At 46.4% G+C, this 144,179-nt stretch overlaps 1 protein-coding gene across 1 annotated transcript; it reads left to right on the top strand.

Annotated features, from left to right (window-relative positions):
* Positions 1 to 57,090: 57,090 nt before the first annotated feature.
* hck (HCK proto-oncogene, Src family tyrosine kinase) lies at positions 57,091 to 119,571 on the top strand (the record flags this gene model as incomplete). The annotated part of the gene is made up of 11 exons (XM_084436079.1): positions 57,091 to 57,229; positions 59,289 to 59,385; positions 62,534 to 62,629; positions 87,010 to 87,113; positions 87,349 to 87,498; positions 89,030 to 89,182; positions 90,446 to 90,629; positions 91,076 to 91,148; positions 94,188 to 94,341; positions 109,635 to 109,766; positions 119,319 to 119,571. The coding sequence occupies 11 exons, from the start codon at positions 57,091 to 57,093 to the stop codon at positions 119,519 to 119,521; spliced, it is 1,485 nt and encodes a 494-aa protein (XP_084292205.1). The 3' UTR covers positions 119,522 to 119,571.
* Between the last annotated feature and the right edge of the window lie 24,608 nt (positions 119,572 to 144,179).

Here is a 144,179-nt window from a genome sequence, read left to right as displayed (position 1 = left end):
GTATTTCGTGACCCTAAAACTGTTGTCTGTTATAGTAAGTAGGTTCTTCACAACTTCAACTTTGGTAATACACCAAAAAACAAAAAACGAAAAAAAACGTTTTTTTATATATTTTGCCCTCTAGCGCATTTCGGGGTTTGCCGAGTTGCGGACCAAATCACCAGCCGCTGTCACATATGTAGGCCCCACCCCTCCCTCTGTTAGTTTCAGGTGTCATTTGCGTGGGCCGTTAGAGAGCCAAAAGTCAGTGGATGGAGAAAGATGTATAAGGACAAGTATAGTAAACCAAAGCGCAAGGGGGGCGCAGAGAAATTACGAGCTAAAAAGATTAAAAGTCTTGAGGCGGATGCTGCAACAAAAATTACTGATATGTTTGCGCCAGGGGCTGCTTCAACGTCTACAGCCTCAGCCGACGTTGTGCAGCAACACCATGTTGAACACGAACATGAAGGAGAGGTGGCTGGTGGCCATGGTGGCCGAGAGCAGGACAGGGAAGCCGAGGAGGGACAGAGACATGACAGGGCCGAGGAAGGACAGAGTGAGCAGGAGGAGTGTGCAGTTGAAACGGTAAGGAAATATAGCTGAAAGCTAAAAAAGCTATAGCTAAATATGAATATGGGTGACGGCTATCTTCTGGCTAGCGCCAGCTAGCATTAGCTAGGTACAGCTAGCTAGCATTATCTAGCTACCCACCTCCCTGCCAAGCAAATCGGGTCGTAGCTAGCTACGTTTGAGCTAGCTAGCGTTAACACTGTTTGTCTAGGCCAGCCAGATAACGTCAGTACTAGTAGTGCTAACGTTAGCACGTTAGCTTGGCAATTAGCACTAGCGCTATTACTAACGTTATCTATTCTGGCCTAGCCTAGCAGTGTTGCTGCTGCTGGGCTACTTAACGTTATATCTTCGAAGAAAAAGAGGAGCAGGCTAACGTTAGCTGTGTGTGGCCATGGTCCAAAATTAACCCTAGCCATTTACTAGCCAATGGCTGGCTGCTAAAAATCTATTGGTAATGGGTAATTTACCAGCCAGTTGACTGGTAAGCCTAGCTCCTTTCAGGACTGTTACTAAGGGGCTAGGTTAAAAAAGTTCATTTTGGACCCTGCTAGTACATTACTACTGTTATGCACACACTATAATATTGATTGAGGATCACATGTGAGACCAAGATAACATGCTAAATAATAATAAGAGCAAATTGGACACAGACACTGTCATTGACAAAGTGTCAGAGAAGAGTGAGCTACTGAGGAAACTCATAGTAAGTTGATATGAAATTGTTGTTATTATTATAAAATTATTCATAATAATGTAGCAGCTTTTTAGACTGAAGATAGTGTGATCACGTGACTCATTATTACCCCCCCTCCCCTGTCTCTCAAAGGATGCCCGGCCCTAACTTGTGTGGTTCATTGTCCATTGTTGATGAGGGTATTCAGAGGGCCATGCAGCCTTTTCCACTAAGTAAGTATACAATACATGCAACTATGTTTTTATATTTTATAGAATCTGTCATTTAATCATTTATAATTTAAAAATGATCATTGATCATGTCTCATCTTTCTCTCACTCCCCCCCCCCCCCCTCTCTCTCTGTCAGGATATTATTGTTGAGGGTATCCAGAGGGTCATGCAGCCTTTTCCAGTAAAGATAAAGGTATTATGATCATGTAATTACCAGTACTGTGATCAACTCAATCAATTATAATGTCTCAGTCTCACCTTTCTCTCTGTCTCCCCTTTTCTCCCTCTCTCTCTATCAAAGGTTGCCCTCATTTGTTTGAAAAGAAGCACTTTGCTTTTAACTGGAGTGGACTTCACAGGCATCCTTTTTTTGTAAGTAGTGAGTTTACAATCTATGCAACTGCTTACATTTTCTAGAAGATATTATTACTATCTGAATCTATAGTTTATCTCACTTATCGTGTCTCATCTCTCTTCCTCCCTCTTTCTCACTCAGGATGCCATTGTTGATGAGGGTATTCAGAGGTCCATGCAGCCTTTTTCCAGTAAGTAAGTATACAATTCATGCAACTCTGATCATCTGAATCTGTCATTTAATCATGTATGACTTATCATTGATCATGTCTCATCTCTCCCTCTCTCTCTCTCTCTCTCTCCCCCCCTCTCTCTCTCTATCTTCTCTCTCTCTCTCTCTCTCTCTCTCTCTCTCTCTCTCTCTCTCTCTCTCTCTCTCTCAGGAGATGCCATTATTGTTGAGGGCATCCAGAGGGCCATGCAGCCTTTATTACTAAGTAAGTATCAAATACATGCAACTATCTCTCTACATTGTTCTCAATTGAAGATACTGGACCAGTACTGTGATAATTTAACTCCATCAATTATCATTCTCACCTTTCTCTCTTTGTCTCTCCCTCTCACTCTTTTAAAGGTTGCCTTGTTTGAGGAGGAGATCTTTTCAGCCCAGTGGAGTTCACAGGCAACATTTTGAGTTACTTGTATACTTTGTACATATATTTCTATACTTACATTTGAATAATAATAATAATAATTTAATAAATAATTTGAAATTATACTTTGACTTCTATCAGAGCTTTTTCTTTGACAATTTATTGTACTTCTACTGTAACTGTTACTTGAGTATGGACATTGTGTACTCCACGGCCACGTCTGACCACCAGGGAGTCAAGAGTGAGTGAGTACACTCGTACATTTGCACTGGTACACTTGTCCACGGAACTTACTCATCTTTGTAGTGGTTTGGGGAAATAGTACGCTGGTATTGCATATTTAAGGGGGCTGCAAGGATTTCGTACTGGTGGGTGGTGTCCGACCGATTGTGGTGGGCCGGTCTGGGCCAAAAATGCCAGGGCCGATTTTTTGTCCCAGTCCAGCCCTGGTTTACACTGATGGACACAGAAATGTTGAGAAAAGTAGTATCCAAACTCAAATCCTCCATATGCCTGCTGGATCCCATCCCCACCGATTTTTTCAAAACTATTTTTGACTCTGTATCCTATGACATTTTATCCATTGTTAATGACTCCCTATCTACAGGTGTCTGCCCACCAATACTTAAAACTGCTTTGGTGAGACCCGTACTGAAGAAAAACAACTTAGACACTTCAGTTCTTAGCAATTTTAGACCAATCTCCAACCTTCCCTTTTTGAGCAAAATTCTGGAAAAAATTGTTTTCAAACAGATTAATGATTTCCTAGCTTCAAGTTGTACCCTTGACCTTTTCCAGTCTGGCTTTCGTGCCCATCATAGCACAGAGACAGCATTAGTCAAAGTTGTAAATGACCTCAGAATTAATGCTGACTCCAAAGAGCTTTCTGTTCTCGTCCTCCTGGACCTGAGTGCAGCCTTTGATACTATAGATCATGCAATCCTCATCGAAAGACTGGAAAAGTGGGTTGGCCTCTCTGGTCCAGTCCTAAATTGGCTTAAGACCTATCTAACCGGTCGTGATTTCTTCGTTGCCCTCGGTGAATATAGCTCAGGAAAGATCCCTATGACCTGTGGGGTGCCCCAAGGATCGATCCTAGGACCTCTACTCTTCAGCCTGTACATGCTGCCCCTTGGCAGTGTCATCAGGAGGCACAACATTAGCTACCATAGCTACGCAGATGATACCCAACTCTATATTTCCGTAACACCCAGTAACTACAGCTTGGTTGACTGCCTTGCCAAGTGTATTACAGATATAAGTGTATGGATGTCACATAATTTCCTCCAACTAAACCAGGACAAAACAGAAGTACTGATCATTGGAGAAAAAGCTGAAAGAGAGAAACTAGCTGCACACTTAAAAACTCTGGAAATTGACACCAATTGCCAGGCTAAAAACCTAGGTGTCATACTTGACTCAGATCTTAATTTCGAAAACCACATCAAGAATATTACAAAGACATCCTTTTACCACCTAAGGAACATTGCCAAGGTGCAACCCTTTCTCTCTCAGGCTGACACCGAAAGATTAATGCAAGCTTTCATAACAAGCAGGCTGGACTACTGCAATGCTCTACTATCAGGCCTACCAAAGAAAGCAATCTCTAAGCTACAAATGATACAGAATGCTGCAGCACGAGTCCTCACTAAGACTAGACGAAGGGCACACATCACACCAGCCTTAAAATCACTACACTGGTTACCAGTCAACTCTAGAATAGACTTTAAAATACTATTACTAGTCTATAAATCTCTCCACAGTCACTCACCCGAATATATTTCAGACATGCTTGTTAAGTACATGCCCAACAGACCACTCAGATCCTCAGGTACTGAACTTTTAACAGTTCCAAAAGCCAGGACCAAGAAACACGGAGGGGCAGCTTTTAGTTTCTATGCCCCCAACCTCTGGAACACCCTACCGGAGTGCCTAAGAAGGGCCGAAACAACGGAGGTCTTCAAGCGAGACCTCAAGACGTACCTTTTCAACCTAGCCTACAATCACTAGCTAGGACCTTGAGACACAGAAAGGCAGCCTCAAACCTACCTGTGAATCCTCTGTATACATTGGTATTTATCCTGCCATGCACTGCATGTATATCAAGTAGTGTACAGAAGCTGGTTATCCTGAAACAGGCTTGTTCTGTTCTGATAACTGTGTTGCTTCAATGGCTCAGTGTGCTACTAACCGTTTTCTGCCTCCCCTAGTGCCTCTCTCTCTCCCTCCTATCCTCCAACCAGGTCCAGTGTCAGCTGTGGAGCTGTGGATATCGTAGTATTTAGTACACACACACACGTACACACAGACACACATCAGTCCACATCCGGCTTAGGCCTGGACCTGATGCTCTTAGCCTTTCTTGCTCTGAAAATTTAATTTCATGTAATTTATTGTTCTTTAAATGTTCTTAGCCATTAGACAAATATATTCCAGGAGCTTGCCCCAGGTTGCCTGTTTCAATATATGTGTGGTCTGTATGGCTCTATGTGCTACTAATGCTGTTCTGCCTTCCCTCTCCCTAGTGCCTCTCTTTCTCCCTCCTATCTTCTAACCAGGTCCAGTGGATGCCCCACTGTCACCAGCAGACCTCCCGGAGTCCGATAGATACCCCCGTGTCTGCTGTGGATGTCGTAACATGTCCGTAGAATGTTCTCTCTCCTACGATGCTTTTTAGCCTCTCTTACTCGAAGATGTAATTTAATGTAATGTATTGCTTTATAAATGTTCTTAGCCGGTAGACAAACATACTCCTGGAGCTTGCTCGATCGCCTTGTTGAGAGGGGTCAGGGAAGAATTTTTACAGCTCACTTATCTGGCCCCCGGGTGATTACTGTTTTTTTGCTTCCCTCTGGAATATGTAGAGTGTGGGTCGTATGCCCACCTCCCTTGTTGTCTGTAAAGCGCATTGTGTTGCCTCTGGGTATGAAATGCGCTATACAAATAAAGCTTTGATTGATTGATTGATTGATTGATTGATTGATTGATTGATAGATGGGGCCTTTCTACTTTACACATTCACAGAGTTTAAAAGTGTAGTCCATTCTAGATGGGGCCTTTCTACCTTACAGATCCACAGAGCTTACTGTGAACTCACACAGCAAGCGACTTGGGCGACGAGAGCGGCCGGCTGCCATTCATTCTCAATGGAAGCTGGCGACATAGGGCGACGGACGCCTCGGCGGCAGCGAGCGACGCGATGCCAGCGATCTGAGCATAGATTTGAAGTTGGGCAGAGTTCAACTTTATTCAAATTAGCTGTGACATCGCCGAAGCAGCAACCAATAGCAGATCAGGTTACCTCAGAATGGCAGTAGAATACATCTTCAATAATGTGAGTGACACATGAATGACCCGCCCACCCGGCTTCTGCAGCTCTTGGCTGCCGGGGAGCTGGCGGCGCAATGCACACAACCAGAGCGACCACTGTCGCCCTAGTCACTCGCTGTCTGAGTCTAGAGTTAGCGACCACTGTTGCCCTAGTCGCTTGCTGTCTGAGTCTAGAATTAGAGCTTGAGGAGATTCCTTGCTGGTCTGGTCCTTGTTCTACATGTCAGGACAGATTAGAATGAGTTTACACTTGTTTGGATTTACAGTCAGCGTAAGGCGTTGAAGGAGGGGCGAGGAAGGTTCCGGCCAAGGTGTGTGTGGGGGGGGTCCTTTGGTGTATTTTTAAAATGTGTTAGTCGCTCTCTAATTGGAAGATGCTTGGTATAGCTTCAAGCTAGATCAGGTCCATCGTGTCATTATCCTAATGACAAGCCCTGGGTGTCTAGCAAATTGAAGAGGCTTATATCTCAGAAAAAGAAAGCCTATAGAGACCAGGATAAAACAGCCAGGAGGGACTTACAGAGGCAAATAAAGAGACAAATACAGCTGGATAAGCATAGCTATAAGCCACACAAGGGCAGGAGTAAACCTACCCTTGCCCTACATGGTAGTGAAGGACTGGAGATGGCTAACCTGCTCAACTCCTTCTTCTGTCGCTTTGAGAGTAGCAGCAGTCCTGAGCCTACAGTGAGGCCTACCTCCCCCCTACCTCACAGTGATGCCTACCTCCCCCCCTACCTCACATAGCTTCTCTATCAAGGAAACAGAACTGCTCCACCTACTTAGAGGCTGTGACTCTCGTAAAAGCCCAGGCCCTGACGGCATCTGTGGAACTGTCATGAAGCACTGTGCTGAACAGTTGGCACCAGTGTTTACTGACATTTTTAATGTTTCCCTTGATCTTCATAAAGTCCCTGAACTATGAAAAGTGTCTACCATTGTGCCTGTGCCGAAGATCCCAAGACCCACAGGGCCCAATGACTTCCGACCACACCGTTAGTCAAGTGTTTTGAGCGCCTGGTGAAGAAGCACATTGTGGCCCAAACACAGCACCTGATGGACCCCTTGCATTTCGCCTACCAGGCCTGTAGGGGGGTTGACGATCCCATCCTGACTCTACTGCATCTCCGGTACACTCATCTTGAGAAGCCAAAGACTCATGCTAAAAACCTTGTTTGTGGACTTTTCATCAGCTTTCAATACCATTCAACCTAGCATTCTAGCTGATATACTGGCAACAGAATTCTCACTGGAAGCTGGTTTGATTTAATGGATTGTTGATTTTCTTACCGGTAGAACCCAGCAGGTCAGAGTAGGCACGTCTCTCTCTGATAAAATGACCACACGCGTAGGTTCCCCTCAAGGTTGTGTGTTATCATCTCTCTGTTTATCTTATACACCAACGCTTGCACTACTAGCACTTTCCCCAATAGGCACTTAATTAAGTACGCAGATGACACAGCCCTGGTGAGCCTCCTGTCTGATGAGAAGGAGGAGCATGGGCTAGTCCTCCACTACTTCCTCAGATGGTGTGAGATGTCATACCTGCTCCTGAGCACATCTAAAACTAAAGAGATGTCCATTGATTTCAGAAAGCAGAAATCCCCTCAGCCCACTTTCATTAATGGGGAACAGATGCAATCTGTGACAGAATACCAGTACCTGGGTATTGTGCTAGATGCTAAACTGAAATGGGACCTGTGGTCCGACCTTCTGAGTAAGAAGATGCAACAAAGAATGTACTTCTTAAAGAAACTGCTGTCACAACAAGATGCTCAACATGTTTTACAGTGCTTTTATTGAAAGTGTCCTGATCTTCTGTATCAGTTGCTGGTTTGGTAATGCCACTGAAGCTCTGTCAGGAAGACTGTCACAACAGCCAGTAAGCTGTTAGGGATCACGCTTCCAAGTATGGAATGCATTTACAAAGACAGAATTGTAACAAAGGCAAACAACATTGTGAGCAATGAGAGACGCCCCTCTTGCCTCGTCTTTTGAGTTGCTGCCGTCTGGGAGCCGATATCGTGCTCCTTTTTCTAGAACCAATAGAAGCAAGTTATCTTTTGTCCCACAGGCCATCAGACTCTAAGTAATGAAATATGTTCTCTTCCTTGGGCTAGGGTTAGGGTTAGGGCTAGGGCTAGGCTACAATGTCCAGCTGGTCTGAACGTTCTTATATATGCTGCCTCCTAAATGTTGATGTTTTCGTGTTCCTTGTCTTTTTAGTTAGCCTTTATTGTACTATCTGTGTGAATGCATGTATGTATGATGCCTTGCGTGATGTGTTCTCGCAGCACACCAGTTTCCCTAAGGGGACAATAAAACCTCTAACTAACTAACTAAGAACCTAAGAAGTTTTATTAGAAGGCCAAGCAAAGACCAAACTGCCAGCTTCTCACTTGGCAGGTAGCTCAACAATAACATGACCTTCCCTTGATGTCTAAGGTTGTAGTTCAGGCCCTGGGTGATGCAGAAAAAACATGCTAATGCCTACTCAAGTATTGTACTGTGGATCATAGACACGATTTTGAAGATATTTTTGTGCATGGCTGTAAGCCAGCGCACCTAGTATAGCGTTTGTCAGGTTATCACTCCCTCCCTTACTCCATCACTCTGGACAATGTTGGCCTGCATCTCTCTGTCTGCACCACAAGAGGCAGTAGTCCCAGCACACCAAAATCAACCCCCCCCCCCCCACACACACACACAAGTAGAGTAGTTCAAGACCCGATGGGGATGATTTTATGGGACTATACCCCAAACCTCCACATGTTCATCCTTTCACGACTTTTACCCCTTGCCTTATAGGTCAGATCCTCTCCGAACCCCAACCCTTATTCTAACCCCAACCAGGGCTGGACTGGGACTAAAATTAGGCCCTGCCATGTGGCTCAGACCGGCACATCACAATCGGTCGGACACCGCCCATCAACATCCTGGCAGTCTGTTCAATATGCATATGATGCAAATCTACCATTCATGAAAACCCCTATAGAGCAGAGTAAGTGTCATGGACAGATCAAGTACTATTACTACAATTACTCTGCTATTACGGTATGGCCTTATGATCAAACAGTGTTTCCCCTATGATTTTTTTCAGGAGGGGTGGTAGGCCCCCCCAAACTACTAGTGTTGTCTGTTGCGGGGCGGGCATGTCACGGATACATGGTGTCAACAGTGTTGTCATAGACATGCACAGTAAAGTGTTTATCTTAAAGTGCATTTCTCTACACTGAGCTGAAATGAAACCAGTGCACATAACTACACAAAACAAAAACATATTACTAGAGAAAATTTAAACAGCTGAATGCTAAACTGCTGAAAAGAAATTGCAAACGCATTGCTGAAAATGCATACGGAATGAGGGAAAATGGGAACTAACAGTCCACAACACAGATTCAAGATGTTAACCTAAAATGTAAGCTATGCCCTATATTTGTAGTTACTAACATCAGAAAACATGGACTCTAAGCTGTGGTTACATTACTTATGTAGCTAGCTACAACAGAAAATATTTACATTTAATCATCTCTCACTCCCAGTCAGAAAATGTCCACTAGTCGCGATGCTAATATTCGCTATGTTAAACTCCATTGACTTATGATAATAATGTTAGCGACTATTTTCTGGCTTTTGGGGTCTTTCAAGAGGGCTGGGGGGTCCCTTTGGGGGGGAGGGCCACCCCTCCAAAGCATTGGTAGCAGTGCTGATTGCTCCTATAAGCCAGGGTAAGCCTTTCCTTTCAGTGAAAGAAGGCACAAAAATCTGACTTCGCGTCTTGTATTCTGCCATATCGCTTCATTTTCATCTGTGTTTAGCGTTTTGGTAATGCTCCGTCTCCCCCTACAGTCCTCATGAAAATACAGTCCATGTAACGGTCCGTTGACAGCTGTTTTACTAGCTCGTTATTCACTTAACATTGTAGGCCAGATAAAATGATTCTGGCTTACGGAAATCACGACCGAATGAAAAATCGACCAATCAAATTAGCTCACACATACAAAACTGCGAATAATGTTGTCATCAGTCGAAATGTAACCTAATCTGTCATTTGTCAAAATGCTTAAAAGTGGGCGTAGGGTAAACCAGTTCTCAAAGTGCTTACATTGGAATTCCCATTGACATTTTAACATTGGGACGGTTTATCCAATCAAAACTTGTCATGACTGTCCCGTCATTCACGTCACCTGTCAATCACATTACCCACTTTAGCTATCTAGCTAGCATCAATGAACATGGGAAACGGAGTGATCTTGAGTATTTGTTGAAAGTTGATTCCAAAATGAAGTGGATTAAACGAGTTTGGGTTACGATATAAGGTAGGTCTTTTGTGATTAATTACCAGTTGTTATGGCTGTGCGTTTTTCTTTGCCTAGATTTAATCAGCACTCAAGAGTGTGAACTGTGCTTCCTGGAGCAGTGGGCTAAGGCCTAGTAGTAGCCTAAACACTGATTAGTGAAGTAGGGGCGTAGGCTATTGAATGCTGTGCCCTAAGGGGGTGTATTTTATCCTCCTGTCATTCCTCTTTGTGGTGCTTGGCTATTGTTGTCATATAATGGCTCTGTAGTTTATTTAGTGTGTCCCTAAAAGCTTGGTTGTTTCGGTCTAAATATTGTTCTCTTATTCGCTCACTCTCAAATTATTGGCCTTTGTTGACGTGTTAAAAAACATCAGTAGCCTAGGCTACTGTTGTTTTCCTGTATGTTTTTTATATATAAAAATGCCACTGCTCAGCACCCTTCTGGTGCTGTGAAACCACCCATCAGGGCATGCTTTGAAAGCGCACCCCCCAAAAAATTGTTCACGCTGCGCGTGCGTGCTTCGTTGGTCCTGGCTTACCTGGTTCTAGGACCCACCAGATGCCACTGATTGGTAGGGGAAACTCTATCATCCCTAGCCTACATCAATTGCATCAGACGCTCAGGCTCCCAAATGCCCTGGCTAGTTAGCTACAGCTGCTTACCTCTTTAACTGCTGTATCATTTGTATCCTCCACCTCCACTGTCACAACTAACTCAACGTCAGACTCTGTGTCGCTAGTGTCAGATTCCTCGACTAACGACGCACGCTAACGTTACTGCTAGCAGCAGTGCTAGTGCTTGCAGCCTTTCTAGCATTTCTGCAGGACCCCCAGCCCCCACAGTCGTTCCAGAGAACATATCCATAATTTTGACACATTTCGGGGCATCCTCTGCCAACTTTTTAAATTTATTTTCCCGGATTTTCTGGGCACATCCTTTGCGCTATCCATTTGGCCTCCTCACGACTCACGATTTTGACATTGGGATGTAGTGGACCATCAGGCCAGGGGGAGGGCCGGAGTGGTCAGGGTTGAGCCTACAACCTGGCCGGTAGAATATAATGTCAGTCCAGCCCTGACCCCGACGCATTCCCTTATAGGTCAGATCCTGCCCCAACCCCAAGCCTTATTCTAACCCTAACCCACACTAGGGACTGGAAGAAGGACACCAAAACCAACTCGCCGATCTCCACTGCACAAGTAGAGTAGTGGTGAGAGCATTGGACTCCCACCTGGGAGACTGGCATTCAAGACCCGGTGGGGATGACTTTACGTTATCACCAGTGTAACTGCTTTGGCCACTGACCGCTACCATTAATGTTATGGAAGCTGCTGCTAGTTGTTGTGAGCTCATGAGCTAACTGGCTATCCCGCTCTTATTGTGCTGGATTAGCATTGGAAGCATTAAAACTAACGTGTCCAGGTGACAAGACCTATCTTAATTTATCAGACATTATTTAATGTAATTTCAATTCACAGCTAATTCAGTGGCATGACTAGCTTCCGTCCTACCAGTCCCGAACAGAAACAAGCCAGCCATGCATATAAGCCAGGCTGGACCTGGCCTGGTTAATTTAAGTGTGACATTTTTAATAATTAGACCCAGTGCTGCACAGCAGCTGTAATTGTTGTTGTTATTTGTATGATGATGATGATGATAATGATGATGGTTGCTCAGCTGACTCATGTGTGCTGGGATCAGGATGTTATGCAAATTGGGCAGGGGCATCACAGGCAGGGGTGTGGAAACTCTCGTTGCTATGGCGCCATCGTCACCAGCCCAGTTACAGGATCAGGAAGTCACCTCCAGCATCACCACGGTAATAGAGCAGCATGGGAATCCCAGCTGTGCCATCATACTCAGCTCTGCCGATCAATGACAGAATCAATCAATATAGTCCATTAGTTTCACAGGGATCACATTTTTGTGAAGGACGACTGGAATGCCAGATTAGCGTTCTTTCAAGTAATGTCAAAATAAAGGTCCCAAAGGCATTGAACTGCTAGTATTTTGCGGGTGGTCATTTACCACGTGAGAATAGTGAAGTGTGGCGTGTGAGTGTGAGAAGAGGCTGAATTGCATGTCTCACTCACTCACACACACACGCACACAAACACGCACACAAACACACACACAAGCACACAGCATGCAGACAAATAATTGCATGGGTCATTATTAAAGTTATCTTTGGATCAAGCAGGTACATTTAGTTCCTCCTTGTCGAGAGTTTGCATAATTATGGAGGAGGACCCACATGGAGCCACAGGCAGACAGAACACACCCATTGTCCTAGCTACCAGCTAGGCTACTACACCAGCTACCTGCTACCATCTTGCTACTAACACCTGTCACTAACAGACATCACCAGCTAGCTACCTGCTACTAACAGACACTACTAACTGCTACTAACATCACCAGCTACCTGCTACTGACACCTGTTACTAACAGACATCACCAGCTACCGGTTATAACATCACCAGCTATAGTACCTGCTACTAACACTTGTATGAAGTATTTAGGCCATGTTTACTGCTCTGTAAATGTTCTTAGCCAGATAGACAAACATTTTCCAGGAGCTTGCTTGATCGACTCGTTGAGAGAGGTCAGGGAATATTTTTTACAACTCACTTTTATGGCCCCCAGGTGAAACAGTTTTTTGCCTCCCTCTGGAATATGTAGAGGTGGGAGCTATGCCTACCCCCCCCCCCCCACACACCCCCATTGCTCTCTGTAAAGCGCATTAAGTTGCCTCAATGCATGAAATGCGCTATACAAATAAAGTTTGATTTGATTTGCTACTAACAGACATCACCAGCTAGCTATCTACTACTAACAGACACCTCCAGCTTCTTCTTCTTCGTCGTTTGGGTGAGTTGGTACGTCCTCTTCCCCCAGGCTCGGGGCCGAGGGGCTATCCTTTTACCACCCCGAGCCTGGGTGAGGGGTCACCCGGGCTATATATCCGGGCATACCTCCAGAAGCCACGTCACCATTTTGTCATCCACGACCGCCAGACCACGCATTCCGTTGGGTGTCCAAAATATCGGACAGTCCTGGATAAGGTGGTCTGCGGCTTGTTCCTCGGCGCCAAACTCGCACACCGCCCAAGCCCTATCTGTGCATTGATGAACGGAAGTGTCCGACGCCAGTCCGGAGATGATTACGTCTCACCCACGCCGGTCTGGGTAAATCCATTGGCGACCGGGATAAAATGACGGCGTCTGGACACAACTTGAGACGCAGGGGAGGCTCCGCTGTTGCAGTGAGCCTGTCGTGGAGCAGCGTGGTTAGGCTCCACGGCCCGGCAGGTGAGATGTGCTGTGGTTCCTGTGTGGCGGAGGCCAGCGGGCTGGATGCCTGCGAGGATGGGAAGGTTGTCCACAGGAGTGGGACGCAGGCATCCTGTCACGATGCGCAAGGCTTCGTTGATAGGCGGGTCGATGAGGCGGGTGTGAGCTGCAACACCAGACCGGTGCGCAGTATTCACTGGTCGAGTAGACCAGGGCTATGGCTACCGTGCACAATGTTTTTGTGCCGGCGCCCAAGCCTGATCGTCCCAGTTGCCTCATCAACGCCACACGAGCTGTTAACTTCTTGCGCAGTGATTCGATGTGTGGGCGGAACGTGAGCGACCTGTCCAATGTCACGCCGAGATAGGTTCGGCACAGCATGGCAGGAGTTTTCCATCGGTGTGTACCACCAGCTAACTGCTACTAATGTATAACATCACCAGCTACCTGCTACTAACAGACATTACCAGCTACATGTTATTAACATCACCTACTAACACCTGTTGCTAACAGACATCACTATCTACCTGCTACTAACAGACATCACTATCTACCTGCTACTAACATACATCACTATCTACCTGATACTAACATACATCACTATCTACCTGCTACTAACAGACATCACTGCTTGGAACAGACATGGAGTCATCATGCAGCTGTGTCATGATGACAGTCTCTGGAACCATCTTAGTGGGGGGTTTTCTACAGAGGCCAAGACCCCTCCCTCTCTCTCACCCCCCTCTCACTTTCATCCACCGGTCCTCTTTCTCTCTTTCCCCTTCTATCCCTCTCTCCGACCCCCCCCCCACGTGCCTGGAGGAAGTAGCTGTCTAATCCTGACATTTGATTGAGACTTAGGAGAAGATCCCGAGGATTTATGTGAAGTCCTGACCCAGCGTGACCCAGGACGCAATAACCCTGTCCCCTCCTCCTGACCACCACCCAGTCCCAGAGAACCCTGTCCCCTCCTCCTCCTGACCACCACCCAGTCCCAGAGAACCCTGTCCCCTCCTCCTGACCACCACCCAGTCCCAGAGAACCCTGTCCCCTCCTCCTCCTGACCACCACCCAGTCCCAGAGAACCCTGTCCCCTCCTCCTGACCACCACCCAGTCCCAGAGAACCCTGTCCCCTCCTCCTCCTGACCACCACCCAGTCCACGAGAACCCTGTCCCCTCCTCCTCCTGACCACCACCCAGTCCCAGAGAACCCTGTCCCCTCCTCCTGACCACCACCCAGTCCCAGAGAACCCTGTCCCCTCCTCCTCCTGACCACCACCCAGTCCCAGAGAACCCTGTCCCCTCCTCCTCCTGACCACCACCCAGTCCCAGAGAACCCTGTCCCCTCCTCCTGACCATCACCCAGTCCCAGAGAACCCTGTCCCCTCCTCCTGACCACCACCCAGTCCCAGAGAACCCTGTCCCCTCCTCCTCCTCCTGACCACCACCCAGTCCCAGATAACCCTGTCTCTTCCTCCTGACCACCACCCAGTCCCAGAGAACCCTGTCCCCTCCTCCTCCTGACCACCACCTAGAAACAGCTGGACATAATCAGCCTGCTATAACCCAACTGCATGATCAGAATATTTTCATCCATTCATCCATCAATCCATTCATCCATCAATCCATGTTGGCCTGCTGCTTAGATAGCAACACCAATCCTCTGAATGCAGCAGGCTAACTGGATATAAGAATAAAATACAGTAAATGTGTATTTCTCAAGCCAGTGGGAAATCCCTAGCTTCCACAGGCCACGAGCATGGCGATGCCGGAAAAGACTGATGAGATGAGACTGGTGAGAGTAGCGTATTATGATGAGCCTCTGTCGGATGCGCGCGGGGTAAGTCACTTCCTTGTACAAGTGCGCTCTCTCTCTCAGCCGCGTCTCTGTCGGTGTCCGCCGCGCATACAGGATGGAGGCGACTTAACCGAGACAGAAAATAGGCTAAGGAACCGCCGCCCCCCGTCAAGTATTGCCGTTATTATTCACGGGGAACCACAGCGGGAGAAACAACTGGTTGGAACGAGGTAGGCTGTAAGCGCTTTTCATTATACTGTCGCAGTTTTGACACCGCATCTTTATGGGTAGCCCACTTTAGACCAGTAGCCTATGCCTTTATGGAAAAAGCGTTATACTCCTTTAGGCTACACTTAGGCTAATGTATAATAGAGATCAAAATGAAAGACAACTACAACTGAAGCTTTTTACCATGGCCTACTCATATTCTGTCTTTATGTTGTATTTCAATTGGCTAGTAAGTTGTCTGAGCACTTTGCGGGATCAAATAGGCTATAAGAAAAAAAAAAGACAAATGTGCTCTTTAGAGCTGTTTGTAATACTAGAAACCCTCTGAAAATGTTATACAGGCTTATAAAACCCTTCATGGAACTTAACCAACAAGGTTATTTCTTCTCAAAGGGTTATGTTACAAACGGTTCTGTATCGCACCCCTTTTATTTTTATTATTTTTAAACCTATAGCATTTCTCCCTTTCCAAAATGAGGAACTTTAAAGTTTTCCTGCTACAGACGGCTGTGTAACACAATCTAATTAGCATACCTCCCCAGCCAGAGAGGGGAACTAACTGCCGATTTTGACATCTCAAAAATAAGGAGGATTGCTAAACAAAAGCAGGGTTGTCTGGGCCTGTTTCCTGCGTAGAGGTGTAAGCCTCCGGACTCTTATGGAAATATGACTATGAATTCGGTTATCACATACATATGAAGGAATATGGATTTAATTACCTGTCCAGGAGCAAGTCCGGGGGAGGAGGTTGTTTTCGTTGCCGTCGTTGTGCCGAGAAACAACTGCCTGGCAAAAAATGACTGCCCTGCCCAAAATGAGCGCTGTATATCCCCGAATCTGTCTTAAATGTAGACCATATACTGTACTAGTGAGGATACTTCAAACATTAATAGCCTACTTTTTCACTGTCAGATTATAGGCTATTCTCTCGAGTCAGCTGGTAGGCTAATCAATGACAACTTTCTATAGCCTTGACGGGTGACGGGTGATGGTTGACGATGATCCGAGTTTGGGGTGTGATTTTCTGGTGGGGCAGTCGTGACTGCTGCGTGTGCCTGTGACTTGATATAGCCTATGGTTAAACATGTTGCTCTTAAGATAATATAGCATCTTACTAAGAATCATTTCTTAAGTAGGCTATAGTTATTCCACTCAGAGCACACAATCATTCGTTGGTGGGGGGCAATCATATTTAGGCAAGATAGAAGAAGGCATTGATAATTTAAAGTTCAGTAGCCTACATAAAGTGTGTTGCCGGTAAAAACTAAAAATGAAGCGCAACCGGTGCTCAGAAAAACAATGAGAGCGAAAGTCGAACAGGAGAGGGCAAAGCTTGCAAAAATAAAATCATTGTTCCAACAGGCAGCAAAAGGTACTAGACTCTACCGGTCCGGCTACCGCTAGCATATCTGGTCAGCTCCGACTTCAGGTAGGCAGCGGACAGACAACCCAGCCAGGCCCCCAGCCCCGTTATAGCCCAGCCAGCTACTGTAGCTCCCCACCGGGCCCGGTCACCACTAGCAACCCCCTGGTCACCTCCGAGTCTAGGCAGACAGACAGCACAGCCCCGGTACAGCCGAGCCAGCAAGCCATGCCTCACGCTTCCAGACAGGTAGAATAATAGAAAATATTATTATCCAGAGTATCAGCACTGCTCGAGAATGAGTGATCACAGTAGGCTTTAATCAGTAGGGTAGCAGTAGGCTATGGATTACATTGGAATTATTGTTTGTTCTTACAGTGGCTAGTGCATGGCCCGTGAAGTTTTGCGCACAACAGACACGGATCTGTCTGACTCCGCTAGTGCTTTAGCAGCCCAGTAGCCTATAAAGACGACTTGTCAGCTGAGTTTCCTTTCCAGATCCTGTCCCACCGTAATGCTCCAAGGCCTACTATAAAGGAAATTGAGCGTGGAACAATCAAATACCTTGCACAAGCCCTGCCAGGGCCGTACGTGCTGGCCATCTGTAGCCTAGGTTCTGGAGAATCACAGAACGGCCGTCAGCGACAACGGCCACCAGGTGGCCACTAGGATAATCGCTCAGCACCCCCCCCCCGTCGACAAATCGCTCAACCCCCACCCCCGTCAACAAAATGAAAACATTGTTATATACTGAAGCCTGAAGCGGCCGGCTCAGACTCGAGGGCTGTGTTTTCGTCCCAGCACGCCCCTGAACCGTGCTCATTCAAAATCTGTCCATTTTGCCAAGTAGCCTATCCCCTACCCAGCTAGCAGATCATCAGTGGGCAGACAGCGGCCCGCTGACGACCAACTTGGCGGCCCTACGGCGGGAGCCACGGCGGCCCCGCTACGGCGTGATCAGTGGCTACCGAGCGGCTCGACTGCGGGCCGCTGGCGTTTGCCGCTGGTGCTGCTAGCGGTCCCCCGTCGGTGCGTTGGTGGCTTGCCGCTCACGCGAGCAGCTCATCGGCGGGCCACTGGCGCTTGCCGCTGGCGCTGCTAGTGGTCCTCTGTCGGTTCATTGGTGGCGTGGCTCACACTGCACCACCCTCCCCACACACTGCATGCTAATGCGCCTTATACATTGCTATGCTAATGCATTAAATATTGCTAATAATGCATGCAATAAATGAGAACAGATGTGTGAACTTTTATTTTATTTATTTAAAGTACCACATCAATATAACAGATTAATGCAATACTCGTATAGTTTGGACACCTTCTCACCCAGTTGAATGCAAAGGTGTCCAATCTTTTGACTGGTACTGTAACTGTACACAACTGCAGGGCTTAAAGTTCTCCGGCACGGTGCCGGAATTCCGGCGCAGGAATATTCTGGTGCAGGATTTGTTTTTTCCGTCGTTTTAAAGCAAAGCGAAGGGATAGTTCCAACTACCAATGGTATAATCGCATTACTCAAGGTAACGAAGGATTTCTAGCCAATCAGAGGCAGAGTAGGGCGGGCCTTAAACATGTTTTCGTAGTCTCTCATTCAGTCAGGTTAGACAACGCGTGACACTCGAGCAAGCCCCCAGGAATCGAAATCTAAAGTGAAGGCCTATTGAACCGCGCCATCTTGGCTAGATTTGTAGTCACTTGGCTATTTCCGGTTACTTTTGACTTGCGCAGTTGAGCTTCTCTGGCCGACGCGCGTCCACGCACGTTCCCGGCTCTCCCCGCTTTGATTTAGCAATGAAAACCGGCTTGCATATTAACCTGTTTTTGTCAAATATATCAATTGGAGAAATTATTTTTTGATCCTGGCATCTTAGTTTTAACAGGTTAAATATAATTGAACATGTTTTGTTTGCTAGTAGATGGTATTCATTCCGTTCGCGATAACGTTATTGCAGCCAGGCTAAATTCCTCCAGGGAGCCAGTGACAGGCGAGTTGAAGAGCTTCACTCCCCGCCAGCAGGAGCTCTGGCCGCGGCTACCGCATCTCGGAAAACCCGCTGAGTTCATGGCTGCTATTTCACACTCGCCCTTGATCAATCCCAATACCTGCATGCAGCACTTCCGATCTGATCTGAACGATTGATTCATTGTTACCATGGATCGGTATTGGGATTGATCAAGGGCGAATGTGAAATAGCAGCCAGGAACTCAGCGGGTTATCCAAGATGCGGTAGCCGCGGCCAGAGCTCCTGCTGGCGGGGAGTGAAGCTCTTCAACTCGCCTGTCACTGACTCCCTGGAGGAATTTAGCCTGGCTGCAATAACGTTATCGCGAACGGAATGAATACCATCTACTAGCAAACAAAACATGTTAAATTATATTTAACCTGTTAAAACTAAGATGCCAGGATCAAAAAATAATTTCTCCAATTGATATATTTGACAAAAACAGGTTAATATGCAAGCCGGTTTTCATTGCTAAATCAAAGCGGGGAGAGCCGGGAACGCGCGTCTACATTTCAGAGAAATGTGAACTTTTTCGTGGACGCGCGTCGGCCAGAGAAGCTCAACTGCGCAAGTCAAAAGTAACCGGAAGGCCAGAAAAGCACAACTGCGCAAGTCAAAAGTAACCGGAAATAGTCAAATGACTACACATTTTGCCAAGATGGCGCGGTTCAATAGGGCTTCATTGTTGATAGCGGCCAGTGAATGGAGTGGCTGTATCCAGTTTATATAATACATCCATGCACTCGAGGAAGCTCCGAGTTGACATTAGCAAATATTCTCTATATAAAATCTCTGACGTTGGCTAGCAGCTAGCTCAGGAGGATGGATGCCAGGGCCCTGTACTATGAAACAGAATTACGGGGTTAGTGCGATAACTTCAGGTTCAAGGCTGGTTTATCCGTACCACGAAGGTGGTTCACTTTTCACCGTGCTATATCGACACGGTAATTTATGCTGCCGAGCTAACCTGCACCGGGGCATGTTAAATTCCAGATTAAGGATCAAAACGTATGAAGCACTGCCCGCTGACCGATCAATTCACTTGGAAAAAGGCATATGGACGTTAAGATTCTATATCGAACTTCAGTGTGCGAATTAAAAAATAATATGCAGGGCGCGAACAGTGAGAGCTTCTTAAGAACACTTTTTACAACCAACAAACCCTTTTTGGCTTTCCCCGATATCATATGAAAAATTGCAGAATGACAGCTGCTTGAGCCTTTACGACTTTTGCATTTACAGTCGTAGACAATGCGCTGGCTTGCATTTAGCCTACCTGCAGTTTCGTGTAGGCTGTGGGTGATGCGGAGAACCAAGTAAAAACACTAATTTAAAAAAAAGTCTTTAATGATGATTTATTAGAAGTAGACTAAATTTTAATTGAATTGTGATGGCACCAATGCCACTTTTTCCATCTTAATAGCATCTTTTAGTTCCTCTTGTATAGAGATATCACATTGTCTAGGTTACTCCAACCTGAAACTTAAAAACTATAGCCTACATTTGCTTTATTTAAGCGTCCACTGCCAGTCTAGGGGTGGCAGCTGAAATAATAAGATATATTGATATAGGCTACAATTGCTTTACACCCCCCCGCTCTGTAAAAAAAAAAATTCAGGCACATGATTTTTTCCTGCTTTAAGCCCTGCAACTGCACACAACTCAGGTGTACAGTAGTCTGATTGCCTGGGGTGAATAAAAATAGAGTAGAATAAAAGCAGAATAACCTGGGGGCTTGTTTGTAGCATCAGGAGACCATGCTGATCTTGCTAGCTCACATTCTGTTTCTCTCCAAACGTCAGTCTGGACAAGCTTGATAGAAATGCATTTGTGCGCGAACAGAATTAAGTCAGAGCAATTTTGTGCAAAAGGCTTTTGTAGCAAGGATTAAATTAAAGAGCGGTGGATAAAAACCTGAAAGTTAGTCAGCATATTAGTGACTATTAATCCGGCACAAAGAGTCTTCAGGGTCAATGTCACCTCTTAGTCCTTTAAGTATTGTGTCCATCCCCCATCACGGTCTGAAGTCCCTTTCAAATAGGATCTGACTTGAGTCTGTAGCTCCTCTTCAGTCACCGCCTTAAAATTTCTTCTAATGACTCCTAGAATGATAAAGAATGAATCAGTTTTATTGGCCATGGTAGTTTTTACACATGCTAGGATTTTATTTACTTTGGTCAATGGTGCGTAACACTGACGGAGACTGTTCTTCCAGCTGCCATCTGAGCCTGGAGGACTAACACTCACCAGTCGTTCTCCAAGGTCTTAGTCTCCAGCTGGCCGGCTCTCAAACTAAGTGAGCTCATTCTGATGGGTCAGGGGAGCCACAAGGTCCTCAGGTGGGGCCAGATCCGTTTAGGGGCCAGTCATCACGTTGTGCACTCTTGACAACTGTGCCTTTAGGCCCCTCCTCCCTCACCTCCACAATGCGTTTAACTACATACTCCAACGATGGGCCCCCAAGACGTCATGGATGATCTAAAACACAGAATTCAAAAGAAATTTGACTTTGTACATGGCTGAAAGAATTGGTCTTTGATAAGTATATATAATTAAAAAAAATGTGAACAGGTCAGAAAAAACAAACACCAACCATAAGAACTGGCGTCACATGCTGTGGTTTGTGGACGATGTGGCGTGGAGTCCCATGTTGGGGCCCCAAGGTGGGTGGTCTAAAATAAGATGAAAAATAATAATAAGATAAAGTCTAGACCTGCCTTGGTCCATGGTTTGAAAGACTGATCTAAACACTGATCTAAAAACGTACATACAATGATGCTGAGTGGTCATGTGCAGACACATATGGACAGTAACAGTGATAGTTGGGGACAAACGGATGGATTTACAACAGTCAAACAAAACAAAACACATTGCTAATGGGATTTAAATGAACATGGGATATGGAACTCTGATCTCTCTCTCTCACACACACGCAGAGGGAAGGGGGGTGTTACCTGAGCTGGCTGTATAGAGCAGTGATCTCCCATGTCATGCTCTGGCTTGCTCCTTCAGTTCTCTCTGCAGATTCCTCCTCTGAGCGTTGGAGCGTGAGTTCTCCTCCTCCACCTCCTCCAGCTGCCGCAGACTGAGAGGCGTGGAGAACCAGGAAGAGAGGGAGCAATAGAAATAGATAGAGATTAAGACCAGCAACCCTCCCTACCCCCAAACAGATGCCAGAATTAGGATTAGGATGATTTCTCCATTACCCCCCAACCCCACCCCCAAGTGCCCGGCTATAGAGTACCTGGTCTGCACGTATATGCTGGTCTGTGCTAATCTTCACTGTTCTGTGCTAGTATAACAGTAACATCCTGGTTCTACACTGGTCTCCATACCTGTTCTCTGTACTGGTCCTCATGTCTCCTCTCGCCCTCCGCCTGCATCATCACCTCCTTGAGTTTTTCCCAGTTTCTGGCACCTTCCAAAGCCAGTTTGGAGGTGCCAGAGCCCATAGGCCGCCTGGGCTGGAGGGAGAGACAGGACAATTAACCAAGTGAAAAAGACAGAAATACTGCACACAGAAGAGACATGGATAGGACTGTCCAGCCTGTGATAGACCTCTGCAGTTTTGTCATCCACCGCAGAAACAGAATCTAATAAAATGGCTAATTATAGCAATAATAGCTTAGCTAGCTAGTAGTGCCAACTGCCTACCTAGCACAGCCTAAACATTGACCAAATGAACATGGTAACGTTCACAGACGTTGCCAGAGCATTTGGGACAGTGATCTATTCTGTTCTCTCCCAAGATGATTAAAGATTGGCTTATAGCCAATCAGACGACGATTACATTGCCAAAACTGTAGCTAGCTAACGTTAGCCGAGATGAATTCGCGTCAGTCAGCCTAATGGTGGCCAACGAACAAAGGCCCTCCACATCGCCTCACAAAAGTTCAAGAGACGGCCACAACTGAAATGTTTCCAAGTTGCCAACTCAGCGTTACAATTACCACAAAATGCAGAACGTTTAACACTCATGGCGACAGAGTAATTTTAGCATTAGGTATGCTGCTAACGTTACTTAGCTAGCCGTGTACAGAAAAGCTTCATCAAGTTAGCAAGCCAGCAGGCTAACGTTAGCTTATGTCGGGAAGAGAGAGGATAGAGAATCATTAGAAAAGGGAAGCTTGCACCCAGTGTTAATTTCGTTGACGAGAACTATGACGAAAACTATTCGTCAACAACATTTTTTGGGTTATGGTCACGAGACGATAACTAAATAAAAATGAATGTATGATGACAAAAACTATGACTATATCTATTCACATTTTCGTCAACAAATAAAAACTAGACTAAAATTGTTATGGAGGGACGTATGGGAAAAGTTCAAATCAGAATGTCGAGGTTCGGGATGTGTGCAGTTGGATCATGGATGTATTAATAGAACGAGTTGGATGCAACCTACAGGTAGCCTGTGTGTAGGCCTACATTTGAATAGTACCGTTGCTACACCGGCCGGCGGGAAGTCAACTAACAGCATACGACTGCTGCACCTGAACTGTTCAGTAAATGACCACAGTTCAGAAATGTCTTTGTCAACGTTCGCACACACCAGGAGAAAGAGGAGAGCAGACATCTGGATAAACTTCATATTTGATGCAAAGGAAAACAAAACCATTTGTAAACCGTGTGGGGTGAAAATTACTGGTAAAAATACAACAAACTTAAAGCGACATTTGGAGAACAGTCATCCCGAAATTCACGAGAAGGTAAGCACCCCCCCACCCCCGGCTAACGTTACTGTATTAGCTAAACCCAAGCTGGTGTGTTTCTGAAATACTTCAAATACAATACATGCTAAAAGAAACCAGTGTTTCACGTAGGTTTGTGGCGGGGGGGAACTGAAGTGTCTGATCATTGCAACGTTAACGTTAGGCACAGGTTAGCTAACGTTACACTGTGTAGCAACAAGTGGGGCTATGCTTGTGGCGGCTGGCGGGGGTATCTAGCGTCAGCTAGTCTGGGTAAGATAGCTAAGCAACTACTGCTGCTGTCTAATGTTATACTGTAGCTAGATGGATAAGACACGAACAGTTAGTTACCTGGCGCCCCCATAGCCCCTCTCCTCCGGTGTGACGTTAGCTAGCTAGTGCCTGATGTTAGCTAGCCTGACTAGCCAATAGTGCTGACATGATAATGTTATAGCTTGCTATATCAGGCACAAACACAGTTAGCATCAGACTGGGGGAGAGGAAGGCTTCATTATGAAACTGTCTGCCCCAGGGCAGCTGTGGCTACAGATGTAGCTTACCACCACCGGTATGACTGTGTCTGAATGAATACTGGACTCTGTAAAGTGCTCTAGGTTTCATGAAGGGCGCTATATAAATCCAACTTGATTGATTGATTGATTGAACTAAGCCTGTTAAATTTGAGTTGTCTAAATCTATGGTAGATTTTGTCGACTAAAATCGTAATGATATTTAGTCAACTAAAACTAGACTAAAACTAAAACATGTCAGATGACTAAAATATGACTAAAACTAAATGGCATTTTAGTCAAAAGACTAAAACAAAATCATAATTTGCTGTCAAAATTAACACTTCTTGCACCAAACGTTAGCATCATTTACTACCGGGGCGATATGAAAATACATAGTGCAAGCTATGTATATATTGAAATTGAAATACTTACTGTACAGTTACAGCCAGGGCTGGACTGGGACCAAAAATCGGCCCTGGCATTTTTGGCCCAGACCGGCCCACAGGGCTGGACTGGGTGAATATTTCCTGCCGGGAAATGTAGCCCCAGTCAGGCCACTAGCCGAGCCGACGCGGTGAGATGGAACACCTTCAGTTTCGTTTTGTTGACGGGGGGGGGGGGGGGGGGGGGGGGGGGGCTGCGCGATTTGTTGACGGGGGGGGGGGGGGGGGAGGGGGGTGCTGCGCGATTTGTTGACGGGGGGGGGGGGGGGGGGGGCTGCGCGATTTCTTGACACCTGAAACTAACAGAGGGAGGGGTGGGGCCTACATATGATTGGGCCAGCCCAGTGTCACTATAGAGGATGGACCAATGGGCCGCTGTCCCTGCTCTATGGGCCGTTCGTTAGCTCTTTTTTTTTTTTTTTAGATCGGCCCACAAGTAGGTCCGGCCCACCGGGCATTTGCCCGGTACGCCACATGGCCAGTCCGGCCCTGGTTACAGCCTTTGTTTGTCCTCCACAGACGCGGGGCACGTTGGCCGGGCTAGTTCAAATTAACCGGAAGAGGGATAATTCTTTTCCTTCTTCTTCTTCTCTGGGGTTACTGGCGGTACTGCCACCTACTGTAGCAGAGTGTATAACGTCATGTCATTTGCCTACCCAACCTGTCACCTAGGAAAGTAAATAATGCCTTGCATTCTTTGTTTTACATTCATTACTCACATTTAGGTTGCAAAATTATTCATTTGTAAAACATTAAATTAAAGGATTGCTCCTCAATATTACAATAAAGCGGGTTACTCCTAACTAAAACTTTACTAATTTTTGGTTATCTAATTAGTAAACTTACAGTATAAATAAGTATGACCTCCTATTAGGCTACTAGGCCTTTTCTTTGACCAAACTAGTGTACAATATGCCTACATTTATTCCATGCAATCTGTGCAAAGTACTCTCAAATTTATATTGCACTGCTCAAACGTTTGTGGAGGTATTTACTTGGTGTCGAAATAAATGCAGAAATTAATTAAATAGTGTCCTCTTTCAAATAAAATAATGTTAGCCTTAGCCTATCATTTCAAATTGTATAATATTGTTTTATATGGTTTTTGTGGGTGGGGTAATCCTGGACTTTCTGCCGACGGCTGGACGCCAGAGGTCCTCCAGCGCTGATGTGCTACTCAGAGGGGGTTAAAATCTCGGCGGCCTGCCGATGGCTATACGCTACAGTTCCTCCAGCGGCATTCCGCCAGAAAAAAGCTAGTGGCGTTCCCCCAGCGGGCCGCCAAATGCCCACCGAAGGAAAGCCACTGCCGATATGCCTCCCAGAATCCGCTGGCGGGCCGATATCGGCAGCGGCAGATTGCTAGCTGGGTATGTTGCCACATCACTGAAATTGTTTTTAACAATAGCCTACCTGTGAATGTTGCCAGTGCCAAGAGATCTTTCTAAAAAATTAAATTAATAAAGACATATTTGAGGAGCACAATATCGCAAGAGAGACTGTCTGGGTTATCCCCTAGTATTGAGAGCCGACACGCGTGCAGTCTAGTTCTAAAGGGTGTTATACAGGACAGTCTAGATCTAAAGAGTGTTATACAGGACAGTCTAGATCTAAAGAGTGTTATACGGGACAGTCTAGATCTAAAGGGTGTTATACAGGACAGTCTAGATCTAAAGAGTGTTATACAGGACAGTCTAGTTCTAAAGGGTGTTATACAGGACAGTCTAGATCTAAAGAGTGTTATACAGGACAGTCTAGATCTAAAGGGTGTTATACAGGACAGTCTAGATATAAAGAGTGTTATACAGGACAGTCTAGATCTAGAGTGTTGTACAGGGCAGTCTAGATCTAAAGAGTGTTATACAGGACAGTCTAGATCTAAAGAGTGTTATACAGGACAGTCTAGATCTAGAGTGTTATACAGGACAGTCTAGATCTAAAGAGTGTTATAGCCTACAGGACTTTGCGCAGAAGAATGCCAGGAGACGCTCGTATAAAATAATAAGCTTACTACAACACATGTAGAAAGCAGCTCTTGACTGCAGGCTCTGTAGCCTACAGGATATGTTTTGTTTTTTTGTAGACTTTTCTTTGATACAGACGACTTTTATTTGATACAGAATATGTTGTGTGAACCGTTCCATTGTGTGAACTCAAATGACAGGCTATAACGAATGTTCTACAATACCTTCCTATTATAATAGCCTAATACAGAGCCACTTGTTTGTATATGGCCCAACCTGCGGGGGAGCCCCGAAAAATTGCACAAGGCCACTGAGTGTGTTGGTTTGTTATGTTAGTTTGTTAGTTAGCAGGATTACGCAAAAATACCAGACTGATTTTCATGAAACTGAAATGGTGTAGCATGGACCAAGATAGAACCCATCATATCTCGTAATGGATCCGAATCACGGGGCGGCTCCACTAATTATTTTTAACGTTCATTAACTTTGTCAGACAGGGCATAAGCCTTGTGTGCCATCTAGTACTTTTTGGTATTGTGAGAAAAGTCAACTTCACTTGCATATTCAACAACTGGTAGCACATGGGACGACACGCACCATGACTGGAGGTCTGTCCATGCTGAAGACATGCACCATGGCTGGATGAGTGTGTGTGACTGGGCTGTGAGGGAGAGTGACTGGGCTGTGAGGGTGAGTGACTGGACTGTGAGGGTGTGTGACTGGGCTGTGAGGGTGTTTGTGAGAGGGTGAGTGACTGGACTGTGAGGGTGAGTGACGACTGAGGGAGAGTGACTGGACTGTGAGGGTGAGTGACTGGGCTGTGAAGGTGAGTGACTGGGCTGTGAGGGAGAGTGACTGGACTGTGAGGGTGAGTGACTGGGCTGTGAGGGTGAGTGACTGGACTGTGAGGGTGAGTGACTTGGCTGTGAGGGTGAGTGACTGGACTGTGAGGGAGAGTGACTGGACTGTGAGGGTGAGTGACTGGGCTGTGAGGGAGAGTGACTGGACAGTGAGGGTGAGTGACTGGACAGTGAGGGTGAGTGACTGGACTGTGAGGGTGTGTGTGAGAGGGTCAGTGACTGGGCTGTGAGGGTGAGTGACTGGACTGTGAGGGTGAGTGACTGGACTGTGAGGGAGAGTGACTGGACTGTGAGGGAGAGTGACTGGACTGTGAGGGTGAGTGACTGGACTGTGAGGGAGAGTGACTGGACTGTGAGGGTGAGTGACTGGACTGTGAGGGTGTGTGTGTGTGACTGGACTGTGAGGGAGAGTGACTGGACTGTGAGGGAGAGTGACTGGGCTGTGAGGGTGTGTGTGACTGGACTGTGAGGGTGAGTGACTGGACTGTGAGGGTGAGTGACTGGACTGTGAGGGAGAGTGACTGGACTGTGAGGGTGAGTGACTGGACTGTGAGGGTGTGTGTGTGTGACTGGACTGTGAGGGAGAGTGACTGGACTGTGAGGGAGAGTGACTGGACTGTGAGGGTGAGTGACTGGACTGTGAGGGAGAGTGACTGGACTGTGAGAGTGAGTGACTGGACTGTGAGGGTGAGTGACTGGACAGTGAGGGTGAGTGACTGGACTGTGAGAGTGAGTGACTGGACTGTGAGGGTGAGTGACTGGACTGTGAGGGAGAGTGACTGGACTGTGAGGGTGAGTGACTGGACTGTGAGGGTCTGTGTGTGTGACTGGACTGTGAGGGAGAGTGACTGGACTGTGAGGGAGAGTGACTGGGCTGTGAGGGTGTGTGTGTGACTGGACTGTGAGGGAGAGTGACTGGACTGTGAGGGAGAGTGACTGGACTGTGAGGGAGAGTGACTGGACTGTGAGAGTGAGTGACTGGACTGTGAGGGTGAGTGACTGGACAGACAGGGTGAGTGACTGGACTGTGAGAGAGAGTGACTGGACTGTGAGGGTGTGTGTGAGAGGGTGAGTGACTGGACAGTGAGGGTGAGTGACTGGACTGTGAGGGTGTGTGTGAGAGGGTGAGTGACTGGACTGTGAGGGTGAGTTACTGGACTGTGAGGGTGGGTGTGAGAGGGTGAGTGACTGGACTGTGAGGGTGAGTTACTGGACTGTGAGGGAGAGTGTGTGTGAGGGAGAGTGACTGGACTGTGAGGGTGAGTGACTGGACTGTGAGGGTGAGTTACTGGGCATGGTGGCCCATGGCAGCCTGGCACCAGGAAACCCTATGGGTGTCGTTCCTACAGACAAGCACCACTCTGCCTAGAGCCAGAGAGAGAGAAAGAGAGGGGGGGGTGGGAGTGTTGTGTGCAGCAGTCAGTTTCCCTAGTCTTCTATACAAGCCCGAGGACTGCACGGGAGTCCTAGCTGATTCCATCTGGAGGCCTCCTAATGCCCCCTACTGTGAGAGCGCTGTGAGGTACTCTGGGCAGGGGTTGAAATTAACTTTCTAGCTCACCAGCCAAATGTCTGGTAGATGAAAAATTTTACCCGCCAAACCTTTTTTTTACCAGACAAAAAATAACATTTATATAAAAACTTTTTATGTTGCGCAGACATACAGTACATTTAATCTGCATAATAACATGATATGGTGGTGAATAAAAACAGTGGTCAGAGCAGATTCCTGGTGCCACAGCTCCACAGCACAGGTGGTATAGTCCTGTCCCCAACTGAAAATACTGATCTAGTGAGTAGACAACCCATTGTTAAATAACAAACTACTAAGCTATTCCATAGGAATGAGCCTATAACCATACCAGCTGGGCAAGCTGACTTTGCTAGCTACCTAACCTAGCCCTAATGATATTGTCCTGCTCGATTGCCGTGCAAGATATCAACTGACCAGTTGTTAAAACGTATTTCACAACACTGGTTATTCTAGCCAGCAATGTCAAATATATGTGACGCTTGTTTTGGTTGTCTGGGACAATATGGTTAGCTGCATTAGCTAGCTAACGTTAGCTAGTCACGAGACAGTCCCAGTCAGCTAACGTAGCATAGCTTTAGATGACAACAAGTTTGCTTGCTGTGAATAGCCTATGTACGTTATGGTTCACCTGTTAACACAACAGAAATGTTAGACAATTAGTAGCCTAGTAGCTTTACAGGCAAGAGATAGGCCCCCAAATAATTTTACCGCTCGTTTTGTTCGATGCAAAACAACAAGCAGATCCACCGAGTGCTCTTTTCATTGCGCTGCATGAGCCACCCAGGCTGATCTCATAATATCTTATATAGAAATTATTATATATTATCTTATATACTAGTCTTATACACTAGTCTGGGGGTCCACCTTGGGCAAGTGGTAGTACCCCCTAGCCCCCCTACCTGGGGTTACAGGTAAAATCCCGATGACAAAACAACCAAAAGGAAGAGAGACCCGGCCCGGAGGAAGCCCGGGGCCCTCGTCTGGAGCCAGGCCCAGACGGAGGGCCCGCCTGCGAGCGCCTGGTGGCCGGGCTTAGCCCGAATAAGCAACGTGGAAGCACCATCTCCTCCTCCATCGTCCCGTGGACCCACCACCCGCGGGAGGAATTGTCGGGGTCGGGTGCACTGCCAACTAGGTGGCAGTGAAGGCGGGGGGCACCGATGGACCGGTCCCGGGCGGCAAAGGCTGGCTCTGGGGACATGGAACGTGACCTCGCTGGGGGGGAAGGAGCCGGAGCTTGTGAGGGAGGTGGAGCGATACCAATTACACCTGGTGGGGCTAACCTCCACGCACAGCACCGGCACCGGAACCAAACTCCTGGATAGGGGTTGGACCCTGTTCTTCTCCGGAGTTGCTCACGGTATGAGGCGGTAGGCAGGTGTGGCTATACTAGCTATCCCCCAGCTGAGCGCCTCTGTGCTGGAGTTCACCCCAGTGGACGAGAGGGTCGCCTCCCTGCGCCTTAGGACTGTGGGGGGGGGGACTCTGACTGTGGTTTGTGCTTATGCACCGAACAGCAGTTCAGAGTACTCGGCCTTCCTGCAGACCCTGAGTGGAGTCCTTTTGGGGGCTCCTGCAGGGGCCTCCGCTGTCCTACTGGGGGACTTCAATGCACACGTAGGCAATGATGGAGAAACTTGGAGGGGCGTGATTGGGAGGCATGGCCACCACGATCTGAACCCGAGTGGTGTTTTGTTGTTGGACTTCTGTGCTAGTCACGGTTTGTCCATAACAAACACCATGTTCGAACACAAGGATGCCCACAAGTACACCTGGCATCAGAACACCTTAGGCCGAAGGTCGATGATCGATTTCATTATCGTATCATCTGATCTGAGGCCATGTGTTTTGGACACTCGGGTAAAGAGAGGGGCAGAGCTGTCCACTGATCACCATCTGGTGGTGAGCTGGTTTCGATGGCGGGGGAAGCTTCTGGACAGACCTGGAAAACCCAAGCGTGTAGTGAGGGTGAACTGGGAACGTCTGGAGGAAGAGCCTGTCTGGAGAGATTGCAATTGCCACCTCCGGCGGAGCATCTCAGGCATCCCTGTGGAGGTTGGGGACATCGAGCATGAGTGGTCGGTGTTCAAAGCCTCCATTGCTGAAGCTGCGGCTGGGAGCTGTGGCCAGAGGGCCATAGGTACCTCAAGGGGCGGTAACCCTCGGACACCGTGGTGGACAGCGGTGGTCAGGGAAGCCGTCCGACTGAAGAAGGAGGCCTTCCGGGATATGTTAGCCCGGGAGACCCCAGAAGCAGTTGCAGGGTATCGACTGGCCCGGAGGGCTGCGGCTTCGGCCGTGACCAAGGCAAAGCAGTGGGTGTGGGAGTAGTTCGGAGAAACCATGGAGAAGGACTTTCGGTCGGCACCAAAGTGTTTCTGGAAGACCATCAGACACCTCAGGAAGGGAAAGCGGAGGACCATCCAAGCTGTATACAGCAAGGAGGGGACACTGCTGACCTCAACTGAGGAGGTTGTTGAGCGTTGGAAGGAGCACTTTGAGGAACTCCTGAACCCGACTAATCCACCCTCTACGATCGAGGCAGAGCCGGAAGATGATGGGGGGTCGTCAATTTCCTTGGAGGAGGTCACTGAGGTAGTCAAACAACTCCACAGTGGCAGAGCCCCAGGGACTGATGAGATCCGTCCAGAAATGCTGAAGGCGCTGGGTGTAGAGGGGCTGTCTTGGTTGACACGCCTCTGTAACATTGCGTGGAAGGAGTGGCAGACTGGGGTGGTGGTCCCAATATTCAAAAAAGGGGACCAGAGGGTGTGTGCGAATTATAGAGGCATCACATTACTCAGCCTCCCAGGGAAAGTTTACTCCAAGGTGCTGGAAAGGAGGGTCCGGCCGATAGTCGAACCTCAGATCGAAGAGGAACAATGCGGATTTCGTCCTGGTCGTGGAACTACCGACCAGCTCTTCACTCTCGCAAGGATCTTGGAGGGGGCTTGGGAGTTTGCCCAACCTGTCTACATGTGTTTTGTGGACTTGGAGAAGGCTTAAGACCGGGTCCCTCGAGAGGTCTTGTGGAGGGTTATGCGGGAGTATGGGGTGAGGGGGTCCCTACTTAGGGCCATCCAATCCCTGTTCACCCAGAGCGAGAGCTGTGTCCGGGTCCTCGGCAGTGAGTCGTCTTCCTTTCCGGTGGGGGTTGGTCTCCGCCAGGGCTGCGCTTTGTCACCAATCCTGTTTGTGATTTTCATGGACAGGATATCGAGGCGTAGCCGTGGGGAGGTGGGTTTGCAGTTCGGTGAGCTGGGGATCACGTCGCTGAGAGATCACGGATACAAGCGGCCGAAATTAGTTTTCTCCGGAGGGTGGCTGGGGTCTCCCTGAGAGATCGGGTGAGAAGTTCAGTCATCCGGGAGAGACTCGGAGTAGAGCCGCTGCTCCTTTGCGTCGAAAGGAGCCAGTTGAGGTGGTTCGGGCATCTAGTGAGGATGCCTCCTGGGCGCCTCCCTAGGGAGGTGTTCCAGGCGTGTCCGGCTGGGAGGAGGCCGCGGGGTAGACCCAGGACTAGGTGGCGGGACTACATCTCTGCACTGGCCTGTGAGCGGCTAAAGATTCCCCAGGCAGAGCTGGTTGATGCTGCTAGGGAAAGGGATGTCTGGGGCCCCCTGCTGGAGCTGCTGCCTCTGCGACCCGACCCCGGATAAGCGGATGAAGATGGATGGATGGATCTTATATAGATCTTGCACTGCGTCAATGCCGATATTTATTGCAAAAATGTTGTCCATGCTAGGACCATAAAGGCTGATATTTTGTTAAGCACTGAACCATCAATGCTGATATTTTGTTGCAAAAAACGTCACCTGCCAAAGTGTCCAGTGGCTTCCAAAATATACACGCCAAATGAAAAATATACCCGCATTTGGCGCTTGGCAGGTGTTTATTTGGCGCTTGGCAGGTGTTCACAAGACAACGTGGGAGTTTTCGGAGCCAGCAGGTCGGCATGTGTGGCCGGAAACTGATCCTGTTGGGGTGATAATGTACATGACTTGACCATGTAGTGGTGATCAAGTGGTGATATATACTTACCTGACCATGTAGTGGTGATATATATTTACCTGACCATGTAGTGGTGATAAATGTACCTGGCCCTATAGCTGAAGAGGAACTAGATAGTATGGAGAAGAAAAAGGAAGTGGACAGTTAGGCCTTTATTTCTGATCCCACCGCCATCTGTGTGTGCACATTATGTGTGTGTGTGTGTGTGTGTGTGTGTGCGTTTCTGTGTGTTTGTGTATACAGTATGTGTGTGCAAGTGTGATTGCTTACAGAAAACCCACCCTGTCACGCAGCACAGGGTCTGCTTCTGTCTAGTCCTCCAGATCAGTAGCTCTACCTGAGGGACTAGAGGCTGGGTTGGGGGTAGGACTAGAGGCTGGGATTAGCACTAGAGGCTGGGTTGGGGGTAGGACTAGAGGCTGTGGTTAGGACTCGAGTCTTGGGTTAAGACTAGAGGCTGGGGCTAGGACTAGAGGCTTGTGTTAGGACTAGAGACTGGGGCTAGGACTAGAGGCTTGGGTTAGGACTAGAGGCTGGGGTTAGGACTAGAGGCTGGGTTGGGGTTAGGACTAGAGGCTGGGATTAGCACTAGAGGCTGGGTTGGGGGTAGGACTAGAGGCTGGGTTGGGGGTAGGGCTAGAGGCTGGGGTTAGGACTAGAGGCTGGGTTGGGGGTAGGACTAGAGGCTGTGGTTAGGACTCGACTCTTGGGTTAAGACTAGAGCCTGGGGCTAGGACTAGAGGCTTGGGTTAGACTAGAGGCTGGGTTGGGGGTAGGACTAGAGGCTGGGTTGGGGGTAGGACTAGAGGCTGGTCTGGGGCTGGGAAAGGCTACTGGGCTGTAACAGCTGGGTGAGGTTGGGATCAAGGCAGAGCTGCTCAGTCATCACACAATGCTAACTACAGTACAACTGTAATGGGTTCCCCGGCGGTCCCTGTGGAAGAACCCTCTCAAGAACCCATTAGGATCTAACTAGAAACAGTTCACCAATAAATGTTTAAGTACCAGAAGCCAAAATGGTTTTCAGAAGCTTTTTCCACAGGGACAACAGGTAACATTGTAATGATAAACTCACTCTCTTCTTTAGAAGATGTAATATTTTTCCTGTAATGGGCATTATAACTGGTTAGCATGTAGGCCTAGTATGAATGCCATATAGTAACTGGGCCATTTGATTCTGAACACACATCCTAGTATTGACACCAATCATATGTGTCCTAGCTTGATAATCAATCAGTTCTGTATCAGAGTATACAGCGCTGTATTCAGCGGCCATGGTGAAAGCTCTCTGTCTGTTTACTGCTTTAGGGCATCATTACCCATATGAGCCATAAAACTAGAGCCTTATCTCTCTATCACACACACACCAACATGCGCGCGCACACACCGATACATGCGAGCGCGCACACACACACACACACACACACACACACACACAGGCAGAAAGCTGAGTCTAATTTCCATCTGTATTTAATTGGCAGCTCATGAGATCATCCACTGCTGATTTACTAGAAGTTCCCAGCAAGTCAGAAGAAGATCGGGGATGCAGCCTTTGTCAGTTATCGCCCAAAGCTCTGGGACACTTTGCACTTGCGGGCTTCTGCACATGTCTTTCTTTTTTGTGCGTGGCTTGAAGCCAGCGCACCATAGATAGCATTTGTCCGGTTGTCACTCCCTCCCTCCTTCCTTCCTTCTTTCTCTCCATCGTGTTGTTGACCTGCAGTTCTATGTTGCCACCACAAGCGGCAGTAGTCCCAGAACACCAAAGTAAATATACTATGACACCAGGGGCCTCATTTATCAAAGAGCGTGTAAATTCAGGTGTAAAAGAGGGCGTACGACGAAAACGAGGAAAATGCGAAAAGTAGCGTACGACGAGAATATTTACACGCTTTTCGGATCTATCAAAAATGTCGTACACGCTGCTGCGCCAAATTCACCACAGAAAATCCGACGGTAGAGCGTACGCGCACGCGCCCCGTGTTCCGCCCTCTCCACGCCCAAATTCAACCATATATGGTCAAAACTATGACAGCGCACAACGTGGATACCCCGGAAGGAACCGACATAATATAGCGTGGAGCATAGGAAAGACAAATACGTTTATGGAAAAACGCGGAAAGAAGAGAAACTTTTCGGAGACGGAGGTGCATGTGCTTGCTGGTGAGGTCCACGCGAGGAAAGAAAATCATCTCCGGAAGGTAAGCTATTTGTACGAGCCTACATTTCTCTGATTGCTCCTACAGTTTAGGTAGCCTACTGTACGTTTCGTGCATCCTGTATGTGGCGTAGGCTACACGGATATTCTGTATTATGTGGCTGTGAGGAAAGCAAACATTCCACACATTCTGTGGTAGGCTATGATTGATTTAGGACCAAAAACAGGGAACGATAACACAGATGATCTCTTCATAATGTTAGACCACATTAAACATTTTCCCCTCTGGGAAATTAAGACTCTCATCTAAATCACCCGGTAAATCACACTTAAGCATTTATTTGGCTGCCAACAGAAAAACATATCAATTGACTATGGCTACACAATAAAATGTTTAATGCATAATCAAGTTAACAGACAAACTCAAAGAAAATGACTGAAATTGTTTCTCCAGACTCTGACGTGGGGTGGGACTCAGAGGAGGGGGAGTCTGCAGTGGTCCTTGACCTGACGGTCGTGCCCCCGCCGGTTGCAGCCTCTACATCCAGCGCCACGACCTCCAGTGCCTCCACCTCCAGCGCACCGGCCTCCACCTCCAGTGCCATCTCCAGCGCCTCCGTCTCCGTCTCCACCGCCCACGCCTCCACCTCCGGCTGCCAGCGTCCCTGCCTCAAGGGTCCCTGAGGGCTGGGCTTCCTCTCAGACGCTGTGCTGGAGGCTCATGACCCTAGAGGCCCAGAGGGAAATGGCAGAAGGGATTGGGGCAGTTGTGGGGCAGTTGTGCAGCAGTTGGTGGAGGTCACCACACTACACCACCAGAGCCAACAGGACATCCTCACTGCACTTCATTCCCTCACACATGCTGTCACGGACCTCACACTGTCACTCACTACCACACTCACGGACCTCACACAGTCACTCACTACCACACTCAAGGACCTCACACAGTCACTCACTACCACACTCAAGGACCTCACACAGTCACTCACTACCACACTCACGGACCTCACACATTCACTCACTACCACACTCACGGACCTCACACATTCACTCACTACCACACTCACGGACCTCACACAGTCACTCACTACCACACTCAAGGACCTCACACAGTCACTCACTACCACACTCACGGACCTCACACATTCACTCACAAACGCACTCACACACCTCACACAGTCACCCACCAGACAATAAAATGGTAGAAATGTGAACCTTACTTGTTTGTGTCTTCATAGCTGGCGCATGACCTCAGTGTGGGCCTTTTGGCCCCGCTGGTAAACCTCATGACGGGGAGGGGGCTGAGGGCTTGGGTCCTCATTTTGTGGTGGGGTCTTGACTGGTTCTCATTCTTATCAGCTTTGAATATACATCTTGGCAAACATAACAGAATGATGTACAAGGAGGGGACAGATACCTAGTGAAAGTACTATTGGTTGCTAGTAAAAAGACAATAATGAGGGCTTGGTATAAGGTGGAACCCCCAACCAAGGAGCAGCGGTGGGTGTTGTGGAGGAGATTTATGAGATTTATTTATGCATTGAGGATGCAGGAAGGAAAGTTTGAAGGGAGATGGGAAAAATGGATGGATTATAGAAGGAAGTGTGATGATACCACTAATATTAAAATTGTCATATTTGAGTAAGAAAAAAAAGCTGCATGGATGGAAGTACCCATAAGCTGTTATTGTAAGTTTTTATGTTTTATTGTATTGTCGTTGTATGGATGGAAAATGCTAATAAAGATTAAAGTAAATAAGACAAAGAATATGTATCTTGGCTATGCACACACCAACAAGCCAGCCGTCACTCGCAGCGCCTGCCTCCAGTCTAGCCCCTACCCTGCTGTGCGCCAGGATGAATGAGTCGTGTGTGGAGCCAGGCCACCGTGCCACTACACTTGTGATGAGCATGTCGGCGTCACATATGATTTGGGTATTTATAGTGTGCACATTTTAGCGATTCACATAGACGTATTCATTCACTGATGGTGCCCTTATGTGGGTGCAGTCGCCATCGCCGTCACCTCTTTGGAGTTCTATCTCGGCCAGTAGGCCGAGTAGCGCCGGATTCATTTAGGCTCGCATTACGCACAGGAGGACTGTCATTTATATGCTTACCAAACAGCAAACAGGTCCACATGATCACATATTAATGACAATCTAATTGGTCAATTATTGCCGTTTGATGGAGTGCCTGCATTAGGTGTGTGACATATAGCGCGGAAAGGTTTGGGACAGTGCATAGGTTCAGTTTGGGGAACAAATCCATATCGGACCATGAATGAGCCGGTTAGAGGACACGTCTAATCTTGCATTGCGATATATGTTTGTGCTGAATTGGGCTATTAGCCTACATGATTGTGCGTTCAGAAACTGTCGCTCTTATTCTCTCCATCAAACATTGTAATTCACCGACACACCACCTGCGTCGCCAGTTCCCCCTGTGTTCAAAAAGGGTGTAGAAAACCGTGTAAATCGGTACGACAACCTGAGGTGTCCTACAAAAGCGTGTAGAAAGGCGACTAAATTTTCGCCCTTTCGGCTTGATAGATCGCAATGTGGGGGGGGGAAATGGCGTACGCCTGAAATCGCGAAAAAGACCGTGTAAAATATGGCGTACCTCAATGATAAATGAGGCCTCAGGTGCTTTCCAGATCCTTGGTGGTGTAGTGGATAGGGTGTCTGCCTCCCATGCCTAATATAAGGTCAGGGGTTAAAGCCCCAGTGTGAAAGATTTTATTTTGTCACTGGATGTTATAGAAGCTATGTAAAAATGTGGTTACCTGGTGGTGCTATGTCAGTTATTGAATTTATGTGCAGTAATTGAACATTTGAAATACTCCTGTTTTGAAATTATACCTACAGTATAGGTGTCTCAGTAATTACATATTATATATTAGGATATACTTTGCATGCATTTGCCAGGTAAATGTTTAGTAATTGGGGGACTATGAAAGGAAGGGTTACCCAAAAAATGTTCAGAGTAAGTTAATTTAGCAATAGAAATCCATAAGCCTAGGGCCAATGGACCTAGGATATAGACAGTAAACTACCAGTGGAATGGTGGTGGAGCAATAGCGTGAGCATTTCGGATTACTAGCGGACCGCTGTCCCTGACGCTAGTAATCCACCAGAGGTCCGCTTGCCATTCGATGTGCAAATTGTTAGCCTTTTGTTATATTCCGTTATATATACAATGGCCGCTAGATGGCGCTCGTGTGTGTGTTTGTGACACCAAATGCGGCTGTATCGGCTTGGGCTACAAATAGATACACCTGTGTAGAAAGAAGATGGTCGTGTCTGGGACTATATTTTCCCAAGCCCTATTATCAAATAGAAAGCATATCACTGATAACAATTGAAAAATAAGAACACATTGGCGCAGTATGATGTAGAACTATTCACCTATTGAGCAATTTATGGATAGATTTATGGATGAATTCTATGTTTACTCAGGCCCGGGCGGATTTAGCTAAGCCGCTGGGGTAGGCTTGTGTTGCAGTTTTACCACATTAGTTATTATTTTCGGAATTTGAGCTGAAAGGCATTTTTCTTAACATGTATTATGGTATATATATATATATTATACTAAATAAATATATAATATTTGGGCGGGTTTTTATCGCATTGGGGGGATTTGGAGCACACATTGGGGCTGGAGCACCAATCTGGCAATCCGGCTTGTTTACATCCGGACGTGAAGTATGTAGCAATATTCTGTGAGGGGCAGTAATAGTTGCATCGACACTGCTGGAAAGCCGTAAGAAGAAGTGATTGAATACATTGTCCGCATGTTTGTTGTATTCTATTTGACATGTTCCTTTGCCTCATTTAGCACCAGCTGCAACAATCTCCTCCAAATCCGTTCTCTCCGTTAGCAGGGCTAACGTTGCACTCAGTAGCTTGTGCTTATTAGCTAGGTTTGGTAAAAAGCTTGTGCAGTGGAGGGGTTATTTTGGGGGAATTATTGGATTATGCCAGCTAACGTAAATTCCCAAGCTTGTTTGATAACTATTCGATGCAGTCTGCCAGGCTAGTGCCTGTCGCCGTCATGAATGAGACGGCCCCAGTTTATAGACTGCCCCAGCTTTTGTTAGCTTTTAACTTCAAATTAACGTTTTTGTGTTTTGGGGCCAACTCTTAAAATAATATAATACGGCATGCATAGCTAGCGAGAGATATGCCCCTGCATCATTTTACAACCTGTATTGTTCGACTTTGCAACTGCTTGCTTGCTAGCTAGCTTAGCTAGCCTAACATTGGGTGTATGAAGCTGGATAGTGGCCAATTGCACCACCCTCATCCCACGATGGAGGCTATCAACTGGGTTTGGGACTTTGCCTCTCATCGCTAACTGGCAACTGTCCCCCGGTTGAGCTAATGGTAGGTAACGTTAGCTAGCTCAAACATAGTTTTTTATTAGGCTATTATTAGCCTATCCAACCAATGTTATGTAGTTGTAGGCCTACTGCTGTATGGGTCGGGTTGGTATTTGCAGAGGGCTACAAACACAGCGTGACACATGAGCACAGTTTTCTATGCAATATAAAGGCTACTGAAAAATAAATTGACTCCAACAATAATCTGATTCAGTTAACACTTTATTTTTGAATAAGTGGCTCTTGTGGCTTAGAATAAGGGTCTGCAAGTGCAATGGGAAAATATCGACTATTCTAGTAGGCTAGAGTTTGTTCATGTTGCACATTAAAATTCAGGTATTGCTTAGCCTATATTCACATTTAGCTTCCTCAATGGGTCAAGACAATATACAATGTAAACATTTACTCGGTACAATAAATATCACAGCCAAGAATAGATGTGAAAGTTGTGATCAAGATGCATTGGACTTGGCCGGCTTGTGGATTTATAGATCTTTTAAACCTTTATTTATGCTCGAGAGGCACTGAGGTTGCCCTCATTTACAGTGACGACTAGCGATCTTGCACCCAGCCACTGCAAAACTGTCAGCTAGCAGTCTAAAACTGGCAGCTAGCAGTCTAAAACTGGCAGCTAGCAGCCTAGCCTATTTGCAAAACTGCTGCAAAAGTGGCACCTACCATCCTAGGCTATTTTCATGTCAATGTAGGCTCATTGAGAATTCTGTGAATGGTGGGGGTTGTAGTGAGTGGGAGCCTGCCCACTGACTGTGCAAAACGTTGGGTTTCAAAATGTACTAACGTTAGTGAACGAGTGTGCCTGACAAATGTGAAATTAGCAGAATCGTATTGTCTAACTCAGTAGTGGCGACCGCCCATTACTGTTGCTCTCGATGTAATTTTGTGTGTAGAAAAACGAGACTGCCAGTTTCCAGTGCAATGTTGTTGTTTTGTTTTTTTAACTCATAGGCTTAGCCTAGCCTAGCCTAATGTGTGGCTGAACAGCCAGTCAACCCCGTTGTGATTTCAGATTATTCTCAATCTCACGCCCCGTTCCTTCATGGATCACGAGGGTAGCCTACCTACACCGAAACCAATTCAATTGGGTGATAAGTGATACGCCGATAGGCCTATAAAAACATACATGTTCAAATAAAATGCCACATCAGATGCCACAAAGTAAACATCATCTCATCACTTAGGAGAGTTGGCTGAAATAAAAGGTTGCTCCCTGTCCTTTGACATTCGCTACCAGCAAACAGACAGCTAGGCCTATTTGCATGTCAATGTAAACCAGTGGGGGTTGGGGAGGGCTACAAGGTATGGCTTGGTTAGCCTACAGCCCTACCAAGAAATGTTACTCATAGTAGTTCTGCTTCATTCTCACAGCAATTTTCTGTAGGGAGGCTTTAGCGGCTTTACAAACCCTTCTCTAGAGAGAAGCCGTCTGACCGCCTGATCCCAGCATGGTATGAGGTGGAGAAGGACAATCTGGTCTCTGAGTTAAGGCAGGTTAGCAAGGTAGCTGGACAGCCGTCAGTCAGGACCACTACCTTACTGTAACTGTGCACTACGTCCGGTCAGATGAAAGAGAAGGTCCTCAAGACGAGAGCCATGTACGAGGCACAGACAGGGCATGCTGTGGCTGAGGAGATATATGAGATCATGGAGGACTTCAGCATCCAAGAGAAGGTTGGGGCAGCCACAGTTGACAATGCCTCCAACATGGATGTTGCTATAAAGAAGCTCCACCTTGTCAAATTTGGGTGTTTCGCCCATACACTCAACATGGCAGCACAGAAGATCTACAAAATCCTACAAGTGTCCAACTGGGCAGCCAGGGTCCGTGCCACAGTGGTGTGGATGAAGATGTCCCACATGGCCAAAGTGGTCTTGAAGGAGAAGCAACAACTGCTCAGTAAGATCACATCTCAGTACATTCTTTTGATTATAGATACATGATTGAAAAATTAATGATATTAAAGTGTAATGGTAATTTAATATTGTTTCATGCTTTTTATTATTTTGTCATTAAAGATAACAGCAACATACAATATGTTATTCACTCAAATAGTTAGGCTATATGAAAATGAATGCTAGTAAATAGATAGATTTTGGGTGACTAATTTTGTTTTTGTGTGATTTGTTTGTGTTTTCCTGTCAGGTCTGCCCATCCACATGCTCATCTTGGATGTCAGTACGAGGTGGAATTCTCTCTTTCTCACGATTGAGAGATTCTTTGAGCAGGTCCCTGCCATCCAAGCTGCTCTTATGGACCCACAGCTCAGGAAGCAGGTGGAGAAGGACAGTCAACAGCATGGACACAGGAAAATTCAGGAAGGCAGAGGAGTTTGTGGAGCTGATGCGTGTGCTGCACACATCCACACTCTGTGTCTCCAGTGAAAGAAACCCAACCTGTGGCCAGATCATTCCAATCCTCCAAAAGTTGCAGGCCCATTACCACCTTGTGTATGTATGTATGTGTATATATATATATATACATATATATATATATATATATATATATAAATAAATGAAATAGCATAGAAAAGTTAGTTAAAATAGCCAAATACATCTATAATCAAAGCCTAAAATACAATTATGTAAAATACATTTTTTAGTAAATTTTTGTTTTTCACTTTACTTTCCCCAAATGTAATACTGGGATGTAATAATACTGAATAATGACTACACACCACATAAACCTTCATGGAATGTCTGGAAATAAAAAGACCAAGGAAACAGGTTCTCTTTCTCCAAACGTATCATTTACTTGTAATTTTTCACTGGAATGAACAAACAAACAATGGACTTGTTACTCCATAAATTAATAAAATCAATAAATAAACCATCTCATGAAGTGTATCAAGCTATGAACAAGATATCTGATAGCAAAGCCGGTGGTCTTGAACGCATCTCAGCAGAACCAACTAGGATGGAAACTGGCGTGGATAACGTGGCTGGTGTGTGCTTCTCTTTTCTGAAAAATACAAACAGAGAAACAACATTAATGATAAATTAGATTTATAAAGCGCCTTTCAATACACCCAAGGACGCTTTAAAAGAACAGAGAAGACCAATGAGACAAAACAACAGGCAGGACTAACAACACAGGGTAAGCTAACCGAGTAGGTAAACTGGCCAACTATGGGCCAAAGGCCTGGGCCTGGGCCTGGGCACGCGCACACACACACACACACACACACATACAGACACGCACACACGTGTGCATACTCTAGTAGAGCACTGGCAAATTAAACATTCATTGTTGGATAGAAAGATGTATATTTTGCAGGACGTAAATCATTAGGCCTACTTTAGATTTGGTTTTGACTGAAACAAGAAGTCGGCGCACTTTGGAGAAGCACAGCCGCGCCTAGGCCGGATTCATAGTCGACGCAAACTACATAAGCGCAAGCTTCGCAAGGCCACGCAAGATGTAGTGCGCACCAATGATGTTTCCATGACGACGGCTGTAAACAGGAGTAGACCGGCTTGAGATGTAAACAAGACGTAAACATGGAGATGTTACAACGCCTGTTGCTCATAGCACTAGTGCTTATTTATGTCTCTTGTCCTCTTATTTCGGTTATTAAAGTTATAATATTTCAGTTATTCAGTCCCTCATCACCTTTGCGCTAGCTCGCTAGCTAGCTCGATAGCTAGCTCGCACTCCACTGGAGAGTCAAGTAAACAAACAGTGCGCCCCACAATGCACAGCGCATCTGACTACGGGGTCTTTTTTAGGTCAAACATCCGTCCGAGAACGGGCAGTTTCACACAACAACTGGAGTGCCCTAGATATCGGTTGTGACCGCTCCGAAAACACCTCTTCAGGAGGGTCTCGTAACGGCTGTTTTAGTGCGCACTTGTCTGCGATTGTTGTCTTCACACAGGCCCATACAGAGCGCTCTCGGGCCCAAAGCTCGTTTGGTGCGCACAAAACTATATGTGTGACACCACCCTAAGTTACTCCCTTTACGCAAAAATATAATGAGCGGATATTTATTCTTGATAAGTTCATGAGGTAACTTACAGTAGGATTGATCATTTTGTGTGCATAAACAGTGGCTAAGCATAAAACATAAACAAACAGAGCTAGCTAACATACAGTGCTAACATAAACAGTGCTAGCTAACATAAGCAGTCGGCAACATTACAGTAATGTCAAAATTACCGGTAAGAATGGGCTAACGTTAGCGAAACTAGCCAAACTTACATCATAGACGAGATCCAAATTGTTGTCACGTCTCCAAATCCCCTTCTGATGAGCTGGACTCAAAGACAGCCTCTAAAACCTCAGCACATCTCCTGTTTTTTGTTTGTTTGCTCATTTTATCTCCTCCGGTAGCCTAAGTTCATTCAGGTAACGTTAGCCCAGCCGGATTCAAAACATCATCCCTAGTTGTTTGCAAACCACATGGCCCAGGTTTATCCAATGGGGGGCTCTCTTGATAGAAAGTGGTGAATAATGTGGATGGTCATTGGTTTATTATGTCTGAGACTGATAGACAGCTGAATCCATGGGGAAAGCTCCAACCAATGGAGATTCAGAGAAGGCGGCGTAGGATGCCTTCAGGAACCAATCATAAACGCTGTAAATCTCAAGACACGAAACAGACGTCTTATACACAAAACAACGGTGTAAAATTATGTATATGATTTCTGTGCGTGTTGATATGGCTGAAAAATCTATAAAACGTACGACGCCCGCGCCACCGCGGGCGCAGACTCCAGAGGGATATAGCACAGTTCTTTTTACTCACACCAATGCTCCTATATAATTATAATTATATTATACTCCCAGTTATATTATATATTTGCTTTGTCCAGATTGCCAGTTGAACAAAAACGACCCAAGTGCCAAGTGCAACATTGTAACATAGTATTTATTCCCTGAACCGATGCAAACGATCTAGAGGGTTGAATAGCCTGCACCCCTAGTAATTTTGCATTCATTCACTAGCCTACATAAGCATTCACATCCATATACGTAAGGGTGTGTTTTCAAGACATTTACAACATTTCAAAATTCAACATTTGCATCATAGACTATTGAGTGCTATTTGTTTGAGGACATTTGACCTGTGTTGAGCTGATAGCATACGTTTTGAGATTAAACACAGTTTTATCTAAATGAGCCATTGTGTGAGTGTAACCTTTTGCATTCATTGTTGAAGTCACATATAGTCTACCACAAAAATATTATTGCTGTGCACATTCTTATATCCATATGTAAGGATGGATTATTCATTCCACCTTGATTCCTATAACAAAAACATATTGATGAACCTAGGCGACATCTGCTGGGAGAAAGTAGCATTGTAGCCTAAAAGTCAGGTAAAAAAAGATGGCTGACCGGCTTTTAGCCAGAATTCACACAAAAAATGACCAAACTACCTTTTCCTGGTGGGATTTCGAAGTTTCAAAAACACTGACACGTAAAACACACATATCTAGGAAAAGTCATGAAAGCAGGGCGCTGTAACTTGAACAGTTGCAGAGAATAATTTTTTAATGTAGTTGCATGGGTCACCTTGACCCACCCTCAGCTATTCCAATGTTAAGTGGAATTAAATCTGATCGAAAATAAAAAGATTTGCCAAGGTTCGCTCAAAGAGGTCAAGTCTGATTTAATGAGAAAACATACGAGCGCAAGGACTTCAGGATAACGCACGTGAGTGGTATCCCACAGAAGTGCCGCAGTCTGGTCTTGCGTGGCCTTATATTCAAGTAATACACAGGCATGACGCTTCCAGGGATGTGATTGGCTAACCCATCTATACACGTCATATTAAATGGCAGACATCATCAACAGTGGTCAAGAGTTGAGACACGTGATATGAGAAAGGGTGGTAAATCTTGCAAGGACAATAGAACAAAGAATGGTTATTCTAGAGCAGACAACGTCTAGGTGTGTTGACCTCCTGGAGAGGTCATCCTGTTATAAATGAGGTTAGCACAGCTATGTGGAAAGTTGAGGGAGGTAGTAAAATTACAATTCCCCGGTTTGTGCCTAACCAGGCACAGACAAATATAGAAAAATCAAATATAAAATAAACATACACAAAAATCAATTCCAAACACAAATTGTAAAACTCAACTCTATGCTATACATGTAGAAAGGAATTAATATATTTTTCTCCACTAGGTGGAGCAGAGTAAAAAGGCCTGAGAATTTTATTATGAAACATTTAAAGGAATATGCTCGTTTTTGACAACCTGGACCTTATTTACGACATATTATAAGAAGTTTGACTCACCCAGATCACTTTTTTGTTGTTCGGAGGCCTGTAGAAGAAATATAAAATCCAGCGCGAGCCAGTATATCCATGTAATGGCGGCGCACGGGGCATAGGGAATGCCGTTTCTCAAAATCCATTTTCGGCCGCTAAACGGTTGTTTTCATCAATCACATTGCATGAATCGACAGTTGATATTCCTCTACGCCAGCCATTGTTGTTTTGGTGCCAAATAAGGGATCTTGATCCTCTGTAACATGGTCTTTATAAGCCTCTCCCCCACTTGCTCCAGCACGCATGCGCACAGGCCAGCGCGCAGCCTGGCTATTCTCCGTCTGTAGGCTACACTCGCGCTCACATTGTCTGCGCTACGATCGGATTGTTGGTGCCTAGAATATTGTGTGCAATATGGCTGAATATTTGTCAGATTTAGAGGATCTAGAAAATGAATTAGAATATGACGGACGTCCATATCGTTTTGAGCCAGAGTATACGGACGAAGAGCTCCTTGAAAGGAGGGTGAGGAGACAGAGAGAGGAACAGCTGGCTCGAGAACAAACCGCTGCACGCTCCCGAAGAGATGGTAACTGGTGGTGTTTTTGCCTACATTGTCACCCTATGCCAACAGAGGAGGAATGCATTTGTTGCTCTGAGTGGGACTTGAGGCCAGACGATGCACGTCTGGAAGTCTCGAGAAATAACGACACATCGGAATAGCAAGTCTGCGCGCTGGCCTGTGCGCATGCGTGCTGGAGCAAGTGGGGGAGAGGCTTATAAAGACCATGTTACAGAGGATCAAGATCCCTTATTTGGCACCAAAACAACAATGGCTGGCGTAGAGGAATATCAACTGTCGATTCATGCAATGTGATTGATGAAAACAACCGTTTAGCGGCCGAAAATGGATTTTGAGAAACGGCATTCCCTATGCCCCGTGCGCCGCCATTACATGGATATACTGGCTCGCGCTGGATTTTATATTTCTTCTACAGGCCTCCGAACAACAAAAAAGTGATCTGGGTGAGTCAAACTTCTTATAATATGTCGTAAATAAGGTCCAGGTTGTCAAAAACGAGCATATTCCTTTAACAAAAATCTGATTATTTTCTCTCCACATGCAAACCATGCACCAAAAATCCTTGCTTCAAAAATTTTGACAGAAACAAGGTAAAAAGATGACATGGTTACTAGTCTAAAACAGTCAATATTCTGAAGAGGGGAAAAAACCTCTTGGTCAATTTAGAGGAAAAACCCAATAGAATTTACCCTTCAAAATAATTTTTCAGTTCATGTTTCAAAACATTATAACTCTTCTAAACAAATATACATTTCTTCAAGATAATTTCAAAGTTCATTCACTCCTGTTGTGGACAATCGAATGTCATTGGGGAAAACAAGACGACTCCTTCTGGATCGCAGCTTCCATGTCTCATTGTCTGAATGTTCGATGTTGGTTCCAATGTGTGCGTGTGTGTGTGTTTTGATGCAGTCATTGCTGTTGAGCTTGTCCACTGAATGTTCAATGTTGGTTCCAGAGAGTTTGTGTGTGTATGTGGTGTATTTTGTCAGGTCATGGCTGTTGAGCTTCTCCACATTGCCATAACAACGACCATGAGAAGGAGGTGACCGGCAAGGTCACTCCTCCTCCGATTGCTCATCGGAGGAGAGGACAGTGTGGTGGCCCACTGCTTTGCCCTTGAGATCTCTGGTTCGGCTGCATCTTCAGCCTCATGGTGTTTGCGATCTCTTCTTGGACCGTCCTCTGCTGCTTGTACCCGCCAACAATGGCTCGCATGGACCCACAAAATCCTCTCAGCTACCTTGACAGCTAATCCACACAGGCCTGAATGCCATGGTCCTGATTGCTCCATCTTCTGTGGGTAGGTTCACCCCGCCACCTCTACTTCTCAGGCTGCTCGTCTGCTCCTCTGGTCTGGGACACCCCGGCAACGGCTCTCATGGACCCACGAAGTCCTCTCAGCTACTCTGACAGCCGTCTGCGTGGTGAGTTGAATCTGGCTGGAGACTAGGTCCAGGGGTGCCCACTCCCCCTCCCTAATCTCCTCTTCATGGCATGAGACTGATCCTGCATTGAGGAAACGGTGTAAGTCATAGTCAGGAAAATGTAAACAGGGTGCGTTGGTTAGTCTCTGTTTACGTGTCGTTAGAGCCAGTCGGGCTTGTCAGTCCATGTAGTTTGTCAGTGGGGACCTAGCTTTTGTCCATTTACCAAATCGGACAGTAGCAGGGATCTAGGCTCTGCAGTAGCCTACAGTCCCAAGCAGTGAATGTACGAATTACTTTAACATGCCCAGTCCCCAGGCGTGATCAAGGTAATTGACCTGCTCACGCACCAATTGGATCTTTTAGAATTTATGTAGCCATTTCATGAAATAAAACAACATTCTCATCTCATCAATAAAACAACGCCCCCTAAGGGTGAAAACGAAAATTCCCTGAAGTCAGGGTGAACAGAGATGGGGGGGAAAATGCATTACTCAAATAAAATAACACTAAAATGAAATCGCTTAATTTACAATTCTCAAATTCTGAACAAATATAAATTATCTAAAACCTTTAGAACAATAGGGGTGTTACAGGTTGAGCTCTCAAATTCAACAGCCACCTCTCTTCCTAGTAAAAAGACATGCAATCCCCTCTTCTGCGTTTGAGGACAGAGAGTATTGGGCACGCTTCAGACGAAATGGTCCTTTGGGTTTGACAATCTTCCCTATGTCATACTTACCTCTCGCCCACAGTGAGCCGGGCGACGTGGGGCGTTGGCCATACATCCGACGAACCACAGGTGTCACCCATCTGTAGGGAAGCAGGCCGGGTAGCCTCTATCTCCACCTCCGGTCCCGTGCCTGTCTCCTCTGTTAACAAACTCAGACGTTGCAAGTGAAATAATGGAACACCTTGTGTTCCATCATACAGCTGTCTCTGTATGTCTATCAGACGCACAGACAGAGCTGCATGGTCAGAGTTTACATACACAAACACATTCTAGTTTCTCATCACCTGGGGGTAAACCCTAGGTTCTCAGAAATCATGATCCTGTGCCAGTGGTATATAAACATAAACAGGAGTAAATCTTTTGAGAAACAGCTTGATAAGTTGGAGTGATGTCTGATCCTTTTTACAATATTCCAAGAACTAGTTTTAAGGCTCCAAAAACATGATATTGTGTGGTGGTGTTACCTGTTGGGGCCGGATGACAGTAAACACCCTTGGAGTCACAGCACATCTGAAACGTACGGTGGCCGACGTGTGCAAATCACAACGACAAATACGGAGCACAACGTCAAAAAACACAACTGCAAAGTTCAAACACAACAGCAAAGTTAAAAAACACATCATCATATCATTTCAAATTAATTTGAGTATTCACTTCCCGCACATGTCCCACTGTTATTGACACTATAGCTGCCCAATCAGATTCAACAAGTAGTAAATTCCTTTCCGGTTGACAAATTTCTAATGTGATTTCTGGTTATTGTCGTTGTGTTTTTGGGAGTTGCAATCGTGGTTTCCAATTTGCGATTGTATTTTCTCTTTTGCTGTTGTGTATTATGTCTTGCATTTGTGTTTCCGACTTGCAGTTGTGTTTTCTGACTTGCTGTTGTGTTTTTTAACTTTGTTGTTGTGTTTTTTAACTTTGTTGTTGTGTTTGAACTTTGCGGTTGTGTTTTTTGAACTTGACTTTGTGCTCCGGATTTGCCGTTGTGATTTGCGCGCGTCGGCCATTGTAGAAACGATTGCAAAGGCAGATCTCTGCCCATTTGGTTAATGGGACAACAATTAAAATAGGTAAATTGGTGTTGGAGGTCAGTATCTTGGGGTTCCAACCGCAAGGTTTGGCATTCATCCATCAGTCCAGGAACGACAGTTGTCTGTAAAAACACTCAGAACCGATGAATGTGCACCTGAATACTATAGACATGAGATCTTTAACATAAACATTAAACGCATCTCAACCTATGAGACAAAATAGAGACAAAAGTCACACTGAGCCGGTGAAATAGCGGTAGACAAACACAAAGACAGAACAACCCCGTTCGGGGACAAAAACAGACACTTCGGAGATTAGCTGGTAATCGCACTCACTGCAAACTTCAACCCTTTGGGAATCACACTATCTGCGAACTTCAATTAGGCCTATTTGGAAATCGCACTCCCTGCGAACTTCAACAGATTCCCCTCTGTGCTAATTCTGGAACATCGAACCAAAACAACCCAAACGTTATCATAGAAGTGCACTCTCACTTCTTAACTACAGCCGACAAACAACCTAAACTATACATCAACTGCAAGGGAGCGAGTCATAAGACCAAAATTGCACCTCTTCTGAAGAGAACCCCGGTAAACGAAACAAGGACGAAGTCAGAGAACAATGTAATATCACCAATCCTAAACTGCCACTGTTAAAAACAACGCCTTAGATCGCCACCAACTCCCCCCCAGGGGCTTTGTTTTCAACAACACGCCAGACCAACACAATCCGAAATGAAACCAAGACAATTACCACCCTAAAACATAGAGGATTCGTTCTCAACGTACCGTGAGCTGAGCCGAGTTGAGCCACGAGGCGGACTTCCCCAAACCGATGCGAATAGACCCAAAGAGAGAATAATTTCCAGAGCTTTCTAAAAGACTCCGCACGTCTGCTACCTCGTTGTCGCCACTCCAGTCGAACCAACACAGCAGTCGTCCCTCTTCACAACTCTGTCGCCAATTGTAGTGGAATTAAATCTGATCGAAAATAAAAAGATTTGCCAAGGTTCGCTCAAAGAGGTCCAGTCTGATTTATTGAGAAAACATACAAGCGCAAGGACTTCAGGATAACGCACGTGAGTGATATCCAACAGAAGTGCTGCAGTCTGGTCTTGCGCGGCCTTATATTCAAGCAATACACAGGTATGACGCTTCCAGGGATGTGATTGGCTACTTAACTCATTCGGGAAACCCGGACATTACTGCTCCATATCTATCTGACTCTGTCCATTAATAATAGTCCCCTGGCACTTGTTTCCACTGTTCCCACCCAGGACTATGTGCAAGTCATGCTAAACACCTAAAAATAGTCAGATACATTTCACAGGAGAGCATACTCAGACTGGTAAGATTTACGCATGCCCCATTGACTTCCATTGTAGCCCAGCAAGTGCTTGCATGCTGCAGCTAGCTCAATACTGGAACGATCAGTGAAGTTATGGTCTATGTTTCAGGTTCATGGTAGGCAGTCCACAAATAGGGCTAAATGTCCAAAACAGCACACTACACCTTTAATAATAGTACTGGGCCGCGTTTCCCAGAGCCATTGTAGCGCTACGTGCATCATACAGTAAAATACGTGTCAAAGAATGAATTCCTTTATTTGTCACATGCAGCCTAATGTCCAGTCACAGTGAAATGTTGTTGCCGGCTCCAAGGTTATGGTCATTACAGATGAAACTCTAATACTCAATTTACAAATGACACAATAAGGACCATTTCTATACAGTATGTAGATAAGATCAGATAAGTAGGGTACCTCTTTTGTCAACTGCTAGCGTTGACAGCTGTGTAGGCTATATAGCCTACATTTTTGTAGACTGTAGGCTTGTATATTGCATTCTATCACATTGACATTTTGCACTGTTCTGCCTCGCTATGTTTATGCCCCCAACAAATTCCTCATACAGTAGTAGAAGGCCTACTTGGCTGAATTAAAATCAGATTTTGATTTTGACAGCGCAAAAAGTTGAGAGGTTGCCAATTGACATGATGATTGATGTTCAAGTTCACGTGCAAATTCAACGTTTTATTCGTCACATGCAACATACCAGTAAAATGAGCAGTGAGATGTTTCTCCACTGGCTCTTATAACGTGCACACTAAGCTTAAGCAAGGTTAAAAAAAACAATACAAAATAACAATAGAAAACAAGACGGTATATGGACTTTTAATACAAAAGGCAAAATATATAGCCTACTGTACATGAAAGGGATGGGATGTGCTGAGAGCAGATGATTAAATTGTACAGTTTAATTAAATGCATGAGTAGGCTACTTGTGGATCTTGATATGCCCTATCTATATTATGTAGGCCCATATGATATATTTTAGTTATGGATATTCACATGTTTATTTACAGAATGTCGATGTGTCCATTCTGACGACTATAGAATATAACGTGCTGTTGTGCTGAGTCTGAGTATAGCGACTGTTAAGTGCTTATTTATTCATTCACTGCCATTTGCAGTGTTTTTGTAGAGCTTTTATTTATTTTAGGACACCACAATGCCATAAATTCAGCCCTTGCGAACATTGGCGCACTCCAATCTGGCCTACCTACGACTGCATTTCCGCGTTCTTAAATCCGGTTCTTAGATAAGAACAAATCCCAGATAAGAAACCATTCAGGAATGCCAGAATTGTCCCGGGAACTTCGTAAGTGGAGTTTTTCTTAACTGCGTTCAGAAATGAGGTCCATTGTTTTTGTAGCCTACATAAAAATATAGGTAGATTTTTGTAGCCTACAAAATATAGGGATTATCCATAATATAAATCCAAAATGTATTTATGTAAAGGTGCAACTTTTTCTTATGTAAAGGTGCAACATTTTCTTATGTGAAGCAATTTGATGACATGTCTTTTCTGTCTGTCTGTACCACTATATAGGATACCGACAGATATTAGGCAAATTGATTAATCCAATGCGGCCTTCTAGACCCATAGTAGGGTAGACACAGGTAAGGTCCCCTTCTATTTAGTGCGTCACAGCCCAGGTCCAGGTGTATATCTATCTGACTCTGTCCATTAATTAATTAAATTAGTGCTTATAGGTCAGGTGTCTGTAGGTGTGTTACAAACCTATACTTCTGAGCTGCCATGCTGGGAAATTGCTTCCCAGAGTGTGTCCTCTGGAGTAGGCTATGCACTTGAGACTGTGCAGTAGGCTACGGTGGAGCATCCTCTAGAACAGGGGTCTCAAACTCAAAGTGGCTTGGGGCCACTGCTGGTATCGTCAACTCATAGGAGGGCCGCTTCAATGTCAACTTCAACTACTAATAACTATAAGAAAGTGCAATATTTCTGAAAATTTCCTTTTTCATTTCCATAACTAGATTCACAACACAGTCTCTAAATGTTGCAAGACTATTCCATAACTAACATTTTCATCATACAATTTCAAACCAGTTTCCATTCATTTTAATATATTTTAACAGTTAGTGCTGCAAATAATTTTTCCTTACTTTTAGTTTATCTTGAATAGCCTACATTTGTACTTTATTCTGTTTTGGCTGCAAGATGCATCACTACTGTAAGCCTGCCCTGGACCTGTACTTGCATTTATTAAAGTTCAAGTTTGTTTCAATTTCTTACCAGACACTTGAATACATTTGTAGGCTACTACTCTATTTCTTGCCAGACATTTATCTTGAAAGACTGAGATGTTAGCCCTCTCAGCTGTGTGGCTGGTTTTTTCCTCTCGTCTCCCTATGACACTCCATGTTTAGTAATGAATAGCTCTTGACATTATATTCCTTTAGAACGGCGAGTTTGTTCTTGCATATCAGGCAGGTAGCATTGCCATTGAACTCCACAAAAAATACTGCAATGTCCATATTTATTGAAACTGTCTGTGTTCCTAACGTTAGTTAACCATGAAAACAGCCTCTCGACGGCGAGCTGCATTCCGTTCATTGTTCATAGTCGCGTGAGGATTGATTGCACCTGTGACTGCAGTATACATGTATGCAGCATTCACCTCGCGCTGCGCACAATAACAGCATTTTGCCCCACGTTTGAGCGACTTGAATTTCGCATTGTAGTCCTGGCTGCCGGCGCCGTTTACAATAAATTATTTTGCGGGTATGATATTTCTGACATCATGTCGCGGGCCGGATGGAGGGGTGGGGCGGAAATGGCCCGCGGGCCGCAAGTTTGAGACATCCAGGCTGAATCCCAAATCGCGCACTTAGGCGAAAGTGCAGAGCACTCGCGGCCTTGTGGCCTTATTACATGCGCGTTCCCGCTAAGTCCACAAGGTCTCAGGGTAGTACCAAAACGGAATTGCTAGGTCCACAAGTGCGCCACTGCCGCCATTTTGCGCACTTTAACCGCACTTACCGAAAGTCCGCAATTTCGCGGACTTAAGGAGCAGAAAATACCCACAGCCCACCGCGTCTCATGTGACACGGTGCTTGAGTGCATCCGAGTCATGATCCGAGTGCATCACACATAAATTATGACATTTGCAGATAACACAACATTTATCTTGAAATCCACATGCTGCAAACATATCCCACCCAACATCATTTTTTAATTATTATTAAATTAAAACAGACGTCAATCGGTCAATTTGCAGAGCCGAGCGGCGAGCTGAGGGGAGCGTCAGAGCAGCCTCTGCGTCGGAGGGACGCGGCAGCCAATGAAAACGAAGTGGGAGGGGCATTGAGCGAAACTGGCTTGGCACGCAGCTGGAAGTGCTGTCCCATTTAATTCACGGCCCTGCACCCTCTGGCCCTTCCAGCTGACGTCAATTAAGTGCTCAGGCCGCAAGTGCGAGGGGCCGCAAGTGCGGTTTGCGCACTCAAATTGGGATTGAGCTATCGACATTATAAAGAACTAGACTGGCCATTGTGCTGTAGAATTCCAATGGACTCAAGTCCGACGTGGCAGCCATCTTGTGCAGGGCATCTCACTATGTGACATCAATGATCCCACAGATTCACTGTGTATATTTTAAATGGTAGATGTTAGATCATCTGGGAGAAAGTCCCTGTAATTGTGCATAAGTGGCATTTCGTATCACTGGGATTAGCTGGAATGCTTGTATATTTATATTGTGACAAAAAAAGATTTTTATTGTGACTTGCCAAGAGATTATAGATGCAGTCCCCCCCTCCCCCGCCAGTATACTGTTAAGGTCTACTCTGTGTATCTGGTGTATTCTCTTAACTTTTCCATGATTTTTCTATAACGTCTTGATGACCATGGGAACCCTGATTCTCACTAGCATCAGTATCAACTAGAAAAAGCACGTAGTGGCTAAATGCCTCCGCCCAACAATGCAAGTTGCAGTTAACATTCATTTGGTCTTGAGAGAGGGCCCCTGTGTTGATGTGGATGGTGCTTGTGTACGCTAGCTTGCTGGTATTCTAGCTGTAACACTAGCTTACACTAATGCTAGCTAGCATTACAGCTAGAATAGCTAATGCTAATGCTAGCTAACGCTAGTGAACGCTAATGCTAACGCTAATACTAACGCTAATGTGTTAGAATTAGCATTAGCTAGCTAGCATTAGCTAGCTAGCTAGCTAGCATTAGCTAGCTAGCGCTATCTTTATTGTTAGCGTTAGCATTAGCGTTATCTAGCTAGCGTTAGCGTTCGAAAGTGCCTTTTGTTTGACCTTGACCTTTGACATTTGAGATATTCTTGAGATATCATGTTCAGTAGGCCAAAAACACCTTTTGTGATGTCAGTGACCCTTGACCTTTGACCCCCACAATGTAATCAGTTAATCCTTGAGTCCAACTGGACATTTTACCTAAATATGAACTAATTCTGTTAAGCCGCAAAATACAAGTTTGACAATTAGCTATATGAGGGACTATCTCTATATACCCGCATAAAACAAGATACTACATTATATAAAACTGTGTTAATAGTCGATGTGAGTGGAATAAATTAAGTTTTCCGTGTAATGTTAGCTTGGGGCAGCTAGACTAGTCTGTTATCCAAACCAGTTAGCTATGCAATTTAATTGTGAGATAAGTAAATAATTACCATTATAATACCCATATTAGGCTACCATTCTCTTCCCGCACACGCCTGAGTATTCATAAAACCTTAAAAGGCTAGTCTAACTGTATTTAGGCTGATACTAAAATATTATAAGAGTCACTAGTCACGTACCGAACAAAATGACTAGCAGCTCTGAAGCCCAACAGTAACATGTTCCAAATGATGCCCTGCATAACATGGCAGTCTCGTCGGATGAGTCTAAAGGGGGCGTGGCCAGTCTAGTTCTTTATAATGTCTATGGTTTGAGACCCCTGCGTCTAGAAGCACCTGGTCTCCCATGATCAATAAGCGGAAAGGACCTCTCGAATGAGGCTGCTGCTAATGTATAACAATTAGTGCTGTCAATCAATTAAAAAGGGGGAGGGGTATAAGCCTAGGAATAAAGAAATGCATGACAGAGTGGTTAGAGGAATCACAGTTCTGTGGAAAGACACTTCATCACTGCAATGTGTACACACAACTTCAGTTTGATCTAAACTTCAATCTGGAAGCTTTCTCAAATGAAATTTTCCATTCAGCACACCGGGGGATGTCTCCTCAGTCATCTCAGCGAGTGTTTACATGAGTGTTTACCCTCCTGAATTACTGAAAGGCATGTGAACCGCAGAGTTAATAATTTTACATGAAACTCAGAGTGAAGACGGCAACATTGGTTGACTTGCTTTTGTGTGTAGCTTGCTAACTGATTCCATTTTAAGGTGATAGATGCAGTTGTGCTTGGCAGTTAAGGGATCTGATTGGGATATTGTTATGAAACTAGCAACGATTAGCTGATGGGCTAACGCCAGCTGTGCCAAACCCAGCTGGCGTAAATAGCAGTGACGATGCCCCGTGAGCTTCTCTGTTGTTCTCAACAATTCTAACTTCGTTTTGGGCGTCACACTGCATCACGTTTGCACAGCATTGTGAGATTTTTATTGTGCTTCCATTGAAGCATCGATGTATTAACAGCAGAATAAACCTGCAAATGGCTCCTACAAGTTTACACTGGCATCCACCACTTCATCCAACAAGTTTACACTGGCTTCTACACTGGGACATGTTTACTGTAGTTAGTTAGTTAGTTAGTTAGTTAGTTAGTTAGTTAGTTAGTTAGTTAGTTAGTTAGTTAATACGTTTAATTATTTGGTTGGTCAGTGGGTTGGTTGGTTGGATAGTTTTCGGTTAGTTAGGTTGGTGGGTTGTTGATTAGTTAGTTATTTGATTGGTTGGTGGGTTGGTTGGTTGGATAGTTATTCAATTGGTTAGTTAGGTTTGTGGGTTGGTTGGTAACTTAGTCGGTGGTCAGTTAATTCAATCTCAGTTCAGGTCAAACGATGTGTACCAACTGCTCTATAGCCTATGAGCTTCACATGTTATATAAACTGTGAATGGCTCTCTATAGTCAGTACATAGAGTTAACACTGTCATGGTGCTAAAGTACTTTCACACTGACTCTCTCTCCACCCAGCCTGCACACTGGGTGTAACACTGATATCAGGGTCAAAGTATTATTCCACCTTGTTCCTGATTCCTGTCACTCTGCATCATAAATATGTCTGCCTTTCTGACTATGGGAGTACTGTCTCAGCCCTGCGTTCTATGTGTATCCAACAGCAACACATCCTGAATGATAATACTGAACACATTTTTAACTGTCTGTCTGTCTGTCTATTCTCTTTGACTGTATGTCTCTTCGTCTCTTTGACTGTCTGTGTGTGTGTGTGTGTGCGTGTGTGCATATGTGTGCGTGTTTGCGTGTGTGTGTGTGTGTGTGTGTGTGTGTGTGTGAGAGCAGATCCACCATGGGCTGTGTGGGGTCTAAGCGGGAGCAGGAGCCCCCCAGTAAGGTCCTGGGCAACGAGGAGCCCCAGAACCGAGGAGGCCAGACCCCCCACTACGTCAAAGACCCCACGCTTGGGAGCTCCAACAACAAGGCCGTGAGTAGGGGTGGGGGGTTGAGTAGGGGTGGGGGGGTGAGTAGGGGGGGGGGGGGTGAGAGTAGGGGTGGGGGGGGTAAGAGTAGGGGTGGGGGGAGGTGAGTAGGGGTGGGGGGGATTAGGGGGCAGTCCGGGGGGGGGAGTAGAGGTGGGGGGGATTAGAGGCAGCTTGGGGGGGGGGGGTGCTGGAAGGCTATCATCATCAGGTAACAGTTTCATGTGGTCACTACTTCCTGTGTGCAAACTGTCATGACAGCTAGAAGTTCCATCACGCCACTATGAGGAACAGGTGGTGACAGAACAGGAACAAAGACATGAGCCCAAACAGTCTGAACCTCTGCATACTTTTCAGCTCACTGTCAACTGTCTGGTGTGCCTGTCTGTCTTTCTGTCTGTCTGTCTGTCTGTCTGTCTGTCTGTCTGCCTGTCTGTCTGTCTGTCTGTCTGTCTGTCTGTCTGTCTGTCTGTCTATATATATATATATATATATATGTGGAGGTCAATGACGTAAAGGTGTCCCATGTCATTTAGTACTCCCCCCAAAAATGGAAATATAAATACCCAGAATATAACCACCCAGAATAAATGACATTATTTTATTTTGAATACCACATTTTTTGAAAAAAATACTCAGCGTTACACTGAATGACATAAATGTCACTGACCCAGTATATATCTAGTAGATCATATATCAGTTCAATTCAGTGGGTCTTATCGTCATGGGAAACATTCAGAATGTTTACACTGCCAAAGCAAAAATACAAATATAAAATGAAAACGAAACAAAGTAACAGAAACAGATGTAAACATTACACTCCAAAAGCCTCAAAGAAATAGAGACATCCAAAAAGTTGCTATATTAATAATTAAGCATACAGTTCAACAATGTGCAAATCGTCTTAAGTGCAAAGGGCAAGGGTAAAAAAAATAAGGATGTAACAAAAATATAGGTACTTATTAAAATACTTCATTAGCTAGTGTATCCACAATGCTTGTAAAATGTTTACTACTGTATGTACAACGTAGCTCTCATTCTCTGCTCCTACAGAACAGAACCACCTCCATCCCTCCTGCAGCCTCCCCAGCGGAAGGTGAGTGGTCAGCAGAAGGGGAGTGGTCAGCCAGGCCTCTGGGGGGTGTGGTCAGCCAGGCCTCTGGGGGGTGTGGTCAGCCAGGCCTCTGGGGGGTGTGGTCAGCTAGGCCTCTGGGGGGTGTGGTCAGCCAGGCCTCTGGGGGGAGTGGTCAGCCAGGCCTCTGGGGGGTGTGGTCAGCCAGGCCTCTGGGGGGTGTGGTCAGCCAGGCCTCTGGGGGGTGTGGTCAGCCAGGCCTCTGGGGGGTGTGGTCAGCCAGGCCTCTGGTGGGTGTGGTCAGCCAGGCCTCTGGGGGGAGTGGTCAGCCAGGCCTCTGAAGGGAGTGGTCAGCCAGGCGCCTGGGGGGTGTGGTCAGCCAGGCCTCTGGGGGGTGTGGTCAGCCAGGCCTCTGGGGGGTGTGGTCAGCCAGGCCTCTGAAGGGAGTGGTCAGCCAGGCGCCTGGGGGGAGTGGTCAGCCAGGCCTCTGGGGGGTGGACGCTGCTGCAGCTACCGGCTGATCAGGGGACTGTGCTACAGAAGCCAGAGACTGGTCTGAGACCTGTGTGGTGTGTGTGCACGGCGTGTGTTTTGGTGTCAGTGTGTGTGTATGTGTGTGTGTGTGTTTGTATGTGTGTGTGTGGGTGGGTGGGTGTGTGTGTGTGTGTGTGTCTGTGTATGTCTGTGTGTGTGTGTGTGTGTGTGTGTGTGTGTGTGTGTGTGTGCAGTACAGTACAGACATGTGACGGGAAGGATGGTAGTGGCTTGTGGGTTTGGGGAGTCCTGATCACACCACTCTGCTGCTCTCTGAACTACTTATCTACTCTACTGATAGTTGTGTCTCTCCTATGAAGTATTTAGCCCATGTTTATTACACATATACACACATACACGTGCGCAAACACACACACACATACACAAATTAACACAAATGCAAACACACACCGACCCTCATCAGTGTGAGAAATCCCTCTCTGCTATCCCACCATGCAACAGGAGCGGACATCATCGCCATCGCCCTGTACGACTACGAGGCCATAAACGAAGGCGACCTGGGCTTCAGGAAGGGAGACCGACTACAGATCTTAGTGGAGTGAGTTTCTACATCTGTGGCTCCTCTATAAATATCACATCAACATGTTTCTCACAGATACGGACACTCTGAGATATGGGGCAGTTCCCTTTAAACTGCTGACCTCTATAACCCAATTCAATACAATTCAATTCAAATGGCTTTATTGATATGGGGAACAAAGCAAATGTGACAGCGGCTGGTGATTTGGTCCGCAACTCGGCAAACCCCGAAATGCGCTAAGGGGCAAAATAAATAAAAAAACATTTTTTTTTTTTTTTTTTGTATTACCAAAGTTGAAGTTGTGAAGAACCCACTCACTATAACAGACAACAGTTTTAGGTTCACGAAATACGTATAATTAGTCTGCAAACTAAGCTTGTTTTTAGCTGATTTCGAGTCGGGTTTGGGGACGGGCAGATCGATTAGCATGATTTGGTTTCATTGGCTATTGCTTCCGGGTTCTCCGCCCCCCACCCTTCCCCAACACGCCGGCTTTGTTTACATTCAGTCCCAAGTTTAACCATGGATGCTACAGCTTTTGCTAAAGAGAAGACGGGGATGGCATCCAGGACATGGAAAGAGTTTTAAGAGCAGCTAAAACTCCAGCAGAGCAGGACTCGTTCGTACACGGAGTTGTATTCTTGATGACCTGTGATACAGAGATGACTGTATCAACAAAGCAAGTTGCTACCAAGCGAGTACGACGTACCAGAACGACGTACCAGATTCACACCACTGTTGTCTGCCGCCAAGCATTCTGCTTTGCTTTGGGGTAAGCTGATCTTTATACTATCAGTGCTGTTTACATTACATTGACGTTAGTCGTTTAGCAGTAGCTCCTTTCTAAGTGACTAAGTCTAGCTAGCATAACAAAGGCACTAGCACTAACTAACAAAGGCTAGCTAGCTAACGTTAGCTAACATGCTAGTTAGCTGAGCTGTCCCTTCGTTCCTAAACTAGCCAGCTACCTAGCACAGGGACATGGCTATAGCTAGTGAGCTATCCCTTTGTTCCTAAACTAGCCAGTAAGGCAGCTAATATCCAGCCAGCTGCCTAGCACAGGGACATGGCTATAGCTAGTGAGCTAGCCCTTTGTTCCTAAACTAGCCAGCGAGGCAGCTAATATCTAGCTAGGTAGCTATATTATAGAGAGAAACAGAAAGAGAGAGCATGAGAGGTATGGTAGTCTGACACCTTTGTTTTTTGTTTTGGTTACAGGATGGCCTGTGAGGATTTGCAGCTCTCCCTTGGCCCCTCCATACCAGCCAGCAAGAAGATCACTATGCACTACAGCTTTGATTTTGCACAACAGGTGAGAATACGTTAATCCTATCATGCATTAGCTCGTCTATTTAATCAACACATTCTGGTACTATTTCATCTATATGGGGTGCCAGTACTGTGGGCAATAGTTTAATGTACTTTCTTCCTTCTATTATATTGCAGTTTTGATGCTGAGAGACCTGGCATGGTTGTGGCCAGAGAACACCGTGATGCACCGGCAGTCGAGTTTCAGCTGCTGCGCAAGCCTGCTGTCCTGCCCCCCAGAGAAGGTTTTCTTGTGCAAGCCCCACCCGGACTGGACATGGCCAGACAGACGTATCTCTTTGACAAGATCAGAGAGTTCTGTTCTGAGACGTCACATGTCCCCCGCCAAACTCCACAGCAGCTCAGAACAAGACTGTCCGCTTGTAGATTCACTGCAGATCATCAGGACGGACAGCACTGCAGGAGAAAGGCCACAGCCTTTTCCTGTTTGTATACTGAAGCGCTGCTTGTTCTCTTGCACAGACTTGCCCACACTTGCACAGACTGCATTGTCAGACTATTGAATACTGAGCCGAGTACTGTTGTTATTACCTTGAGTTTTGAGCTGGGGACTGTTATTACTTTGTTGTACACTTGATAACAATGAACACTATGCACCTTGTCTATAAAACAGACAACTGACTGTACACTTTAACACTTAGACTGTTGCCTTTTTTTGTACACTTTACTACTTATGCTTGTACTTTATATCATGTATGTGACAATAAAGAACGTTACATTTGAACTTCATCTTATATTGTGTTGTGAATGCAGTTAAGAACAAGATTAATACTGACTGAAAAGTGTGGGGTCATCAGTGAGAGAGCACCCCACTTGGCAGCCACTCTCAGGTAATACCCCAAGTTGACAGCCACTCTGACAGACAATACCCCAAGTTGACAGCCACTCTGACAGATAATGACAGATCGTCCAGTGGGGGAGTGGCTGGGGGTGGGGTTACCAGGCTATTGTTCACGCCCATTACCTGGCAGTCAGAGGTGTGAAAATGTTGGAGAACTTTGGAGGAAGATTTCTCAGCTAAGTTGATTTGGCAGTACTAGCATTCAAATAAGCATATCTTCTTCAACTATGTTCAGATTTCAATGTATGAGACCTCATTTGAAAGCTTACAATCTACACTTTCATAATCTGTAAAAAACGGAAAAATGACCTTTGCCTAGTTGAGGACCAAATTACCAGCGGCGGTCACAAATGTTTCCCAAAGCAAACATCACAAAAATCACACACACACACACACACACACACAGTTGTGTGTGTACAATAGTAACTGTTCTGTTTGTATCTGTCTTTGTACAGAGATCGGTGTGGTGCAGGGATACAGATTATATCTCTCTTTCCCCATTAACTTTCTCTCTCTCAAACTCTCTAACTCTCTCTAACTCTCTAACTCTCTCTCTCAAACTCTAACTATCTCTCATTCTCTCTAACTCTCTCTCTAACTCTCTCTCTAACTCTCTAACTCTCTCTCTCTAACTCTCTCTCTCAAACTCTAACTCTCTCTCTCTAACTCTCTCTCTCTCTAACTCTCTCACTCTTACTCTCTCTAACTCTCTCTCTCAAACTCTAACTCTCTCTCTCTAACTCTCTCTAACTCTCACTCCCTCTAACTCTCACTCTCTCTAACTCTCACTCTCTAACTCTCTCTCTCTAACTCTCTCTCTCTAACTCTCACTCTTTCTCTCTCTCCAACTCTCACTCTCTCTCCCTTTAACTCTTTCTCTAACTCTCTCAAACTCTCTAACTCTCTCTCTAACTCTCTCTCTCTCTAAATCTCACTCTTTCTCTCTAACTCTCACTCTTTCTCTCTAACTCTCTCTCTCGCTCTCTCTCTCCCCAGGTCAGGTGAATGGTGGAAAGCCAAGTCCATGAGCAGCGGTCAGGAGGGCTTCATCCCCAGTAACTATGTGGCCAAGGACAGCCTGGAGACAGAGGAGTAAGAGAAGGGCGGGGCCCCCAGGGTTTCCTGTCCCTGGGATCTCATCTCAACTTGCTGAGAATGTGTATACACTCTCTGAAAACAGAGGGCTACTGTATGTACACTGTTGTTCCAGACAGAATGTTTTTCATGTCAGACAGAATTGTTGTTGGTTCCAAAATGCAAATTTGACAGGGTTCTGTAGCTAGTTGAGTTCAGCATAGCTCAGGGTGGGGCGTAGTCCAGTGGTCTCACCAGTAGGGATGGGTATCGTTAGGATTTTTATGAATCCGATTCCGATTCCGGTTCTGCTTATCGATTACGGTTCCTAACGATTCCCTATTTCGATTCCAAAAATGGTAAAAAATAAGAGGTCAAATGTTTATTTAACAAAAGTAACTTTATTATTTTAAACCTTAGTCACTTTAAGACCTTTTATGGATAGAATAACATCCTCTCCTTTATTCCAACACAGTTGATCCATTTGTGGATAATATAGTGAGCTGCTTGTGTTTTTATTTTATATAAAAATAAATATAAAAATAAAAACATTAAAAATATATATATTCTGTATTCACCCAGGGTAGTAGTATTGTACGTCTTACTACTGACAATGACAGTAGTGTGATAAAAGCCTGTCTGAGCAGCATTGGGCCAAATACTATTTCAGTCGAGATCACTTTTGTCAAATTTGAACATTTATTATACAAGCGGCATAATACATAGCATATGGATTTTGGCGGTGTGCTCTGTCCGGGGGGGCCCCCTGCCTTCCACCGGCGTGGAAAGCGCGTTAGCAGGGGGAGGCAATCTAGGTGTTCCCCCCCTCTGGGCCAAGCCCTTGGCCCAGAGAGCCAGGAAGGGGGAACGGCATCTAGCCCCCTGCCTCAATGACGATCAGAGTGGGCCGCGATCGTGAAGACGCTCGGAGGTAACTCAGCCCACTAAGACCGTCAAAGAGTGCCACAGGAGGACTGCTGTACATTATAGTCCCTGGTCCCCACGGGCCGACGCTTCGTGGGTTCCGCGGGAGATACAGCCTAGTGTCTCTGCGTCCATGGCGCCCGGAGGGACCGCTGGATGGCCATTTGGAGACGTAGCGGCCCACGTTCGCCACGGAAAGCCACAGAGACCAGCTAGCGGCTACTCTGGCATCCACTAGCCGACGCTAGTGGAATGCTGCTGTACATTACAGTCCCTGGTCCCCACGGGCCGACGCTTCGTGGGTTCCGCGGGAGATACAGCCTAGTGTCTTTGCGTCCATGGCGCCCGGAGGGACCGCTGGATGGCCATTCGGAGACGTAGCGGCCCACGTTCGCCACGGAAAGCCACAGAGACCAGCTAGCGGCTACTCTGGCATCCACTAGCCGACGCTAGTGGAATGCTGCTGTACATTACAGTCCCTGGTCCCCACGGGCCGACGCTTCGTGGGTTCCGCGGGAGATACAGCCTAGTGTCTCTGCGTCCATGGCGCCCGGAGGGACCGCTGGGTGGCCATTCGGAGACGTAGCGGCCCACGTTCGCCACGGAAAGCCACAGAGACCAGCTAGCGGCTACTCTGGCATCCACTAGCCGACGCTAGTGGAATACCTGACAGACTACCCCGGACAGAGAGCAACAATGACAACAGATGACATCGACATACGCAGGAGGAGCAGGGGAGGAGGTGGGGCGAGCATGCAATGCACAACCAGCAGTAATGGCAAGCGCGAACAATGACATGTTTTGACAGCTTAAATACATGCGCTCTAGTGAGCTGACCAATGTTATGGCAGCTACAGTCAGCTGGTGCTGGCGTCATGCGTGACTGATTAACCTCAGCTGACCACCCCGGGCGTGACGTACGTGTCCTCGCCTGAATTTGCGTCGGAGACTTCATTTCAGTCGAGATCACTTTTGTCAAATTTGAACATTTATTATACAAGCGGCATAATACATAGCATATGAATTTTGGCGGTGTGCTCTGTCCGGGGGGGCCCCCTGCCTTCCCCCGGCGTGGAAAGCACGTTAGCAGGGGGAGGCAATCTAGGTGTTCCCCCCCTCTGGGCCAAGCCCTTGGTCCAGAGAGCCAGGAAGGGGGAACGGCATCTAGCCCCCTGCCTCAATGACGATCAGAGTGGGCCGCGATCGGGAAGACGCTCGGAGGTAACTCAGCCCACTAAGACCGTCAAAGAGTGCCACAGGAGGACTGCTGTACATTATAGTCCCTGGTCCCCACGGGCCGACGCTTCGTGGGTTCCGCGGGAGATACAGCCTAGTGTCTCTGCGTCCATGGCGCCCGGAGGAACCGCTGGATGGCCATTCGGAGACGTAGCGGCCCACGTTCGCCACGGAAAGCCACAGAGACCAGCTAGCGGCTACTCTGGCATCCACTAGCCGATGCTAGTGGAATGCTGCTGTACATTACAGTCCCTGGTCCCCACGGGCCGACGCTTCGTGGGTTCCGCGGGAGATACAGCCTAGTGTCTCTGCGTCCATGGGGCCCGGAGGGACCGCTGGGTGGCCATTCGGAGACGTAGCGGCCCACGTTCGCCACGGAAAGCCACAGAGACCAGCTAGCGGCTACTCTGGCATCCACTAGCCGACGCTAGTGGAATACCTGACAGACTACCCCCCAAAAGAACACACCAGCAACGCCGCGGCCCGCATGCGCAGAAGGGTTGACGGAGAGCGCTCTGACTGATGAACTGATGACTGAGGTACCCCCCAACCCAATGTCACAGTCCACTCATAGCTCTTTGGGCATCCAGAATATCCAGGACTCCAGGCCGTAGGTAGCGTTCATAAGCAGACGAAGACCATCGGCCCATGGACTTCAGGGTAGACACCGGGCGATGGCGGTGGTTGCCGCTCCTATGCGGAGGGAGTGTGCAGTGAAGACCATCGGCCCATGGACTTCGGGGTAGACACCGGGGCGATGCGGCGGCGGTGGTTGCCGCTCCTATGCGGAGGGAGTGCGCAGTGTACCGGTCCGGTGGGAGCCCACACGCCAGGCAGAGGGTGCGGAGTCCGGCGGCGAACCAGGCTCTGGTCATGGGCTTTGCCTCTCTCGTCATGAAGAGGGGCTCCCCCTCACCGGCCTGGGGCCAGCTCGTCAGGTAGGAGCTCATGGAGGACAGAGGACAAAACAAGGTGTTAGTGCCTGATAAGGAAACGTTCACGCCGGCACCGGCTCAGTCCGCCTTTGAATGCTGCAGGTGCAGGACGAAATAGAGCGCGTGCAACGTGACATCTGCCCGAGTGAGGTCGTGCGCGGGGTTGAATGACAATGTGCGTGTAGAATATTCACCGACCTTAAGAAACCCATAGAAAGCTGTGAGAATGACTGTTTCTAACATTAAATCCGAGTGACCACCAAAACACCCCTGCCTCAACCGTGCGATTAACCGATGAACGAGCGAAGGAGTGAAGGGAAGACGTATATCCATGCCTTGGGGATGCTCTTCGTGATGCCATTAAGGAGGAGCTGGACGGATCGGTTCCTCAGCAGAGAAACGGTGGAGGGGTCCAGGCATCGCATGTGGAATGAACACCTGCAACAATACTCTTAACCGACTGAGGCCGCAGCCGCCTAGACACGACACAATGAACTATGAATGCTGATAGTATTGAATATTCACAGGCATGACGTTTACATTGAATATGGAGCAGAACGTAGTGGACGCCGGGCCCCAGGTATCGTTCGTATGCCGATGAAGGGGTCCAGCAGCGCATGCGAATTTGTACGCCTGCTACGACATTTCGACCGATCGAGGCCGCAGCCGTCTGGATCCAACACGATGGACAATAAATGCTGATAAACCGAAACGCTAGCGGGCACGAAGGTTCATCAATGTGGAGCAGAACGCAGCGAAAAGAGACCATGCAGTCGCATTGGTCAATGCGGTCCGGGCCAGACCAGCTCTCATGCATCGGGCAGCGGATACAGTAGGGCACGAGGCATCGCTTGGTCCAGAACCATCCGCTGAAAAGGCAGACCAGGCCGGACAGGGCTGCCCGCAGCCGGGCACAGTCTGCAGAACTCTGTAAATCAAACAGGGAAGCGAGTCTGCGATTCGATCGTTGAGGCCGGGGACGAGGATGCGTGGAAAAGAATTTCCCCCTGCCCGGACAGCCATGCGAGCAGCGCATGAATTATTGACGAACGGAATGTACGAACGATCATAGTTGATAAATACACGGTGCACCGTTATGCAGAAGAGAAGCGTTTCCTAGACCACTGAGGGGCCCCGCAAAATATTAGCGACGATAGAGAAACTGCACGTCGCGCATAACACCCTATCCATCGTCCAGTCGACAAACCGATCATGTCATGCACGCAGCATTATAATCAGTGATTAGTCTTTGAAATAACGCAGAGGGCTAAATGCGAAGAGCAATGCAGAATCCCAACGCAGCGTAAAATGACACATCCGACATTGAAGCGTGACCAGCGCAGCATACATCCCTTTTACATTTAGAAATAAAAGCCCGTAAACCCTGCCCCAAACACCGCGGAGAGCAGGCGACGAACGTAAATGGTGGAAGGAATAAGCACCGTGTTAAACCAAAACAGCCAGGATAGTCGCGCACACGCAGCAGATTGCAGAGCATAATGGCTTGTATCAATTGATGACAATGCACAATTTACAGTACGTTGCCCTAAGGAACCATGCAGTAGCCCGATGCTACTGACCCGAACTATTTATAAAGCCAATAAACTGCAATATTTGGTAAGGCATCATCGCCGTCGTTGTCCCCGAACGAGGTTTGGACATGCCGAAGCAATCGGCCATACAAGCCAGGCCTTCCAGACAGGCGAGACAGCCTTAATATTATTATAATATTTATCGTTCCTTTATCTCTTTACTTACATTCATTTATTTATTTCTCATTTATCTTTATATTGTTTGTAGCTCCGGAAGCAATTTCGATGCGATCATGAACGTCAGGTCCCTACCAGAATATGTAGGGGTGGGACGTATACCCACCTCCCATGTCCTCAGGAAAGCGCATTGTGCCGCCTCAGGGCATGAAATGCGCTATAACAAGCTTAGATTGATTGATGGGGACACAGCTAGCATTAGCCACACCGAACGGCTAACGCTAGCTGCGTGGCGGCACTCGCAATCATGGGTGCTAGCGAGTAGAGTGCAGTACAGCTGGAACCCTCGGGCTGCAACAATGAACGCGAGAATCATGAGCTAGTATTAGCAATCTAACATAATGATGCCCCGACGTGCAACACGGGAACCTTGACGAACGCCAGCTAGTTAGCAACGAGCAGTACAGCCTGTCATGCAGCCAGCGAATCCACGAACGAGCCGCGAGGGGAGGACTTAGATGAACCAAATACATAACGAGAATCCACATAGCACGTCCACGCCCGAAACTGCAAACATTTCAATGGTGAATGCACCCGGCGTACATCGACAGTTGAGTAATGCGGCAGACGAGGCATGGACAACCTCGGCCTCGGAAGCTGGCGCTCCACGACGCCACTAAACGGACCCGCAAACCACGGACCGGAGAGACGATGCGGGCAGAGAGAAATGCAAGAGCAGAGAACGCGGAAGCAGCGAGGACACCGCGGGCAGCAGGTAGCAAACGCACCAAATCACAATATGAGCACGGAACGCGAGCAAGACGCGGAGCAGCGAGCGCGCAGAGACAAGCAATAGCAGTAATGGCAGCGGACGCCAGAGCAGAGAACGCGGAAGCAGCGAGCATGCAATGCACAACCAGCAGTAATGGCAAGCGCGAACAATGACATGTTTTGACAGCTTAAATACATGCGCTCTAGTGAGCTGACCAATGTTATGGCAGCTACAGTCAGCTGGTGCTGGCGTCATGCGTGACTGATTAACCTCAGCTGACCACCCCGGGCGTGACGTACGCGTCCTCGCCTGAATTTGCGTCGGAGACTTCATATCTACTGTAAACTGAATTCACTGCAAAACAGACTGACTTCTCCACCTTGTACCAGGCAGGAATCAGATGATTTGATAAAATATCTCTGGAGGGAGGAGTGTAGCTGGGATTTAGGGCCTTGGTTATCTCCCTGAAAATAAAGATTCAACATTACATAAGTATCTGTTACTGTACAATGTTAAAACGTTCTGTATCAAACGTTTTATTTTTTTTACCAACTTAAACCTCGCCCATTTCCAACCTAAATCCCATTATTTTAACCTACCTGAATGACGGAGATTCAACAACTGAGAAGGGATGTAGTCCTTTGACCACAAACATTGTGACCGTTCGGTGACACTCCTCTGTTTTTTCTTTTGTCAGCTTATTCTTTTTCGCCAACGTAAACGGGGTCTCACGTCTCTCTGTGCCGGGCTCTACCGGGGCTGCTGGCGATGTGCTAATGTTGCTACTAGTAGCTCATGCTGGTTGTAAGAGCCTAAATGCAGTGTTTTGAGTTATGAGTTTTTGGATCTAGTAATTAGGGCCCGAGCACTGGCGGTGCGAGGCCCTATTGAAACTCGAAGGATTATTATTCTCCTTCTCCTTCTTCTCCTCCTTCTTCTCCCCAAACAAATGCCTTTTTGGCGGCCTAAACATCGATGAAAACGGATGAAACTTTGCAGATACATCAGTCCCGGTGAAAATCGGATATTTCATTGGTGACGGAAATGGGCGTGGCAAAACGGCTCAAGAGCGCCCCCTGGAAAGTTTAAAATGGCGAGCCCCACCTTTCAGTTTGATGTAGGCAAACGAAATTCGGTGGGCATATGTATTTCATCGAGCCACACTAAAATGTCTCTTGGAGCTATACCCAACATGCAACAGGAAGTCCGCCATTTTGCTCTTAATGTGCCATTTTGTCCTTGTTTTGACCATTTCCATGCCTCGTACTTCGACGAACTCCTCCTACAGATTTCATCTGATCAACTTCATATCGGGTCAGCTTCATCTTAAGACGTTTGTGATCAAAAGTTATAAAAAAATTGAGTTTTCACCAAACACCCTTGCCGTGGCGCCCCGCCAAAGTTTGACATTTCGCCATAAAACACGAAGTCCTCATAACTCCTCCATACATTATCCAATTTGTCCGATATATCTCACGCTTCATGACGGTTCTGTCCTGAACACATCTATGTGTCAGTATTGCGTCATACTTATAGCGCCACCTATTGGTGAAACAGGAAGTCCCCATAACTCCTCCATACATTATCGGATTTGTCCGATATATCTCACGCTTCATGACGGTTCTGTCCTGAACACATCTATGTGTCAGTATTGCGTCATACTTATAGCGCCACCTATTGGTGAAACAGGAAGTCCTCATAACTCCTACATACATTATCCAATTCGTCCGATATATCTCACGCTTCATGACGGTTCTGTCCTGAACACATCTATGTGTCAGTATTGCGTCATACTTATAGCGCCACCTATTGGTGAAACAGGAAGTCCTCATAACTTCTCCATACATTATCCAATTTGTCCGATATATCTCACGCTTCATGACGGTTCTGTCCTGAACACATCTATGTTTCAGTATTGCGTCATACTTATAGCGCCACCTATTGGTGAAACAGGAAGTCCTCATAACTCCTCCATACATTATCCAATTTGTCCGATATATCTCACGCTTCATGACGGTTCTGTCCTGAACACATCTATGTTTCAGTATTGCGTCATACGTATAGCGCCACCTATTGGTGAAACAAGAAGTCCTCATAACCCCTGCATACATCATCAGATTTGCACCAAATTGCTGACGCTTCATGAAGGTGGCCTTCTGAACCCATCTATGTGTCGGTATTGAGTCACACTTACAGCGCCACCTACTGGTGAAACAGGAAGTCCCCATAACTCCTCCATACATTATCGGATTTGTCCGATATATCTCACGCTTCATGACGGTTCTGTCCTGAACACATCTATGTGTCAGTATTGCGTCATACTTATAGCGCCACCTATTGGTGAAACAGGAAGTCCTCATAACTCCTACATACATTATCCAATTCGTCCGATATATCTCACGCTTCATGACGGTTCTGTCCTGAACACATCTATGTGTCAGTATTGCGTCATACTTATAGCGCCACCTATTGGTGAAACAGGAAGTCCTCATAACTTCTCCATACATTATCCAATTTGTCCGATATATCTCACGCTTCATGACGGTTCTGTCCTGAACACATCTATGTTTCAGTATTGCGTCATACTTATAGCGCCACCTATTGGTGAAACAGGAAGTCCTCATAACTCCTCCATACATTATCCAATTTGTCCGATATATCTCACACTTCATGACGGTTCTGTCCTGAACACATCTATGTTTCAGTATTGCGTCATACGTATAGCGCCACCTATTGGTGAAACAAGAAGTCCTCATAACCCCTGCATACATCATCAGATTTGCACCAAATTGCTGACGCTTCATGAAGGTGGCCTTCTGAACCCATCTATGTGTCGGTATTGAGTCACACTTACAGCGCCACCTACTGGTGAAACAGGAAGTCCCCATAACTCCTCCATACATTATCGGATTTGTCCGATATATCTCACGCTTCATGACGGTTCTGTCCTGAACACATCTATGTGTCAGTATTGCGTCATACTTATAGTGCCACCTATTGGTGAAACAGGAAGTCCTCATAACTCCTACATACATTATCCAATTCGTCCGATATATCTCACGCTTCATGACGGTTCTGTCCTGAACACATCTATGTGTCAGTATTGCGTCATACTTATAGCGCCACCTATTGGTGAAACAGGAAGTCCTCATAACTTCTCCATACATTATCCAATTTGTCCGATATATCTCACGCTTCATGACGGTTCTGTCCTGAACACATCTATGTGTCAGTATTGCGTCATACTTATAGCGCCACCTATTGGTGAAACAGGAAGTCCTCATAACTCCTACATACATTATCCAATTCGTCCGATATATCTCACGCTTCATGACGGTTCTGTCCTGAACACATCTATGTGTCAGTATTGCGTCATACTTATAGCGCCACCTATTGGTGAAACAGGAAGTCCTCATAACTTCTCCATACATTATCCAATTTGTCCGATATATCTCACGCTTCATGACGGTTCTGTCCTGAACACATCTATGTTTCAGTATTGCGTCATACTTATAGCGCCACCTATTGGTGAAACAGGAAGTCCTCATAACTCCTCCATACATTATCCAATTTGTCCGATATATCTCACGCTTCATGACGGTTCTGTCCTGAACACATCTATGTTTCAGTATTGCGTCATACGTATAGCGCCACCTATTGGTGAAACAAGAAGTCCTCATAACCCCTGCATACATCATCAGATTTGCACCAAATTGCTGACGCTTCATGAAGGTGGCCTTCTGAACCCATCTATGTGTCGGTATTGAGTCACACTTACAGCGCCACCTACTGGTGAAACAGGAAGTCCCCATAACTCCTCCATACATTATCGGATTTGTCCGATATATCTCACGCTTCATGACGGTTCTGTCCTGAACACATCTATGTGTCAGTATTGCGTCATACTTATAGCGCCACCTATTGGTGAAACAGGAAGTCCTCATAACTCCTACATACATTATCCAATTCGTCCGATATATCTCACGCTTCATGACGGTTCTGTCCTGAACACATCTATGTGTCAGTATTGCGTCATACTTATAGCGCCACCTATTGGTGAAACAGGAAGTCCTCATAACTTCTCCATACATTATCCAATTTGTCCGATATATCTCACGCTTCATGACGGTTCTGTCCTGAACACATCTATGTTTCAGTATTGCGTCATACTTATAGCGCCACCTATTGGTGAAACAGGAAGTCCTCATAACTCCTCCATACATTATCCAATTTGTCCGATATATCTCACGCTTCATGACGGTTCTGTCCTGAACACATCTATGTTTCAGTATTGCGTCATACGTATAGCGCCACCTATTGGTGAAACAAGAAGTCCTCATAACCCCTGCATACATCATCAGATTTGCACCAAATTGCTGACGCTTCATGAAGGTGGCCTTCTGAACCCATCTATGTGTCGGTATTGAGTCACACTTACAGCGCCACCTACTGGTGAAACAGGAAGTCCCCATAACTCCTCCATACATTATCGGATTTGTCCGATATATCTCACGCTTCATGACGGTTCTGTCCTGAACACATCTATGTGTCAGTATTGCGTCATACTTATAGCGCCACCTATTGGTGAAACAGGAAGTCCTCATAACTCCTACATACATTATCCAATTCGTCCGATATATCTCACGCTTCATGACGGTTCTGTCCTGAACACATCTATGTGTCAGTATTGCGTCATACTTATAGCGCCACCTATTGGTGAAACAGGAAGTCCTCATAACTTCTCCATACATTATCCAATTTGTCCGATATATCTCACGCTTCATGACGGTTCTGTCCTGAACACATCTATGTTTCAGTATTGCGTCATACTTATAGCGCCACCTATTGGTGAAACAGGAAGTCCTCATAACTCCTCCATACATTATCCAATTTGTCCGATATATCTCACGCTTCATGACGGTTCTGTCCTGAACACATCTATGTTTCAGTATTGCGTCATACGTATAGCGCCACCTATTGGTGAAACAAGAAGTCCTCATAACTCCTGCATACATCATCCGATTTGCACCAAATTGCTGACGCTTCATGAAGGTGGCCTTCTGAACCCATCTATGTGTCGGTATTGAGTCACACTTACAGCGCCACCTACTGGTGAAACAGGAAGTCCTCATAACTCCTACATACGTTATCCGATTTACTCAACATTTCTCACGCTTCATCAAGGTACCGTCCTGAACACAACTATGTTTCGGTATTGAATCACACCTAGAGCGCCACCTACTGGTGACAGGAAGTTTCTCTCAATACTGCACACCGAAATAGCACAGCCTTTAACGGCGCAGCACCCCGACACGCGTGGGGTGCGAGTGCCCGCTCACTGCTGCTCGCAGCACTAGTTGGTATTATTTTGGATGTTGTCTGGTGGTTGCTAACATTGATTTCTCTTTTTATGGGCCTGCTCTCGGGGGAAAAGGATTTGGGGGTTTTTGGTCAGGCCTGCAGTTAGGCATGTGGAGAGAGTGGAGCCACACAGTTTTTAGACCTCTCTCGCTATCGTTATTATTTTCTTTCGTTGATATTGGTATTGTAATTTGTAGGATAAGCCTATTGTATTAAACATTTTTTATTTAACTAAACAGTTCTAATTTTTTACCGAGTTATCTCGTGGGATCTTTAATTACGACGATGAAAGGAAATATAGAGGAGCGTCAAGCAAAGGCTTCAGTCACCGCACATATGGGAATCTACATTAGTCTAAAAACTAGCTCTTCAAGAATTAATGGAATGAGAACGGCCTGACTCACGGAAAAGGAAACGTTTACATGGACATTATAGTGGTTTTGGCAAGAGAAGACAACAAACTGTAAGTCATATCTTTGCTTGATTTGCCGCAGATCGCTAATTGAAGCGAACCTGGATTGCTAAGGGAAAGCTAGCTACGAGGACTGCACGTTTGGGCTAATGAGGAAATGGAACGCAAGTCATAGATCGCCTCGTTCTATCGTGCTTCTTTTACATTTTACTAATTAAAGTGTGGGAAATCTTGCTTCATAATGGATGAACTGGACAGTGAAAAACGGATAGTAAAAATGACAGAGAAGGCTTTAGGAGACCACGCAGCCAGACAAGTCCAGGCACGCAGGCTCAAGCTATCCCAGCTAACTAGCATGGAAAAGCAAATTGAGCAGCTAATGGAAGATGATGCAAATGTCGATGCCGTTAAGAATAAATTGCGCGTTGACTTTAGTGGTGTGCATCAGGAATTGTTAGACCTAAATTCAGGTTTGAAAAGATTTATGGCTGAGGACGAATTTTTGGATGATCAGACCCTACTAACACACGCAGGTTGCGCAAACGTTCTACATACGGCCGCTATAGGTGACGATTCATCTGCGCCGCGTGCGGAAATTACGCGGCCATTTACGGAAACGCGAGATCTGCCGATTAGTAGACGCTACGTTAGAACGACACGTCATTCAGAAGTTGCGGCCGCGTGCAAAGAATGCACGTGGTCACGTGGGCAGGAACCTCCGTTATAAACTCACTTGGCTGACACTAGATTTACAGGTATTTATATGACTTGGTCTGCACGTCTTTTTCGCACGGTGCAAATATGGTGCGGCCGCGTGCAAAAAACGTGGGCAGGAACTTCCGTAATAAACTCACTTGGCTGACACTAGATTTACAGGTATTTATATGACTTGGTCTGCACGTCTTTTACGCACGGTGCAAATATGGTCACTTACTGACCACTGGCTATATTTAGCATTTGCAGTACCACTGGCTATATTTAGCATTTGCAGTACCACTGGCTATATTTAGCATTTACCAGTACAAAAACTAATTAATGCTATATGGGGATATAGCAGCAAGCATTATGATACAAACCAATATAAGACTGAACACCATTAACAGTTTAGAACATTTTATTACACAAAGTACATTACAAATTAAAAGTATACATATTTACAAGAATGAGGTTTACGGTCTGTCACATTACGCATGCCCAGAAAAGCAAAAAAAAGCATGTACAAGCTCTGGCTAGCAACCCATTATCTGACAATTGCAAAAGTTCTAAAAACAAAAATGAAACAGTGCGCATTCTGTGGCAGGCAGACCGGGAACAGACCGTTGTATCCCACAAAAAAAAGGTTAAATTTACAAAAACTATTTACAAAAAAGGCATCCATCCTGGCAGGCTGGAAAGGCAGGTTTAGGGAGACGGGCTGGGGGTCACCCACATCTGAATCGAGGGTCTGGGCAGAAGAGGTCATCCTCATCTGAATACTCCACTGTGGTCAGGGCTGGAGCTGCGGTCAGGGGCTGGGCTGGGGAGGTCAGCTGGGGTGGAGCAGATGCCTAAGGACATAATGAAATGGCTGTAAAAGCAAGTCGCATACGTTCATTGGAAGCGTGCCATGTCACTGGATACGAGACAATTAACTGCCTGACATCACATACCTTTTTGAATCGAGCAGGGGCATGTTTCAGCATCTCCTGCAGCTGGGCAGACACCTCCGTCACAGTGGTGCTTGGCTTACAGGCCATAACTGCACCTTTTAACCAAAAAGGGAATGGTTTCAATGCACATGGCATGAAGCAAAGACAATGTATTATTTTGCGAAAATATGAACAATCCCTTACGTAATATGACATTGTAGAGGGTCATATTCTTCAGAGGCTTCTTCCCCCTCTTCCCATGGACGCTGTAGACACACCACACTGTGTATGGCAATGGCTGACAGCACCCGCCGGACCACATCTGGCAGATCTTTGCCGCCAATGGAACTCAGATATCGTGTCTGCAAAACATAAAGACAATCATTTACTTTTACATTTCCTTAACACTTCCCCGCAAAAATAAGGAACAAAGTTCTGCCCTGAAGTTACTCACCATCTTCCTTTGATGATCCTTGTCCTTCAGCTGCTCCTCCAAGACCAGCAGCTCCTCCTCCGTTTTAGCAGGGTGCAGGTCATCCAGTTCTGCTCCCCGATAGCTGTCTGCAGACTCGCCGGACAGTCTCTGCTCCAGCCTCATCATTGTCTGTGCCATCTCCCTCAGACTCTGCATGACGCTGGAGAACTGCTGACACATCATCCTCTGGAAGTCTGGATATTAAACACAGATGTGGCTATAAGTAATTGTACGGTCCCATAATGGATATTCAGCTCAAAGTATATCCCTACATGCAGCATGAAGTAGTTCACAAAATTCAGCATACCAGCATCTGCAGAGCTTGATGGCAACACTGCTGGAGCTGTTGGTCTCACAGGCGATGGCATCAGAGAACTACCTGAAAACCAGAGGATAAAGGGATGAGCAGGAAACTATGGTGCTGGCGGCGTAGTGATTCTGGCATAAGGGGAAGAATCAACTCGACATGAGACATGTCAGACCCTGACCTGGTCTGGCCGGGGTGCTAATCGCTGATGCATGCTGCTCGTGCCTGGACGTCTGAAGGGCTGAAGGGCCTGGGCTCACAGCGCCTTGGCTCAAAGGACCCGGGCGATGAACATCTACTGCCGAGTAGTGAGATGTGAGATGAGCGAATTAGTGAACTGAGTACATGAGTCTTCAGAAAGTCCTGAGTTAACTGTAAGTGTGCAAATATGCATAGACATTTCACCAACACAAACATGCATGGATAACTGCATTGATAACTGGCAGAGCAGGCCTTCCGGCTCTGGCACCTGGCATAGCTGGTCTGGTCTGAGTTCTGCCGACCGGCTGCCTGGGCACTGGAACATATAGTAGAGGTAAATTAGCTCAGATTAGTCAACTCAAGTAGTACTCTTTTGGGACTGTTGAATGCACTTTATTATATTACCTTCGTCACTGGAGTCATAGCGTGTGTTGCGCTGTCTCTTCCTTGTGTCTTGGGAGTTAATCCATTGATGACTGCTGCTCAAACACCTTCGCCAAGGCACTGGCTACTTCATAATGCTCTGTGTGTTCCTCAGCAGAGACAGAGGTTGTCATGGCTCCTCTTGATGTGCTTGTGGAGGTAGATCTGGGAGGTATAGGAGAATGGGCACTCAGAGCAGGAGAACACCCAAGTCTTGCACAACTCTAACATCACAGCTAGGAGAGCGAATGAGAGAGACCATTAAAAAGGATTATCTCACCTGTAGTACAAGTTCAAATATAGAGTGATTATACGTCATTGTAAATGAGAGCTTACTCTCAATTAATTCACAAGGTTAAATAAAGATTGAATGAATATGTAGCTAGTGGGGGGTTACAACCACACAACTGTGGAGAGAGAATGAGACACTTGGTTCCCTCCTCTACTGGTGTTCATGGCCATGGCCACACACCTGGAATACTCCAACCCTGATTTAAAGGCATAAAAGTGGGGAACACATTCTTGAGACGGTTCCTAAAACTGGAGGGGAAAAAAACGGGAAAATGATCTTCCCTCTCCTCATCACTCACTTCTGCATGGGGCTGAGCTCTACCCTGTCAGCATTGGCAATACATGGGATAGCGGCTCAGCACACAGGAGAACTGCACAGAGAGGAAGGAGGAGAGAGAAAACCAACAACAAAAAAGGCAAGAAGGGTTAATAACTGAGCGAATCTTGCAAGTTTGCACTACAGGGAAGCAATTGCTCAATTTCCCTGATATTGTGGCGTCAGTGATGCGTCTTATGAATCTCACATGTCTACCAATATCAATATCCCCATTTGTTTATCCCGTCTATGGAAACGTATGTGCATTTGTACTTACGTGTGCCTGCCTTTATTGATGATCAGGTGTTTCTCCACCTAAGGGCTGGCCAGACAGAACCATCAGAGACCATTGGGCTGAGCTGAGGAGAGAGCGACATGTTAGAGTGTATGTGTGCATATGTATATGGTGCTCTTCTGTTAATACTCATGAGGGCATTCAACTGAACAAGACTCACAGAGCCTGTGGTGCTGTCCCAGGACTGCCCCTGGCCACGCCTGTCCCCGTCTTAGCGCCTCTTCCTGTCCCGCTCACCTGCTTCTTGCTCAGTTCAAACAAGAACTGGGAGGTTGGCAACTGAGAGCATGGGAGGGGAGAGAGGGAGAGAGAGAGAGAGTGGGTGGGTGACCCTCTCGTAGGCTGACATGCACACTCCACAGGACCACGTGCTTTCTGACACGTTTAGAGGAACAGGGCAACATGTCTACCACCCTTCACCCTCAGTAATTAAATAGATTTTTGCAAGAAGTAGTCCACATCATGAGTACCTATTATGCAAAATTTGGATTTGTATGTGAGTGAAAACGTAGTACACAATTCTTTACCCGTTTGACAGAATGAGCAACCATTTCAACAGTTAAGAGTAACATGAAATCCACCAAGATGGCTGCTGTAACCAAATGAGCCAAGATGGCTGCTATAACAAATCCTGCTAGCTAGCCTAGCTCCGTTGTTGGGGCTTCTAGTATTCTGTTAACGTTAACTTCGGAAAAATGAATGCCTAAAAACAAACACATACTAACGGTGTCGTGGGTTAATGCGAAATCAATGAGTAAGCTAATTATCGCATTTTATTCCAAGCGATGAAACGAACGTGCAGGAGCTCGCGCGAGCCTGCTAGACTTGAGAAGACTCCACCATTGCCCGTAATTAGGAAACAATGGCCCACGACAACACTTCATAAAAGTTATAGTGTACACAACTGAAATATTCTCAAGTTGCCAAGCCAACATTATAATTTAAGCTACAATTTCACAAAAGCTAAAGTTATAATAATTGCAACAGAGTAATTTTACGTAGGCTACTTAGCTAGCCATGTACAGAAAAAGGCTAATCACGTTAGCTGGCTAGCTAGTAAGCTAACATTGGAAATAGAGCATCTGCAGATAGAGAATCATTACAAAAGGGTAGCTTGCACATAACGTTGGTGTTTTATCTGGGACGATACCAAAATACATAGTATGTATGTATACATACTAATGTATACATTGAAATTGAGATACTTACAGGATCTGTGTTGTCGTGGGGACAAAGACAGCGTGTTGGTCTTTCTCAATCGCTTCTGTTTCAAACGGAGCGGAAGTTTCACCCGTTCTCGTTCTTCTTCTTCTTCGCTGGGTTTAGTGGCGGATCGCAAACAACTTTAATGTGCATACAGCCACCTACTGGCACAGAGTGTGTAACTTGTTTGTCTAGTTCTTCAATTGTGTCACCTAAGAAAGTAGCCCAATGCCTTGCATTCTACATTCACTGCTCAGCGTTCATTGCTCACATTTAGGTTGCAAAATTAGGACTTTATTCATAGGCATATTTTTTATCATTATTTTTATTAGGCCTAGACTGCAAATCTTTAGTGTTAATATTAACTGTAAATGAGAAATTACACACAAAACAGACATGCAGGATTTCTCCTCATTATTACAATTCTGTAACTGTATGACTTCAAAATTTATTTTAAAACCTAAGTAATTTACAAATGTTCTGACCCACTGTGACACATTTCCAATAAAGTCAGATTGGGACTGTGATGTAACCACATTGTCACGTTATTTAATTACATCGTAGTTACGGATTTAAGCAGCAGTGGCGGCTACGTTCCCTTACAGTGTACTTGAGGACGGCTATTTTGGTTATTTTGCGACTGAAAAGGCAAGTGTCAGCTAGGTGTCAGCTAGGTCCGCTGCTGGTGACGTTTCAAAGTTACCACAATTACACCAATGTGTCCCGTCAGTTTTACGTACTGTGTTAGTAGGGGAAGAATTGGTTTGATCCGAAAAATAAATCAGTACATGGATTCTTCTGGAAATGTGAGGAATGGATGAAAGAGGTGATGAAACGCTCTGAGCAGGCTGAAGAGTGTGATAAAGAAGTAACACCCATAGATAGTAGGTCCACATCAACAAAAAGGACTATTAAACGCTCAGGTAAATCAGAATCACAATGTGGAAGTGTGTCATCGTCATCTTCCTCAGTCAGAATGAAGGTAGAAATGGAGCGGGCAGCATTAAAGGCAAAGGCTGCAGCTTTAAGTGAAAAGTTAGCTATAGAACATGAAGAAGCAGAGTGGCTGGCACAAAAAAGATGCAGGGAGGCTCACCTGCAAGCTGAGGAAATACGGTTTGAGGTTGAACAAAAAAGAATAGAAGCAGCCATAAAGGCTAAAAAGGAGATGCATGAAATGCAGACTGCTCTTGCCGAGTCAGATGCAAAAATGGAGGTCTTGCAAAAATATGAAGAGGACAGGAGCATCATTGGAATGAATGAACAGGCTAATGAAACAAAGGTGACCGCTACCTTTCAACCACTACCACCACTACCACAGCAAGCCTCACCTACACCCAATGTTAAACACAATGTTCAGTCACCAGCCATGCCTCAAAGAGCTTCACCTGTACTGAACACAGACTCCAACGACAGACCAGTGCTTGATGGTCTATGCAAGGCAATCTCTCAACAAGCCAATGTCACTGAGTACCTTGTGAAGAATCACAAAGCGTCATTACTTCCTGATCTCACCATTCCAATGGGTGACCCGCTTGAATACAAATCTTTTATCAGGTCTATTGAACATGGAGTTGAAAGCCGCACTGATGACAGTCGTGATCGCCTACAATTTTTGATGCAGTACACAAGTGGACAACCACATGAGTTGGTGAAGAGCTGCATCCACATGGAACCTTCAGCAGGTTATGCTAAAGCAAAAGAGATGCTAAAATAATTTTTTGGCGATGACTACAAGATAGCAGAAGCTTACATAAAGGAGGCTTTGGATTGGCAGACAATCAAGCCAGAAGATGGCGCTGCGCTACAGTCTTTCGCATTATTCCTCACAGGCTGCTGCAACTCAATGACAGACATTAGTTACATGGAAGACTTGGACAACACATCTAACATAAAAGCACTGGCTAACAAGCTCCCATACAAACTCAAAGAAACCTGGAGAAAGTCCGCCTGCGACTTCCAAGATAAAACAAAGAAAAGAGTCAAGTTCAAGGATTTTGTCGACTTCGTCAACAAGCAAGTCAGATACTTATTACATCCGCTCTATGGAAACCTGAAAGAAACCACCATGAGCACAAAAGAACCAGTCCAACAGAAACCAAAACTAGAGACACTCAAACCAAAGCGCGTATTTACAACATCTGTCGACGAACCCAGAATGGAAAACAAAGTCAAGAAGGAAAATGACAAACAAGCAACACCAAAAACACAAACTGTCTCAGTGGATGCAAACAGCAAGCCTTGTGGTTATTGCAATGGAGAGCAACACAGCCTCACAGTCTGCAGAAAATTCAAGAGCAAGCCACATAAAGAAAAGATCGACTTCCTGAGAAGTAAAGGTCTGTGTTTTGCATGCCTTAAACATGGTCACATGAGTAGCAGCTGCAAAGAGAAAGTTCAATGTCAAGAGTGCTCTCGGCTGCACCCCACACTGCTGCATATTAAAACTAGGGACTCACCAGAAGAAACATCAAAGGGAAACTGTGAACAACAATCCATATCAAGTGCTCTTGTACAAATGACAGAAACTTTTGGTGTTACTGGGGCCGGTAAGGAAGATTGTGCTCTTTCAGTCATTCCAGTACGTGTAAAGGCACAAAAGGGAACCAAGACAGTGACAACATACGCATTCTTGGATCCAGGTAGCTCCGCTACGTTCGCTACAGAGTCACTGATAAACCAACTTGGCATGAGTGGACGCAATACAAGCATCTTGCTACGAACAATGGGAACAGAATCCATTGTGAACACTTGTATTGTGACAGGAATGGAAATCAGTAGCCTGGACATGGACAGCAACCATTTCATCGAACTTTCAGAGGTGTTTTCACAGAAAACCATCCCTGTAACCAAATATAATATTCCCCTCCAGGAGGATGTTAATCGCTGGCCTCACCTGAAAGAGGTGAAACTTCCCTCTATCCAAGCCGACATCGGATTACTCATTGGAGTGAATGTTCCTAAGGCAATGGAGCCACTACAAGTGGTCAGCAGCATGAACAATGGACCATACGCGGGGAGAACAATATTAGGCTGGACAGTAAACGGACCACTCAGAAGTGGAAACAATATGGAGACAAACAAATGGACAGGAGTCACTGCGAATCGAATCTCAGTAGCCAAGCTAGAAGAGCTCTGGCAAATGCAGTTCAAGCAGGATTTTCCTGATGCTGGACAAGACGAAGATGTCGAAATGTCCAAAGAAGATCGCCAGTTTATTAACATGGTGTCGCAATCTTCAAAGCTTGAGGATGGCCATTACAGTGTTTGCCTTCCAATTAGGAACAAGTCACTGTGTATGCCAAACAACAGATCAATCGCCGAGCAGCGTGCACTGAACTTACGGAAGAGATTCTCTAGGGATATCAAGCTTCATACAGAATATGTCGCATTCATGGATGACATCCTAAAGAAAGGCTACATGATGAAGCTCAGCAGTGCTGAACGCATGCCAATCGAAGGGCGCACATGGTATCTGCCTCACCACGGAGTCCGACATCCAGTCAAGCAAAAACTGCGTGTTGTCTTTGACTGCGGTGCAAGTTTTCAAGGAACATCGCTGAACCAACAGCTCCTGCAAGGACCGGACCTAACTAGCTCCCTAGTGGGGGTCCTCACAAGGTTCAGACAAGAGACCGTGGCTGTTATGGCTGACGTGGAGGCCATGTTCCACCAGGTCAGAGTCAGCCATGAAGACACGGATTTCTGCAGGCTTCTCTGGTGGCCCGGTGGGAACTACGAACAGGAGCTTGTGGAACACAAGATGCTGGTCCACATCTTTGGTGCAACATCATCGCCAAGCGTTGCAACCTTTGCGCTCCAGCAATGCGCAACTGACTTCGAGGATGAATTTGGCCCGGAAGCTGCAAAAACAGTAAAGAAAAACTTTTACGTAGACGACTGTCTTAAGTCAACTACTGATGAAGACACAGCAGTCGCCCTTTGCGCTGATCTGAGAGGCATGTTGGCGAAAGGTGGATTCCGACTAACAAAATGGTCAAGCAACAGCAGGAAGTTGCTTAACTCAATCCCTGAAGAGGAAAGAGCGCAAGGATTCCAAGATCTGGATTTGGATGAAGACAACTTGCCGATGGAGAGAGCACTGGGAATCCAGTGGTGTGCTGAATCAGATCAGTTCAAATTCAAGATCCTCCTCAAAGATCGATCACACACTAGGAGAGGCCTGCTTTCCCTCGTCAGTTCCATCTTTGACCCGCTGGGCTTTCTCGCTCCTGTAGTGCTGCCCGCCAAACTTATCCTGCAAGGGTTATGCCGGCAGAAATATGGCTGGGACGAAGACCTGCCAGACAACGTCGTTGAGAGCTGGAAAAGGTGGATCTCTGGGCTGCAACTGCTTGAGAATTTTGGAGTCGACAGATGCATCAAGACAAAGCAGTTGGGTACGCCAGTCTTCGCACAGCTACATCATTTCGCCGATGCGAGTGAAGATGCTTATGGGACAACAAGCTACTTACTGCTGCGCACTGCATCTGGAGAAGCTCAATCCACCCTTATGATGGCAAAGGCAAGGGTCGCGCCCTTGAAGTCTCCAACCATACCAAGAATGGAGCTGACCGCGGCGACAGTTGCAATCAAGATGGACAAGCTTCTAAAGAAAGAGCTTGAACTGAAACTCCATGACTCCATCTTCTGGACGGATAGCACGGCTGTGCTAAAGTACTTGAACAGTGAAAGCACAAGATTCAAGACTTTCATTGCTAATAGGATCTCAACAATCCTGGAGCATTCTCAGACTTCACAGTGGAGATATGTCAATACAACTCTGAATCCTGCTGATCATGTCTCAAGAGGACAGACTGTTGAAGCATTCTTGAAGAATGAAAGCTGGCTTTCAGGACCAAGCTTCCTGCTCTGCACACAAGAACAGTGGCCCAAAAATCCAGATCCCAGAATGCTGGACCTTGACGACCCAGAGGTAAAAAGAGTAGTTCAAGTGCATGTCAGTCAGGCGCAAGAGTCCAAAGATGCGACAGACCAGTTGATGATCCACTATTCATCCTGGACAAAGCTAAAACGTGCAGTCGCCTGGTTTCTGAAACTGAAGGATTTGTTGAAGGAACTGAAAGCAAAGAGAAAGGAACCAAGCGTGTCAAATGGAGAAAGCAGCATGAATCAGTTTAAGACAGCTTTCAAAGGAACACACCTAACCTGTGAAGATCTGAACAAAGCAGAAACAGAAATCGTGAAGTACTGCCAAAAACAAAGCTTCAAAGAAGACTTGGCAATGCTAAAGGAAAATCAAAGAGTGAAGAAAAGTAGCTCACTTTACAAGTTGAATCCCGTACTTCAGGAAGGAGTCATGCGAGTTGGAGGAAGGTTGAGCCGAGCAGCAATGCCCGATGATTCCAAGCATCAAGCCATCTTGCCAAAGGATTCGCACATCACAAAGCTTGTGCTGAGACACATTCATGACGTTACAGCTCACGCCGGAAGGAATCATATGTTGGCTCAACTTCTTCAAAGATTCTGGATCCCAGGAGCGAACGGAGCCATCAGAAAGTTCTTGGCCAAGTGCGTCACCTGTAAAAGGCTACACGGGACTGCTGGCAAGCAACTCATGGCAGATCTACCAGAATGCAGGGTCCTGCCCGACGATCCTCCATTCACAAGAGTTGGCGTGGATTACTTCGGTCCTTTCCTGGTAAAAAGAGGACGAAGTCAGGTAAAGAGATATGGTGTCATATTTACATGTCTCGCCATACGGGCCGTACATCTAGAAGTCGCCTCTTCACTTGACACTGATGCCTGTCTCAACGCAATTAGAAGATTCCTTGCAAGAAGAGGACAAGTAAAGGAGATGTACTCAGACAATGGAACAAACTTTCGGTCGGCTGACTGTGAGTTGAAGAAATCAATTAAGGAATGGAATACCAGCAAGATTACAAAAGACTTGCAACAGAAGGGTGTCCAATGGCACTTCAACCCTCCAGCAGGTTCTCACCATGGAGGAAGCTGGGAGCGTCTGATCCGGTCAGTGAGAAAAGTTTTGAACACCACAGTGAAAGAACAACCTTTGGATGAAGAAGGTCTTCATACCTTACTGTGTGAAGCTGAGGCTGTCATAAACAGCAGGCCCATCACAAAGGCATCTTCAGACCTCAATGACCTAGAGGCCTTAACGCCCAACCACCTGTTGTTACTCAAAGTCAAGCCTGAGCTATCACCAGGAGTATTCAATAAAGATGACCAATATGCTAATCGCAGATGGAGGCAAGTCCAGTACCTCGCGGATGTCTTCTGGAAGCGCTGGTGCAAAGAGTATCTCACGCAACTCCAAGAACGTCAACGATGGTCCACACCTGGAAGAAACTTCTGTGTCGGTGACGTGGTGCTGATTGTGGATGACACATCACCAAGAAATTCATGGCCTCTTGGAAGAATCGTAGAGACTTTTCCTGACAAGAAAGGCTTTGTTCGTCAAGTAAAAGTCAAGGCCAAAACCAACGAGCTTTGTCGTCCAATAACAAAGCTATGTCTTCTTCAAGAATCTGAGGATTAATGATGAACACTTCTGAAGAAAAGTCCTCGTTTAGGACGGGGCGAAGAACAAGCAGAAGATTTCTTTGAATAGTTTAATTTAAACTTAGTAACAGCATGTAGGCTCCTCTAGCTTACTTATTTATTTATTTTTGAGTAATTGTTTCAAGGACATTGATAACAATTAGGGGCCGGTAATGTAAGAGCCTGAATGCAGTGTTTTGAGTTATAAGTTTTTGGATCTAGTAATTGGTATTATTTTGGATGTTGTCTGGTGGTTGCTAACATTGATTTCTCTTTTTATGGGCCTGCTCTCGGGGGAAAAGGATTTGGGGGGTTTTTGGTCAGGCCTGCAGTTAGGCATGCGGAGAGAGTGGAGCCACACAGTTTTTAGACCTCTCTCGCTATCGTTATTATTTTCTTTCGTTGATATTGGTATTGTAATTCGTAGGATAAGCCTATTGTATTAAACATTTTTTATTTAACTAAACAGTTCTAATTTTTTACCGAGTTATCTCGTGGGATCTTTAATTACGACGACGAAAGGAAATATAGAGGAGCGTCAAGCAAAGGCTTCAGTCACCGCACATATGGGAATCTACACTGGTGTTGCTGTTGACACACTGGGGCTAACTGTCTGAGACATGGACGTACTGGTCGCAGTGGCCGGAGACCGCAAAACATCAAACACTGTGCAGTCTTTCACATCAATGCCATGCTGTCTTAAATGTTTCGCCATATTAGACGTGCAACCTGTCTTAGCGCTAACTAACTTTTTCGGTTCTTTCGGTTTCTCTTTTATAGTGAAGCCACACTTTAGAGCGTTTGCCACAGTCCATATTTCACAGCATGCCGGTTCGCTCAGATGTAAACACGCTGCGTTGTGTGTGAGCCATGGATGGTGTGAGCAGTGCAGCGTGAATGCGTGACGTAATCACGTACGTTAGACAGGTCCTGGCAGATAGCCATGTACGTCTTTGAAAATATATAATCTCATCCTGATTGGCCTTTGTTTAGCGCGGCTAGGAACCGATATGCAGAACTGAAATTAAATTATTTTTATGGGTACCCGGTACCGAACATTTTTTATTCGGTTCCTACTTGGAATCGAATTTCGGTACCCATCCCTACTCACCAGTGACCAAAAGGTTGCTGATTCAAGTCCGGATGGGGCCGCTTGACAATTGTTGCCATTGTGTCCTTGAGCAAGGTGCTTAAATGTAGATTGGTCAATCCAGATGTCCTTTCTCTCTGATTGGTCAGTCTAGATATCCCGTCTCTGTGATTGGTCCATTTAGAAATGTCTCTCTGATTGGTCAGCCCAGATGTCCTGTCTCTTTGATTGGTCAGTGTAGATGTCCTGTCTCTGTGATTTGTCAGTCTAGATGTCTTGTCTCTGTGATTGGCTGCAGGTGGTTCTTTAAGGGCGTGAGCAGGAAGGATGCGGAGCGCCTGTTGCTGGCCGCAGGAAACAAAATAGGATCCTTCATTATCAGAGACAGTGAGACTCCCAAGGGTGAGCTAGACCACACACACACACACACACACACACATGTACACATGTACACACACACTCTCACACACGCTGACATTAACAAGAAACTCTATGATTACTTTATCACTTGTGATATATCTTTTGAACACACTTCCGTATCTTTTTTCCTCCATATACATTCAAGGACACAAAAATGACAAAATTGTCGTTCTTTCTTTCTCTCTCTCTCTCTCTCTCTCTCCTCCTGTGTGTGCAGGCAGCTACTCTCTGTCGGTCAGGGATGGTGACGTCCAGTCCGCAGACACGGTGAAGCATTATAAGATCCGCACGCTGGACAATGGGGGCTTCTACATCTCCCCACGCATTACCTTCACCACGCTGCAGGACCTGGTCAGCCACTACAAGAGTGAGTATGAGCACCGACCGCCACTGACCTCCAACTGACCCCCAACTGACCCACCCCCCAACTGACCCCCAACTAGTCTGGAGTCAGACGCCAAACCATGGGCATAGGGGCAGAGCCAGCACATTACCTTTCAAATCCAGCTGCATTTGAACAGCCAATCACGAAGGCCAATCAGCCTCCCAGCACAGCTCCCTGTCTGCGCGGGCTAATCATCACCCGCTGGTTCCACAAATGTACTCAGAGGCCCTCGCTGCAGCAGGCATCCCACCAACATGAAGACCCCCGACTGACCTCCGACTGACCCCTGACTGACCCCGACTGACCCCCAACTGACCCCCGACTGACCCCGACTGACCCCCGACTGACCACTGGTACCAAACCACACTTCACACCCGTTCAGACTGGGAGACAGAGCAGAGCAGACTGGGAGGCAGAGCAGACTGGGAGGCAGAGCAGACTGGGAGGTAGAACAGACTGGGAGGCAGAGCAGACTGGGAGGTAGAGCAGACTGGAAGGCAGAGCAGACTGGGAGACAGAGCAGACTGGGAGGTAGAGCAGACTGGGAGGTAGAGCAGACTGGGAGACAGAGCAGACTGGGAGGTAGAGCAGACTGGGAGGTAGAGCAGACTGGGAGGCAGAGCAGACTGGGAGACAGAGCAGACTGGGAGGCAGAGCAGACTGGGAGACAGAGCAGACTGGGAGGTAGAGCAGAGCAGACTGGGAGACAGAGCAGACTGGGAGGTAGAGCAGAGCAGACTGGGAGACAGAGCAGACTGGGAGACAGAGCAGACTGGGAGGTAGAGCAGACTGGGAGGCTGAGCAGACTGGGAGGTAGAGCAGAGCAGACTGGGAGAGAGAGCAGACTGGGAGGTAGAGCAGAGCAGACTGGGAGACAGAGCAGACTGGGAGGTAGAGCAGACTGGGAGGCAGAGCAGACTGGGAGGTAGAACAGAGCAGACTGGGAGACAGAGCAGACTGGGAGGCAGAGCAGACTGGGAGGTAGAGCAGACTGGGAGGCAGAGCAGACTGGGAGACAGAGCAGACTGGGAGACAGAGCACCGAGCCCAGCGGAGACTCAGACAGCAGAGCTTCCTGTTTAAGATAGACAGACACATGGGGGCCTGAGGATGCTACAAGATTAGAGACGGGGGCCCAGGTGACAAACCACCAAACCTACTCTCTTTTTTACATTACATTACAGTCGTTTAGCAGACGCTTTTATCCAAAGCGACTTACAATAATTACATTTAACATAGGAAGTCAGTGGACTACTACTCAGTGCATCTCTTTTAAGAGCATAATCTAGTGCTGAAGGCAAAGTGCAAGATTAACCAGCACACTTCCTGCTGCGACAGATGTTGCAGATACAAGGAAACACACCATGCCCCCTGCTGGCTGGCTGCCTAACAAGTAACCCTGTGTGTGTGTGTGTGTGTGTGTGTGTGTGTGTGTGTGTGTGTGTGTGTGTGTGTGTGTGTGTGTGTGTGTGTGTGTGTGTGTGTGTGTGTGTGTGTGTGTGTGTGTGTGTCAGAGCTGGGGGATGGTTTGTGCCAGGTCCTGTCCATCCCGTGTCTGAGCCCCAAGCCCCAGCAGCCGTGGGAGAAGGATGCGTGGGAGATCCCCCGGGACTCCCTAAAGCTGGATCGCCGTCTAGGGGCGGGGCAGTTCGGCGAGGTCTGGATGGGTGAGCTACATGTCAATCAAACCTCAGGCTCCAAAAAACAGAAGTCTTCGTTGGAGGGTTTTCAGCCAATAGTGTGACAGGTCAAATTTGCAGGGCCTAGGAGATTCAGCAGGGTGAATTCTGTGTTATTCTGATTTAAATGTGTTCAGAAGGAATGATGAGATAGATAGATAGATAGATAGATAGATAGATAGATAGATAGATAGATAGATAGATAGATAGATAGATAGATAGATAGATAGATAGATAGATAGATAGATAGATAGATAGATAGATGGACGGGCGGGCGGGCGGGCGGACGGATAGATGAGATGGACAGACAGACAGACAGACAGACACAGACAGACAGACAGACAGACAGACATAGATGAGATGAGACGGACAGACGGACGGACGGACGGACGGACGGACAGTTGTGCTGTGTTCAGTCCCTCCCTCTGTTCAGGCCCAAGATCTGTGCTCAGAGGGCTTCATGAGTTTGGTGCAAAATAGGCGCAAGAGCACTAGCTTGGCAAACAAAAGTGCAGATCTATTGCATTTAATTCTGACTTTCTGATGGTGAGGAAATGGCTGTATAATGGAAGTAGTATTAAATGATGAATCTGAAAACAAAATTGATAAAATGCTATGCTACAGTAGCTAGCTAGTTCCCCTGTAACTGTGCAGGGCCGCCAGGTCCACAGTCATGCCACAAAACGTTCTTCTATGCCACAAATAGCCGACTTTTAGATCGCTAACGTTTTTAGCATAAGTCAGTTTAACAAAGAGAGGTGCTAGAGACCAGGGAGGAAGCCTTTCTTTCAGGAGGTTATGAATTTAGTAATAAAGTACAGTAATAATAAAATAATGGTACAAAGATGTTTTTAAATAAGCTGTTTTGTTATTCTGTTGTTAATGACGATAAAAAAAATAATGTTTTAGACTAATTTTGGCTTGTTACTCTGTCTCTGTTGTATCACATATTTTTGAATATCACATCATTAACAACAAACAAAAGTAATAAAATGTTCGCGTACAAAAGGTGTAAGTGACATTTTGGGCTAAAATGTAATCGTTTTTTTAATGATCTTTTTGAAATGGTCTCTATAAAAGATAAAGATATAAAATTCTGAAAATGTCATTTACCCTTTTGCGCCAAGCCTTCGCTCTCTCTCTCTCTCTCTCTCTCTCTCTCTCTCTCTCTCTCTCCCTCTCTCTCTCTCTCTCTCTCTCTGCCTCCTGTGCAGTGCAGCATGGGTAACGTAGTTTGTGGTGTGTGTCCAGCAACCTATAACAAGCACACCAAGGTGGCGGTGAAGACCATGAAGCCGGGCAGCATGTCTGTGGAGGCCTTCCTGGCCGAGGCCAACCTGATGAAGAGCCTCCAGCATGACAAGCTGGTCCGCCTACACGCCGTGGTCACCAAGGAGCCCATCTATATCATCACAGAGTTCATGGAGAATGGTGTGTGTGTGTGTGTGTGCGTGTATTTGGTGTGAGCGTGTGTGTGTTTGCATTACTCTTAATACATTGAATTTTAACGTGAATATATTTGTGTCCCTGTATGTAATTTTCTCTATGTGGACATACATTGTTAAAAGTGTGTGTGTGTGCGTGTGTGCCACTGTGGCTCAGTGGTAGAGCGGGTCGTCCAATGATCGTAGGGTCAGCGGTCCAAATCCCGCCTCCTCCTGTCCACATGTCGAAGTGTCCTTGCGCCAGACTCTGAACCCCAAATTGCTCCCAATGAGAAGACTAGCACCTTGCATGGCAGCTTCCACCATTGGTGTGTGAATGGGTGAATGAGAGGCCATTGTAATCTTTGGATAAAAGCGCTATATAAGTACAGTCCATTTACCATTACTGTTAATAAATTGAATTTTAACGAGTGTGTGTGTGTGTGTACATAGGCAGTTTACTGGACTTCTTGAAGAGTGAGGAGGGCAACAAAATCCAGCTCCCCAAACTGATCGACTTCTCTGCCCAGGTGAGATTCACCTGCCCACTCAGTTAACACCTCCAGATAAGAACTGAAGTGCTTCACTTTATACACCCTGTCAGCCCTCTCTCAATAGGGTGTCCTGTGCTGCCTCCTATCTCCTGTTTCCTCCCTCCTGCCTCCTATCGACTGTCTCCTATCTACTGTCTCCTACCTCCTGTCCTTCTTCCTATCTACTGTAAATGGTAAACGGACTGCACTTATATAGTGCTTTTCCACCTTAGCGGCACTCAAAGCGCTTTACAATGGCCTCTCATTCAGCCATTCACACACACATTCACACACCAATGGCGGTAGCTGCCATGCAAGGTGCTAACCTGCTCATTGGGAGCAATTTGGGGTTAGGTGTCTTGCTCAAGGACACTTCGACATGTGGACAGTCGGAGCTGGGATTCGAACCGCTGACCCTTCGATCATTGAACGACCCACTCTACCAACTGAGCTACAGCCGCCCCAGGTAGGAGACACTGTACTGTCTCCTACCTCCTAACTTCTGTCTCCTACCTCCTATCTACTGTCTCCTACCTCCTGTCCTCCTTCCTATCTACTGTACTGTCTCCTACCTCCTATCTGCTGTCTCCTACCTCCTGTCCTCCTTCCTATATACTGTCTCCTACCTCCTATCTACTGTCTCCTACCTCCTATCTACTGTCTCATACCTCCTGTCCTTCTTCCTATCTACTGTCTCCTACCTCCTATCTACTGTCTTCTACCTCCTGTCCTTCTTCCTATCTACTGTCTCCTACCTCCTGTCCTTCTTCATATCTACTGTCTCCTACCTCCTGTCCTTCTTCCTATCTACTGTACTGTCTCCTACCCCCTATCTACTGTCTCCTACCTCCTATCTACTGTCTCCTACCTCCTGTCCTTCTTCCTATCTACTGTACTGTCTCCTACCTCCTATCTACTGTCTCCTACCTCCTGTTTCTTTTCTCCTGTCTCCTATCTCCTACATCCTATCTCCTACCTCCTATCTCCTACCTCCTATCTCCTGGTGGTTGGGTCTTTGTTCCTGTCACACTTTCCTACTGTGAGCTGCATTTCAGTATTCAAATCACTTCACCAACTTAGCAGCAAATACTGTAGCTTAACTGTGTGTGTGTGTGTGTGTGTGTGTGTGTGTGTGTGTGTGTGTGTGTGTGTCTGTTTGTCAGTTCATGTACTTTGGCTATATGTTAAGATCATATTCTTTATGAACAAGTCTTTTGCACACCTGTGTTTTCTGGTAGACAGGTGTGCAGGACAGACGGATGGATGGCACACTGGCTGCACATGAAACATTTTTTTACGTTTTGACTTCAAACTAGACAGAGAGATATATGACAGTGTGATATATAGTATGAAGTGTAACAGAAGCAGGTATGTGGTGCCTGTGACCTCTGCCCAGGCAACTTGGCTGGATTAACATGGTGAACATGGAGAGGGCGTGGGGATCCTGGAGAAGACAGGAAGTTAGGAGCTTATCTCTGAGTGTTTGTATTCACACTGTGCTCAGGAGGAGAGAGTCCTGGTTCACCAGCGAGAGATTCTCCCACAGCGGCTGAGGATAGCTGAGCTCAGGAGAGAGTTTGTGAGGAGTGAGAAAGAGAGAGGGAAGGAGGGAGGGAGGAGGAAGGAGATCTGCTCTGTCTCTTCTAATCTAAATCCAGTGCAGTGGATGAATCTACCTTCTGTTGTTCCGGCCAGATAACCACAGAGATTATGCTTATCTAGTAGCACACATACAGTAGAGGGAGTGTGTGTGTGTCAGAGAGAGAGGGGGAGGGGTAGAGAGAGAGAAGAGAGACAGACAGAAAAACAGAGAAAGTGATTGTGTAAGAGAGAGAGAGAGCTAGATAGAGATAAAGACAAAGATAGATACTGAGAGAGAGAAGCGGGGGGTGTGGTCCTGGAGTTTGTCACATACTCCCAGGTGTTTCCTGTGCTGCATGTTGTACATTATAAATTATAACATGATTTGCTCATTATTACAATCAGCATCATCGTCAGGGAGGACAGTTGACTTCATCAAGATGTGATGGCCTGAGAGGCTCTGGTGCCACTAAGACCAGAAAACAGAACATCTCTGTTCCACTAATAACAGAAAACAGAATGTCTCTGTTCCACTAAGAACAGAAAACAGAACGTCTCTGTTCCACTACGAACAGAAAACAGAACACCTCCTTCCACTAAGAACAGAAAACAGAACACTGTCTCTGTTCCACTACGAACAGAAAACAGAACACCTCTGTTCCACTAAGAACAGAAAACAGAACACTGTCTATGTTCCACTACGAACAGAAAACAGAATACCTCTGTTCCACTTAGAACAGAAAACAGAACGTCTCTGTTCCACTCGAACAGAAAACAGAATGTCTCTGTTCCACTCGAACAGAAAACAGAACGTCTCTGTTCCACTCGAACAGAAAACAGAACATCTCTGTTCCACTGAGAACAGAAAACAGAACATCTCTGTTCCACTAAGACCAGAAAACAGAACGTCTTTTTCCACTAAGACCAGAAAACAGAACGTCTCTGTTTCACTAAGAACAGAAAACATAATGTCTTTTTCCACTAAGACCAGAAAACAGAACGTCTCTGTTTCACTACTAAGACCAGAAAACAGAACACCATCTCTGTTCCACTACTAACAGAAAACAGAACACCATCTCTGTTCCACTACTAACAGAAAACAGAACACCATCTCTGTTCCACTACTAACAGAAAACAGAACACTGTCTCTGTTCCACTAAGAACAGAACACAGAACACTGTCTCTGTTCCACTAAGAACAGAAAACAGAACACTGTCTCTGTTCCACTAAGAACAGAAAACAGAACTTCTCTGTTCCACTAACACCAAAAAAAAAGTCTCTGTCCCGGGATGGAGGGGGAGACGAACGGTGTTCCTGGGTGTCTCTCAGTAGGAGGGGCTAACTGCTCCGCCCCGTCTGGTCCCTGCACCCTGGCTCATGTCGTCTCCATCAGGGTTATGTGTGCAGCCCTGTTTGACAGCATAGAAGTGGCCTAACGGTTGCCTTGGGTTACAGACAGCAGAAGGCATGGCCTACATCGAACTGAGGAACTACATCCACAGAGACCTGCGGGCCGCCAACATCCTGGTCAACAGCGCCCTGGTGTGCAAGATCGCCGACTTCGGCCTGGCACGCATCATCGAGGACAACGAGTACACAGCCAGGGAAGGTGAGCGCCTACCTCCTGTCTCCTACCTCCTGTCTTCTACCTTCCGTCTCTTGTCTCTTACCTCCTATCTCCTGTCTCCTACCGCTTGTCTCCTACCGCCTGTCTCCTACCTCCTGTCTACTATCTCCAGTCTACTATCTCCTGTCTACTATCTCCTGTCTCCTACCTCCTGTCTACTATCTCTTCTCTACTATCTCCGGTCTCCTACCGCCTGTCTCCTACCGCCTGTCTCCTACATCCTGTCTCCTACCTCCTGTCTACTATCTCCTGTCTACTATCTCCTGTCTCCTACCTCCTGTCTACTATCTCCTGTCTACTATCTCCTGTCTCCTACCTCCTGTCTACTATCTCATCTCTACTATCTCCTGTCTCCTACTGTACCTACTATCATCAAGGGCAATGAATACACAGCCAGGGAAGGTGAGGGCATACCTCCTGTCTCCTACCTCCTATCTCCTACCTCATACTGTATATCCTGTCTCCTCCCTCCTGTCTCCTACTGTCTGTCATTGAGGACAGCGAACACCCGGCCAGGGAAGGGGAGCGCCCAGGAACACTGCTAACCATTAGTATGCGTTCATTTAGCTTCAAACAGCAGGCTATCATAACAGCTGGCTATCATAACAGCTGGCTATCATAACAGCAGGCTATCATAACAGCTGGCTATCATAACAGCAGGCTATCATAACAGCTGGCTATCATAACAGCTGGCTATCATAACAGCTGGCTATCATAACAAGACAGACAGTGAGCACAATAGATCTTTAGTTCGCACCAGGGGGGCCAAGTGGTGTGTATTCTTTCAGCCCTGACTAGCTGTCAGTCAGACACACGTCATCTGGCGTCAGGAGCCGAGGGGTGGTTTCATCTAAGGGGATTTAGTTCAGTTTAATTTATTAAAGGATCCCCATCAGAAGCACACTAGTGTACATCTGATCTTCCTGGGGTCCTACACAAAACATAAAATACAAAACATTCAAGTACAGATGAAAACAACAAGAGAACAATAATAAAAATAAAAACAGTGTTCATTCAAGCACAATATTTTCAAGCACAATCATATCACGGATTTTAAAGCCTACATTCAATTGGAAACAACTTGCATTAAGCTACTCACTCCGTATTGGTACACTATAGATATTGTCTATAAAGCCTCCTGAACATTTTTTTTTATTATTGACAGTAGATGTAATTTCTTGAGGCATGACATTCCAAAGCACAATGGATCTATATACAACAGTACGTTTCTTGTAATTTGTTTTTGGAGCTGGGAGCTTTATATGACCTAATGCAGCCCCTCTTGTACTATAGCCGTGCATGGCAGTCAGCTGTAACTGGTGGGCCAAGCTGAACGGGTTGGTATTGATGACACTCCTTAGTAACATCAAAAAATGCAAAGATGCAAAACCTTTTCTGCTCTACTGTAAGCCAGTTAAGTTGTTTATGCATGTATGCTGTATTTGTTGTAAAGGAACAACCAAGCACTAGACGGGCCGCTTTGTTTTGAGCAACCTGTAACTTTTTAATATCCGATTAAGAGGACCAGATTACAGAACAGTATTCAAGATGAGATGAAGCCAATGAGTGAATACTGATTTATAATTGCAGGAGTGACAAATGTAGAACATTTTCTGGTCATACCGATGTATGTGATTAGACCAGGATAATGACTTGTCGATGGTTAATCCCAAGAGTTTAATACTATTCACTTGTTCGATGTTAATATTGTTAATGGACAAATTTAGTACTGGGTTGTTAGCAAGCCTGTATCTAGATCCAAACACAATGGACTTAGTCTTGGCGATGTTTAAAACCAACTGGTTGTGTTGAACCCAGTTGTTGACATCTGTCAGAGCTCTGCTTAGAGTCTCAGTAACAGACTGCTCAGAGGTGGCGGCCGAATAAAGAGTTGTATCATCGGCATACATAACAGTATTCACATCTTTTACACACAAGGGCAAATCATTCGTGAATGTAGTATATAATAATGGCCCAAGGCAGCTCTGCTGTGGAACACCACAATCTATGCTAATCTGGCTGGAGTAGCTACCATTAAAAAACACACACTGCTTCCTATCTGTGAGTTAATGCTTGAACCATGAGGTCGCACTGGAAGAGAAGCCATAACACTGTAACTCACTAATAAGCAGGCTGTGATTAATAATATTGAATGCAGCGCTAAAATCTAACATAACCGCTCCCACCAATTTCCTCTCATCCATACCTGTAAGCCAATCATCGGTCATCTGTGCAAGTGCGGTGCTGGTTGAATGGCCCTCTCTGTAAGCGTGTTGACAGCTAGATAAGATTATTTCCAGAAAAGTAGTCCATCACTTATTTGAATACAATTTTTTCAACCACCTTACTCCTCTCTATCCTTTGGGAGAGGAATGATTTTTGCTTCCTTCCATATGGTTGGATGAACCCCATGGCTCAAGCATTGATTGAAAATATGGCATATTGGAGAGGTGACAAACTCGACAACCAGCTTGATCATTTTACTATCTAGGTTGTCCATGCCAGGGGAGGCAGAGTCGGCCTGCGCAAGAAGTAGGTTCTTTACAGTTACGCTGTCAATTGGACTGAATTTAAAAAGACAATTATAGTTCTTATGATCCTATTTTTTATTAATGTCTGTGATAAAGAACCATCGCTTTGAAAAGCCAATTCTAAGGTTGTTGACTTTACTTTTGAAAAAATTATTAAAATGGTTAGCTATGTCAAGAGGCTTTGTTATGAACGCCCCATCTCCAGACTGTATGAACGAAATAGCCATCTTACTTCCTGTCCATAACTTCATTCAGTGTTGAACATAATTTCTTCCCATCATTCTTCACATCACTAATCCTCTGTATGTAGTGGTCTTTCTTTTTCTGTCTGTTTAATTTAGTCACCAGATTCCTAAGTTTACAGTAGACTTGTCTATCTGATTTCAATCCTGATTTGTTTGCCGTTTTCTTGGCTGTATCCCTAGAGGTCATGAGGTCTCTGAGTTTCAATCCATGGTGCACTCCTTGACCTAACAGAAAACCTTTTCAGTAGTGCATGCTTATTAGCTATCTCTGTGAACTGATTCATGAAAAAGCTAAGAGCTTTTTCAGGATCATTCTCCTGACAAACTACTGACCAGTCAACCTGTTCGACTTCATTCACAAATGCCTCCTTATTGAAATGTTTATAAGACCTTTTGTGAACAATCATGTTACCGCCTCTAGGAAGCTTGGTCTTCCTAGAGAGGATAACGAGATTGTGGTCACTAAATCCTACTTCTAAAGAAACAGCATTGGAACAGTGTTCTGAAGAGTTGGTAAAAACCAGATCAATACATGTTGAAGAAATAGTGCCGTGCTTATTTGTGGATATTTGTGTGGGGTGAGAAACCATTTGTGTGAGATGGCATGTCTGGGCCATGGATACATTTCATAAGGCAATTGGTGGAAAACCAGTCAATGTTCATGTTCATTCTCCAAATAAATATAGTTCTCTACTTCCATCAGAGGCCCTATCTACCATACTACACATCTTATTTAGATAGTTAACATCTGCTGATGGAGGCCTGTAGCAGCACCCAATAAGAATAGGTTTGGTATGAGGCAAGTGCACCACGACCCATAGAGCTTCAATGTCATCAATTATTAAATCATTTTTGAGTTCAACAGGAATATGACTTTGGACATAATCCGCCACACCACCACCAAATGTATTTCTATCTTTCCTGATTATATTGTAACCTTGAATTGAGACCTCATCATTGCCAAATGAGGGGTCAAGGTGGGTTTCAGATACAGTCAAAATCTGGATGTGAAAGCTGAGCCAATCTTTCAATCTCATGGATTTCGTTTCTGAGACTGCAAACATTTAGATGAGCCATTTAGGCCTTTAGTTGGTAACTTAGTCATAGCCAAGTGAGTTCATATTGTAGGATCAATACAAGGTCCCAGATTACTATCTAAACACACTCAACACCAAAGTAGATAAAAGTAATCATGACACATTCTCATGGCCTGGACGAGTGATGAGTTTGTCATATCTCAGAACGGCATAGAGTCCATTTTTCCTAGCTTCCATCATCTTTGGCAGCAGCTCTTTCCTTCTCTGTCTGACGGCCTCTGGAAAGTCTTAATTGATGTATATATTTGTGGCTCTGAGTTTGTTGGCCTTGTGTAGCACAGTTACTTTGTCCTTGAACCGAAGGAGCTTGACCACTATGGGCCGATGTCGGTCAGATCTTGTATGTGGACCTTGTTCTTTGCTGGGGACCTAGGAACAGATGATTTCCCCGTGTGATGGGCCCTTTCAATCACTATCTGTGTGGGGACAATGTCCAGCTTTTCTCTGAACATGTCCAGCACCTTTCTCTCAGTGTCAGTCCATTTTTCACCTTCAGCTTCAGGGATGCCATCAATGATTAGATTATTGCGTCTAGATTGATTGACCCTCAAGATATTTAGATTTAGACTCCACAGAAACAAGAGATTTAGAAAACGTCCTTAGATCTTTGTTAGCTGATTTACAATCAGATGAGAGCCTATTGCATGACTCTTTGAGCTGATCCACATCGTTCTGTGTGTATTGGAGACTGCTTTTAAGGTCCTCCACATCCTTCAAAATGCTGTCCAATCTGGAGCTTGTATTGTTCATGGTGGTTTGGACAAAGTTTTTGCAACTGCTCTCAAGTTGCAACAGGGATTCTTTGAAGAAGGTTTTCTGTTGTTCTAATAGTTCATTTACTTGAGCAGTTGGCATGTTAATTTACTTGAGCAGTTGGCATGTTTTTAGCCATGGTGAACTCACTCAGATACTGCAGCAGAAGCCTAGTGGTAGTGGCTGTTGACTGGGTTTAGTCCAGTTTCCGTCTTTGCTGACACTTTTGATAACCAATTTCACTTTTGTTATTAAAAGAAAGACTTTAAAGGACAATGCTCGTTTTTGACAACCTGGACCTTATTTATGACATATTATAAGACGTTTGACTCACCGAGATCACTTTGGTGTAGTTCGGAGGCATGTAGAAGAAATGTAAAATCCAGCGCGAGCCAGTATATCCATGTAATGGCGGTGGTGGGGGCACTGAGAATGCAGTTTCTAAAAATCAATTTTCTGCTGCGAAACAGTTGTTTTCATCAATCTGTCTTGATGAATCGCTAGTTGTGCTTACATAGAGAGCATAGGCCTGTTGTGGTATTTCACATGCCTCTGTAATATGATCTTTAGAAACGTCTTTAGACACGAAATAGCTTCCTCACTTGCTCCAGCACGCATGCACACAGCGTGCTGGAGCAACGATTGCGCACTGTGCGCATTAGTGCTGGAGCAAGTGAGGAAGCTATTTCGTTTCGAAAGACGTTTCTAAAGATCATGGCATGTGAAAACCACAACAGTTATGCTCTATGTAAGCACAACTAGCGATTCATCAAGACAGATTGATGAAAACAACCGTTTCGCGGCAGAAAATAGATTTTTAGAAACTGCATTCTCAGTGCCCCCACCACCGCCATTACATGGATATACTGGCTCGCGCTGGATTTTACATTTCTTCTACATGCCTCCGAACTAAACCAAAGTGATCTCGGTGAGTCAAACGTCTTATAATATGTCGTAAATAAGGTCCAGGTTGTCAAAAACAAGCATTGTCCTTTAACCTACAACGGTAGCAATTTGATAAAGAAAATACTAAGGATTGCTGTGATATTTGATAGATTCAAACAGTGGATTCTCCAGCTCAGATCAATGCCATGTGTTGAGAACCAGGAAGTAACTGGTGCACAGCCATCGGCTGATGAAGACTTAAGGCCGAAACGTTCACTCTTGCCCATTAAAGTTTTGAAGACTATGTCTATCTCGTGAGTGCCGGTGCTTCCCTTCATTCATATACCACAACCTCTCATGAGTTTTAGCTTCAGTATAATAATAGTCTGTATAGATTTATGTATAATATTACTCAAATATACATGCATACATGCATACATACATACATACATACATACATACAAAGCCTACCACTGGTTTATCATCACCACTTTTGCAACTGGCACAGTAAAGGTAGGCTACACTTCGGTAAGCTATGTTTTTTTTCTTGTACGTTTCTTGTAAATGTCCTTGTGTATAGTGTATATATATATATATATATATATATATATGTGTGTGTGTGTGTGTGTGTGTGTATGTGTACTTTTCCTACTGCTGCTGTACTTTTTCCAACTGTTGAAATCCCAAATTTCCCCCACAGGGATTATTAAAGTGTCTTATCTATCTTTTCTATATCTATATCTGACTCAACTGATGTAAGTCTTGGGGATAAGCCTTGTCATTAGTTTATTACTGACCAATCAGTGGTACTGATTCTTGTGGTCGGGCAAGCCAAGCTACGTGAAACAACAACAGCCTAGCAACCGCTCTGCCGAAGACGATTGTGATTGGTTTATGAAATACAGTGTTTTGTTCTCCCCCATCCCTGAATGGTTGAGTCCAACCAGACCTTTCTCCAGCACTGGCACAGCGTAAAGGAAGTGTGGAGAGGGTTAAATGTGAGGATAAGTAAGGAGAGAGAGACAGAGAAAGAGAGAGAGAGAAAGAGAGAGAGGGAGGGAGCGGAAGAGAGACAGAGAGAGAGAGGGAGTGGAAGGGAGACAGAAAGAGAGAGAGAGAGAGGGAGGGAGGGAGCGGAAAAGAGACAGAAAGAGAGAGAGAGAGGGAGGGAGAGTGAGAGACAGAGATACAGAGAGGTGTTGTAATGCTTGTCTGTGCCAGTAGGGGGCAGGAGATATAAACTGCAGACATGTCCTGGGCATGTGGAACTGGTTCATTAAACAGACAAAGCCTAGGCCAAGAATGAAAGGCTCAGAAAGAGCCCAGCATCTCACATTCAGTGCGTTCACATGACCATGAGAAACCTGATTATTGGGAATAGTCGGTTTATGACAATAATACGATTATTCCGTACACATGTGTAATTAATAATGCGATTACTCAATAGACGCGTCTACATGATTCTTTGCATTAATCGGTGTATGCTCCATGGACAAATATGTGCACCGTTAACTTCTGCAGCAAAGTATCGCCGTGACTTAGGCTACAAATGTTTTAATCGTCTTCTACGCAGTCACTCCTTTGCTATTGCTCCAGAATCAAATGACAACCGCGTTCATGATACTTTTGATCCTAACGGAAAGTAGAAGACGTCGTATGCTGATCAATTGCTGGCAAACGAGGCCTGCTTATGGACAGATAGGCCTACCCTGCTTTCCATCAAGAGGGTGTGGATGCTGGATGCGGGTACGAAGTAAGGACTGGTGGGAGCGGATAGTCCTGAACGAGTTCACCGACAGCGAATGGAAGGAGAATTTCCGTATGACCCGAGGCTCTTTTATGAGGCTATGTGGATTGATGAAAGAGGTCATGAGCCCTCAAGAGGAGACTGTACATGCCCCCCTACCCCTAGAGATGCGAGTGGCAATCTGTCTGTATAAACTGGGAAGCTGCTGTGAATACAGATTAGTGGCCAACCAGTTTGGGATCGCTAAATCAACTGTGCAGAAATGCATTTACATGTTCTGTAAGGGTATGATGTCCTAAGTCGTCCATCAACTAATTCAAGTCCCATCAGTTGAAGAGGCTTGTGTCATCGCAAGAAGGTTTGAGGGTGCATTCCACATTCCTCAAATTATAGGATGTATTGACGGCACCCACATCCCTGTTCTGGCACCGACTGATGGATATGCAGATTTTGTAATTGCTGTAATTGTTGCTGGACATCATACGTTCTTCAGGGAGTGGTTGATGACACCTACTGGTAAGTCATATACAGCAAGAACACTCAAACTATTTAAGTAAATATTTAATTATGTAACAATCTAACTCTATAGAGTTACATGATGCATGATACCTAATATTGTTTGTACTCTGTTTGATAGCTTTTGGAACATTAGCTGCAAAGTGCCAGGGAGTGCACATGACGCAAATGTTCTTCGACAATCCATACTGTTTAAGAACTCGCATCAACTCCCAAAGGTTAGTCTTCCCTTTCCTCTGCATCACTCTCGCACACACTTCCCCTCACCTTTCTCTCCCTCCCTCTAGTTTTCCTCACACATGGCAACTGTGGCTCAGGAGGTAGAGTGGGTCGTCAAATGACCGCAGGGTCAGCGGTTCGAATCCCGGCTCCTCCACATGTATAAGTGTCCTTGGGCAAAGATACTGAACCCCAAATTGCTCCCAATGAGCAGGCTAGCACCTTGAATGGCAGCTGCTACCATTGGTGTCTGAATGAGAGGCCATTGTAAACTGCTTTGGATAAAAATGCTATATAAGTGTAGTTTGTGCATACATGCCCACTATCCACATGTAAGTGATATAAGACATTATTCTCTGTCCCTGTGACAAGTTACACCATTACTTATTCACATGCCTGCATTGATGATTTAAATGCTATATTTATATTATATAATATCTTATTTCCTATTGCAGACACCAAGGGAAATCGAGGGGAAGGCCATAGACTTCTTCATCCTTGGCGACCCGGTATACCCTCTACTAGACTGGCTGATGAAGGGATATGTCCACTCTCAGGCCCTAACACCACAGCAGGGGCCTCATTTATCAAAGAGCGTGTAAATTCAGGTGTAAAAGAGGGCGTACGACAAAAACGAGAAAAGGGTGGACTGCCGCGTACGACGAGAATATTTACACGCTTTTCGGAACTATCAAACATGGCGTACACGCTGCTGCGACGATTCCTCAATGAAAAATCCGACGGTGTCGTAGAAGACAGCGGACGTGCACGCGCCTCGTGTTCCGCCCTCTCCACGCCCAAATTCAACCATATATGGTCAAAACTATGACAGCGCACAACGTGGATACCCGGAAGGAACCGACATAATATAGCGTGGAGCAAAGGCAAGACAATTACGTTTATGGAAAAACGCGGAAAGAAGATAAACTTTTCAGAGACGGAGGTGCATGTGCTTGTTGGTGAGGTCCACGCGAGGAAACAAATCATCTTCGGAAGGTAAGCTATTTGTACTAGCCTACATTTGTCTGATTGCTCCTACAGTTTAGGTAGCCTACTGTACGTTTCGTGCATCCTGTATTTGGCGTAGGCTACACGGACATTCTGTATTATGTGGCTGTGAGGAAAGCAAACATTCTGTGGTAGGCTATGATTGATTTAGGACCAAAAACAGGGAACGATAACACAGATGACCACTTCATAATGTTAGACCACATTAAACATTTTCCCCTCTGGGAAATTAAGACTCTCATCTAAATCACCCGGTAAATCACAGCATTTATTTGACTGCCAACAGAAAAACATATCAAATGAATATGGCTGCACAATGAAATGTTTAATGCATTATAAAGTGTACAGACAAACTCAAAGAAAATGACTGAAAATGATTGCTCCAGACTCTGACGTGGGGTGGGACTCAGAGGAGGGGGAGTCTGCAGTGGTCCTTGACCTGACAGTCGTGCCCCCGCCGGTTGTAGCCTCCACCTCCAGTGCCACGACCTCCAGTGCCTCCACCTCCAGCGCGCCGGCCTCCACCTCCAGTGCCATCTCTACCTCCAGCGCCTCCGTCTCCGTCTCCACCGCCCACGCCTCCACCTCCGGCTGCCAGCGTCCCTGCCTCAAGGGTCCCTGAGGGCTGGGCTTCCTCTCAGACACTGTGCTGGAGGCTCATGACCCTAGAGGCCCAGAGGGACATGGCAGAAGGGATTGGGGCAGTTGTGGGGCAGTTGTGCAGCAGTTGGTGGAGGTCACCACACTACACCACCAGAGCCAACAGGACATCCTCACTGCACTTCATTCCCTCACACATGCTGTCACGGACCTCACACTGTCACTCACTACCACACTCACGGACCTCACACATTCACTCACAAACGCACTCACACACCTCACACAGTCACCCACCAACAGACAATAAAATATAAAAAATGTGAACCTTACTTGTTTGTGTCTTCATAGCTGGCGCATGACCTCAGTGCGGGCCCTTTGGCCCCGCTGGTAACCCTCATGACGGGGAGGGGGCTGAGGGCTTGGGTCCTCATTTTGTGGTGGGGTCTTGACTGGTTCTCATTCTTATCAGCTTTGAATATATATCTTGGCAAACATAACAGAATGATGTACAAGGAGGGGACAGATACCTAGTGAAAGTACTATTGGTTGCTAGTAAAAATACAATAATGAGGGCTTGGTATAAGGTGGAACCCCCAACCAAGGAGCAGTGGTGGGTGTTGTGGAGGAGATTTATGAGATTTATTTATGCATTGAGGATGCAGGAAGGAAAGTTTGAAGGGAGATGGGAAAAATGGATGGATAGAAGGAAGTGTGATGATACCACTAATATTAAAATTGTAATATTTGAGTAAGAGAAAAAAGCTGCATGGATGGAAGTACCCATAAGCTGTTATTGTAAGTTTTTATGTTTTATTGTATTGTCGTTGTATGGATGGAAAATGCTAATAAAGATTAAAGTAAAAAAGACAAAGAATATGTATCTTGGCTATGCACACACCAACAAGCCAGCCGTCACGCGCAGCGCCTGCCTCCAGTCTAGCCCCTACCCTGCTGTGCGCCAGGATGAATGAGTCATGCGTGGAGCCAGGCCACCGTGCCACTACACTTGTGATCATTGGCGATTTTATAGGGGGGGCAGGGGGGGCAAGTGCCCCCCCTGATTGGACAGCCCAACTCTGCTCAGATTCTTAAAAATAAAAAAAATAAAAAAATACTTAACTACAATACTTAAATACATAATTGTGGTTTGTACCAGTTTGTGTTAGATCAGCATTCATTTTAAAAGTGTATTTCTTACTTAAACTAGGCTACCTTTAAAAATATATATATATTCATAATCCACTAATGGCACAACTCGTCCGTGGAAAAAAAATAGATCTGACTGTACTGCTCAGTGCTCAACAAGCTACAACTAGCCAACCTGCTCACAATGGCGAAAAGAGCTATAAAAACAATTTACCACTTCTTCATAAAATAAAATAAAATCTGGCAATGCTAATGAAGAAGCTACCACTCGAAATGACAGCGCAGCAGGTGCAATCGAATGCAGAAGTGCTCCAGAGGCTATCGAAGCTAGCACTAGCACCAGCACCAGCACCAGCACTAGCACTAGCACTAGCATCAGCACTAGCACCAGCACCAGCACCAGCACCAGCACCAGCTACTAGCACCAGCACCAGCACCAACACCAACACCAGCACTAGCACTAGCACCAACACCAGCACCAGCACCAGCACTAGCACCAGCACCAGCACCAGCTACTAGCACTAGCACCAACACCAGCACCAGCACCAACACCAGCACTAGCACCAGCACCAGCACCAACACCAGCACCAGCACCAGCACCAGCACCAGCTACTAGCACCAGCACTAGCACCAGCTACTAGCACCAACAGCAGCACCAGCACCAGCACCAACACCAGCACCAGCACCAGCACCAGCACTAACACTAGCACTAGCACCAGCACTAACACTAACACTAGCACTAACACTAGCACTAACACTAGCACTAGCACCAGCACCAGCACCAGCACTAACACCAGCACCAGCACCAGCACTAGCACTAGCACTAGCACTAGCACCAGCACCAGCACCAGCACTAGCACTAGCAACATCACCATCGGTGAGGAAGCTAGCACCAGCAGGCAGTTGCAGTTTGATGTTGTGATGTTGGGTATGGCCTAGTGCTCGGTCATAAAGTCATATTGACATGCTTGTGGTGTCTAGATGAAGTTTGATGCGTTGTACATAATGAATTGTCATACGGATTTCTTATTAGCATACTGTTCACAACTGGTATTCTTCGTAAATAGATGGGACGAGACGGCAGAACTGTTTTTTTTTTTTTCTCACGTCAAAATGTTGCCCCCCCTACTCTCAGAGGGTAAAATCGCCTATGCTTGTGATGAGTATGTCGGCGTCACATATGATTTGGGTATTTATAGTGTGCACATTTTTGCGATTCACATAGACGTATTCATTCACTGATGGTGCCCTTATGTGGGTGCAGTTGCCATCGCCGTCACCTTTTTGGAGTTCTATCTCGGCCAGTAGGCCGAGTAGCGCCGGATTCATTTAGGCTCGCATTACGCACAGGAGGACTGTCATTTATATGCTTACCAAACAGCAAACAGGTCCATATGATCACATATTAATGACAATCTAATTGCCGTTTGATGGAGTGCCTGCATAAGGTGTGCTCATAGGTTAAGTTTGGGGAACAAATCCATATCGGACCATTAATGAGCCGGTTAGAGGACACGATCTTGCATTGAGATATATGTTTGTGCTGAATTGGGCTATGAGCCTACATGATTGTGCGTTCATAAACTGTCGCTCTTATTCTCTCCATCAAACATTGTAATTCACCGACGCACCACCTGCGTCGCCAGTTCCCCCTGTGTTCAAAAAGGGTGTAAAAACCCGTCTAAATCGGTACGACAAGTTGAGAGGTGTCCTACAAAAGCGCGTAGAAAGGCGACTAAATATCCGCCCTTTTTGCTTGATAGATCGCGCTGTGGGGGGGGAAGAGGGCGTACGCCTGAAATCGCGGAAAAGACCGTGTAAAAGAAGGCGTACCTCAATGATAAATGAGGCCCCAGGAGTTCTTCAATGCATACCTGAGTTCTGCCAGGACAGGGGTAGAAATCGCCTTTGGAAGGCTCAAGTCACGTTGGAGGGTTCTCTTGAAACGCAGCGACTTCCACTTCACCTACACCCCATATGTTGTCGGCACTTGTTGTGCACTGCACATCTTTTGTGAGCGGGAGAAAGATGCAGTCCACCATACTTGGATGGAGGAAGCAAGAAGTTTGGAGAGGACACTACCCCAACCAGGTGTGAGAGCACATACAACACCAAACCCTGAAGGTCAAGCTGTGAGACAAGCCCCGACCAACTACATACAGAGAGGTGTTGTACAGGTGCAGCACATTTCCCACTAAGGAGACAGCACATGCGCTAGTGCCTGGGGGGGGGGAGACAAGACACTGCTGGGACAGAGCCGCCCTCCCTGACCGCACAAGACAGTGGTGGTGATGACAAGGGTGGGGGCTGGGACTCTGGAAAAACAGCGCCGCCCCCCTTGTCCATCAGTTGCCTGTTCACAGCTGTTTGTGTTTGTAAAAGAGAATGTTATTACAGTTCAGATTATTGGTAAATTAGCTATAAGATGTTTTTAATCGTTCATAGTTCTCAATCGCCATATTTTCCTTGTTTACCGTAGTGTCCATTCAGCCTGCTGGAATGAGCCACGAGTATTAAGGTTTGAATATTCACAGCTTTATTAACATACTAATATAAACTGTTGCTGTGTTATAAATAAATATGTTATTTGTGATCATAACAATATATGTCGCACACAAACATCTTTACCTCAACCTTAATGTTTAGAATAGTGCAACTGCAATCAAAGTTCAATTTACTAATAACTAAAATGATACAACAAGGAGGCCATTTAACATTACAAGCCAGGCTACAGGTTTCTACTCAAATTAATCAAAATGATCTAGGTTTCGGTATACTCTGCCCCCATTTTCAGTGGTTGCTTGGTCTGAATAGTTGGGAAAGGTGTGTGGTCAGTGATCACTTCCACTGGTGTTGTTGTGGCTCTTTGTTTTGTAATATGCCTGCTTCAATCCTTTCCACCTGCATCTAATTTGCTCTATGGTCCGAATGAAGCCTGCGTCCTTCATGGTTTCGGCCACCAATTTGAACAGCTCTCCGTTACAATGTTTTCGCCCATCTATATATTTCAGAATATTAAAGGACAATGCTCGTTTTTGACAACCTGGACCTTATTTACGACATATTATAAGACGTTTGACTCACCGAGATCACTTTGGTGTAGTTCTGAGGCATGTGGAAGAAATTTAAAATCCAGCGCGAGCCAGTATATCCATGTAATGGCGTTGGTCGGGGCACTTAGAATGCAGTTTCTAAAAATCTATTTTCTGCCGCGAAACGGTTGTTTTCATCAATCTGTCTTGATGAATCGCTAGTTGTGCTTACATACAGTAGAGCATAGGCCTGTTGTGTTGTTTTTCACATGCCTCTGTAATATGATCTTTCGAAACGTCTTTAGACACGAAATAGCTTCCTCACTTGCTCCAGCACGCATGCGCACAGCGTGCTGGAGCAACGATTGCGGGCTGTGCGAATGCGTGCTGGAGCAAGTGAGGAAGCTATTTCGTTTCGAAAGACGTTTCTAAAGATCATGGCATGTGAAAACCACAACAGTGCCCCGACCACCGCCATTACATGGATATACTGGCTCGCGCTGGATTTTAAATTTCTTCTACATGCCTCCGAACTACACCAAAGTGATCTCGGTGAGTGAAACGTCTTATAATATGTCGTAAATAAGGTCCAGGTTGTCAAAAACGAGCATTGTCCGTTAAGATCTTTTAGTTGACAGACTAGAAATCGTGTCTCCTCTTCTGACCAAAAATGCTGGGATTTTGTTGCTCGGACAGCCATGACGAAACCAAAGAGGGTTAGCTGAGGTGTTTCCCCAGTCTTTCCGTGTAACGTTAGCTAAAGGTTCACCAGCGCCGCGCGCGCTGTAAAATCAAAACAAATGCACCGTCCTCCTGACATGCGCAGTTTCCAAAACCTGCAAGAAAGCTGATTAAGGTGTTCACATGCTTCAAAGAATCGAAAGATTGGGCAAAAATCCAGGGGTCTTTATCGGGTTTTGAATACGCCGATTAAGACTTTACCCCGATTTTGGAAATCAGATAAAGGCGTTCACAAGACAATTTCAATAATCACATTATTACCATTATCGGGTTATGATCGGCGTATTAGTGTGCATGTGAACGCACTCATTGACAGTTTCTAAAGTCTAAGGCCGCGCTTATTGCTTGCCTATTTCCTGTGTTTGGTCTTTAACTGACCGGTGTTCAGTCCAGTTCAATAATGTGACAAAACCTAACATTGAAGGGATAGGTCAACATTTAGCTTGTTCGTGTTAAATGTTGAACTATGCCTTTAAGGGAGTGCAGCAGTCAGGCTGGTGCTGTGGTCCGGCCTGGGTCCGAGCTTGTGATACTAGTGGGCCAGTGGAACAGAGGGGTTCTGGTTTTGTTGGTTTTGGTTTTTGGTTTCCCATGTGCAGCGTCAGCAGTTAAAATCCTTGTTGTGACAGTTAATCTTCTCTTTTGCTCACTTCCTTCCTCCATCCACACACACACACACACATATAAACAAACACACACACACACACACACACATATAAACAAACACACTCACACACACACACATGTGTGCGCAGGAGCGAAGTTCCCCATCAAGTGGACCGCCCCAGAGGCCATCAACTACGGCTCCTTCACCATCAAGTCTGACGTCTGGTCCTTTGGAATCCTGCTGATGGAGATCATCAGCTACGGACGCACGCCCTACCCAGGTCACACACACACACACACACACGCCCTACCCAGGTCACACACACGCCCTACCCAGGTCACACACACACACGCCCTACCCAGGTCACACACACACACACACACGCCCTACCCAGGTCACACACACACACACGCCCTACCCAGGTCACACACACACACACGCCCTACCCAGGTCACACACACGCCCTACCCAGGTCACACACACACACACACACACACGCCCTCCCCAGGTCACACACACACACACGCCCTACCCAGGTCACACACACACACACACACACGCCCTACCCAGGTCACACACACTCACACGCCCTACCCAGGTCACACACACACACACGCCCTACCCAGGTCACACTCACACACACACACACCCTACCCAGGTCACACACACACACACACGCCATACCCAGGTCACACACACACACACACACCATACCCAGGTCACACACACACACAAACACCATACCCAGGTCACACACACACACGCCATACCCAGGTCACACACACACACAAATATGCCATACCCAGGTCACATCAAGGTTATTATAGTTAACGAAAACTAACTCAAAAAAACGAAAACTAGGTGTGAAAAAACATTTTAGTTAACTGAAATAAAGATAAAAAATAGACGTACAAAAAGAACGATAACTAACTAAAACTGTATTGTGTGTTTACAAAACTAACTAAAACTAGGGCTGCGAGCAGCATTGAGCGGGCCCTCGCACACCATGCGTGTCGGGGTGTGGCGCCGTTAAAGGGTGTGCTATTTCGGTGTGCAGTACTGAGAGAAACTTCCTGTCACCAGTAGGTGGCGCTCTAAGCGTGACTCAATACCGAAGCATAGATGTGTTCAGGACGGTACCTTGATGAAGCGTGAGAAATGTTGAGTAAATTGGATAACGTATGTAGGAGTTATGAGGACTTCCTGTTTCACCAGTAGGTGGCGCTGTAGGTATGACGCAATACTGACTTACAGAAGTGTTCTAGATGCGACCTTCATCAAGCATGAGCAATTTGGAGTAAATCGGATAACATATGTAGGAGTTATGAGTACTTCCTGTTTCACCAGTAGGTGGCGCTGTAAGTGTGACTCAATACCGGTGCATAGATGTGTTCAGAAGGTGACCTTCATGAAGCGTCAGCAATTTGGTGCAAATCGGATGATGTATGCAGGAGTTATGAGGACTTCCTGTTTCACCAATAGGTGGCGCTATAAGTATGACGCAATACTGACACATAGATGTGTTCAGGACAGAACCGTCATGAAGCGTGAGAGGTATAGCTCCTCTCCTATCACCGGGACTGACGTATCTGCAAAGTTTCATCCGTTTTCATCGATGTTTAGGCCGTCAAAAAGGCATTTGTTTGGGGAAAAGAAGAAGAAGGTAAAAGGAGAAGAATAACAACTAGAAAGTACATTTCCTGGAGAAAATGTGAGGTGGGCTAGCTGCTGCAGCTGTATGTAACAGCTACTGCTAGAACTACTATGGACCAGGCAATCTCCATGCACCCACCTGCGAAGACCGTGCGTCTCTAGCCCACTCAGGGGCTGAGTTGTGGGGTCTGTTGCGTAGACAGTGGCATGGTGGTGAGACTCCGCCCCCTCAGGTCAGAGCTGGTCGAGGACAGTGTACCCCTCTCCGGGACACCTACCCGCCCGCACCGGTGAAGACCATGTGTCTCTAGCCCACTCAGGGGCTGAGTTGTGGGGCCGTGGCGTGGATAGTGGCGTGGGGTTGAGACTCCACCCCCCCAGGTCAGAGCCAGTCAGGGACAGTGTAGCCCTCTCCGGGCCACCTACCTGACTCAACCGGTGAAGACCGTGTGTCTCTAGCCCACTCAGGGGCTGAGTTGTGGGGCCCGTGGCGTGGATAGTGGCGTGCTGGTTAGGCCCCGCCCCCTTTGGTCACAGCTAGTCGGGGACAGTACAGTGACCTCTGGGCAATTTCAATGCATCCACCAATGAAGACTGTGTCTCTAGCCCACTCAAGAGTTGAGTTGTGGGGCCCGTGGCGTGGATAGTGGCGTGGTGATGAGACTCCACCCCCTCAGGTCAGAGCCAGTCGGGGACAGTGTACCCCTCTCCGGGCCACCTACCTGACTCCACCATGAAGACCTCCGGGCAGTCTCCTTGCACCCACTGGTGAAGACTGTGTGTCTCTAGCTCAATCAGGGGCTGAGTTGTGGGGTCTGTGGCGTGGTGGCGAGACCACCACGCCACCACGAAGAGAAGGAAAGAAAGAAAGAAAGAAAGAAAGAAAGATGGATGGATGAAAGAAAGAAAGAAAGAAAGAAAGAAAGAAAGAAAGAAAGAAAGAAAGAAAGAAAGAAAGAAAGAAAGAGAGAGAGAAAAAGAGAAAGAAAGAAAGAAAGATGGATGGATGAAAGAGAAAGAAAGAAAGAAGGAAGGAAGGAAGGATGGAAGGAAGGAAGGAAGGAAGGAAGGAGGGAGGGAAGGAAGGAAAGAAAGGAAGGAAAGATGGAAGGAAGGAAAGGAAGGAAGGAAGGAAGGATGGATGGAAGGAAGGAAGGAAGGAAGGAAAGATGGATGGAAGGAAGGAAGGATGGATGGCGGGAAGGAAAGGAAGAAAGGAAAGAAGGAAGGATGGAAGGATGGATGGAAGGAAGGAAGGAAGGGAAGAAAGGAAGGATGGATGGAAGGAAGGAAAGAAGGAAGGAAGGAAGGAAGGAAGGAAGGAAGGAAGGAAGGAAGGAAGGAAGGAAGGAAGGAAAGGAAGGGAAGGAAAGATGGATGGAAGGAATGAATGAATGAATGAATATGAATGCTACCACAATAGTCATAAAAGGGTGCCTGTACAGAGAGCCTGCACGTGTCCCCAAATTCAAATCCCAACTGACACTGTGAGCATCCTCTCATTCACTTCAATGGAAAGGCATGTCCGATTCAGACAGCTCTCTCTCAAAAAGTATAAAGGTCACAGCCTAGATATTGACACCGTAGGAATCCTGAGAAAATGCTGAACATTTTAGGCTATGATATGTCCGTGTAACTTAAAAACTGTAGGCATGGCGACGAGTTAGAAAAAGGGTAAAAATGCAAAATTAGCAGCTCAAAAGGTAGAGCGTGGGCCCATACGTTTCAATGGAGAGCGCAGTTGCCGAATAAATCGTCATACAGCGAAAACTATAAGTCACACGTCTTAGATACTTACATTGTACGAATATGTGTTTGAGATGTAGGCATAGCGACAAGTTAGAAAAAGAGTAAAAATGCAAAATTAGCAGCTCAAAAGCTAGAGTGCATTTCCATACGTTTCAAAGAGGAGCGCAGTTGCCGAACAAATCGTCACACAGTGAAAACTATAAGTCACACTGCTTAGATATTTACATTGTACGAATCAGCACAGTTGTGTGAACATTTTGATGTATAATATGTGTGTGAGCTTTCAAAACTGTAGGAGTGCCAGCAGTTTACACAATGTGTGAATATTTTCAAAGCAACTGCTGCCACCACTCTAAAAACATAAAGTTTCTGAATATTCCAAAAGCCGGTTTCAAGCAGTTTCAATGGGACAAAAAATAGTTTTAAAAGTTTAATTTCTTAAAAACTATAACAAATATCAAAAATCTGAATGGATCCGTTCAAGAGCTATACATTATGAACATTTAAAAGTTTGAATGAAGTTTCTAGGACAAAGTATGAAGAACTAGTTAAAGTCCCAGTTAACCAAAATCAGAGATTTGCTTGAAAACACATTCTATGTGTTAGTGATGCATTGCTGATAACATGTAAAAATGGGATGAACCATGTGTAGTACTGAATTGTGAAGTTAGACCAGTTTTGTGTTTTTGACCAGTTTTGATTTCTGGATTTTCTGGGCGGGCTTAAAACGGTACCGGATGACGTAGAGCGGTGTTCTTAGCATATCTCCGCCCTAACACTATATAAAGCTAGAACGGATTTGAATCTTCGGTTCTCCTGCTCAATCTTGAGTCTAGAATAAGCTAGTTTTAACCAACAGTATAGAATTAGCTAGTTTTTCTTAGTTAGCAATGCCTATGCATAAAACTAAGCGAAAATGCATCCTTCCTGGATGCCAGCAGGAATGGGATGATAAGATCTCCTTCTTTCACTCCCGAGTAAAGCTGAAATGAGAAGCAAATGGTTAGCATTTTTGAAGAGCCATGGTGTTACAGAGGAGTCTGTCACCGCTAGCGCCCGCCTCTGCAGCAAACATTTCACTCCCAAAAGCTTCTGCAATTATAATATGAGGCTTTTGGGTTTCACGGACTCACGACTGGTCCTGGTGAATTCGGCAGAGCCAACCATCTCCCTCCCCGGCCTCCATTCTCCTCCTGTCGCATCAACCTTTGGTGCCGACACCGCTGCCTTGTGTGCTTATAGCTAATTAACGTTATAACGTTAGCTAGGTAACGTAAGCAATAGGAAAATACACTGCTACGTTAATCTACAAAATGTGTCTTGACATTTATGTGGTAATGTCAGCTATGATGAATTATATGTAATCTTAGGAGGAATTATAGCTAACATTAGCTATGTAGCTTGTTGCAGATGGGAGTGTGTATATAACCTTAGTCTAGCTAACATAGCTAGCAGCACCGACCAGGCGACCACCCACCAAATAACGTTACGGATGATATATTATGACTATAAGCGTTAACTATACAGAGACTGCCTGCCATATTTGTGGCACCTGATGTGCGTATGGGTTCACCGGTAATGGTTACAGTATATTTCTCCAGCGGGAGACCGGGAGGCGGGAGCGAGGGGAATGGTTAGACCAGCTGCAGCTGGAGAAAGACGCACCCTCTCCCAGTGAAGCGGTGCTCGGCGGCTACTGGCTGAACATTCCAGTTCTGTTGGATATGAGAGGGAAAGTTGAAGCCGAGTGCTCGTTATTCTCACTCATAACATTGCCAACGAGAGTGGATGAGTCTGTCCCGATTATCAACTCCGGTAGTGTACGCTTCTTCGCGCTATCAGCGCTGTTCAAGCCAGTGACTAAAAGGTACATTTTAAACAACTTTTTCCATTGATCCCAAGGGACGACAGGATCGCCTGGGAGGGATAGGAATGGGTCCGGAGGTGGCAGGGAGAAAATAGGGACAGACTCATACATTCCTCGTTGCCTGTTTTTGTATTTTGCATCTAAGGGCAGTAACACTGGCGCGTTGGTATAGAGTAGCTACAGTTTTACCTGTGTTGTTTGTCAGGAGGTAGGTTAGGAGGAAGCATCTGTGCGTTTGACTCATTAGACAAGTGTAATTTCAACTCCTCTCTGTTTTCACAAAGCTGTGCCTTCCTACCACAAAAGAGACGGCGTGCCAGTGTGACTATGCAGACCAGAGAACGGTACTATTTGACAGGTTCTTCCCTCCACACCCCCTCCCCACGCAATTGGGTGTGGCTTCGGTGCCTCCAGCAGACACGCCCCCACAGTCTCAGACCAGAGAATGCTGCTGATTTTTAACCGATTTTGAAGCCTTATTTTATATACTTAGCGACATTTTTAATCACTCAGATTTGGCTGGGTGGTTAATGACATGTTTTCCTGTGGTGTGTGAAGCTCATAACAAAAATTTGAACTGGGTTAACCTGGACTTTAAGGTTCAAAAAAGTGGGGAGAATAATAATAAAGAAAGAAAGAAATAGTGGGAATATCACAAGTTGGGCTAGCTTCTGCAAGCTGGCCCACCTCCCTTGTTCTCTGTAAAGCGCATTGTGTTGCCTCTGGGTATGAAATGCGCTATATAAATAAAGCTTTGATTGATTGATTGATTGATAAAGAAAGATAGAAAGAAAGAAAGAAATAGTGGGAATATCACAAGTTGGGCTAGCTTCTGCAAGCTAGCTCACCTAATAATAATCCTTCGAGTTTCAATAGGGCCTCGCACCGCCAGTGCTCGGGCCCTAATAATAATCCTTCGAATTTCAATAGGGCCTCGCACCGCCAGTGCTCGGGCCCTAATAATAATAATCCTTCGAAATACAATAGGGCCTCGCACCACCAGTGCTCGGGCCATCATAATCCTTCGAAATACAATAGGGCCTCGCACCGCCAGTGCTCGGGCCCTAATAATCCTTCGAGTTTCAATAGGGCCTCGCACCGCCAGTGCTCGGACCCTAATTATAATCCTTCGAATTTCAATAGGGCCTCGCACCGCCAGTGCTCGGGCCCTAATAATAATCCTTCGAGTTTCAATAGGGCCTCGCACCGCCAGTGCTCGGTCCCTAATAATCCTTCGAAATTCAATAGGGCCTCGCACCACCAGTGCTCGGGCCCTAACAATAATCCTTCGAGTTTCAATAGGGCCTCGCACCACCAGTGCTCGGGCCCTAATAATCCTTCGAATTTCAATAGGGCCTCGCACCGCCAGTGCTCGGGCCTTAATAATAATCCTTTGAATTTCAATAGGGCCTCGCACCGCCAGTGCTCGGGCCCTAATAAACTAAAATGATTGAGAAAATGTCCTTAGTTTTAGTCTTTTTAATGTCATACATAAGCCTAGTATTTTTGGTGGATATGAAATCCATCCTCCATTTTTTTTGCTGTGCCCCTGCGCAGAAGTAACCTGACGTGCGCCAGATGGTTTGTTTCACACGGAGTGAAATAATGTGAGCTCAGGATCAGGATGGTCTCACGAGGCTAGTGCAGAAGAAAAAAAAACTAAAACTAATACTGAAACGAATAAAAACTAAACTACAACAAAGCATTTTCAAAAACTAAAAACTAAACTGAACTAGCAAACCTGCTTTAAAACTAATCAAAACTAAACTGAAATTGAAAACAAAAAGTTAAAACGATATAAAAATAAAAACCAATGAAAAAAGCAACAAAAAAAAGAGGAAGAGAGACCCGGACCAGGAGGAAGTACGGGGCCCTCCTCTGGAGCCAGGCCCAGACCAGACCCCCAGGATTCTAAATCTAAAGTGAAGCCCTATTGAACCGCGCCATCTTGGGCCCTAATATTCCTTCGAGTTTCAATAGGGCCTCGCACCGCCAGTGCTCGGGCCCTAATTATAATCCTTCGAGTTTCAATAGGGCCTCGCACCGCCAGTGCTCGGGCCCTAATAATAATCCTTCGAGTTTCAATAGGGCCTCGCACCGCCAGTGCTCGGGCCCTAATAATAATCCTTCGAGTTTCAATAGGGCCTCGCACCGCCAGTGCTCGGTCCCTAATACTCCTTCGAAATTCAATAGGGCCTCACACCACCAGTGCTCGGGCCCTAATAATAATCCTTCAAGTTTCAATAGGGCCTCGCACCGCCAGTGCTCGGGCCCTAATAATCCTTCGAATTTCAATAGGGCCTCGCACCGCCAGTGCTCGGGCCCTAATAATAATCCTTTGAATTTCAATAGGGCCTCGCACCGCCAGTGCTCGGGCCCTAATAAACTAAAATGATTGAGAAAATGTCCTTAGTTTTAGTCTTTTTAATGTCATACATAAGCCTAGTATTTTTGGTGGATATGAAATCCATCCTCCATTTTTTTTGCTGTGCCCCTGCGCAGAAGTAACCTGACGTGCGCCAGATGGTTTGTTTCACACGGAGTGAAATAATGTGAGCTCAGGATCAGGATGGTCTCACGAGGCTAGTGCAGAAGAAAAAAAAACTAAAACTAATACTGAAACGAATAAAAACTAAACTAAAACAAAGCATTTTCAAAAACTAAAAACTAAACTGAACTAGCAAACCTGCTTTAAAACTAATCAAAACTAAACTGAAATTGAAAACAAAAAGTTAAAACGATATAAAAATAAAAACCAATGAAAAAAGCAACAAAAAAAGAGGAAGAGAGACCCGGCCCGGAGGAAGTACGGGGCCCTCCTCTGGAGCCAGGCCCAGACCAGACCCCCAGGATTCTAAATCTAAAGTGAAGCCCTATTGAACCGCGCCATCTTGGCAAATTTGTAGTCATTTGACTATTTCCGGTGACTTTTGTACTTAGCAGTTGTGCTTTTCTGTCCTACTCGCGTCCACAAACAAGTTCACGTTTATGTGAAATGCCATGAAATGAAAACCGGCTTGCATATTAACCTGTTTTTGTAAAATATATCCAAATATAACCCACTGAGTTCGTGGCTGCTATTTCACACTCGCCCTTGATCAATCCCAATACCGATCCATGGTAATCCATATTGATTCATTATTACCATGGATCGGTATTGGGATTGATCAAGGGCGAGTGTGAAATAGCAGCCACGAACTCAGCGGGTTATCCGAGATGCGGTAGCAGCGGCCAAAGCTCCTGCTGGCGGGGAGTGAAGCTTTTCAACTCGCCTGTCACTGGCTCCCTGGAGGAATTTAGCCTGGCTGCAATAACATTATCGCGAACGGAATGAATACCATCTACTAGCAAACAAAACATGTTCAGCTATAATGAACCTGTTAAAACTAAGATGCCTGGATAAAAAAAAAATATATATATATATTATATAGATATATTTGACAAAAACAGATTAATATGCAAGCCAGTTTTCATTGCTAAATCAAAGTGGGGAGAGCCGGGAACGTGTGTCTACATTTCGTGAACTTGTTCGTGGACGCGCGTAGGCCAGAAAAGCACAACCTGCAAGTACAAAAGTCACCGGAAAGCCAGAAAAGCACAACTGCGCGAGTACAAAAGTCACCGGAAATAGTCAAATGACTACAAATTTGCCAAGATGGCGCAGTTCAATAGGGCTTCATTTGTGATAGCGGTCAGTGAATGGAGTGGCTGTATCCAGTTCTATTAATACATTCATGGTCCAGACGGAGGGCCCGCCTGCGAGCGCCTGGTGGCCGGGCTTACCATGGAGCCCGGGCTTACCATGGAGCCCGGCCGGGCCCAGCCCGAACAAGAAACGTGACAACACCATCTCATCCTCCATCCCGTGGACCCACCACCCGCGGGAGGAACTGTCAGGGTCGGGTGCGCTGCCAACTAGGTGGCAGTGAAAGCGGTGGGCACCGACGGACCGGACCCGAGTGGCAAAGGCTGGCTCTGGGGACATGGAACGTGACCTCACTGGGGGGGAACGAGCTTGTGAGGTGAGGTGGAGCGATACCAATTACACCTGGTGGGGCTAACCTCCACGCACAGCACCGGCGCCGGAACCAAACTCCTGGATAGGGGTTGGACCCTGTTCTTCTCCGGAGTTGCTCACGGTATGAGGCGTAAGGCAGGTGTGGCTATACTAGCTAGCCCCCAGCTGAGCGCCTCTGTGCTGGAGTTCACCCCAGTGGACGAGAGGGTTGCCTCCCTGCACCTTAGGACTGTGGGGGGGGACGACTCTGACTGTGGTTTGTGCTTATGCACCGAACAGCAGTTCAGAGTACTCAGCCTTCCACACACAGACACACACTCTATACCCAGGTCAGTCACACAACACACTGTCTTGCACACTCCCTCTCTCTCTCTCACACACACACACGCATGCACACATACACACAGACACGCCATACCCAGGTCACACACAAACACACTCAGGTCACACACACACACACACGCTCCATGCCGAGGTCAGTCACACTCACACACACACACACGCACACACACTCACTCCCTCCCTGGTCCCTGTGTGCCCCCCAGGCATGACGAACCCGGAGGTGATCCGGTCTCTGGAGAGAGGCTACCGCATGCAGCGCATGGACAGCTGCCCCCCCGAGCTGTACCACGTCATGCTGGAGTGCTGGAAGAACAAGCCTGAGGACCGGCCCACCTTCGAGTACCTGCAGAGCGTCCTGGAGGACTTCTACACCGCTACCGAGAGCCAGTACCAGCGGCAGCCCTGAGACAGCCTGTATCCACACACATACACACACACACACACACACACACACACAAGCACATGCTCCGAGGAAAGCATGTTACTGGCAGAGTTCCTATGATATAAAACATTGAGCTTTACAGAATACTGCAGCTACAGTTCAACTACTGTGATTGAGATAGCTTTCCCTCCTATTTATTCCCTGTAGACATCTTCATGTTTCATTAACCTTTATTTAACCAGGGTTGGACCTACTGTATTGAGATTAAAATCTTTTTTTCAAGAGCAACCTGGCCAAGAATGGCAGCAGCACAGACCAAAATGTTCCACACACCAAAAGTGCAGAGAAGCCACACATTTCAATTTAAACAATAACAAACATCAATAGAGTCAGTTTCTACAGATTTCACTGTGTGTAGCTAACCCTAACCCTATTTGCCTGTGTAGCTAACCCTAACCCTAGTTGCCTGTGCCTTTTCAAACTTTGACCTCTGTCAATCATGTTTGTTTATTCTGATATTCTACATAATTGTGTCCTCTACTGGACATTTGCACTGTCCAGACCCGGCACATGGACACTGGCAGGGTCCTTCTGTGCAGGTTGAGTCCTATAGAGCCAGTCCCTCCAGCACATATACTGTCTCAACCTGTCATTCACTGGCAGGGTCCTTCTGTGCAGGTTGAGTACTGTATGAGACTGCATAACTATGTGAATGTCGGATAAGATAGAGGAAACATTGGTTGTGACATGTATTGCTTGTTTTTATATGCGTTTTTACCCCCAAAGGTTTTTGAATATTTTCTGAGATGCTAGTTAGTAAGTATGTTAGTTTGACAACTGATTGTGTTTAATAAAATATAATATATAATTACTGTATATCCCCTTTTTACCTACTGTTTCTCTATATACTTATATTTATACAGTATAGCCTATATTCTAATGTATTATAATCACAAAAACATAACTTTTGTCTTTATTTGATCCGAAGTTTTAATGGTGTGTTTGGGTTTTGGATTCCAAGGTTTCAATGAAAACAGACAGCTAATGGAACACATAAAACATTCTGACCTTTATTTTTTCAATAACAAAACATTTATTAAATATACTGTAGCTGCAAGCAGCGATATGGGGGCCAAGCAGATAGTGCCACCAGCACATCAAAGGCAACAAGTGAAACACGCCATAGCCACATTCAAATCCCTATCCCAGCTTTGAAAATCGGGCATACGGTTCAGTATGAACGCACTTCCAGCTTTGACACATAGGTGGCGCTTTGGAGGCATCGCCGGCAAATTCGGTTGGATGTTGTGAGCAAACGCTTTTGAACATCACAAATCCCTGTAAGACTTTTGTAGACATTGGTCACTAGATTGTCTCTACTGAGTTTCGTGTAGATTGGTGAAAATTTCTAGGAGGAGATATATTTTAAGAGTTTTTTTTATTTTTTTTCACAAAATTCATTATTGTGGAAAATCCAATATGGTGTAAAATAACGTCATAGGACTTGGCTTTTACGTTGAACTCAGCTTGAGCCAAGGAAATGGTACCTCATTTTTTGAAAATTGGCTCAAAAGTTGCGAGCATGAACGTATTTCCAAATTTGACAAGTTGGTGGCGCTAGAGTGTTCAAAGTGTCAACATGACATTTGGTGACAGTGGTCATGGGACTGTCCCCGACGACTGGGCCAAATGAGTTGTTGATATACAATGCCATTTCCTGTTTGGCGGCTTCTCAGCCGTTTTCAATTGGCTGTAACAGGCACACGCTTTTTGATAGTCCAAAATTCCTGTAACACTTTTGTAGACATTGGTCTAGGGATTGTGCATAGTTTCGTGCAGATTGGCGAAAATTCCTAGGAGGAGATACACTAAGTGTTTTTCACAAAATTAAAAATGGCGGAAAATAGAAGATGGCAGAAAATGACCTCAACTCAGCTTGAGCCAAGGAATGAAATGGTACCTCAATTTTGAAAATTGGACTTGCGTGCATAAACGCACCTCCAACTTAGACACGTTGGTGGCTCTAGTGTTCAAGCAGATAAATGAGACAAGACTCAGGGGACTGTCATGAATGAGTGTGCCAAAATGCACAACTTTTTAGCATACGGTTCTATGGGCTACCATAGACTCCCATGGCAGAAGAAGATGATGATGATTAATAAGGTACAAACACAATGGGTGCCGACGCAGCTTCGTTGCTTGGCCCCCAATAATGAGTTCAGAAAGAAATATCAACGGGAAAAAACACAAATGCTATTGAGGGCAAGCTGGTTTCTCCTAGAGTACAAAAGTATTCAGCCTGTTATTTTGACTATTTTGGTTCTTGAACTGGTGTTTTTATAGTGAACTTTTAACATTGGAGTCAACGGGCACTTCTGCATCTGTACCACCAAACTGACCAATATGGCAGCTGAAGTGAATAAAGCAAATGGGCTGGAGGTAGCTGTTCCTTTCATTGCCCTAGTACCAGAGCTTTAAACTGGATGCGAGTTGCTACAGGGAGCCAGTGTAGAGAACAGAGAAGGGAAACTGTGTGGGAGAACTAGGGATGGTTGAACACCAGGCAAGCAGCAGCTTTCTGGACAAGTTCCAGGGGTTTAATGGCTGACGCTGGGGCTCCAGCAAGGAGGGAGTTGAAGTAGTCCAGGCGGGAGATGACAAAGGCCTGGATGAGTACCTGTGCCGTTTCGTCAGTGAGGAAAGGGCGAATCCTTCTGATGTTGTAGAGCAGGAATCTGCAAGAGCGTGTGACGGATGTGATGTGCGACGAATGACAGTTGGTCATCCAGGGTCACACCCAGATTCCTCCCAGTCAGAATCGACGTCACCACTGTATGGTGATGGCCAGGTCCCGGTTGCACCGCCTAGGCTATATTACGAACACAGTCATCCATGATTGGATGGAATAAGTAGATGAACATCAATTTGATAGACTGCTAGACTACAGATAGTAAATTGCCAGATTGGGAACCTTACAATGCCTAACATCAGCTGTGTACCTAGGACTGGAATGAGGAATTGATTAGTGATGATAAGATATTGTAAGGACAAGCATTGAAAATAATTCCAATGTACCTGTACTGGCTACGGTTATATATGATGACTAGAGATTAAACGTTCTATTCTATTCTATTGTCTGTCCCCCTCCTCCTCTTCATCTTGCTGGTCACAGGCCCAGAGATGTGCCTCAGAGGGGGATTTGTGATCACATCCTCCTGCACTCCGGATGAAGCCGTGCCTCCCAGCCAGTCACCTACCAGTCTACTGTGCTCCACATTCACCTTTCTGTTCTCTTCTTCTCCAAAGTATTCCTTCTCTTCCGTGAGTTCACCAACGAGACGTCGGCACTGCTGACTCCACCTGCCTGCTCCCCTCGGTCAAGTGCTGTGCCAAATTCCGACTGCTGATCATTAACTCAGAAACTGTTATCTACACCCTTTCAAATCCCACCTTTCCATCAGCACCATCCCAGGGCAGCAGGATCAAGCCATGTCAGTATTGTAACTGTCTAGATAATACTTTGTTCATCAATCTAAAGCCTGGTGTTGGAGTCTGGGTTTCCAGGTTTGATGTGTAGTATATTTTTATCCTGTATTACATTAATCACATGTCTGTATTACTCTCATGTAGTAATCATTTTAGTTGAATAATGAATAAACTTCAATTTAGTTGGAACTGTGTTAATTTAAGGAGAGTTTAACATTTGAGTTACAATGTATGGTCTGGAAGTTCCTAGGATCCAGGGGGGCAAAGGATCAGCTGACACACTTGACCATTCAGAAGCCTAGTTGACCTTCTGTGACCGTATCTGGTGTTAATGAACATTGTTTCTATGCAAATTCAATTGTAATGTGCTTCCTGGCCTGTGGCCAGGCTAAAAGCTGCAGCCCCTCCATGAGAACTCCGAAGATGGCTATCTGCTCTAGTTGCTGAAAGTATCGAGATTCGCCAATAGAGAAGCTGATTTTTTCACATAAAGTACGTGGCTTTTTAAAAAACATGTTTCCGTTTGTTGGCAATACCTACTCGATCATAGTTTTATGAAAATTACATTTAGCCTTACGAAGTTAGTCAGGATGTGCGGTGGACTACAACGAAAGGGGCTTGGCTGTAGAACCAACTAAAATTCGCTAAAGTGTCACCTGACTTGACACTTGCCAATGATATTCCTCTTAATCGAAGAGTAGGAAGTAAACACCAGTTCTTTCGTGTTCTTTAACTTGTAGTTGTGGATAATTATGTCGATCTTCTTCAATGTTCCATCCATAAGACGAAGATCAGCGTTCAAATTCAGCGAACGTTTGCGAACTATTTTCCGTTAGCTTTGTGTTCTATTTCGTGGAGCTCCGCCCCACAGAGCTAGCTCCTATTGGCTAGCGAAACCCAGCTAGCCACATTGACTGAAGAAAAAAACATACACGCACCTGTGTCCAACCAAGTCCAGTGCACCACTGTATAAGTGGGCTTTGCCCGCACATCTGCTCCTTTGAAAATTTCTGCTCGCATTGTGCTAGAAGAAAACATCAGAATAAAAGAATGTCTACTCAGCGGACCCAAGCTGAGCCGGTGGTGTCCCTTGATGACTCCCTGCCGGCGCCGATTGATCCGCCAGATCGTTTCTGTGTCTGTGGCTCCCGATACAGTGACGTGGGACACCACCTCTGCTTCCGCTGTCTGGGACCGCAGCACGCCAGAGCAAGTCTGGCTCCTGTCATAGAAATTGTAGTTTCACCACCTCACCACCTCCCTCAACCTTTCACATAGCTGTGCTAATCTAATTTATGACAGGATGACCTCCAGGAGGTCAACACACCTAGACGTTGTCTGCCCCAGAATAACCATCCTTTGTCCCATTGTCCCTGCAAGATTTACCGCCTTTTCTCTTGTCACATGTCTGTATTCTCGACCACTGTTGATGATGTCTGCCATTTAATATGACGTGTACAATGGGTTAGCCAATCACATCCCTGTGTATTGCTTGAATATAAGTCCGCGCAAGACCAGACTGCGGGACTTCTGTTGGATACCACTCACGTGCGTTTCCTCTGAAGATCAGTTAAAAATCATCTACAGTTGGTGATGCGGATGAAAAGGGAGAACTGCCTGTGTTGCTTCGGGATCCGAGTGGATGAACAGGTCGGCAGACGTGTCGGATCCATAGTGGGTTTTTGGAAAACCAATCTTCTCTCTTGCACTAGAGCACACGGTAAGATTATTTCCCCCGTTCTTCCACTGGCTTCCTGAACTCACAGGTAAGTTTTAAACGAACCCTCTTATGGTTTTGAGTTGTATTTGCCTTGTTTTCGTTTCGGATTGTGTTGTTGGTCTGGCGTATTGTTGAAAACAAACCCCCCGAGGGGGAGTAGGTGGTGGCGATCTAAGGCGTTGTTTTTTAACAGTGGCAGTTTAGGATTGGTGATATTGCATTGTTCTCTGACTTCGTCCTTGTTTAGTTTACCGGGGTTCTCTTCAGAAGAGGTGTAATTTTGGTCTTGGGACTCGCTCCCTTACAATTGATGTACAGTTTAGATTGTTTGTCAGCTGTAGTTAAGAAGTGAGAGTGCACTTCTAGGATAACGTTTGGGTTGTTTTAGTTCGATGTTCCAGAATTAGCACAGAAGGGAACCTGTTGAAGTTCGCAGTGAGTGCGTCTGAATAGTTGAAGTTCGCAGTGAGTGCGATTTCCAAAATAGTTGAAGGTCGCAGATAGTGCGATTCCCACAGGGTTGAAGTTCGCAGGGAGTGCAATTTCCAAATAGGCCTAATTGAAGTTCGCAGATAGTGCGATTCCCAAAGGGTTGAAGTTCACAGTGAGTGCGATTACCAGCGAATCTCCGGAGTGTCTGTTTTTGTCCCCGAACGGGGTTGTGTTGTCTTTGTGTTTGTCTAGCGCTATTTCGCCGGCTCAGTGTGACTTTTGTTTGCATTTTTGAGTTCGGCTCTGTGTTGTATGTTTTGTTAAGCGCGCCTATTATCCAGGTAGGTATTGTTTACATTTTCTACACTGTTAAATCGTAACTGCTAGATTTCCGGTAGCTGGTCGTCTGGGAGACGAAGAAAACAACACCACTCCGCTCTCCCGTGATCCGCCATCGAGCCAGAGGGAGAACAAAGGACCAGTTGCTGGGTGAGTTACGTAGCGGTTTAATGTGTCTTTGTTTCTTTCAAAATTGTATTCTTTCCCGCCGTGGGTTAACTATAAGATTTCCTTTCATTGTTGTTTTGGGTTTTAGGCTGCGTCGTGTTCATTACGGGTTCTACTGCTAGCTCGCCGCTTGATATCGTCAGTTTGTCTAGCCCCGCTAGATTGTTGCGCTGAAGCATTATTCTGCGAGCGTTTGTTGGCAGATTTCGTTATGCGCTAAAGCATTTTCGATTTTTTCCATCCCCATCTGACACTTAGTGTTAAAGGCTAGCTATGATTTGGGCTCAGCTAGAGGGGTTTGAGATGTCTAGGTTAAAGGAAAGGCCTGGTAACGCTTTAGATTGGTCTGCTTTTAAGATTTGGGAGAGAGTAGCACGAGAGGGGTTTTTCAGGTCAGAAAGGAAAGACAAGGAGACTGTCTCTCCGCCATTCCCCCGGCAGAATAACTCTGATTCAAGATTAGATTTGTCCCCCTCGACTCGTTGCCCAATGCTCACACCATCTGGCCAAGCTATTGTTCCTCCTCCTTCCGCTACTGCTTCTGGCCCCTCACTTCCCGCCACTATACGTCCTCAAATTCCTTCTATCTATCCTGTGCCCCCTTCCATTATTGCTTCTGCGCCAACCGATCCTTCTTCCCCGCCCCTGCAGGCGTCAGGCAATACGATTTAAGAGCACCTTTTTCACCTAATGTACTTCCGTGTCCGCACACATCTCCTCTCCATAATATTGCGTCTTTTACGAGACAAAGGACTAGACATGAACAGCTCATGAGGGAAGAATTGGCTAAAGCTATATCTGAGGCTAAGGTTAATTTGGAATGACTGCAAACGGCTAGTGATAGTCTGGAGGGACTGCAAATTCAAGCCCCACTGATATGCTGCCCAAATCCTATTCCTCGCCCTTCTCAAGTAGATGATGCAGCTGGCTACGTGGCCTGGACTCCAGAGATTAGGGTTTATAGACCGTGGCGTTCTGATGAACTGCGTGATGTAGCTAAAACCTTGCTCGATCCGACCAAAGACATTGACGAGTTCGAGAATCTTTTTAACAGTTTAGTTCGAATGTATGAGCCTCACTCTGAGGAAATCGCCATGATCATGCGACAAGTACTTGGGTTAAAATGGGTGGATGTAAAAGATCTGTTTGATATAACGTTGCCTTTTTCTCATGCCGATTTTACTGGCCATCACGTATTGCAAACAGAAATCCGAGGAACAGTTTGAGAGTTTTTGGGAACGGTTAGAGTCAGCCTTCGCAGCACACAGTGGCATGGACAAAGCGAACGCCGTTTATAAGAAGATTTTGAAACAACAGTTGATGAATAACTCTCTCTCCTCTTTGTCCGACCAAGTTAGGTTGACGTGCCACACCTGGGAGTCAACTTCTCTCGCGGAAGTTGTTGACCATTTCCGCTATGCGGAACGTCTCCGTGATCACATTCAACAACGTGAGAGGCGAAAGCGCGTGCAGCCAAATTGCAAGCTGCTCAGTTACGACAGCTGGACAATCAAACTACTGGTGCGAGGTGGAACCAACAACGACCAGAGTGGCGACAGAGAGACAATAGGAAGCGTTCTGGTAGGGTTAGGCAAGGAAAAAGGTATAATCGAAGTGAAGACAGAGACGATTCATGCTTCCATTGTGGTCAGTATGGCCACTGGATTGAACGGTGCCACAGTTACCGCAAGCTGAAAGAAAGGGAGAATTCTCAGGCGCCACCTGCTGGAGTTTCATTTAACAATCCACAAGGTAGATTTTAACTAATCAAGATAGACCCATTTTTTAAGTGATGAACAGGACAAGAAAGAGGTAGCTGAGGATGTAAGGGTTGTTCCCATGATGATGGGAGAATCGATGATGTTTGCCAATGCCATACAGCACCGCCTAACAACCCAATTGTATATATTTTTTATGTTTATGTTAAATATCTCATGTTTATTGTTTTCAGGGGCACATTCATCGGGTCTGAGTGTTTTCTGAGTGTTTTTACAGACAACTGTCGTTCCGGGAGTGACGGATGAATGCCAAACCTGTCGGAACCGCAAAGGAGTCAGGCACGGGACCGGAGGTGGAGATGGAGGCTACCCGACCGGCTTCCCTACAGATGGGTGACACCTGTGGTTCGTGGGATGCATGGCCAACGCCGCGACCCGACGTCGCCCAACTCACTGTGGGCGAGAGATAAGTATGACATAGGCAAGATTGTCAAACCCAAGGGACCATTTTGTCCGAAGCGTGCCCAATACTCTGTCCTCTGGCTGTTGAATTTGAGAGCTCAACCTGCAACACCCCTATTGTTCTAAAAGTTTAGATAATTGATATTTGTTTGAGAATTATAAATGAAGCAAATTTCATTTTCCCCCCATCTCTGTTCACCCTGACTACAGGGAATTTTCATTTTCACCCTTACGGGACGTTGTTTTACCTACTGTGTTAGGTCTCAAATCTCGCTTGCACTTAACAATGTTTCTGAGTATATCCCCAACAGAGTGCTGACAACCATTCCTGACGAAAGAGGGGCTCCTGCATCACACCAAGCTGGGGGATTGGGTCCTGATCCGCGACCTGGGGCCATACCAGATTCTACTCACCGCGCAGACGGCTGTCAGAGAACTTTGTGGGTCCATGAGAGCCGCTGCGTCCCAGACCAAGGAGCAGACGAGCAGCCTGAGAAGAAGAGGCCAGAAGACATGGAAGAGAAGTAGAGGTAGTGTGGTGAACCTACCCGTAGAAGATGGAACAATCAGGACCATGGCATTCAGGCCTGTGTGGAATAGCTGTCAAAGTAGCTGAGAGGATTTTGTAGGTCCATGCGAGCCATTGTCGGCGGGTCCAAGCAGCAGAGGACGGTCCATGCAGCTGAACCAGAGATCTCAAGGGCAAAGCAGTGGGCCGCCACACTGTCCTCTCCTTTGATGAGCAATCGGAGAGTGACCTTGCCGGTCACCTCCTTCTCGTGGTCAACGTGGAGAGGCTCAACAGCCATGACCTCACAAGACACCACATACACACACACACACACACTCTCTGGAACCAAGATTGAACATTCAGTGGACAAGCTCAACAGCAATGACTGCATCAAAACACACACGCACACACTGGAACCAACATTGAACATTCAGACACGCAGGCATGGAAGCTGCGATCCAGAAGAGGAGTCGCCTTGTTTCCCCCAATGACATTCGATTGTTCACAACAGGAGTGCATGAACTTTAAAATTATCTTGAAGAAGTGTATGATATTTGTTTTAGAAGAGTTATAATGGTTGAAACATGAGCTGATAAATGAGTTTGAAGGGTTATTTCTTTGGGTTTTTTCCTCTAAATTGACCAAGAGTTTTTTTTCCCCTTTTCAGAACTTCAACTGTTTTACACTGGTAACCATGTCATATTTTTACCTTGTTTCTGTCAAACTTTGAATCAAGGATTTTTGGTGAATCCTTTTTTACTTTAGATCAGTTAAAAATCTTCTACACTCCGTCCCCCGCCTGCGAGATCTGCGCCCTCCTGGACCCCATGGAGAGGATGCTCCGGGCGCATTTCTTCGCTCCGCCCCCGCTGGAGACTGAAGGTCTGGTCCATCTGGTCGGCGCGGTCAACGGCAAGGACATCGGCGCGCCCCCGCAACACCCGACGGCCCCGATTTTCTCCCTCCCGCCTACGGATGAGGAAGAGTTCTCCGAGGCATACGAGGGTCTCTCTGCCTCAGAAGCCACTACGGCTAGTGGCGCCTCCTTCCCGGCTGCTGGAGAGAGCTGCGCATCACCTCGGCATCCCCGTCCCGGAGGCTGCTGCAACTACGGGGCTCCCCCTGTGGAGCTCCGTCTGCTGCGGGCGTCCCTCCCAGCCTGCTCCTCGTCTCCTGCCGGCCATCCCTGACCTGGAGGCGTTCGTCGAGGCTGAATGGGTGCGGCCGTTGGCCATCAGAGGTCCGCTTCGCCAGTTCAGCAGAGCTATGAGGTTAACCGGCTCGACTGACGTAGCAGCTATCGGCTCTCCTCACCTGGAACCCGACATTCTAGCGGTCCTGGTGCCTGGTTCCTCCGCCTGGGGCTCGGCCAGGAAGCCTCTCATGCCGGACGTCAAGGACAAGACAACCCTGTCCTTGGCCGACAAAAGTTTTTCGCTGGCCGCGCAGGCCGTGGCTGCCTCCTCCTCCATTGCTATGCTGACCATTTACATCGGCCAGCTGGCTACAGAGCAACCCCCCCCCCTCTATGGATGAAGACAGGAGAGCGGAGATGGCCGAAGCCGCCGGGGCCGTTGTTCAGCTTGTGAGAGTCTCTTCCTCCTGTCTGGGTGGAGTGATGGCCACGTCGGTGGTGCAGCAGCGCCACCTATGGCTCTCCCTGACTCGTCTGCGCGAGGAAAACAAAGGTGTCCTCCTCAACTCACCGGTCAGTAGGGAGGGGTTGTTTGGGGCGGCTGTGTCTAACATCCTGGAGCAGAGTCGCAGCCAGGAGCAGGACCGGCTCCTCCTCGCTCGCCACCTCGCTGCTCCGGGGGAGCGCAATGTGCCGGCACGTCGGCGTGCTCCGGCTGATGCTGCCGCGACTGGGAGCAAGCGCCGGCGAGCACACAAGTCCAAACAACCTGCCACGGGGTCCCGCCACGCTACGTCCATGGACCGGCGAGCACACAAGTCCAAACAACCTGCCACGGGGTCCCGCCACGCTACGTCCATGGACCGGCTCGCCCGGGCTCCTGGACTGCGCGCACGGCTCCTCCCCCGCGACATCCCCCTGCCTACCCCACCCAGGGTGCCGGGACCGGACCGGCATTTTCAAGAGCGCCCACCGCTCCGCCTCTGGCTTGGGGCAAGAAGAGACACACCTATTGACGGTGCGTGGAGATGCGTGACTGTGTTGTGCCCACACCACGCTCTGTTATTTCCCTGAGTAATAAAGCCACAATGCAACGCTATCCTGGTTGTCATGTACAGTCCGCATCTCCTCCTGTTTCAGCTACTGTAATGTTCTCGGCTAGAGCCGCTGGGTCTTCTTTGAAAGAATCAGAATTGACCACGGCAGGTCTCGCCGCAGCTGAAAGACCGGCTCGAGCCGCGGAGTCTTTTCCTGCTAAAGCAGACGTGACTCAGGCGGGGCTCGCCGGCTCAGCTGATGTGATGTATTTGGCTAGAGCCACCAGGTCTTCCGTGAAAAAGTCGGAATTGACCACGGCAGGTATCGCCGCAGCTGAAAAACCAGCTCGAGCCGCGGAGTCTTTTCCTGCTAAAGCAGACTTGACTCACGCGGGGCTCGCCGGCTCAGCTGATGTAATGTATTCGGCTAGAACCACTGGGTCTTCCGTAAAAAAGTCAAAATTTACCACGGCAGGTCTCGCCGCTGCTGGAAAACCAGTTCGAGCCGCAGAGTCTTTTCCTGCTAAGGGCCCTTAACCCTTACTGTCACTCGCGTCAATTTCCGCGTCCAATTCAAAACCAATGGAGAGCGTTTGCCGGAAGGTGGAGTCGAATGATCTTCGGCTGCGGGGAAAACGCTCTGACGGCGCGGAGTCGCGAGCTAATTAGCATAAAATAGACATCCATCCTATTTTATGCTAATTTATGCAAACAGTGTCCAATCAGGAGAGGGTATTACACGTTTGTGTGGATTTTTGCTCTCCCAGCTGTATTGCATGTCCCTGCATTAGCATTGTGAAGTATCTGCCATCAAATCACGATTCTGTCAAATATATCGTTTAGAAAAAATATTTCTTTATCCAGGCATCTTAGTTTTAACAGTTTCATTATAGCGGAGCAGGTTATATTTGCTCTTATGTGGTATTCATTTTGTTCACAACTTCACGATCGTAGAGCCAGGTTCCAGAGCTCCAGGAACCCCTATGCCAAGCCGAGCTGCATCACATTCTGGGCCGGCCACAATGTGGTGCAGCTCGGCAACTCGTTCATTCGGGCCGAGCGTTCGAGCCTCTCCCTGTGTGTTTGACAGGTAGAGAGGTTTCACGCTCACCGGTCAGTGAGAATACTTCTTTTTACTGAGCCTCCGGCTGGGACAAAGGCACATTTTTCTGCTTCGGCAGTTAAAACGTTTTCACTTGCCACCGGGGATAGGCGAGGTAAACAGGGTGATGGTTTGACGGCAGCCTCGGCTAGCTATTTTCATGAGCAGCCGAGGCGCCGCTCCGTCAGTGTGTGTGATACCAACGTTCGGCCTTTAGCTAAAAGGAGCAGGCCTATGGTGTCTGATATCCACACTTCATCTAACAACGTGCACCAGTCGCATGGTTTTCGCCTAGCCGCTTTGTGTGATGTTGGTGAGAAATCATTGCCCGCCTCTCATGTCCCGTCTAGTCGGTCTGCGAAAGACGGCACCTTGACAGATCATGCAAATGAGAAGGCGAGGTTTCCCGCATTGCAACACTCCGCCGTTTTCTCTCAATGGGATAAGCAACAGCGGCTTGTTAGCAATGCGGACGGTGTAGACTCAGTTCCTCTCTTTATGAATGAAGTGCTTCTTGACAGGAATGCCATTCATCCTCGCGCTATTCAGGGACATGAAACTGCAAACGGGGATTTTTCATCTCCCTTTCGAGGATGGCCCGTCTTGTGCCAGGACAGCAGAGTGTCTCAGCTGTCCGGTGGCGGTCAGGGCCAAATTGAACTATGGCAGGTTCCTCGATCTGTTCCCGTGATCTCCGGCACAACCTCTTTCCAACCGCTTCACAGTCTGGTAGGAGAAATGTCTCCTGGACAGCTGGTTGCAGCGTGTTCTACAGGAAGGGTATCTCATTCAGTTTTGTTGCCCCCCACCTCCCTTCACGAGCGTAGTGGAGACAGTGATACCGCGTCCTGCTCAGGCTGCCGCTCTGTCAGCAGAGATTGCAGAACTGATGGCGAAGGGAGCGGTAACTGTGGTCCCGTCAGAGCAGAGGAACGAGGGATTTTATTCCTGCTACTTCCTCGTGCCAAAGAAGACGGGGGGCGCCTTTTCAACAGAACGGTGGCGAATCTGAAGTTCCATATGCATACGGTGCGACAAATGCTGGAGGCGTTCCTTTCCGGCGATTTTTGCACCAGCATAGACTTCAAGGACGCTTACTTCCACATACCGATAGCTCATCAGCATCGTCAGTTTTTGCGTTTCGCCTAGCTGGGTGTGGTGTACGAATATACCAGACTCCCGTTTGGATATGCGCTCGCCCCCAGAACCTTCTCCAATTGTGTGGAGGCGGCGTTGAGACCACTACGCCGGCAGGGCATCAGGATCCTGGCGTACCTGGACGACCTGCTAGTACTGGCTCCGTCGCCTTTGTTGGCTCTGACGCATACCCCCACGGTGGTGAGGCATCTCACCGACCTGGGGTTTGCAGTCAACTGGGAGAAGAGCGCTCTGTGGCCGGCCCGTCAGATTGTTTACCTAGGTATCAATCTGGACACGAGCACCATGAGAGCATGGCTATCCGATTCAAGGAGGGAAACTGGAGAAGAGTCTCAGCGTTTGCCGTCCTTCACGGAAGATCGCGGTTCTGTCGATCATGCGCCTTCTGGGTCTCATGGCAGCCGCCCATGTGGTAGTGTCACTGGGCCTACTTCACATGAGGTGCGTGCAGAGATGGTTTGCGCAGCTTCGTCTGGACCCTGTGAGGCACAGACGGCGCCTTGTGCGGATGCCGGGGTCGTTGTCAGCAGACCTTGACTATTGGAGGGACCGGAACGTAATAGCGCACGGTGTTCCAATAGGCAGGGTGTCGGCTCACGTCGCCGTCTTCACAGACGCGTCTCTAAGCGGCTGGGGTGGTAATGTCTGTCCCAGGCCGTAGGTGGTTTGTGGGCCGTCGGAGAACAGCGCCACATCAACCTCCTGGAGTTGGAGACGGTGCTACTGGCGTTGCGCCACTTTGTACACCTGGTACAGGGTGCAGCGATGTGCTGGTGCGGTCAGACAACCAGACCACAGTAGCTTACATCAACCGACAAGGCGGAGTCCGCTCGCCAGCGCTTCACCGTCTGGCGGTGACGCTATGGCGATGGGCTCATGTCAATCTCCGGTCACTGACGGCGCGGCACATTGCTGGCCGTCTGAACGTCGGGGCGGACCTGATGTCTCGGGGCGGGCCTCACCCGGATGAGTGGAGCCTACATCCTCAGATAGTGGCTCAGCTCTGGACCCGGTTCGGCAGAGCAGGGGTGGATCTCTTCACTTCGAGAGAGAACGCAAAGTGTCCCCTCTGGTTCTCTCTGAAACAGCAGGACCAGCCTCCGCTGGGTGTGGATGCGTTCGTGCATGCCCCCTGGCCGGGGGCGCTGCTGTATGCTTTCCCGCCGATGGGGCTGATTTTACCATTGTTGCCCAGGGTGCGGTCAGAGGGTGCATCAGTAATACTGATAGCGCCAGACCACCTCTGGGCGAGATGGTATGCAGAAGTGATGGCCATGATTACTGTAGAACCGTGGGAAATCCCTCATTGGCCGAATGCGCTGTCCCAGGCGGAGGGCTTGATTTGTCTTGGGACTGCCGCTGGTGGCCTGGCTCTTGAACGGCGGAGATTGTCTGATAGGGGACTCTCCGGTCGTGATCTGTACGATTCAGAGTACGCGCACGGCTTCCACTGCCTCAGTTTACTCTGGCAAATGGGCTACTTTTGCACGTTGGTGTGAAGAAGGGGACTTCGCTCTCGAGTCATGCTCGGTCGAGGCGATTTTGGAATTCCTTCAGCACGTGGCGGTTTGGCAGCATCCACTATCAAAGTGTATGCGTGTGCTATTTCCGCATGCCATGAGGGGTTCGCCAAAACTACGGTTTTTGGGCATCCCCTGGTTAAACGTTTCCTGGCCAGCGCACGCCGTCTTCGCCCTGTGCGTAAGGCTGCGGCGCAACCTTGGGATTTGCTCTTGGTTCTGGATGCGCTATGTAAAGCGCTGTTCGAATCAATGGAGCAGCTGCTCCTTGCTCTGACGTCAGGCAAGCCGTTCCGAAAGTGGTGTAATGGAATTTAACTGATCTAGTCAAAAAAGGATTTACCAAGATTCGCTCAAAAGGTTAAGTCTGGTTTATTGTGAAAACATACGAGCGCAAGGACTTTCTGGACAACGCAACAAGAGTGGTTTATCCAGACAAGTGCCGGCCCTGGGTCTTGCTGCGCCTTATATGCAATCAAAACACAGGTACGGTGCTTCCAGGATGTGATTGGCTACTCCATTGTACGTCATATGAAATGGCAGGCGTGGCCAAGAGTACAGACATGTGACATGAGAAAAAGGCGGCAATTGGGGACAAAGGATGACAAAGGATGGTTATTCTGTTGTAGACAGATTCAAAGTGTATGGCCTCCTGGAGGCCATTTTGTAGGTTAGCACAGCTATGTGAATATTTGGGGGAGGTGGTGAATTACAAAAGGAGAGAGAGGAACAAAGGTTTAAGGTGTTTGGATGTAAATTCCACAACAGTGGTCCGGGTCGCGTATAGAGCACAGGATTTGGAGCTGGGAGCCTTCTATCCTCCGCCTCATGCGAGCGAGGGAGAGGCCCGCCTACATTTATTGTGTCCTGTGCGTGCGTTGACGTGTTACGTCCAGCGCACGGCTGCGGTCCGCACTACCCCCCAGTTGTTGGTTTGCCACGGCCCGGGGAAGGCGGGTTCTCCGTTGTCGAAACAGCGTCTCTCCCATTGGATCTGTGAGGGCATCGCCCAGTCTTACGTGACTGCGGGTCGCCCTCTGCCTGGGGCTGTTCGGGCACACTCCACAAGGGGTGTGGCCACGTCAGTTGCCCTGTTCAATGGTGTTTCGGTGGAGGACATCTCTGCGGCGGCGACTTGGTCGTCCCTGTCTCCTTTTGTCCGTTATTACCTTTTATCCATGTCCTCTGTCTCTGTGGCGTCGTCTGTGCTAAACATGGCCGCCGGTGCGAGCCAGCGTTAGACAGGATGTTTCATGTAGGTGTTCAGCTCGAGCCGCCGGGTCTTCTGTGAAAGAGTCACAATGGACCAAGGCAGGTCTCGCCGCTACTAGAGAACTGGTTCGAGCCGCGGGGTCTTTTCCTGCTAGGAAAGCAGACGTGACTCATGCAGGTCTCACCGGTTCAACTAAGGTAGGAGCAGGCCGTCTAGTGACGTTCCGCTCCTGTTTATGAGTGAGGCTGGGACGGGCTTGTTACAGAGTAACCGCTTTGGTCCAGCTCTCACCTCACGTACTTCTCCTTGCCCTCGGCTGTGATAGACCGAGTGTGGCGGGGTGGGGCCAGTGCTTGGGTCGGATCAACTGTTAGTATGGTCTCGCCTTGGAGCCCTGGCTCGTGTCCTGACTGGCCATTCCTTTACTGGGGCCAGCAAGAGTATATGGTGCGTTCGTGTAGCTCCGCTTATGCCAATAGGAGCTAGCTCTGTGGGGCGGAGCTCCACGAAATAGAACGATGGTTACGTATTGTAACCCTAGTTCTATGAGTGGAGCGGAGCCCCACAGGGAAAAGACTTGCTGACCCTGCAGTCTGCTCGCTGAAATTTCGGTTAGGAGCAGATGTGCGGGCGAAGCCCGCTTATACAGTGGTGCACCGGACTTGGTTGGACACAGGTGCGTGTATGTTTTTTTCTTCAGTCAATGTGGCTAGCTGGGTTTCGCTAGCCAATAGGAGTTAGCTCTGTGGGGCTCCGCTCCACTCATAGAACTAGGGTTACAATACGTAACTATCGTTCGCCGCAAACGTTTGCTAACAGAAGCTAACAGTCTGGAGAGGTAGTTCGCCAGTAACGGAACAAGGATCGCAATGGACCCAGGTTTACTGGAGATGTGCTCCCATGGGGATTGTTGTGTTTATGCTAACTATTTGGAACGTTCATTAAAAGCCGTTCAAATGTGACCGTTTGGAGAAAACATGTTTGCGACGAACGTTCGCCTCTGTTAGCTGAATTTGAACGCACCCAAGGCTCGTCTGCTTTGAGTACTATCTCCCAGCCTCTCACTTTGAGTAAACTTGAGGTTGCTATGTCATTGAATATGTTTCGGTTTCACTTAACTGTAATATTAATTATTGTTATATGATCTGTTGTTAGTCCTAACTGATCGTTGATGCAGTATATTTAGCACTAGTACCAGTGTTGGCCGGTGAGGCAAATCCAAGTTATCTAACAAGAAGCAGTCTAATAGCTAGGCTGTAGCAAGCTACTGGAAAACAACAAATGTCATCACTAATTTAAGTTGCTGCCTATTCCTGCCCGGTGTAGCATGTTGTAGTTGGAAGTGGAAACCAAACCACCACAAACATACAAAACCCAAGACGTTAGTGTTGTCACATACCTAGCCTATAATTGACCACACCACTAGACATAGATTGGCGTAGAAGAGAACATTTATTACATAACAGATTAACATCATTGCTGTTTACAAGCCTTATAAAAAATAAAAACTGAAATAAAAATGTGTACGTGTCTTGATCCACTGGTAGCATGTCAGGGGTAGCCTACCATTTGTAGTGATAATCATGCCTAGGTAATCATCCAGATATGCAGGTACTTCAGCCTGCATTACTACACCTAGGTAACAGTGTTTTGGCAGTCCAAACAAAGACGCATGTCGGTACATGGTAGGTCGTTGGATTTACATGTGCATCTTCCTTTCACACATTGTGTTTTTTTTGCAGGAGCAGTACCCAAGCTCCAAGATTCCAACTGGGGCTGGAGAAGTGACATCCAGTCGATCTCAAAGACGTCTCCCTCTATCTTCCAGCCATGGTTCATTGGTGGAGGGATGTCTGGCTGGCTCTGCAGGGACCTCCTCTATATGGCTGCCTGGTAGTTTGCCCGCTGAGTGTTTATGCAATGCGTCCTTATTTGGAGGTAGACTTCTGTCATTGCACTTTCCGCTCTTAAACATTTGACACCTTGCCTAATTGACATCCCTACAGCCTTTAAGGTCATATAGGTCACAGGTAAATGCCTCTGTTTGTTAATACAGGTCTTCTGGTAGTTGGAAAGCTGTTCCCAATGTTTGTAATGTGACACAATGCTCTCTGCTGGACTCAAGTATCTTTACTGCCTTGACTTTTACATTACCATAGAACGCACTCACTGTATCACAGCCTGTGAAACAGTGGAGGCCAAGCAGTGCATTAGAGACTTCATCACCAAGGTGGTTGTGTATCCTCTGGACAGATATGGTGTGTGCGTTTGCCTCTTGTGGAAGTACAGGTTTGCTCCTATTTCCTTGCAGAGAGCGATTAATAGTTTGAACACATCAGTGTCGGGACTGCTGATCACAACATGTGAACTATACTGTGAGGCATGCGCACAGTGAAGCAACAGTCGGGTGTCTGCTTCCTCCTGTATTGAGAACAGTGTTTGTAGTGGGAAAACCTTAAGCTCTGTGCCACTGCTGTTGACTGTGATCACATGACACTCAGACCCATGTCCAACTATCAAAGTGATATCTTGAAGTTGCTCTTTGCTGGACTTAGACCATGTCTCAAAGAGAAACTGTTGGAAGTTTTCTTTGTTGTCACCACAAGCCAAGAAATGAAATGATCATATATCATGTTTATGTAATAAGATTAAATTTGGTACAAACCTCTGGTCTTCTGTATTGTCTTTTCCTTCCTCTTGCAGTCTCTTTCTATGTTTCTAACATTAGCATATTGCATGTAGCATTCTCTGTGGTACCCTGCATTTGCTGGCACATCTGGAATTTGACTGTTAAATGATAGTTTTTTAACAGCCCTTTCTGCAATTTCACTTTCTGGGCACTGTAGATTAACCCACTGTAAAGAACTATTTACACATTTTATCCAACTTGCCTCTGAAAATGTTATAATTTTGGACTCTCTACAACCATGAAAATGCATGCAGCACTCCATATTTCTCACAATGACATTTTCCCACACTTTTTTATATAACGGGAATAGCACAAAAAAGGTGGGAACAAAAATATTGTAGCCATGTGTAGTTTTTAGGGATCCTTCATTGGGTGTTGATTATTCATTGGGGGGGTCGAAGAAGAGGGCACCTGACTGGGACGTTTGAGAGACATACTGTAAGTTACAAAGACTTGCCAGTTGACACTGATCTGTTTTATAGAGGTGGACAGCCGTGGGGCAGAGAATAAAATTGTGCTGGTTTGGATAAAAGGAAGACTGCCCTCTTGACATTCATTCGTGCTTGCTAGAGCTTTATAGAGCGATAGCACTCAATGGTTCAGTGCTTGCAAGCCCTTAGTGTCACAATTTAAAGACATATCGGGAAGAGAAAATATACCAACATCAACATAAATACAACGAAATGAAAACATTACACCGGGAGCACAATCTCAAGAGTTTTAATAGCATTTTAGTTACTGTCTTTACCAACGATCTTGACATCCTAGCTTGCATGCTTAGGTTCCCAGCGGCACCCATGCTGTCTGGTGTTTACATTTTGGGGGCCTTAGTAAGCCGTATCCAAAATTCTGATTGGTTTATCAGCGGGAGCTGTCCCGCGATGTGCCTGAGGAACAGACGATTAAAATTTAAGTTTCAGAGCTGCCAACAAATTTTATTAGACTTATTACAAATACTAGGTATCACACGCAAAGAATCGTGTACTCGACGATACAGGTCAGTCAACTAAACGAAAAACGTGGTCGGCCCACTGTCTAATAGCTGCGTTTTGACCCCATGTAATAGGCTTGCTCAATACATTTTTGATTCGATTTATTTTTGTCCCCTTGAAGTTCTGTTCCACACGAAGTCTGTGCATTTGAAAATTCACTGCAGATGGTTCTGAAAGAAAATAAACACATAAATCAATTCCTTTAACCCAGTGATATGGTCACCCGTGACCCGTTTCAAATTAAGATTTGGCCTAATAGATATAGTCTCTGAGCCAGACTCTCTATGGAGGAGAGAGTGTGGACTTCAGTCGCTTATAATTTGTAAAAGGAAGTTCTTAAAAAAACTCAAAAAATCACTTCCGGTCCGGACTGTCTACTACTCTCTACTGAATTTTGACGGGATATCCGTCCGTTTTTGTGCGAGGTGTCGCACCAAGAAAAGGGAATGCCGATTTGTCCGTCGGGTTGTTGACCTGCAGTTCTATGTTGCCACCACAAGAGGCAGTGGTCCCAGAACATCAAAACAAAAAGACTCCACAGATTTTCCAGGTCAGTGGTGGCTGAGTGGATAGTGCATCTGACTAGCACCCCGAAGGTTGCAAGTTCAAGCCTTGGTGTGGATGTTATTTTGTCACTGGATGTTATAGAAGCTATGTAAAAATGCGGTTACCTGGTGGTTCTATGTCAGTTATTGAATTTATGTGGTAGAGCCACCGCCCATATATAAACGAGCATGGGTCATATTTGTTCATTATAGACCCTTTTACAGCCTTGTGTCAGCACAAGTATGCGTGCACATTCTTGAAACAGTAGCAGGGGGAGACAGACGAATTCAGAGCGAGCCGTATTTTAGTGCAAAGACTAGTATTTTATATACCATCAAGATGTCTGGCTGTTGCGTCTACGGGTGTACAAATCGGCGCTCTAGTGGATTCCAACTTTATTCGTTTCAAGAGGAAACCGGCCTTTTCAGAGGAGCCGGAGTCGCCTGTGGCTACAAGCCATTAAGCGTACGGACTGGACTGAGGACATCATCAGAAATGCCCGCGTTTGCGGTACCCATTTTATATCAGGTAAGTTATTTTGACTACCTGGTTTCACTGGAATGTCTGATTGAAATGTAGAGTAATATCTGAAGTAAACAGTAACCCATAACCTGGCTGCACGCTAAGCTAAAGCTAAGTTCAGGAATTGAAGCCTAATGATAACCCTAACGTTAGCTAGTGCTAGCTAACACGCTAGCTAGTGTAAGCTAACTAACTCAAGGCCCGGGGAGTCTGAGATGGCTAACGGCTAGCAAAACCTAATGAAATGGTGAGTCCTGCTTTGCAGCTTTACGCATTTCAAATTGATCATTTTTGCAATGTGTGTGAATTTGCTGCTATGTGAGAGATTAGGACCTGTTGTTGCATGTCGTTGACAAAAGCTTCCCCTTATTATGGTGTCAGTCAGAACGATGGCTTATGAATGCGATGTTATACAGTAGCCCAGAGATGGTAAGCACTTGCAGGGCTATTTTCAGTTTGATAAAAGGCGTTGTGGTGTTTGAGCATGAGTTGTCGTTAGGGCTGTAACGATTATGAATTTTGCTTAACAATTAATTGTCAGAAAAATAATTGCGATTATTACAATAATTGTCAGAGTTGTTGACCGGGGGGGAGGGGCTAACATCACACCACTAGGGCCCCTTGCCGATCTGGCACCCTAGGCGGCCGCCTACTTCGCCTATGCCACGGGCCAGCCCTGGCACTGGTGCTCATGTCCGCATGATTTGAGTGAGAGTGTGTGTGTTTGTGTGAGAGAGAGAGAAAGATAGAGAGGGCGTGAGTGAGTGAGGGTGGGTGGGTTCCGAGTTCTGACTCATTTTTACCAGATAATGTAGGCTAATAACTAATAATAAAGTACTCAGCTTATGAAGTAAACCTGTGGTTTAAAGCCACGCCTCTTTAATATCATGAATGTTAACAACATTTACATAGAACATATTTTCTCCTCAATAAAAAAAAAACATTGAAAAACTAAATTGAAATTAAATTTGGAGTATACAAATAGCACATGAAGTGGACAATGCATCAGTGCTTCTTTACTAATTTAATACAGTGTCTCTTGTCATTAGTTGCTATGAACGTATAGGACAAGTGCTAACAAGTTGAAGAATTCCATTGAACTAGGGTTGCTACCATATTAACTCAATTAACTCTATTAACGCAACAAATTTGTATTTTATTAAAAAATATATATATATACATTTTTTTCATAACCGCGGTTTAAAAAAAACAATCGCGGTCAGAAAAAATTATCACGGTTTGACGATTATGTAATTTTGATTGTACTCTTGTGATGGACTTTGTCTTGGTGTGGAATTATAGTTGTTTACGTTTTGGTAGGAACAATTAAATTGTCCCAAGTGTTGTTATTATTAAATTATTGGTACCCCTACCAGTGGCGATTGCTCCTATAAGCCAGGGTAAGCCTGGCTTACCCATACAAATCCAAATAAAACCTTATTTTTGCGCCTGCTTTTAGTGAAAGAAGGCACGAAAATCCACTTTCAGACTGTTTTTGACTTACATGTGTCTGATATTCTGCCATATCGCTTCATCCCATTCATTTCCTTAGTGTTTAGCATTTTGGTAGTGCTCCGTCGCCCCCTACAGTCCTCATGAAAATGCAGTCCATGTTACAGTCCTGTTATGTTCGTTGGGTTCAATAACAGAGGCTGCAACGTGGCTGTAGTTGGAGCTTAGCCTACTCCATTTAATCAACACCAGTTTACAAGTGCAAGACGACGTGACGTCAACAACCAATTAAACGTAACACTGCACTGTCGCAACAGTGCCAGACGTAACATTTCGCTTTCCTCGCTCAACCTAGGAGTGATACTCAGTCACAAAGTCACACAGGCTCTCAGGTCTGGTGCGCGCCCGGATTGGGTGGGGCTCGGGTGCAGCAACGACCACTGGTGCCGGCTCCACGACGTCGGGCTGGGCCGGAGGGGCTGGGGCTGCTATGACATCGAACTGTGTGGCCGGCAGAGCTTTAGCAGCAGGCACACCCAGTCCTGGGCCAGGGGGGGCCTGCACCTTATTCAGGCGGCCAGCATGCCAGCGTATGCCGTTGGCGAGCCTGAACGAAGCTGGGCCAAGCTGTTGGCTGACCTGGACAGGGTCCGACTAGAACAGGGGTGTCAAACTCAAATACACAGTGGGCCAAAATTTAAAACTTGAACAAAGTCGCGGGCCAACATTGAACAAATGAAAATTTTAATATGGACCCAAACAAGTTTTGCTTTAACATTGAATATGCACTTATCACTTTCGCTTTTGGTGCGCATCAATGGTGTGCACTAACATATGTGAATACACCCTCAGACACAAGTGTTGGTGCTCCATCTGCTCAGTAGAGAAGCTTGTAAAACCCTGACTGTCCTACAGCCGGCATGCAGACAGACAGCCAGGCAGACAGGCCGGCAAGAAGGCAGGCAGGATTGAATGAACAGGAACAGAGCAAACACAGCGGCCGGCTAGGTCAACACAGGTGTCTCTATCACAGTGAGACGTTACATAACGTAAAGCTTCTGTTTTCTGCCTTTCTTTTCGCCATTTTTAAGAAGGGGTAACACGGTTACAGTTGTAGTATGAGATTGCTATGACTACTGTCACAGAAGAGAGGGCGTTTCTGGGTCCTGTCTTGATTGACGCGCCAAACCAACAGCAGAGCATTATGGGATTTGTAGTATTAGCGGTGAATGCGCTGTATAATACTGACGGGCCAGCTCTAGTAGTCATTTGGTATTGCCTCGCGGGCCAAATATAATTACACTGCGGGCCAAATTTGGCCCGCGGGCCAGAGTTTGACACCCCTGGACTAGAACAACCGGAGCTGGTTGTCGCGGTGAGGTCGTCGGATCCTGACCCAGTCAGAGAAGGTAATGGCAGGTGGACTAGCACGTTGGGTCCTGTCAAAACGGGTCCTCATCAGACGCTGGCGTGTGGCAACTGTGGCTTGGACTGGAGCCTGAGCTGGTGTAGGGCGGAGCCTGTCCAGAGGCAGCTGAAGCTCCCGCCCCAGCATGAGGGAGGCTGGGGAGACTCCTGTGGTGGTGTGTCGGGTGGCCCGGTAATACAGCAGCGTTTGGCGGAGATCAGTGGTGAGCGTGCAGCCTTGTGCCAGGTGGGCCCTGATGCCGTTTTTCAGTAATTGATTCAGCTGTTCCACGCCCCCGTTCGCAGCCGGGTTGTAGAACAATGTGCGAATGTGGCGGATCCCTTTACTCTCCAGGTAGGAGGACCGTTCGTGGGAGACCATTTGGGGACCATTGTCAGTCGTGATCCTCTTGGGCAGGCCCCAACGTGTGAACAGGGAGTCAAGGATGTCAATCACCACCTTGGTTGTAACCGAGCCCACGGGTGCCACCTCTGGCCACTTAGAGTGGAGGTCGTAAATCAGGACGAGGAACCGCTGGTGATGCGGTATCCCATGCAGCTCGCCGCAGATGTCGAGTTGCAGGTAGTCCCAGGGTTGGGATGGCCAGTCCAACGGCTGCATGGGCGGGGGTGGGTCTTACCACTCAGAAGACAGGCAGTGCAGTCCTTGACCACGGTCTCAATTTCCCTGTCGATGCCTGGCCACCACACAACATCACGACACCGTTGTTTGACCCTGACTATGCCCAAGTAGCCCTCGTGCGCCATAGAAAGGATACGTGCCTGAAGGGCACTCGGGACCACAGTGCAGTGCCCGCAAGCGACGCAAGTGTCGTTCCAACATGACAACTCGTCCCTGATCTTGAAGTAGGGGAGCAGCTCGTCAGGTACCCTCGCCGGCCAGCCCTGCCTGATGCAGGACGAGTGTGCAGAGAGGGCGGGGTCGTCAGCTGAGGCGTCCTGAGCTCCCGCAGCGAAACCGTCTCCTGGAGGGGTGTGTGGAGGAGCTGGACGAGGTCATGCTCGGCCTGGTCCAGTTCGGGAGCCAAAGGTGGGGCCGTGGGTGGGCTGGG

This window comes from Borostomias antarcticus (assembly GCF_949987555.1).
Source record: "Borostomias antarcticus genome assembly, chromosome: 3".
NCBI lineage: Eukaryota > Metazoa > Chordata > Actinopteri > Stomiiformes > Stomiidae > Borostomias > Borostomias antarcticus.
Note: the sequence above shows the minus strand (reverse complement) of the source record. Positions and strands in the feature narration are given on the sequence as shown.